At 42.3% G+C, this 117,982-nt stretch overlaps 2 protein-coding genes across 5 annotated transcripts; one reads left to right on the plus strand and one right to left on the minus strand.

The window, feature by feature from the left end:
• Window positions 1-303: 303 nt before the first annotated feature.
• Window positions 304-76,508, plus strand: NPNT (nephronectin). Of its 4 annotated transcripts, XM_053657036.1 has the most exons (14): window positions 304-674; window positions 2,701-2,801; window positions 19,946-19,996; window positions 34,636-34,728; window positions 38,754-38,846; window positions 43,081-43,200; window positions 44,564-44,683; window positions 46,555-46,689; window positions 46,985-47,107; window positions 48,459-48,854; window positions 65,366-65,452; window positions 65,927-66,025; window positions 72,097-72,353; window positions 73,779-76,508. In XM_053657036.1, the coding sequence occupies exons 1-14, from the start codon at window positions 604-606 to the stop codon at window positions 73,887-73,889; spliced, it is 1,857 nt and encodes a 618-aa protein (XP_053513011.1). In that variant the 5' UTR covers window positions 304-603; the 3' UTR covers window positions 73,890-76,508. The 4 variants fall into 4 exon arrangements, with proteins under 4 accessions (XP_053513011.1, XP_037010336.2, XP_037010335.2 ...); XM_037154441.2 differs by lacking the exon at window positions 38,754-38,846 and having other exon boundaries at window positions 306-674; XM_037154440.2 differs by lacking the exon at window positions 19,946-19,996 and having other exon boundaries at window positions 307-674.
• Window positions 76,509-116,187: 39,679 nt separating this feature from the next.
• LOC119056133 (2'-5'-oligoadenylate synthase 1-like) lies at window positions 116,188-117,844 on the minus strand. The gene has a single exon (XM_037154455.2). The coding sequence runs from the start codon at window positions 117,801-117,803 to the stop codon at window positions 116,544-116,546; it is 1,260 nt and encodes a 419-aa protein (XP_037010350.2). The 5' UTR covers window positions 117,804-117,844; the 3' UTR covers window positions 116,188-116,543.
• Window positions 117,845-117,982: the final 138 nt, after the last annotated feature.

Below are 117,982 nucleotides of genomic sequence, written 5' to 3' on the forward strand. Positions count from 1 at the left end.
GTTCCAGCCCCATAAACCTCTCTGGTCTTGGACTTCTCGGTTGTCGGGTGAAAGCTGTGGCTCTTCCCTGTGTTCATCACCTGTTGGGGCGGAATCTGCAGAGCGCGCTCCTAAGCCCCAGTCCATTTTTTTTCTGTCTCAAGCTTACCCTTTCTTGCCGAGCACCCTGCTTTACTCGTCCAGGCTGGGCGCACAACGTTCCTCCCAGCCTGGCGCTTGCCCAGCTTGGCTGGCCCCCAAGAGACTCTGCCTTTCGGAGCACCCCCGCCCGCGAGCTTCCCGCAGCCGGGCCAGGCGCCCTTACCCCTTGCCCGGGCCCGGAGCGCTGCGAAGTGGAGCGCACGCGCGCCCCCGCCCCTCCCCGCAGGCGGCGGTTCCCCCTGCAGCGCCTCCCTCGCAGGGAGGGAGCCGGAGGGGCTGCGGGCGCTGTGCAGCAGACCCGATCCGGCCGCGCGCTGCTTCGCTCTCCTCCGAGGGTGGCAGCAGCAGCCGGGGCGGCCGCAGCTCCTGGAGGAAGCAAGAAGGCGCGCCTTCACCCCGCGCGGAGTACCCCGACCTGGTCCCCACGTGCAGCCGCTCCGCCGCCAGGCCTGGCCGCCCGACATGGATCTCCTCCTGGCGCTGGTGCTCGGGTCCTCTCTCTGCCTGCCCGCGGCCACTGAATTCGACGGGAGGTGAGTTGGCCCCAGTCTTCCTCCTTCTTTCCCACGTTAATCACCTGGAGTCCTGAGGTCCCTCTGCCGACGTGTTGGCGCGATCGCGGCAGCCCGGCCACCACACCTCCTCGGCGGGAGGAGGGTCGTCCAGGGGCTCTTTTCCCGTGGGGTACCCCGCCGGGGCTCCGGGCTGGGGAATTCGGGCTGGGGGCGAAGGGAATCTAGAGCTGGGCATCTCGCCTCTGAGGTGACGTGCGGAACATCCCTTGGCCGGGAAACTCTCGCTCCTGATTTAGACGGCTCTTCAGTGGGGAAACTTCCCAGTTGCCGGATTGCGTCCCGGCTTAGAGCTCTCAGGACCGCTCACACCGAGGGTGGCGGTGAGGGAGCCACTGGGCTTCCAGGGGAGACCTCTTTGCCTTTCCACTTGATTTTCTAGAAAGACTCATAATAAGGACTGAGGTGTGTGTGCGCGCGCGCACACACTCACAGCCACCCCTGAGACCTCGGGCGAGCCCGACCACTGCATGCTCCGACAGGTTCCAGCAATCAGACTCCGTCTCCGCTGTCACTCGGCTCTTCCTACCGCCGCGCCGCCGGGTGCGCTCCGCGAATGTGTGTGTGTGCGCGCGTGTGTGTGTCGGGAGGGCGTGCTGGGTTACTCCACCTCCGCGCAGTTACCCACCGGACTCGCTCGGAGCGCAGACGCCGCTGCTGCTGCTGCTGCAGCGGGCGCACTCGGCAGGAGGCGCCAACAGGAGTCCTCCCCTGGGTCACACCTCCATCCAGCTGCTCGCTTCCAGGGACCCCTACTCGCCAATTACCTCCCTGCGGGGCCCTAAAGACTGCCGCACCTGTTTTACTGGCAGTCCTGGAATGAATCAATTCCACGACTGATTGATTATCTTTCTCATACCTGGAGGGCAGTGGAAGGGAACCAGTGGAGCGCAACGGCTTGTTTACCACCTGGTCCGAGGAAATAGAAAGTTCGGGGTTATTTTGTTCTTTGGGCTCGGGGGCATGGGAGAGGGGAGATAAAAGAAAATAAATGGTTAGTGGAGACGGGGGGGTGGGTGTTAAAAGTTAAAAGCTGTATTACTTTTTGAAGCAGTTATTTCCCACATTCGAGTATGTTGTTCATTTTTTGCACACGCAGATTTGCAGCAAGAACTGCATCACGTGATTACGCGTAAGATTTGAATGTAGCTTTAGAAAGATGTGTAAAGCAGCCAGTGAAAATATTGATCCTCTGAGGGGGGTCATCTAGGTGTCTAAACAAGAAAACAATTCACCAAATAAGGTACCAAAGTGGAATCTGGTGTATGAATCAGAACCCTGAAATCGAATACTTTCTTTAGTCCTTATTTACATTACAGAGGAAGATAACATGAATTGTTGATCCAGGAAAGTTTCAAACCACAAGAACACTTGAGATGTTAGCTATGCTTTAGACTCCCTTGGTTTTACTTAGACTTCTTTTTCTAGTACATTTTTTTTTCTGGGAACTTTTTCTGCCAAAGAGTCGTATCTCAAAAAGAGTTCTGTTTCATTTGATTTTGAGGGAACTGCCCCCTTCCCACCCCTTCCCACACCTACCTTTTATGTAAGGCAGAATTTTTCTTCCTACTTTGACATGTCTTACTACTTTTCAGTTTATGATGAATCAGTCAAAACTGTGTCCCCCCTCCCCAGTAGGAGTGGGTCTTTGAGGAATCTGTTTTATCTCAAGCTTCAGAAACCACCCTGTGAGTGGCAGCTTTGAGAGTCTTGGTGTGAGTGGATGCTATTTCCATTTAAGAAAGGATCTTCCCTCTTTTTTTGCCCTGCTCTCGTGTGTTGTGTGTGTGTTTAATTGTCTGAAACTTGAAATTAGATCACAGCAAAGCTATTTCCCCGAAGGTGTTTTATCCTTAAATATGTGCAGGCATGAAAGACTTCATAGAAAGTTGGATGTGATTTATTTATTTCTAAAATAATAACAAAGAGGAAATGACTTTTACTTTCAAAAGTGTTGTTATTTATGTTACATCTTTTTGTCTGATAGGTGGCCCAGGCAAATAGTGTCGTCAGTTGGCCTGTGTCGTTATGGTGGGAGAATTGACTGCTGCTGGGGCTGGGCCCGCCGGTCCTGGGGACAGTGTCAGCGTGAGTATCATCTCCATGGGGACGGCAGCTGCCTGGTAGGTGGGGCTCTTCACCCTCATTCGGGGTGTCACCACAGAGGGCTCATTGCAAGCATGGCTCTGTGGCTCTGACATGGGAGTTTTCAGGTGCAGTCCCCCGTTCCTTATTCTGCCTCTTTCCAAAGTCGAGCCACCTGTGTGTAGTAAGGAGCTGGTTCTGTTCCTCACAGAATGCTCATCTCAGCATCTGTCCTCAGTATCTCCAGCTTCTGTTTTCGCATCATGCTCACTCTTTTCTTTGCTCCAGGCTCCGAGATGGGGGTAAGATAATGAGTCTAGACTGTATTTACACTAAGTACACTCTGAACCTTAGAGCACTTATAAAATCCTTACCATAGCTGTTGTGTACAGAGGCCTATTTGTAAATCTTTTTTTTTTTTTGAAGTTTGGTTGTATTGACTGTGTTCTAAAGGGACCACCCAGTATAATCAAATGACACCTCTGAAAAATACACATTTTTAAGTTCTATAATTAATTATATAATAAGTGTCAAGTTAGAACACCAAGTTTTTACCTTTCCTGTGATCACAAATGGATACCTTTTATAGTGAAAATCAAAGCTACATCAGAAAGGTTTGAGAAATTTGTTTCCAGAATTTTATCTGGATCTCAGTTTTACCTCACTCCTCCCACCAAAACAAAAACAACCCCCCGAATAACTAAGTCAATTTTAGGAGCATCTTTAGAGTACTAGGTTGGCAAGTCTGAATGAAAGTAGGTTCTCTATATCCAAGTGTTTTACTACTAGTAAGAAAGGGGCTTAGAGGAACAGAGAACTGTAGTTCACAAAGCTGTAGCTGGAAGGGGAGGAGCCTGCCTTAGAGATGTGTTGGCAGTGAGAGGAATAGAGTAAATTTAAGTTCCACAAAGTTAGGAGTTCCCTCAGCTATTTCAGCCTTTGAGAATTGCACGGGATGTCTGTTCTGAACTTTCTGAAGGAAGGAGAGGGACAGAGGGACAGTTACAGGTTGACTTTGTAATTCCAGGTGCAGGCTGACATCTGTGGTTGGGGATGGAATGGTAAAGGGGACTACTGTTGGCCTACCTGCTACCTGCCAGCCATTGGGCCTGGCTTTTTGCACAGCTGGGCCATTGCATTCCGTTGTAAAGGGAGATGGTGGCAACTCCAATTTCTAGTAAACAAGAGAAGTAGACAAAGCTGTTGTGCACCCTGCCACCCCACCCCCTGTCCACCACTGCCACCCAGCAGGCACGTACACATACATACACACTATTTAGTTGACTCAACACTTTTTAAGGGAAGATGGTCAAAAGGCAGAATGGTACCTGCTGGGATATAGTCTTCTGCCAGTTTTGCCGTAGAAGTATTTGCACAGCTGGAGGCCACAGGTGTGGAATTTGAAGCTCAGTCAGGCTTTGAAAATCAAAGGGGGAAGAGAGGACCCTTTTCTTGGCCCAATATGGTCATCTTACCCAAATGAAAAATGAGTGCTTTCTTTGCAGGAATGGAGATAGTTTCCTCCTTCTCTGCTGCCTTTTCAGGACACTCTCAAAGGAAGTGATGAAGTGCTTTGGGGTGGGCACAGTCCCCCCCACCTCTGCCAGGACAAGGCTGCGCTGGCAGAAAGCCCTGCGCACAGTGGTGTGCACCTGCCCTGAAGGCCCAGTGCCAGCGCAGTGGGCGGGGCCAGAGCAGTACGTAGCTCTCCGCCAGATGTGCTAGGAATTCCACGGAGAAAACTATCTCTCAGAGATATTCCCCAGAAAGAACCTTGGGGAGCTGTTCTGTGTCTCTTTGCCATGTCATTAAATTTTCTCTAATATGCACCAGCTTGGCGATTCTGAATGTAAAGACCTTTCAAAGTTTCGGGGATGTTATAGAATTTAAAACTGCTAAGAATCTCTTTTTGCACAGTAGCTTTCCCAGCAAACACAGGGTGCTATGTTATTATTTTCTATACCTTCATTTTGTTCCCAAAAGATTTAAAGTGATCAAATATGGTATTTGATAGTATTTACCTTTTCCTTCTTGTTATTTCTTGAGAATCTGAGAAAGCTGCAACATGGCATGAGTTAATTATTGAAATGGTAATGTTATAAAAATGTGTTAGATGACCTGCACAAATCACAATCTATCTTTGTTTAGATTTGGTGACAGTCTGTGGGGCAGAATATTGGAGGGGAACAGGGACTCTGGAGCATGACTGTCTGGATTCAGATGAGTTCTGCTGTTTACTAGCTGTGTGACCTTGAGCAAGTCATTCAGTCTCTCTGCGCTTTATTTTCCTCATTTCTAAACTGGATCTGAAATAGTGTGCTGCCTCATAGGTATACCTCATAGGTATAACCATAGCGATACTTAAACAATTCTCTCTAAAGCACTTAACATTACTCCTGGCACACAGAAAATACTACATATGTGTTCGGTGAAATTAAGAACATGCAGAGGGATACTGCTGTTGAAATAGTGCTGTGGGGTGGGATGTGTGCATGCTCGCAGATTCTTTGTTCTCTAGGCACGATATATGAATTTTTGCATTTATGCTGCCAAAATAAAAAATGGTCCCGGGCTTCTCTGTTGCAATAAAATAAAGTGCCTTTAAATTACAAAGGGCCAGATGGATCTTTACCATTAATAATATAGATGGCAATGTTGTAAAAATGAGTTCAAAGATGGATGTTTCCTTGTGTGTGTTTTATTTTTCCAGAATCTCAGATGGTCCAAATGCCTCTTATCAGAGAACCCACCATCTTTGTTTTGCTATAAACAGGTAGAGGAATGAGGGGGCGAGAGGTCAGCTCAAAGTGGGAATAACGGCCCCGATAGAGGATTTTTAAAGACACATGGAAAACTTCTGATTCGTTTTTAAAGCAAGTCTTTGTGGAATTAAAATATTTGTCACTATATTTATTCAAGGAAAATGCATTTGCTGTTCTTTAACAGTTACATCTGGTAATGGATTATTTATAAAAATTCCGAAGAGCTTCTGAGAAATTTTATGTGAAAAATGATTTTGCCTTTCTGACCTTTACTTAGATAATCTCAGTGTTCTTCCTCCTAAGGAGCATTCTCCCTTTTTAAATTTTTCCCATTTTATTTATTTATTTATTCATTTATTCTTGTTTATTCTATTACAATCATCACTTTTGTCCTCTTCCTACTAGCCCACCCCCCACTCCCACGGTCAGTCCCCACACTGTTGCCCATGTCCACGGATCGCTCATACACGTTCTTTGACCAGTCCCTTCCCCTTCTTTCCACCACTTGCCCCCCTATTCCTTTCCTGTGTCATCTGTCAGTCCCTTCCCTGTTTCCACATCTTTGGGTCTGTTTTGCTGGTTGATTTATTTTGTTCATTAGATTCTTCTTATAAGTGAGATCATATAGTATTTGTCTTTCACCAACTGGCTTATTTCACTTAACATAATAGTCTCCAGTCCTATCCATGCTGTTGTAAAGATAGTGATTCCTCTTCTTTCCGATGCATAGTATTCCACCGTGTGAATGTACCACAGTTTTTTAATCCATTAATCTACTGATGGGCACTTAGGCTATTTCCAGCACTTGCCTACTGTAAATTGTGCTGCTATGAATATAGGGGTGCCTAGTTGTTTTTGAATTGGTGTTTCAGGATTGTTAGGGTATACTCCCAGCAATGGAATCATTGGATCAAAAGGCCGTTCCATTTTTAGCTTTTTGAGAAAATTCCAAACTTTTCCACAGTGGCTGCACCAGTTTGCACTCCCACCAACAGTGCACTAGGGTTGCTTTTTCTCCACAATCTCACCAGCACTTGTTTGTTGATTTGTTTATGATGGTCATTCTGACAGGTGTGAGGTGATATTTCATTGTGGTTTTAATTTGCATCTCTCTCATGGCTAGTGAGGTTGAGCATTTTTTCATTCTTGCTTTCTTATCAAGGGTGCCCAGCTTCTTGTTTCTCTGAATGACTCGCTTTGGAATTTTCCTTCAGATCAGCACAGCAGAACAAAAGGAAGCTATTCCCACCTATACCCAGGGCCTCCCAATGTATCCTTACGGGGTTGTCCAATCTGTAGCCTGGGATGGCTTTGAATGTTACCCAATACTAAATGTGTAGATTTACTTAAAACCTCTTTTTTGGCTCATTGGGGTTTTTTTTTAGTGTTTGTGTATTTAATGTGTGGCCCAAGACAACTCATCTTCTTCCAGTTTTTATTTTTGACTGAAAGATGGCAAAAGGTCAGACTCCTCTACTTAGAAGATGTGTGTGTGCTGGAGAGGATGTTCCCTTGATAGATTGAACACCATTTATCGGATCTTGTGTCCTAGTGCTGGGACCCTGTGGTCAGTGTTTATTCCATTTGGTTGAGCATATGTGAGATGTTTTGATTCAATATTCATGGGATTAAATATGCCGAGTCTGTCCAGAAAAAGTCCGGCCATTGTTAATATATTGCGAATGGTTTGCACAACATCAATGTAACCCGGCAGCCAAGGAGAGTGGACTGGAATGCGCATGGGTGAACAATGATATCCTCACTGTACTAGTCAGTGGGGGCAGTAGATGCCGTTGGGTGAGCATGTGAACTATGTGGCTGTCGCATTCAGAATAACTGAGCAAGTAGCAGTGAATGTGCACCAAATTTCGCATTAAGCTTGAACATTTTTCGGTGGAAACTACTTGGATGATTAAGAAGACTGCAGCTATGGGCAACTGGTGATTGGCAGCTTCATCATGACAATGTGCCATTCATGCATCACATCTCGTGCAGAGTATTTTCGTGACATATCAAATAACTCAGGTGACTCAGACTCCTGACAGCTCAGATTTGGCACCCTGTGACTTTGGACTTTTCCCCAAAACTAAAATCACCTTTGAAAGGGAAGAGATTTCAGACCATCCATAAGATTCAAGAAGATATGATGGGGCAGCTGATGGTAATTGGAAGAACAGTGTGAGGTCTCAAGGTGCCTACTCTGAAGGGGACTGAAGCATTATTGTTCTATGTACAGTGTTTCTTGTATCTTGTATCGTCTTTAGTAAATGACTTTATTTTTCATATTATATGGCTGATACCTTCTGGACAGACCTCATATGTATTTACACAAAACGTGCTGCATTTTATTTCCCCTTGCTACTACCCCTGTTTACTGACTTGTTTGGAGAGGCCCACACTGCTGCGGGGCACTAGCGTTGCGTAGCCTCTGCTCTTGGCTCACTGTGTCTGGCCACAAAGCTACATTTAGCCAGACTTCCCGTCCTCCCATCTGGAACTGAGGAAGGAAGGATCAGAGATGCTACCCAGGCAGAAATAGGAGCTGTCCTCCTGCTTCCTGTCTGTGCCACCCAAAACTCCACCCCAACATTCCCGCCAGCTGGGAAACTGACCTATTCCAGAAATAGGCAGGTTGTGTTTTCATAGTTCTTTTAGAGGTCATACCCCATCTTGCTTTCTGTCTTTTGGTTCTTTGCTTTGTATCCTTGACTTATAAACAGATCTCCACATATCGAGGACTCCAAATTTGATTTTTCTAATTGTCTTGGGCCTTATTAACTATTGATGTGGCTCCTTATGATAAAGTAGGATTTTATCATATGTTTCTAACACAATGATGGTGACATATGTAAAGTACACAGCACCTGATCACTCAGATTGCCACAAAATATTTGTTTCTTGCTCTGTAATTCTTCTGTTCCTTAACTTTCCCATCACATTAAGGCACACTTCATTTTCAGGATTTTAACAATTTTTCTACTCTAACCAAGTGGAGCTCTCTGTCACCAAGATTTCTCAGGGTTTGTGTATTTTATTTTAGAAAGCTGTGTGTGCCTTGGAAGCAATTCCAAGCACTGGACTAAAAGCACTGGACAAATGGGGACCTATGAGTCCAGCCCTGGCTTCTCCACCCGATGAGCTGTTTAACATTTCTTAACTGCAGTTTTCTTATTTTGCCAGCAGATTTCTAAGATTCCATCATGTATGAAAGAGTATAATAGGATCTAGATGTGGCGTTTCTATATGGTTGTCTGTTCACTTGGAGGTTTGGCCGTATACGTGGCCATGACAATAGCATTTCTGTTGAAAGTGCTTTATAGAGGAGTGAAGAACTCAAAATACAACTAGTGCCAGGTTTCAACAAAGCAATTCAGTTTCTGCGTTCTTTGGCTGTCAGCGAGCAATTTGTGGTTTCTGAAGGAAATTATGTAAATCAGGGTGGTTTCGCATCAATTTACTTAACACCAGGCAAAACGCAGATGTTTTATGTTCCTCTGGAGATTTTGGAAAGATGGGAAACTGACACCTCGAGTCTGATTTTGCTTCATTCACTTTAAACCTCATTTTCTCCTGCCTCTCCCCATAGTTCATAAAGACTGCAACTGTCCAATTGCCATGTAAAGTGAAATGTTTGTATTCTTATCAACGTTAGGTAAATTTACAGATTAGTTTAAAACAGGGGCTGAGAAATAGTAATCCATTCTAAAGCCCCTTTGGAGTTATCAAACAATTTCATATCACTGGTCTATATGACTGGCTAACGATTGTGGATCACTGGAAAGAAGGACTAGCAAATTGTTGAATTCTCTCTGTATTTAAATGAAAAACAGAGAGTTTTGATTTAGAAAAGTGAAACATTTAAACTTCATGTTCCATTTCCTTCTTGTATCTTGCCTCAGAAGCTCAGCCTCGTCAATGGAACATGATTTATTAATTTTTGCTCCCTACACTGGCCTTTGAGTCCCTGCCACTAGTCACAAATTCATGTAGATTACACCTTTGATTGTTTAGATTTTGAACATGTTCTTTAACAAACAGTAAATAAGGAGTGTTGGAATCAGCTTTGAAGGCCATATATATCAGTCCCCATCAAAGACGTTACTTCTAATGAATTGCTTTTTATTGGTAATCAATGGCCATGGCAGCCTCCATGGAACATGAGTTGGTACTCTATAGATGAAGCTTTTTTATACCTGTGTAATCACATGCACTCCAGGGGTCACTGGGAGTCTCAGGGTGGGTTGTGTTGCCCAGGGGCGTGTTTAAGAATGCCGGGAGGTCCCGGGGCCTCCTTAATGCAGCTGGGCAGGCTTCGCTGTCTTACTGTTGATCAGCTTCCTCCTCTAATTTTGGGTGAGAATGCAGACATTGCTTTTTTTTTGAGGTAGGAATAAAAGCAAGGTGGTGGACAATCATAGAAGTGTTTTGAGTTCTACACCTGAAATCTCCATACCCTTCGGAAGTTTGGTTTTGTTTCATTTTTAGTTCAATTTCAGTAGTTTCCCCTCAGTTTATTAAAATAATTGACATACAGCACCATGTAAGTTTAAGGTATACAACATAATAATTTGACTTCCATATGTTGTGAAATGATTACCACAATAAGTTAGTATCTATCATCTCATATGGTAGATACAAAAATTTTTTTTTCTTGTGATGAGAATTCTTAGGACCTGTTCTCTTAACAGCTGTCGTATATATCCTATAGCACTGTTAATATTGCCATCCTGTTGTAATTGCATCCTTAGTACCTCTTTATCTTATAACCGGAAGTGTGTACCTTGTGACCACCTTCCTCCCGTGCCTCTTCTCCCTGCTTGACTCCTCTAGTAAGAGAGTGAAACTTTTGGTTAAGATTATTCAACCACCACTTTCTGCAAGACTATTTAAGAACATCATGTACTTCAGGTAACTTCGAGTGGTCTTGGAATGCAAATTCCAGACGTAAATAATTGTTGAAGAAGTCTGACCTCTGTAAGCAGGTAGTTTTTGAGCATGTGCAGTCTTGAAAGTTAAATCTCCCAGAAATTACTTCGTTTCTTTACTCTTTGCCTCCATTAGAACTGAGCTTTATATAATACTATTAAGACCTGCTAATTTCCTAAGATCACTTCATAAAGTTAATCTGGGCAGGTTTTAACCTCTGTGAATTAAAAATTTAGTACCTGCCAAGATGGGAGGTCAGGCCCAGTCAAGGGAAGCACTCTAGTTGCTCCAAATTCGGCTGCTAGATTTGCCCTCAAGCACCTGCCATATCTGGCCCCACAAATAACCCTGGTTTTCCACTTGGAAACTTTTTGATAAGCTTTGAAAAGTATAGGTATGCTTCCCCCTTTTTCCCATTTTAGCAAGTGTAATTGGCAACGTTTCTGTGTGGTGCTTTTTAACTGTAGAATTCATGTTATATACATTTTTTCTGTTTTTGATTCTATTTTTTATGACAGTTTATAATCTGAATTACTTTGCATTAGCTTCAGGTATACAGCATGGTGATTAGGTAATCATACATTGTACAAAGTGGCTACCCAGCCCAGCTGGCACCATACATGGTAACAGTGGTGAGTGATTCCGTGCAGCATCTTCAGTGGGTGATGGGAGAAACTCGCTGCAAGGCTGGGCCTTTGTGATGGGGGGAGGGGCAGGATGAAAGGGGAGGAGAGAAGGGTTCTGATGGCCTACTTCTCATTCTCTCCCCCTCCTCCCCACCACACACACACAGGTACTTGTGCCCCTTTCCCACCAATTTTGTGCAGGTTTTAAAATTTTTCATTGATGTTTTCAAATATTTATTTTGTAAGAGAAAGTGAATTTATACCCTTAAATATTCCTCCTCAAAGCAATGGGTATGATCATTTCTTCGTGTACCTTTTAGAAATATTTTACATACTTATGGGTAAATTCCTATATATCTCCTTCCCCACCCCCTCTGTACAAATAAAAGCACGCTGTATATATACCATTCTGTGCCTTGCTTATTTTTTTATAACTGTACATCTTAAAAGACTTTCTTTATCACCAGCACATGAAGAGCCTGCTCACTTTTGTATGGATTCACAGTAGCCCATTGTATGGCTGTACTGTAATTGTTTAACCAGTTTCTTATCGATGGACATTTGTGTCGATTGTCATCTTGTATTAATACTAGAAATTCTAAAATAAGCAACTTAAAACACCTACAAATGTTGTGTTACATGTGTTCTAGTATTTCTGCAAGGTCAGAAATGCCGTGGTCAAATGGCATGCATTTGTAACTTTAACCAATCGGCCAGTAGTTTCTTGCCTGGCAGTAGGTAGGTAATAGGAAAGACTGGATTGCAATTCTGACATAAGGCTCTGGCAACCTTTTATCAGGGATCTCATCTGTTGCTTCATTCAAGGATTCTCTAGTCTCTGCTCTTTCCTTCAACCCTCTCCGACAAGTTAGTGAAGGACCACTTGCCCCCATTTTCCACCTGTTTCCTCTTGGGCCAGAGGCACCTGGCTGATACTGGGAGGATGGGGTGAGGTTTGTCCACTTTCCAGGGTTTCTACTTGGCTTCCTATGTAAAAGTTTTGTATTTTTTATGGATGAGAATTGCTTTTATATTTAAGAAAGACTCAAAAATGTTTCTTATGAGTTGCCTAATTCATTGACATTTTATTCTCCTTATAGACCAGCCATCATTTTTATGCCTGTGTAGATGGTGTTTGCTCTTTCACTAGGCCCATGACCTATCAGGGAGGATTATGTTGAATTTTGTTATCTAAATAAGGTTTTGGGGGGACACCTGTTAGGATAAAATGATTTTCAAAAAATCGTAAAATATTTCTGTACTAAAATACTTCTAAAAAGTGACTTTAGACCTACTTAACTGGTGTGGCTCGGTTGGTTGGGCATCATCCTGCAGTCGAAGGGGCACTGATTCGGTGTCCGGGTCAGGGCACGTTGGAGAGGTAGCCAATCAATGTTTCTCTCCCTCTTTTTCTCCCTCCCTTCCCCTCTCTCTGAAAAATAAATGAATAAAATGTTCAAAATGTGATTTAAAGACCGACTTTAAAACTGTAGGAGCATACTTTTTCTATTACTTATTCTAATCCTTACCCCAATTATCTTCTTAAATTGTCTAATTAAAACAAAATAAGAAATGCATGCATAAGTAAAAAAAAGAAAGACTCAGGTTGAGAGAAAGAAGGCAGTGAGGGTCTTTCTGACTTCCCTATTTTTCTGACACTTCAAATCCTGAGGACTCATTACCTATTGATTTTTACAGAAATTTCTAAGTATTTTCACATTATTCTTTGTTCATAAAATAATAGCACAGAATAAGAACTGTTCTGTAACTTGTTTATATGTTATTACACTTTGAAGACTAGTCCTAATCAGTTCATGTAAATCTAATTCATTCTCTGAAGTACCTGCACAGTATATCATAATTAATATTAAAATCCTCTATTTATGCACATTTACGTGGTTTTCAGTATTTCGTTTTTATGAAATATGCTTCAGTGAATATCTGCAGATTCATCATTACTGTTATATACATTTAGATGCGAGATATTTCTAGAGACATCCTATTTTTATGTAAGTACCGTAATTAAAGAGCTCTCATTTTATTTTTATGATTTTTATATAGAATAGGCAACTTAATGGAGATTAAATCATGGATAATATTGCAAAGTGGAAACCCTCTGTTCAGTCACTTTCTATTTTTGATTTCTTAGAAGGTACCTTGAGAGGTAAATAGAATTGATTACTTTGAATTTGTTTATGCCTTACCTAGCGTGGGGAAGGATGTGAGGTGTCTTTCAGAAGTGCGTGCAACGAAAAAGGAAAATAGAATTAACAAGGTCTAGTGGGGAAAAAAAAGAAAGGACAGAATAAAAGGTAAGATGTCAGGAAGAGAGTTATAAAATACAGGTATATATGCCATAGGATCCTCAGTATGTTTTGTAATTTGGCTCTTCACTTCTGGTAGCCAAAGAAGAAAGAGAAGTGTTATTTCTCATGTAATTCATGTTGTTTGTAAGGATAAAGTGAAACATTTATTTGGGGAAATTAAGGCCTTTCCCTACTAAAATTCTGAGAGAAGACTTTCATGTGGTCCTTCATAGAGTGGGAGTGAATGGCAGAGTGGAAGGGACCACGGTGACATTTCTACCATGAGGCCAGGGTTGGCTTGTAAAGCTGTTTCATAGGAGATCCTCCAGCCTTAGATGAGGCCCTTACTCTAGAAGTACCGTTTATGGAAGGCTATTCTGCATGCAGTTTAAGAAGCATTATCTATGCACATAGCTTTCTGATGCCTCAGGTGGATCTAGCTGTGATGGGTAAACTGTTTTAGGGCTTTATGGGGCTCTCCAGGTTAGATAAGACAGTTTCACATTAAGATCTCTAACTCCTGACTCTGCTGTATTATTCATTAAAGACCGGTCCATATATTTTTGCTTTTTAGTCCATATTTTGAAGATCATCCCTGATCAGTCAATTGATGGAGTCGGTATATAGACACGTTGTGAATGGAGTGCAGATAGGTGTGTCCTAGGGTCCAGTATGAGGCCCTGAAAAGAAATCAGTGGGAAATTTTTCATGTAGTTTTGTATGATTTCTTATTTTCATATTCACTGGATATCCATAGTGAGCTCATCACCATTTTGCTGTGTTCCTATTCCATGGAAATTATGGCTTGGGGTAAGAGGTGAGGTCCAAGCACTGCTTTCACGCCTAATGTATCCCATGTATGCTGTTACCTGGGATAAGGCCTGGTGAGCCCAGGAGAAACAAAATCTTGACCAGTGCTCATTTCCCCAAAGCTCCTGATTGTCATAGGCATGCAGAGGAGCCAGCCTGACCCTTAGTTGTTGTCCTAGTTCACCTGGGTCTCATGGAGGGCTGCTCTAAATAAGCCACTTATACATGAAGAGACCCAACGCAGAGCCTGTGGTAAGTATTCATCTTGTCCCCCTCCAAACCCAAACTTAACTCGTCTTCACTGTGTTGTGAGGAGGGGCTGATTCCATCCACTCCTGAAGCCCCAGGACACCGGAACCTGAACCACCCATGCACACATGCTCTAGGAGCTCAGCACCAACCAAGAGTCTAACCCGTCCAAGAGTGTTGGCCCCGTATCAACCTGAAGGGGAGGGAGATGAGGATTGTACATTGGTAGGGCTAAGGTCTTTCACTTCTCCTTGGAAACAAATAAATGATCAGTTCTCAAAGACGTAGCCAAGATAACTTGGCTTGAAAAAATTTCAAAGTGATTTTAATCACTGACTACAGCCATAGAAAAATACTGATAGCATAGGCCTAATAGGACTGACAGTGCATCTTGTATCTACCAGATACAAGTAAGTTACAAACTATATACCTATTTACTAAAAAATTGGTGTGTAACAAGACATAGAGTTTTGTTAAGCAGTAGTAAATGTAAAGAAATTTCCCATTTTAGGACACTAAAGTTTTATTTAAAGTTTTCTGATTTTATCACTTAATTACTACTAGTGCATAATTAAAGACAAAATTATGGTCATAATAGAATGCATAATAAAACTTCTAATAAAGCAAGCATACAGGAGTCCATTAAAAGCTAGACGTGATAAAGTATCATGTATTAATATGTGTGCTAAAATAGTGTCAGATATCTATATGTTCATTCCATATTCTTAGATTCTCTCAGGAATTCTAGTTCTAACTCAGTCTGATGAAACACGGCTAAGTCAATTTGTTACTCTTAACTCTCATGGAAGCAAAAATATGAATAATCAAAACAGCTTTTTAGCTTTAGAATATGGTGGTAAATTTTGGGAAGAAACAGTTTTTTCCTAGTTATATTTTATTAGAAGCCCTCATTTTCTGCCATACATTACCTAAAAGCTGGAGACAGCCCTGGTAGGTACTAGATGCCAGGGGAGAGCCAGTTTGAGATTAAGAATTTGCTACTAGGTGATTTGCATGTGGATAATCTAGAGTCAACTAAATTTAAAAGCCGAACACTTCATTTGGTCAATATCTCTTTAACCATTCTTTAAGACCAGTGATTTTCAATTGGTGTGCCTCAGAAATGTTTAAAACATGCAATACCTGACTCTTTAGTCAGGGGCACTGACCTCTTTTCCCTTAGATTGTCAAATAAGAGAATGACAGCAGCCAACACAACAGTAGTCATCTGGTGTGAATGAATAAAAATTATACCAATTTTGCCCTGGCTAGTGTAGGTCAGTGGATCGAGCATGGGCCTGTGAAGCAAAGGGTCTCTGGTTCCATTCCCAGTCAGGGCACATGCCTGGATTGCAGGCCAGTTCCCATCAGGGGACACATGAGAGGCAACCACACAATGATGTTTCTCTCCCACTTTTTTCCTTCCCTTCTCTCTCTCTAAAAATAAATAAATAAAATATTTTTAAAAATTATACCAATTTTTTGACAGATCCCCCCCCAAAATAACACATTTTTTGGTGTGCCACAGAATTTTAGTAATTAGTTTATGTGTGCCATGAGATGAAAAAAATTGAAAATCACTGCTGTAGATTAATGATATAAATTCTTCAAAACATTGTTTTCCTATTGTAACATCAGATCACAAGGTTAGGGTTGCCTTTTGTAGGTATTATTGTCTTATTCTGAAATTTTAGAAAATATGTCATCACAGTTTAAATTCGTGCTAATGTACACAAGGGAAGAAACAATTAGGAATTTCTGGATTTAGGGTTACTTTGCCAAAAACAATGTTGTTTTTCAGAATTATTAGCCTTGTTTTCATAAATTGGAGTTCTCAAAATCCGTTTCAATGAAAGATCCCTAAATGGTCAAAAGTGCATTTTGCTAAGTTTGTGAAAAACTTCATGCATAGGCTTCTCAAATATAAGCTTCCTGCCACTCAAAATATTGTTTTAAAGCTCAGTACCTCCTATTTTACTTCAGTGTTAAGATTTTGTAGGTACTTGGTAATTATCTGCCATATGCTTGCATTTCAACAAATAGGAAACAATATAAAAACACAAATTTCAACTCATGCTTAGTTGTGCTTTTTTAATGTATGTGGGTGTTTATGATTGATTTTCTATCATATATGCCTACTGGTAATAGTTTCTACTGGGTAATGGTTCAAGGTCTTTTGTCCCTTGGGTTGAATTCTAAGGTCATTGATGAATTAAAAGATTTATTGTATCTTGATGTCTGTGTATGGCCAAGAATGAAGACTTTCATGTATAGTTTATTTTCCTAAATAAGGCAGAATTGTTTTTGAAACAATAAAATTGAGAGAACAGAACATAAATTTATGAAGGAATACTTTTTAAACTTGCCAGGTGTTCTGTTCTCAATCTCTGTTAAAGTCTGGTGAATTCTACAGCTTTAATACTTACTGTGCAGAGTAGTGGATTAGGAGCTCCTACCCTTTGCAACAGCATGGATGGAACTGGAAAGCATTATGCTGAGTGAAATAAGCCAGGTGTTGAAAGACAAATACCATATGATCTCACCTTTAACAGGAACCTAAACAACAAAACAAACAAGCAAGCAAAATATAACCAAAGACACTGAAATAGAGAACAGGCTGACAGGGACCAGAGGGGAGAGGGGAGAGGGGAGAGAATTTCAGGGGAAAAGGGAAAGGATTCCCAGAAACAAGTATAAAGGACACATGGACAAAAACTAAGGCCGGGGGGGCGGGGAATGGGAGAAAGAGGTAGGGAGCACTGTGGGGGTGGGCTGGGATGGGAGTAAAAGACAGAAAACTGTCCTTGCACAATAATTAAATAAAAAAATCATAAAAAAATAAGTTGGGGCCATCCAAATTCCTACTCCAAATGCTCTTGGTGGGATCTGTTGTCCTGTCTGCTGGTGTTATACATGTACAGAGTTGAACAGTTGTCTGTGAATAGTGTGTGCCAGGCCAGCACTCTTTTTTGACAATGAGAGGGGGATATAGAGTGTCAGGGCGGACCTTTCCCTCTGTGCATGTGTCCGGCCTTGGTCACCTGGAAGGAGGCACATGTGTCCTCTTACGCCCTTCGCTTCAGAGGCTGTGTGACTCCTGGCTGAGTGATGTGGTCACTGCATCAGTCACCTCAGCCCGAAGCACTTCATTATTTTTTTTTCACAGGTTGTGATAGGCCTAACGTTGCGGCATTTTTAGAGTCCTCTACAGTAAATTAAGCTTTACACCAATGGATAGGCATACATTTGGATCACAAGTGGTCTCAGTTCCTTAGGGTTTCTTATCCCTAATTTTCTTTAACACTGTCAAAAGCCCAGGCTTGACTCCAAGTCTATAAACCTGTATTTAGCAGGCAAGGAGTGATCCCTGAATAATTTTGTTTCTCTGGTTTATATTAGTCCTGATTTCATGAAATCGTCAGAGTGCTTATTATTTTTAACTGTGCTAATCTCCCTGAGAACCCTCAGTGACTTGCACAAGTCTCTGCGAGGCCTCCAAATATAAGCAGCAGCCTTGGGCCAGTGAGTGGCAGGAGACGGGTCTAAGTTTGTAAACTGACAGAGCGGGCTCACCAGTAACGTTGTGTGTATTTACTGCCATGGCCGTTTTACATTGCCCGTGGAGAAACGTTATTAGGAGAAAATGGGGCAGAATCTTCTATATTAGGTGCTACTAATGAATCCTATTTTAGTGCTCCTCACAGTGCTAAACCACAGAAAATATATGAAGGGCATTTATTTTTGGCAACTTTCACAAAAAATTGTGGTGATGGTTGCCTATGAATATTTCCTTATGTGTCAATAGAAAATAGACCCCAGAAACTTCCTGGAAATAACCTATTCCAGGTTTAACTTTCCTTTGATTTAAAATGCAGTTTTGTGTAGTTTTAAGATGCAAATGCTGAAATATGGAACATTGGTCAAAACGTCACGCTGAAAGTCTTACTAATGGATATAGATGTCAATAGCATAAGACTCACTAAATCTATGTGTGTCAAGGCTGACTTACGTTAAGTCAGAGAAATGTGATGCAACTTTAAGATACTATAAAGTGAAAATAAACAATACAGAACTGTTTGGTTGCTTGGTACTAATATAGCTAGTTAGAAAATAATGATGTTTGCTAATCTTTATTGAGTTGTTTTATCTTTGTTTGAAATCATTTGATTTTTTTTGATAAATTAGGTTATTCAAAATTGGCAATTAAAGAGTATTAAAGAAACGGTATCCTTTTATATTTTTTACCTTCTCATATATAATCATTGTTACAAATAGTTTTCTTTAACATATGATCTAGAATTTAATTTTTAGTTTATGTTTTGATTTACTTTCAGCTTTTTACTTAGATTGTACCTGATATGTTTCATTATTCTCTTTTAAGAAATGTATCAACATCAAGGTATGGTGAATTCATTTGAAGTTAACAACAACAATTCAAAGAAAAACATTAATTTCTTACAACCTAACCAACGTGAAAAAACATTCTAACAAGTAAATATAGTGTGTGCCTTTAAAAGTACAGAGCAATCATTCTGGGTTGATAATTAAATTACTACTTTCTTTGAATCAAATTGTACTTAGAATTTTTCTTCTGGTTATTACCTGAAAGAACACTCCATCCACCTAATTTGAAATTATACAAATAAATACAAAAATAAAAAGTTAAAGCGAGTATTTTATGCTTGAAAGAGGGAAGATGTTAATCTCGAAGAGAAGTAATGAAATCATCTTCTCCCTTACCTCTAGGGTCTCTAGGCTGTGGTCAAACGCTGACCATTGTTATTCGTGTGTCAAATTTCTTCCTTTTACTTTCATTAAACTGGGTTATTTATGTATCTTCAATTGAAGTGGCTGAGCTTTCAGGGTAATTTTTGTTGCTATTGACAACCAAAGCAGCCATGCAAGAAGAAAATGCTGTGCAAGGAAAGAAAAAAAAAAAACCAGACCTTATTATTTCTTTCCCAAAAATTGAAGGAAGAAAAAAGGGAACATACAGTATGTAAGAATCAGGTAAGTAAAGATATATCAATTTAAAAGCTATCAGCACTGGTTACTTATTGATCAAAAGTTTCCATTTTTTTCAGATACTTTGTCCAATACCCATTTAAATAAAAGGATACTGTCTCTTGGAACCAAAAATTAATATTCTGAAAATGAAAAATTGGATTAGAAGGTACAGTGGTACAGAAGGTCTGCAATATTTTAATTTAGAATTTGGACTATGAAAGAATAGCACAACTCAATTATTGGTTAATATTTTTGCTACAAAATGTTTTCTAATGACCAAATGATGACTAAAATATTACTATTTTAAACATGTCCTAGAATTTTTTTTTTTGTTTCAGAAAGACACTGAAAGTTGAATATGTGTAAGTCTCCGGGAATGTAACAAGTTGATAAATACCCAAGTCCCGCCTCCTTACAGAGAAAAGATCTGGAATTTCTTTTTTTGGACATTTGTTTTGCAGCTTTCTACGTCTTAAGGCAGAGAATAGCCAGGATAAGGTGCCAGCTCAAAGGTTAGATGAATATATTTCTTGAAATATTTTGGCTAATATGTGCTTGAAAGGCATAACTTCTAAATAATAACTTCACAAAATTAATAAAATTTAACCTTATTTGTGTTTTTTTGAATTGCTTTTTGGGGGGAAAATGATATTCCTCAGAGATTTTTTTGTTCATAATTATGCTAAGTTAATTTTAGTTCAGTTATTATATTAAACTTTTCCCTTTCAGTTTGTAATTTCTTTCTCCTCTTTTGTGAATCTAATAAATTGACCTTCCTTCTAACCTAAAGGACAGTTTATATTTTTAATACTTAATGAAGCAAATTAAAAAAATAAAAATTCCAAAGTTCACCAAATGAAATTACTAACACCAGCCTATCATTAACCTGAGGGAATTGTATTCATATTAATTCTTCATGGAAAAATCCAGGTAAGAAGTATTTTTATTGTACAAAAGATATAAGACTGTATAAAAGATGTTGTAATAGCACCTACAGTATTCATGCTATTCTTTTGTTACTTAAAGGGTTCTGGAAGTGAATAATGTCACTTGACAAATCACCCTAAAGACACTTCAGTGGAAAATTTTGGTGAAATATTCGAAATTCTGTTTAATGAAACTGGTGCCAAGAAGACAACATACTTTCACCTGATAGAGGAGAGAGAGGATTTTAATAACAACATTTGGTAATAAAAATTGATAGTGCTAGAAATAAAACTTAAGGAATTTCTTCAGGGAGACTTACAAAAGTCAAAGTGTAGGTATCTCAAAGTAACACAGTTACAGAATTAACCCGCAGAGCTATGGCTGAGTTAGGGAGGCAGTGCCAGAGAGAGCGAATGTGGGCTTTGTCACCAACAGATCTGGGTACAGGACCTGTTGCTGTCACCAACCATGAGATACTAGATATTTTATTTAATTTTCCTGAGCCACAATTCCCTGTTCTTTAAACCTCCTTTGCAAGATTGTTGCTGCCTCTGCTTACCTCTTGCAGAATAGCCCTTGGTAAACGTTTGCTGTTACTACTGTGTGGTCAATACAGAGAATGCAGATGAACTCTGAACAGTGTTTACTGGGGTCCATCGCAGCATCCATACTGTAGCATATTTTTAAACACTTTGTTTACCTTGCTCGTCTTTTGAAAATAATTAATCGGAAGTAAAAAATTTCTCAAATTGTTCATTTCTACAATGTGAACTTTGGTTGGATAGCTGTCTGTGCTTTTGAACCATTCCTTTTCCATTCTTGATATCCATTTGCAAACCTCAGAGTGCAGTATGGTTTTGGTCACCTAACCAAAGGAAAAGGAGCTGCAGGAACTAGGACTGAATTGCTGAATTACCTTTAGAGTTACTATGATTTATCTGACAAACTTTTGAGAGCTTACTGGAGGCAAGGAGTTAAGGCAGGTGTTGGGAGAGATGCAAAGGTTAGTAAAACGTGAACTTTTTCTTGCAAGGAGCTGATTTGGTGAGATGGTTGTCTCATTCCTTCCCATGTTCTAAAGTAGGAAAGAGTTAGAAATAAAGAGTTCAAGTTGTTCAGAGTAAGAATCACTTCCAGCTGGAGAGGATCAAGGAAGATTGCATACTCTTAGTGGTGTTCAGTTGATTTATTCATTCAACAGATGCATCTTGAGTGCTGTTACCTGAGTGACCCTGGGCCATCCACTGCAGACACCACATCAATAAGATGAAGCTGTGGGCATTTATGTCGCTTATGGTCGGCATTGAAGGCCCACAGATGATGACAAAGTTGATGAGAGATGTGTTTCAGTACAGGTGTGTTTTGAGACAGGACATTGCAAGAGCGCACCTCTGGGAGGGGGGATGTGTGTCCGTAGCCCAGACCGGGAATGAAGGACTGGTGGCCCAGCTAAACCTTGGGGGTAAGTCACGTGAAGAGCACCCTGACCAGAGAGAAAAATGCATTAGAACTTCAGGAGCCAGAGTGAGGGGCCCATTCCAGGAAATGTAAGACCTCTAATCCAGCACTGCGTGTGTGTGTGTGTGTGTGTGTGTGTGTGTGTGGTGTCTGATGAGAGGGCTGTGGGAGAGGAAGGGATGGGTTGACCTAGAGAAGGCCTCTGGAGTCACCTTGAGTAGCCCAGCCTTCATCTCAGAGCTGTAGAGTAAGCAGGGACATTATATAATCAAATTTATGTTTCACAAGTTATAAACTGGGGCTAATGGGTATGATCTGGCATATAGGTGGATTTGGTTCTGCTCAGAGTGTTGTAACAGTTTTTGAAACAGTTGCCAGGGTAGATGTCAGGCTTTATGAAAAATCGGTAGTTCTGCACTGCAGCAAGGAGTTGGGTTGGAGTCGCTCAGCAGCTGCCCCACTGGGAAGGGACATGTACTTCATTTCACCACGCGGCTCACGTCTTCAGGGCAAATGCCTGGGGCCTGTAGGCCTTTGAGTTCCCAGGGTCCATCTCTGAATGTTTTCTCCAGTGGTAATTTAGAGAAGAGCCATTTGAAACTTAGACTAGAGGTTATTACAGTAAACCTGGGGAGAAATTAGGTTTTATTTTAAGAAGTAGTGGTGGGAACAGAGGGAAGGAAAATTATTGAAAGTCATTAAAGAGAAAGGATGGAGAGGCACGTGTCAACACAGGGATGGGAGTGTGAACTTTGGAGACCAAGAGACCTGGCTGCTACCATGAACTGTGTTTTTGAGGAACGCACCTTACCTTTCTGGACAGTGGCTTTGTCTTTGGTAAGATGTAGATAAGAGGCCTGTCTCACAGCGTCTTTTTTTTAAATAAGGATAATATGGATCACCCGAGAAAATACTTACAAAGCATTTAGTTCAGTAACTGGCTCCTCTTAGTTCACACTTAGTTGTGGACTAAGTTGTGGTGATGAGGGTTGTGGAGTCCTGACTCCACAACCAGTGTGTTGTCCAACCTCCAACTTCCGGTGTGTTACTGGGTGAGCTAGAGAGCAGAGAAGAACATGCAGATGCTGATTTCAGGGTTGGATGTGGTACATGGAAGTGTTCTGTGACTGGGAAGTCGAGAGGCTGATACATGATTGGGTTCAATATCAAAGTGAATAATTGTTAGGAATGAATGACCACATTTTTTTGAAGCTTGTATTCTCTCTCAACTGAAAATCAGCCCTGACTCAAGTCCCATCTGAAATTCCACATTCTCCCCTCTGCCTTCCTTACGTCAGCAGTAGGAAGTCTCCTCTCCTTTCTCTACTTTTAGTTAGGACACTGACGTGGAGCCTATCTCATGCTGCTCCACAGTGTGCTTCTCTGTGGGTCTGGGGCATTTGTTCTGCTAGACTGAGAGTTCTGTGAAGCTGGGGCCGTGTCCTACACAACCTTATATCCAGTGCAATAGCTTCTGCAATGCCTAGTCCAGTTCAGTATAGTGTACTTTTGAAGGTGGAAGGACCACACACATACTTCTTTATAAAAGAGATAAAAAAGATGAAGATGCAATCTTAATAAGCAGATTGTGCTTTACAGAAAAGATAATTTATTGGGGAAATTAATATGAGTTTTTCTGCCTATCTCATGGCCTTATTACATATCGCAGATCTTAATCTTGATTAAAGTTCTACAAAAAAATCAATTTACATGCTTGAAACACGTGAGATGTAATCTGATTGTGTTATCTATAGCTTATAATCCATTATAGTTAGAATCCTGATTCTCAGAGTGTGAAGCTGTCCAGGCGACAACTGCCTTATCTTTGAAGGTCTATTGTGTGCTACATGGACCCAGTCACAGGGACTGCGCTGTATTCCCAGATGCTCTGCTGCTTCTTCCCCATCTGCTCATTCTGATGATAAAGCCCTTCGCCCATCCACATGGAGAATTTTTGCTCATCCTTTAAGATTCAGCTCATATTTCCACTGGCAAGCCTTTCCTGACATTTTCCCTACTCCTTCCTCTTTGCAGAGAAATTCCTTCTTCTATAGTCTTTAAATACCTTGCACACCTGCCATATCTGTCCTTGTCAAGAGACAGTACACTATTTCAGAATTTCAGAGCAAGGGCTGTGTGCTTAGACAGCTCAAAGTCTAGTGAGGGAGCTAGATAAGAAAAATAACTGTGATAACAAGGCATGGTATATGTACATATGAATATAAACATATATGAATAATTTGTGACAGAGTGGTACACAGAGGCTTCTGAAAGCACTGAGGGAGGGCTCCAAACTCAGAATGCAGGGCCAGTGCAGATCGTGGAGATGTAATTGGTAATGTCTTAGATGGTAATGTCTAAGCCGAATATTGAAGCCTGTCTAGGTGTTAGTTTGGCAGACAAGGGGAAGAATGGCATTCCATGTAAACGTTCGGAGGTATTACAGAGGATGTTATTTTTGAGAACTTCCATTTGGTGGTGTGTTTGTAGTTGTGACTGGAGATGAGCCTGGTGGGGAAGGCGGGACTCAGATCATGAAATGCAGCGCCGAGTGCCTTGCTGAGACATTGGTCTCCTGTGATGAGCTGAGTGAACATGAAGAAGAGTCAGCGAGGGTGAGGAGGAGAATGGCGGTCAAATCGTAGTCAAGGCCCTGCAGTGGTAGGGTAGGCCTGCTGAGGACCAGAGCGGGGCAAGAAGGCCATCATGACGTCATTTATTTAACTGATCCTGTACTAAAGGACGTTTAGGTTGTTTCCAAATTTTTTAAAGGATTTTATTTATTCAGTTTTAGAGAATGGGGAAGAGAAGGAGAGAGGGGGAGAGACGTATCAATGTGCGGTTGCCTCTCATGCATCCCCTGCTGGGAACTCGCCTGCAACCCAGGCATGTGCCCTGACTGGGAATCAAACTGCGGTTGCTTGGTTTGCAGGCCCGAGCTCAATCCACTGAGCTACTACACCAGCCAGGGCTGTTTCCAGTTTTTTTATTTAAGGTTCTTGGTAAGATAAATTTAAAACACTTCATGAATTAATGTTTTCTTTGAAAAAACAGTATACCAGACTGACAGTTGCTTCACATCATATAAGTGTATGCACAGTCACAGAAAGATTCTATTTTTTGAAAGTTAATATATGGCTCAGTTCATTGTATCAGTGACTCCTTCAAACATAGAGATTTTGGTTGCTGAAAGAAGTAACGATGGCCACATTAGAATATTTCTTGCCTGTTTTGATGATTGCCCAGTAAACCTGCTTAAAATTGGAGCACCATCTCTTCAGCTAAAACAAATATGATAATTTTTAACTAAAAGGAATACTTTAATGTGTTTTATTATATCCTAAGAAATTCTTACATGATGAAACCAGATGTGCTGTAAATTTGCTTTTCTGAGAAAAAAGTTTTGGCACTGCTTTTTTTCTAATACCTTTTCTGACTCTTTAAAAAATGTTTTATTTATTTATTTTCAGAGAGAGGGGAAAGGAGGAAGAAAGAGAGGGAGAGAAACATCGATGTTTGGTTGCCTCTTACGCCCCCTTACTGGGCACCTGGCCTGCAACTCAGGCAGTTGCCCTGACTGGGAATCAAACTGGTGACCCTTCGGTTTACAGGCCGGTGCTCAGTCCACTGAGCCACACCATCCAGGGCCCTCTTCTGACTCTTAAATCTAGATACCTGATCACCTTCTCGTATGCACCCTTTTTAAGTCCTGTTAGGACATCTGTGTTTACTTCTGTCTCTCCTTACTGCATTCACCTACTTGAGGATGAGATAGCTTACCGATTCTTATACCCCAGTTCTCGATACGGTGTGTTAAATACTGGGGCTTTTTCTCTCATCATTCTTCTAAATCTCATTATAACTGGCATTTTACTGAAGTCTTAATATGAGGCAGGTATTGTTTTAAATAGATTTTTTTGATTTTTAAATTTAATCTTTTCAACGAAATTGTATGTAAGCTCTATATGCATTATGTGGGTTTACTATTTTTAAGAAAAAAATAGCCGTGCTGGCACCTTCACCGGGTTCAATGTTGGCGCAGAGCCAAAGCAGGCGGCTGCCTGGGCCACAGGTGTCCGACAAGGCAGAGCCAGGGCCCCAGCAGTCCCACGCCAGCCGCTGTGCCCTCACCCCGTGTCCAGGGTGCACCAGGGAGTGGACAGCCCAGCAGCAGTAACCTTTGCCAAGGTACATTGCACATTCTGTCCTTCTTGTGTTTACAAATTTTTCTCATTTTTATATTTGAAAATTTTCAAATCCAGAGAAGAGTTGCAGGTATAAGATCAGTGAATACCCCTATAGTCTTCATCTACAGTTGTTAAAATATTACACATCTGCTTGCTTTCTATCCTTCTTTCTCTTTGTTTGTCTATCTGTCTCTCTGAACCATCTGAAAGTAACTTGCAGACGTAATGGCACTTCATGCTTGAATACTTCAGCATGCACCCCTGAGAACAAGGACATTTACATGCAAACCGCAGTACGTTATCATACTTAAGAAGTATAATGTGGATACACATGTATTATGTAACCTACAGTCCATATTTAGATTTCCCTAATTGTTCCAATAATTAGGTTCATGTTTTTTTCTCTTTGATTGAGAGACAATCAAAGGTCTCATGTTGTGTTTACTTGGCATTCTTGTTCTGTCTCCTTCAGTGCAGAATGGTTCTACCACGTTTTTTCTTCCTGACAGTGACATTTTTGAAGAGTCACAGGTGGAATGTTTCACAATCTGAGTTTGTCTATGGCTTTGTCATCATTAGATTCAGGTGATTTCTTTTTAAGAGCATGTTACATAGGTGATCATACGTTGCGACACTCCCATTGCACGTAATGCCAGTCTGTTCTGTTATTGGTGATGTTAAGTTTGATCACATGATTCAAGTTCTGTCCACCAGATTTTTCCACTAAAAGGTGACTTCTTTTTATTATTAGTAAGTAATCTGTGAGATGATACATTGAAACTGAGCATCCTTTTCTCCAGTAAACTTACAATCAGTGAAATTTTTTTAACTCCTTATAGATCATTTTTGATCAATTAATTATTTCAGTGGCAGTTGTAAAATTGTGTCATTAAAATTCTATCCTTCCTTTACATGTTCCCTGGCATCCTTCTGTGAAGAGGAGCTCTGCCCTCTTCTTTTTTAATCACTTTGTACCAATAGATTCCCTTTTTTTATTTAAGTCTTGTAAATATATTTCTTGGTGCCCAAATTATCCCAAATTGGCCAGTAAGAACACCTCCAAGCCAGCTCCTATGACCTCTTGGCTTATTTTCATTATTGTGAATGCACTCTTGCTTTTTATCACAGCAGATATTTCAGCCTCCCTGCCCCAGCCCTGATTTCTTTCGCTGTGGAATAGTATTTAGAAACAAAGGTGTGGGTGCAGAGTGTGCTCATTGCTGCTGTTACCAACTTAAACAAAAAGCTACTTCACGCTTCCAAAGAAGTCGTGACATTTTCTTATGTGTTCTTAAAGCCTCATTGGGCATGAATACAAATTCCACTCATATCACAACAGAAACAAAGAAAATTAAATTTCCAAGGAAATTGAAAATGACAACACTTTTTTTTCAGTAGAGAGGAATAGTGCTTAATTATGATTAATATTGGGGTGGCCAAAAAGTCCTATGGTTTCTTCCATAAAGTAAAAGGCACATTTTTCATTTTGACCAATGGCTTTACTGATTTGGATATTTTGAGTATGTTGACTATCTCCTGGATGGTATAACATTGATTATTCTCAATTAAGGTGTCGATTTGTTTACTATCAACCTCAACTGTTCTGCTCGACTGTAGAGCATCATCCAGTGAGAAATCTCCAGCAGGAAACTTCACAAACCACTTCTGACATGTTTGATCAGTCACAGCACTGTCTCCATACACTGCACAAATCTTTTCTTTGTGTTTCAACTGTGTTTTTACTTTCCTTGAAATATAAAGCATGATATGCTGAAAATGTTGCATATTCTTCCTTCTTCAATATTAAAATGGATACACAAAAGTTCACCAATTTTGATGTTTTTTTTTAAATCCACGCTGATATGACCTCTGTCACAATACAATCTAGCAAAATTGTTTTGAATGAAGTTAAAGACAACCAAGTGCTACTAGAGCCATCTTACAGAAAAAACCCAGGCAAACATTTTGGGCTGCCCAATAACAGTTGCTTTGATACAAAGATGCAGATACAGGCACTCGTTTTCTCTGGGCTACTCAGGAGTTAAAAGTTTAGTGCCAGTTGAAATGTGTCTGATTTGGATGTTCCCAAGTAGAAAAATAAACTAAGTCATTGTCAGGCTGCTCTTGGAAGACAATATAGACCAGAAACCCTCATTTATTTTAACTTCATGATCTAAATAATCGATTGGTTGACTTAATATTTGACTATAGCTCAAAAATAGTTTAAGTTCTTAATAATGTTAAATAATATGTGATAGCAAAAAGTCATAGATATAGCAATATTTCAGGATAGCAATTACACACTTTATTTTTGATTTGGTACAACACAAGCAAGGGAGAAAGAGATTTTGTGTTGAAATATTCTGGCAGTTACTCTAATTTCCTTAAATTGTAGATTGTGTCCTTAACTGCAACTTTTCCTGGCCATGTAGCTTTAATACCGTTATGCCTTTAATCACCACTGACATTCTCTAGCAGTCTCATCCTTCCCTGTTTAGTGTTTTACTATAACCTCACTCTCCCTTTCAAGCTGCTCAGATTGCTGGCCTTCTGGGCCTTTATCTGAACTCATTGGTTGACTGTGGAACTGGGTGAAGCAATTTTTACTGGAATCAGGAAATCACTTAACCTTCTGTGTTCACTGGTCTGCTGGTAAAATGAGGAAAATGTTGGTCTCCTGCTGTATACTGATATGGTGGAGATAAATTTAATCAGTCATATAAAATGGTTTTGAGTTATATATTCATGAGAGCACTTAACGGATACTGTTTTATAGTGATAACAATCAGAGGCACTTGTATTTCAGTTTACACTGCAGCAGGAATTGAGATTTGAAAATAGGATAATCAGCACTAGAATACGGGCTGTTAGGAAAGCTGGAGAGTTGTCTCCTTCTGGAGATCTGGGTATCTGTAGGATCCTTTCCTCTGGAATTTTGTGTACCTATGATCTGGGACAGCCCGAGGCCCTTTCCATGGGAGCCCTGTAAATTCTGCCTCCCTTCCATCCAGGTCCATTAATACAGCAATGAGTTGTTTCATGCTTCATTTAGCAACTCTCTCTCTTCCACGGTTAGCTGCTCTTTGAAAAAGAGATTTCTCATTGGGTGTTCCTGTTTGCCTCATATGTGTTTGTCCATATCTGCGTTCTTTGAAACTTGTTAGAAGTAAGGAGGTCTCTCTGAAGTCTCCCACTGTTGTGGCCACTCCTTCTTCTGCCCCGCCCTTGCCTACTTCTAAGTCACCTCTGTTTCTAAATTACAGACCCTGGAGGACAGGCTTCTTTGTTCTGCTTTCAGTGGTGCGCATATGAATAGCAACATGATGTAGATTGCCACAATTACAAGGGACTCTTAGGACTCTAAGGACAATCTTATTCCCATTAAGAAAACCCTTCTCAAGTTACTAACAACACGTGAGGTTGAGTGGGCTTTCCCACTGGCACCTTCCTGAGCCGAAATCTGCCCGGGCATCTCATCGTGTCCTCATGTATTTGAATGTTGACCCTTGCCTCCCAGTGTGGTTAGTTTACAAGAAAAGTATTGTGTGTATCTGATGTGTATCTAATTGCCTACAAACTTAATTTGATAACTCACCACTTACATCAGTATGAGAAAACGTCCAACTCTTAGAACCCCAGTTATATCCATTGGGATGAATTTTTAGGAGTAAAATTTTATTAGATTGCAAATAGAAGAGGCTTGGACATGTGATGTTAAGGAGCTCTGTTTGCTTTGCCAGTTGAGACTTGTTTCTTTTTCTAGTTAAAGTAACAACTTAGAGGTTATATTAAGGGCACTTTGGAGACTATGCTGGAGGAATGTTAGTAAATTTTTAGTGTGATTTGCCTGTTTTGATTTCATTCTGGCATTCAGAGTTTGGGGGTAAGAAACTCTGTCATTCATTGACTAGCTATGGCCCTCTCCTGACTTTATTTACCGAGCTGCTAAATCACATGGGGTGACAGGGGACCGTCAAACGTGACCCCCAGTTCTTGTCCCTGGCCAGTGTGCCAGTTGGAGAAGCACTGCTGCATTTTCTGATTAACTTGTAGCAAACAGTGTTATTTCCTCCAAATCTATTTTTGATGTTTTTGGAGGAACATTCTAAAATGGACCGCTAGAAGGGAGCATTTACTCTGTTCTTGTTCCTGGCTTGCTATTCCCAGCAGGTTGTAAGGTTGGTGATGATGGCTGGCTACCGAGAACTCACATCACCCTGGAGTACCATGTTTTGCCGTGTATAATGGTCACTTTTTGCCCAAATTTTTGAGGGAAAAATATGGATGTGCATTATACATGGGCAGTACTAATTCTGTATCTATATACATGTTCTTAATTCTTTCATTTATACTTATGTGTTAAAAGTATAACTGTAGAAAGCAATGACAATATCCTTACACAAAATAATACTCTGGAATATGATAATCAGTTTTGTCTCTAAAAATAAATAAATAAATAAATAAATAAATAAATAAATGGATTAAGAAATTCTAAATGAAAATTTTTTTCCTAAAAATTTGGGCCAAAAATATGGGTGCACGTTATACATGGAAAAATATGGCAGGTTATCAAAGGAGGGCCAGTTTACACAGAGGTCAGGAATCATTTTTCACTAGTCTCCATATGGACATATGTGTATTTTCTAATCTAGTTCTTTAGCTGTAGAAAGGAAGAAGATGCTTCTATAATTTTGTGGCATTATAAGTATAAAATAAATTTGACTAGTTGTATTTCTGTACTTGGATCTGCTCATAACATTTCCATGCTAAGTTTGTGTTCAGAATAAATGTTTGCTGGCTTAAAGAGTTCAGATTCCACAGCCTTGTGCTCAAGGACAGTCTGTTAGGAATTGTATCTGGCTGCAAATAACAGTGACACCATGCGCAGTGCCCCACGTGGCTAGGATTGGGGTTAATATTGTGATTTCTTGCTCTGCCCTTTTTTCCTTCTTAAGATTACCTTAGGGTCCACAGAGTGGCTTCTGTGGCGCACCGTGATTTATCTATTGCAGGCAAGGAGACCGAGGAAACATCCTAGTCGGGACCTTTTCAATTAGCCTTGCAAACGTTCCACCCAGTAACTTCTGTGCACAGAATTTAGTGACTTGGCTACCCACATCTGCCAGGTAGAATAAGGAATGTAGATTCCATTGCTAACCCATTCCCCATGCATAGAGGGAGAGACAGAGAGACAGTGAGAAAGACAGAGATTCTATTTTAAAGGAGAAGAGCAAAACAGAAATTGGTGAGCACCCAGCAGTATCTTTCTGCCCTTCATGATCTTTCTAGCCCGTCTTTTGATCTCATCTGCTATTATAAGCACTTCACATCACAGCTGAACAAGAATACTTGGCCCTCACTGGGAACCTGCTTCATTGTCCTTCCCCTTTATTTTGCTTCTTTTGTCAAAGGCTTTGTCTTCCTAGTGTCTCTGCCTCTTACCTCTAAGGTATTGCTCAGATTACATTTCCTAACCTGTAGTCAGTTATTATCTGCCCCTCCCCCTCCCCTTGATCTCACCTCTGTATCACAGCTCTTGTTAAGTTTTGGCCAATATATTATAGTTTCATAGTTAATTTTTCATATCCTCTGTGACTCTTTTACTCACACTGCCTAGTAGAATATATTAGATATAACAAATGTTCAATGCATATTTATTGAATTTCATTGCAAGCCTAATGCCGGCAAGGTAATAGGAGAAAGTACTTTTGTGCATTTTTAAGGGCATTTATTTTGTAAGAGAAAACAACTGGGTATGTCAACATTATGCGTATCCTATCCCATTTAATAGCCATTGACTAATAAATGGGTCACTGGTTACTTCAGTGAATAGATGTTGGGCAGATGTGCAAACAGCAGTTTGAAAATACTGCCTCTCTAAACAGGTAAGACACATTAACAGCCTTGGCCTCTTGGAATGTGTGCATTTGATGTCCCAAGATTAGGGTGCTCCACTGAGAACAAACAACGAGAAAGGGAGGGGGACAATAAAACTTCTGTTTCTACAAAGTACCTGAAAGCACTATGAATGGATAGTCCTCCAGCTGGATGGGGGTCAGAAGGCCGTGAGGCCCCGGGGGACCTCAGGTCCCATTATTTCATAGAGTGACCTCTTCAAGTAAACTTTTCCATGTTTTTGACTGGTGCCTTTTAAACTGCCTTTTTCATGTGGACATATTTTCAAGTTCTGTTTATTTTGGGAAGTGATTTCCTTGACCTACATTTGCTGATTTTGAGATATTTCCTCTTTTGGGGGGACTATGGCAGACTGGGTGCCTCGGTGGTACTTGATTCACTCAGGCTCTCCCCTTTGTAAGTTGATATGTAATTGTTAAGATTTAGGGAACATCTTTTCTAAGTTGAAAAACATTTTTTTGACTTGCATTTCTTGGTGAGAGGACCAGGAAATAACATTTTAAAATGGCTTATTTCTGGGACTCGCATTAAAAACTGCATCTGAACCATCTACAAGGTGTACAATTGACTGATAAATTACATTGGAAGGTAGTTTATTTTTTCTCACAGTTCTGAAAAATTGTTTCTCTTTGAATTTTCTGAAATGTCTAACATCATCGGATTTTAAGAATTTCCCAAGCACATTTCTCTACCGTTTACACTTTCTACTCTTCTCATCCTTTATTTCGGCAAGTTTGTAAATGACATCCTATCTGAGCAGCACGGGGCAAGGATTAGTAGTGATGCAGCGTCCAGGTGGAATGACAAATAGAGGAGAAAGGCCGGAAAGCAAAATTGGCAAATAAGCCTGTGGAGTCCAGGTGAAGGAATGGTTCGTTGAGGGTTGAGTGAGGAAATGTAGAAAGCACCAAAAATGACACGCATGTCAGTTTCACAGGAATATTAGAATATTGTCAGAAACTGGGAGCACATCCCAGGACAGAGCACAGCCTGGGCCTGTGTGGGAAGGATCCGGTGTCAGGGACTTGAGAACTCAGAGTCACTACTGACCCCATTCCCTTTGTCTTCAAGATGTGCCAGCTCATCACTCAGCGGCTACTGAAGCCCAGCTTTTTCTGTCCCCAAAACATATCATGCCTTCTTCATATCAACTAGACTCTTTCTAGTCCTTTCTACATATTGCTATCAGGCTAATAATGCCAGCATGTTGATTTTTATCAGTTAGTTCTAAGGATGGTGATCGGGTTTCCATTTCCTATAGACAGAGTCTGTGTTCCTCAGAAGTCAAGGGAACCCCATCATCTGCTACCTCTCACCTCTGCTTGTCTACTTCTCACTCTTCGACCAGCATGTACCCTCGCTTTTTTTGCTTGACAAGCCTCCTAGTGTCCCCTGAATAAACGGTGCTTTACTTAGGATAGTCTTCTCCCTTTTTTGTCTGCCCATGCTTCAGGATACAACTAAGGTCTCTTCTGTAAGGCTTTCTGTAAAAATCTATATGGATATGTTTATGTGAAGATTTCTTCACAAATTTCTCATATGAACTATTTTGCTCATCAATCAATGTTGCCTTCAGTTAAAAACGTGCCTGTTTTGTGTCCGTCTGGACTGTGAGCCCTCTGATAGCAGTGCCCACACCTTACAGTGCTTTCTCGTTCACTTTAGTGTCTGGTAGAGCACCGTGCACATGTTTGGTACAGAGCAAGGTTCCTCAGTCTGGCACCGTCACAGTTCGGGCTGGATAATTTGCAGGGGGCGGGGTCAGGGCACTATCCAAGCATTGTTGCATGTGTGGCAGTATTGCTGTCGTCTCCCTGACTCAGTGTCCGTAGCATCCTCTCCCCAGTGTGACAACCAGAGTGTCTGTATTTATGCCAAATGTCACCTGCCCTGTGGAGAACCCTAATGCAAACAAAAAGTTCTAAACAGTATCTTTGCAGGAATCAAAGACTGGGAAAACTTTGAGTGATGATTTCTTAGAGTTTTGGGGTCTTGAGGAAAGACAAACTTGAGTTGATGGAAGATAGTAAATGTAAGATAGATCTTTTTCTTTGCTGTGATAGGCCGTAGAAAAGCCATTAGAGACTGATGAGCACCTAAGGTTCAGGTAGAGCAGGGCAACAGAGGTATTCTTAAGTTGAAATTCCCAAAATACTGAGTTTTAATGTTAATTTTATTTTGAACTATTTTATACTTAGAAATACTATTTCCAAGAAAATAGTATTTTATTATTTAATTGGAAATTTATCTGATGTTCAAACAATTTATCTGGAGTAAAACAACATCTTTGGATTAAGAACAACTTTTTGAAGTGTATTTGAGAAAATGAGTACAGGTCATTGTCAATTTATCACTATTGGCAAGCATCAGTTGTGTTCATGCATAGTTTTACATGTTTTTCTGACTATGAGAGCACTGTGCTCAAGTTAGTGAATTTTCCAGCCCGAAGTGATACACGCGTGCACACACCGATATACAGTACATGTATGTGAGTGTGTTCTAAATAGTGTTTACCCCTCCAGGACATGGTGTTTCCGTGTATTTCTGCTACTCTTTTGTAAGTTCTTAGGAGTTTTTGATTATTAACCTAGCACGTGACATTGATACTATATGGTTGATGTGCTGCTGAGCTAGAAGTAATACATGGTATTCTCTTGTCACAGCTGTGTGCCAACCACAGTGCAAACACGGAGAATGTGTCGGACCAAACAAGTGCAAGTGTCATCCTGGATATGCCGGGAAAACCTGCAATCAAGGTAGGGGACAGTGTGACACAATTAAAGAATCAGGGGCCCCCTCTGTTCCTGCCTGGTGTAAAAATGTTAAGTTCTCATGCCCAGCCACTTTCCTGTGATTGTTATTCTACGTGTTTGAACTGCCGTTTGCTGAAAGACACAAACATAATAATGGCACATCCTTTAAAGTCTATTTATGGAGGGACAATTAAATGAATTTCATCCTCATATTTACTGCTAATAATTAAAATGCATTTTGAAAAGGAGAATTGCAGCATCAGTAATGTTAGAAGCCTTACATCCTGCTACTCCCTGCTTTTCTGCTAACTGGTGGGGAAGTGTCTGCAAAGTGCTGGGCTGCTTGGACCAGTTAGATGGAAATGCTTTAATACTCAACGTCAGGTAGGAAATTGGATATGAAATTTCGAGGTCCCTTCAAACTCTGAGCCCTTCGGTTTTGTGATTAAATTTCCTTTAACTGTTGAGCAGTTTGCAATGTTCCTCTCAGAAATGAAGATTTCGATTAACTTAGTAAGTTACTTTCAATTGATCAGTTGCTTATAAGAACAAACACTTATTTAGCATTAACAGTACCCCAGGTATTTTATATATATTATCTGTTTTCATCATTACAACATCAGGAGGTAGAGCATTTATTATACTTAAGGAAACTATGGTTAGATTTTACTAGAAAGATACAAGGATAAAAGGGTCAGTGCTTTATTTATTACTTAAAGTAATGCTCCCTATCATTTTAAATGTCAAATGAAACAATCATATGGGGGTCTGACTGTCCTGTAGATACTTACCTGACCTCACCTGATCAAGAAATGATATTGTTGAATACTCTTGTTCTTCAATATCTGATACCCCTGGAGGTATGCCATGTAAACTGGTGATTCGTAGACACAGTTTTCAGAACAATCCAGAACACTGATGTTTGAAGGTGTGTATACAATTGTTCCTGCACTGTCAGAGGAAGGCCATGCTCATGAAATGTGATGTGTCCAGAGATTGGACAAACTGTCACTCTAACCTGTCTTCTTGATGATCTGCTATTTGATTGATAACTGATTTTTTCCAATGCTCCTTCTCTAATAATATTTTTCACCTTGGGATTTATCTAACATACCTGGATAGTATTTTTTAAAAATAAATGGGGTTCTTAATATCTTAGTTTACTCTTTTAAAAATCCATTTGATCTTCCTTCTCCCGTCTAAGTTTTCAAGTAGCAGCATGTTCGGTTCTGACTACTGAGTTACTAGTGTGTAACTCAGAGTCCCAGCATGCGTCTTTTTTGAAGTGATAAGCATAAACCAGCAGAGGTCTTATTACTATGTCAGCACCAAAAAACTTGTTGTCCTGATGCCAGGAACTTATACAAAGAAGATTATTAAAAGAAGCTAAGTTGAATTGCAGAGAAGTGCATTTGAGTTTATTTACAGTTTCATCAACTTTAATATGCTTCAAATACACTATTATTGGAACAAGGATTCATCTCTGGGTATCTCTTATTTTCAGAAAACCAGTTTTTCATGCATGTATTTTCAGAAAAGCCAATTTTTCCAGTAGCACATACCTGTTTCTCTAAAGAAAACTTGAAATGTACTGAGTTAAAATCTGGCCTCCCAAAATGATATTCCTTAGGGGCAAAGGGTTTCTTTAGTAGCAAAATGGGATTTTACACTTGCAAAAACAGTGCTGACGCTGAAAATGTAATTTCAGATCCAACTTGAACATAAAACTCCAGCTCACAATAAACCCGTGTGTTTTCATCGTCTTTCTTGTTGCCTTCCTGACCAAAACCACCATTTGGCCACTTCCTGATGGAAATGCTCATGTTCTTTGAGAGCAGAAGTCCTTTGTGGAGCTCCTGAAAACAGCCACTGAACTTGCACACGATCAATGCACATTAAATATTTATTGAGTGATTGTCACATATCATGGTTCTTGGTCCTAAAAGCCACAGGCTCTTGAAAGAGTTCCATGGAGATTTCTAGTACCTTAGTCTCGGAGCCCATGGACTGTGAACTTGTCAGGTGAGAGACACTGCCGTGGACGAGCTGCCTAAGTCGGAGAGCTGTCAAGAGATGGCCCCCGCCAAAAAAGTCAGAGTGGATTGTCTCTATCTGCTCTATATCTACATAACGAATTAACGTAGACATTTTATTTGGACCATGTATTTTAATAAAGTGGAAAACGTTCCTTAGAGACACGGGAAAGTGTGTCTAAGGTATTACAGGTTTCTTGTTTCTTGAGGAGAGAAATGTCAGAGAAGAGGTCCTTTGAAGTAATTTTGCAGAGCTGGATGGTAGTGTTTGATTAAAAAGTAGGTTTGGGTCTAAGGCAAGTATCTGCTAAAAAATACTGTTGCGAACTGTGTGCTTAAAGAAATCACTCCCAGGAAACTTGCTTGGCTGAGTGAACAGCTTGAGTAAATGACAAGCACTTGGGTGCTTTCAGAGCAGCCTGGGGAGCAGCCAGCATAGCAGGGCAGGCCCACTTTGGAACTGGCTTAATTTAACAGCCTGTCACAAGATACGAGTAATCTGCTCTTGGCGGCCCGCTCTCCCCACTGAGTCATCTTCTGGATTTGCTATAAATGGAGCACATGTAATATCATAGGCATAGACTGATCATTAAATTCTTCTATAACACACACAAGTGTCTATCTTTCACAGGAGGTAAAATTCTAACACAAGATTGGGTGGGTTTTTTGTCCACCTTATTTTTTTGGTGATTTTATTCTTGTATCTTTTCTCCCTCCTCGAGTCACTGTACCCATACAAGTCCCCTTTCCCCTCAGCCAAGAAAGGATACTATTATAGATAATCTTTTTATAACTTTCCCACTAGGGAATTATTTTTAATATATCATAGCATTGCATTTTTTCAGGAATGCAAGATATTCTTTTGAGTTTATGGTGTGCTTGGTAATGAGTTCAGAAGAAACAATTCATGAGTATCAGTTACTAATGTGTTGACATGGTTTGTGTTTCATATGCTGAATTCCTTATCCCGAGAACATAATTAGAGTCCTGTAGCACACAATCAGACAGTAAACTCTGGTGGACGAGTTAAACCTGAGCGTGGATCGCTTTTCTGCGTCCAGCTGCCTAAGTGCTTTAACCCTAATGTCCAGGTAGTTTCTTACAGCCTTACTTTTTGAAGGCTGTGCGATTTTAACCCCAAAACCAATGTTCATCTAATTTGAAATTTTAACTATTACTAATATAATAGTCATGAAATAGGATATAACTGCCCTTTTGTCTCTCTGTTCTTCAGTCTTACCCATCTGACAATATTTGGTAAGTTAAGCATGGGAACATTAACCTTTACTCTTTCTTTCTTTCTTTCTTTCTTTCTTTCTTTCTTTCTTTCTTTCTTTCTTTCTTTCTTTCTTTCTTTCTTTCTTTCTTTCTTTCTTTCTTTCTTCTTTTTGAGAAAGCTTCTTATATATTCTAATTACGTGTGACCTAAATATAACATAAGCTCTTACATTTGAGTGAGACATTGATCATGCTATTTATTTAAACAATGTATTTATGCAAGTCATAACTTTGTATGCAATTTTGGAGTATTTTATACTATTGTACACCTAATATAAAGTCTTAGGTTGGTCATTTAAGACTTCAGTGTCCTGAAACAGAGCAGGTTGATCATAATCAATATTTATATAATCTGTTTGTTATTTTAGTTTTCTATCTTTGTTGATAACTAAAATCATGCTTTTAAAAAATGACCATCCTTTTTTCGCTGTTTTTATTTTTAATTTATATGAGAATGATGGATTGTTGACTAGTACGATGTGTGTGTTCTTGGGAAGAAAGACGGCAGTGATAAATTTGCAGGAAAATCAAAATTTAAAAAATGGAGAAACTGGAAGAACTGGAAACTAATTTTTGTAAAGTATCTCTATTCTAAAGCATTCTTTTTGAACCCCTCCAACTTTATGTAATTGTTTAATATATACTTATAGAGATTTTTAGGGCCAAAAATGACATCAGTTCAAAGTTGACTCTTGTTACCTTCTTCCTGGTGTGAAGACGAACACTTCTACCCAACTCCTCACGGCCCAGGCAGTGAGCAGCCTCTTTCCCAACCCCAGGACCACCAAGCCACAAGTTTGCCTTCAAGGGGTGAGCGTGCACTGTCTCAGGGGGCCCGCGCCTCCCACCTGCACGGCTTCCTGCACTTTTGTCACTTCTCGCAAATGTCCTGAAGATGAACCCCCCCCCCCCCCCCGCCCCGGGGCGCTTCGCCTCGGCGCCCTGCGCATGTGAAGCAAGCAGGGGACTGTCACCCGTGCTGACTCTCTGTGCCCTTAAAAAACCTGGAGCCTCGCTGTCCTTTCACTGCATCAAGTATCCTTGCTTTTCTTCTTCTCTGGGTTTCAAAATGTTTTCTAAAAATAGGATAGCAAAAGAACTTTTGTTTTCATGTAGGTGAAGTCAGGAATATCAAAGCAACCGAAATGGGGTTCTGATGGCTTTTTCTAAGTAGATTTTAGATGAGATCAATCCTGTTCACCACCGAATAAAGGGTGTCGAGTTCTGGTTACCAGAAATGAAACCGGATCTTAGCTTCCTTTAGTGCCACATTCTCTAATATTAGAAGGCCTAAGTTCTGATTCCACTGCAGCCCTTAGGTGAGCAAGTCATTTAAAACGTCTGGGTGTTAGGGAAACAATTCATAATAGGGGGAGAGTAATTCCTGCCCTATTTCTCCGCAGGGCTGGTGTGAGAATAGAAACACCAGAAATATCAGTGTCTTTGTTATGCTAGAAACCATTGTAGGAAGGTTAGCGGGCAGCATGATTTCACAGCTCTTCTGAAAACCTTTCTTCCCCCTCACTGACAGATTTAGGAACATAGAATGGAATTAGAATCCTATAAATTAGAAAGTTCTCTCTGCTGAAAGGGACCTTGATTCATTTGTATTTCTTCTGCACAAAGAATCGGGCCATGGGACTAATTTCATTCATGTGTCCCTGCTGTCTTTGAAGTGTGAAATTACGGCAGCTGACATAAGGACATTTCTTTCCCTGTGACCTCCGCTTTGGTCAGATAAAATGTCAAAACTTAGGCTTCCGCGATATTGTCCAGTTTAAGCCTCAAAGGAAAAACAGTCTATAAGTGCATTAAAGAAATGAATTTTTTTCCCTTAAAAAAATCCATTGGGTTGTCTTATTCCATGAATTTCTTGCAACTTTTCAAGCTACTTTTCAGTGTCTGCATGCTAATAAAATTTCTGAATCTCTTTTTCCCCTGAAGTGTCAGTATAATGCTATGCAGCTTGCGTTTTTGTTCTGGACCAGCTCCCCTCTCACCTCCCCCAAGCTCCTGAATCTACCAACCTGCTTAAATGTACTCTTGACTTATAGATGCTCTTCAAGAATTGTATACTTAATAACTGAAGCATTTCAATGTAACTGGTTTAATTGTAAAGTTCTATTCTTTGTATGATAAGATAGGTACATGACAGCTCATTAATTTTTGTAATAAATTTTCCATTTAATTTATATTATATTATAAACCTAGAGAAAGAGCAGGATTAAAATAAATTTAAAATAAAAACACAAAAGATTGTTTTCTTAGGTTCTTTTATCAACTTTTAAGATTGATTTCTAAAATGTGATCAAGGAGACTTTTCATGTTTTTTATATAGTTCCACTTATTGTAAAGCATCACTTTTGAATTTCTGACTTAATTTGACAGTAATACAAGTATTACTGGTTCTGTATTCCAAGAGATTTTGGAAGCAGTCAATATTAACTCAGTTATATAAGGCATTAGATCCATGGGAAAATAAGGTATAATAATCATAGCATAGAAACCTTTTGAAAAATTGAAAAAGAAGTTCATCAACAGAATATCAGGCTCTTTTAATCTTCTGAAGCTTTCTGCTTGAGCAAAAGTCTGATATTTGGTAAATACTGATAACTGTGGATTGTGGGATCCTATTTCATAACTTCTGCAGTGGGTTTTATAAGGGTTATTGTGAAGGTTTTAGGAGACAGATGCCCGTGGCAGGTAGGACAGTCATGGCAGTTCTGGGCCCGTCAACCCCAGTGGCCTGTCAAGCAGAATCAACCACTCCATCAGCAGCTGGTAGAGTACAGCTTTCTCAGATTGCTTCCACCAGAGTTGGATATTTACATGTCAGTTTCACACCAGTAAAAGAGTCGACAAATGTCTCTAACTTTACCCACTGAATTATGCACATTTTTTCCTTTGTCTCAAGGAAATAATGTCTGAAGACATTTCCATCAGCATAAATATTCCTTGTATGCAAGCTGCCTAGACCCACAAATATCTGGCCAGTTCCCATCTGGAAGACTATAGAGTTTTTGTGGCTCTTTAAAATAAACCCAAGTTTCTTCTTTTTTTAAAAGATTTTGTTTATTAGAGAGAGGGGAAGGGAGGGAGAAGGAGAGGGAGAGAAACATGGATGTGTGAGAGAAACATCCATCAGTTGCCTCTCGCACGTCCTAGCCCACAACTCAGGTATGTGCTCTGACTGAGAATTGAACCAGTGACCTTTCAGTCGGCAGGCCGGGACTCAATCCACTGAGCCATATCAGCCACGGCAAACCTAAGAGTTCTTAATTGGCATATTTTATATCCATGAATATCCTTCCCTTGAGATATAGAATTCAGTCTAACTGTGTTGTTTTGTTGTACTGTACTAGTTTATTTTTGTTTGGTGCAGAAATATATTTAAAACACAAAGCCTTTCTCTAACAGTGTACTCAGATTTAAATACTACATGCTAGAATATCAGTCAGGGATTTGTTAAAGCCAGGTGTGAATTGGCAGAGAAATATTAGCAAGGGTAATCCATTCCTCCTACAAGATGAGAAAAGACTTTTCTGATTTAATTTTTAATAAACATTGAAATACAAAGTAGAAGAATATGAGAAGTGGAGTGAATTTCTTTGTCTTTCCTTCTTGATTTAAATTTTTTATTTCACTTAACAGAGGAAGAAGTCAAATTTTGATGAGACTAATCTGCAGAGCACCTTCTTTGAGGAAATTATTCTGAATTATCTTAAAATATGATTCTGTGTTGTATACCCCTGCCTGGGCAAGACTAAATAAAGTATAAAATTGAATAAAGCATAGGAAATGACGAATGTTTATTATTTAATATTCTAGGACTTCACCCAGCTGGGGATCTGCTTACAGATGTGTTAAGGTTAGGAAAGCAGACCAAGCTGGGAAGTCAGTAAAATATTTTTTAAATTTTGTATTCAGTAATTTGGAGATTTTAGAAAACAAGGTAACTTGGTGATTTAATTAAGTGAAATATATAGATTTCTAATAAACAACAAGTCAAGTTTATATTTGATTAGATTTAAAGACAACTTGCAACTAGATTTATCCATATTTCTTCTTTCATGACATAGGTTAATAGATAATTAAATCATGCTGGCAGTTCTAAATAAACATGTGGTCATATTCCTTTTTAGTGAAGTTTATATTTTGGGCATTATTGTTGAAGTACTTATATGTCATTATGGGTTTTATGTTCACTTGAAGCAGTGTTCAACTTGGGTTGAAAAATTCTCATAATGTGCAATTTATTAGTTCATTTCATATTGATCTTTGAATCAATAATCCTAAACTACCTAGTGATAGTCAATTACGTACTACTCATTAGTGTTCTCATATGTCCTTCTTAACTACCAGATGAGTGAAAATATGTTGAAGCACTTTTAAAATTTTTTTCTTTAATATTAGATCAGTATATAATTTATAAGACTGAACAAGAAAAACCGTAATTGTGATCATTCTAATTCAAGTAGCTCTTGTCCTCTGAAAATACAGCTTTATTTTGGGAACATCAAAGCAGTCTAATGTTAAAATCCAGATACTTCTAGTGTCTTCTTTAAACAGAGAGCGGAAGAAATCAGTAGAGGAAGAACACATTGTCAGGAGGGATTTCGGTAGTACACCCCGGATATTTTGAAGGTACTGAAGTCCAACAGACGATTCAGCACCATGAGGAGTCAGGATGCACTCTTTCTAGGGATGAGGAAGCAGGCACCGTGCACTCTAACTTGCTTTGGTGGGCACAGATCACATTTACTATATAATTTAAGTTCCAGAAATTTATACAGCCTCTTCATTGTTATTAGGCTATTGATCACTTCTGAAAGGAAAAAAAAATTCTTGGTCACCTCTAGCATAACAGTATTCAAATTAAGACAGTGTGAACAGGCTCTCTCTCTCTCTCTCTGGTATAAATGACTGGCTAGTGTAGCCTGAACTACTTTTCTCCTTCATTTTTCAATATAGAGAAGTATTTTAAATGGTTTACGTTTGTACAGAGGTTTCGAGATTATTCGACTTCAGCTTCCACTCTTTTCAGATCTGAATGAGTGTGGCCTGAAGCCCCGTCCCTGCAAGCACAGGTGCATGAACACTTACGGCAGCTACAAGTGCTACTGTCTCAACGGGTACATGCTCATGCCGGACGGGTCCTGCTCAAGTATGTCGAGAATCCTAACTGTTTTCTGAGTGCTTTGGGCTTGGTTTCTCTCATGGTGTGGTCTGGTAGTTTGAAAATGAAAGTGGCCTCCCAGACTCTCCCCAGAACAGGATGGATGTGGGTGTGTGTATGGGGGCAGGGTATGTGTCCCTAAGGAATTGAAAATCAGAATAGAAGCTGTCCCTTTTAGATGGATAGCATTTTTTTTCCATTATGGGTGCCAGTCTTAAACTGATTTGGACATGATTTTAGAAGAATAACAAAAGTAAGTGTGTTTTCCAATGTTTTTCTCTTTCATCAATGTGGGCATAGAGCTATTCCAGCTAGAAAAAGAACATTAGTGATTGTTTCAGGACTGTGAGCTGTCCATAAAGATAGACTGTAAACTGTTTGCTGGTAGAGCATCCAGCAAACAGTTTATATTTGCTGATTGATTATAAACTGCTCACAAATTCCTTCTCCCCTCATTTTTACATTTTATTATAATAGTCTAAGGACTAACTTATATCCATTTTCTTGAAAAATTACTTCAAATGAAAAAAATTAAATAAATGATTTTGGTAACATTAAAGTAGATTCCATCTGTGTCTTTGTAGGAAAGAAATACACAGTGTATCCTGCTAGCATTCGGTTGTGTTATTAGATAGATGATGCCCTAAAATTCTCCAAGGGCTGAACATTGCATTGAGGTTGTGTTGATAGGATATCCAACAACTGATGGCCTGATTTTCATTTTTATAGAATTATCAGTTAAATTAGCTAAGTATCAGTCAGTTAATTATTAGTTATCTCTAACTGGGTTGCATCTTATAAAATAAAAAAGATTAGGTAATTTTATTTAGCATTGCATATTTAGCATGGGACATTTTCAAGTGAGGTGGTCCAGGCTTGACAACGTGAGACAGTGATCCTGGGAAACCGTAACACTGAACAGCTCAGTGGGAATTCTGCTGTCCCTTGGGAAAGTTTAAAGTGAGGCTGAGACAATCAGGTGGATATTTCACTTAAGATCAGCACTTAGCACGTGCAATCTGGAAACACGCCTTCATTTTCCACTTTCCTTGGCCACTGGAAACATTTCCAGATAATCTATGTGAGATCAAGTTTTACACTTGCCTTTGAATTCCTCGACTGCATCAGAGGCCTGCCCCAGGTGATAACAGGGCTGGTTCACTTCTGAATCTTCTTAATCCCTGGAGGAGGAAAGCCTTGCTGTCCTCTCCCTATTTTTTGACTTTAGACCGTTGAATGATTGAGGCCTTTTTGTCTTCATTGTCGGCCAAGTGACACAGATTTCAGGACAAGTTAGAGACATAGTTATTTCCATTGTGGAACCTGAGTCAGCCAGTCTCACTCGTTCCAGGTGCCCTGACGTGCTCCATGGCCAACTGTCAGTATGGCTGTGATGTCATCAAAGGACAGGTTCGGTGCCAGTGCCCCTCCCCTGGCCTGCAGCTGGCTCCCGACAGGCGGACCTGCGTGGGTGAGTCGTGAACCCAGCATCTCTGTCAGCAGTCTCTCTAGCAAAAGCAGGAAAGGGAAAGGTGACGGGAGTGAGAAAAAAAGGCAGTTGCTAACATCAGGTGATTAGCTGTCCTTTAGAAGCTGTTGGGTGTCTTAAAAGAGGACCTCTCTCTGTGAATGGACCATGGAAACCTTATTTTTTCTAAAAAATGGCGGGGGGGCAGGAGAAAACTTCAGGCAAGGGGAACCACATGTGCAAAGGCATTGAAGTTGGAAGGAGCACAGTGTTCAGGGAAAGAAGAACTCAGCACTTATGGCATGTAAGGGGCAATGACTGATAAAGCTGAAAAGACAGCTGGAGCTAGATTGTATATATTGCACTCAGGACATTTTTTACCCCTATTTAGAAAGGTAATATAGGATTGTCATTAAGAGCCAGGACTCTGGTTTCAAAGCTACCTCTACCATATATTTTTTTAAAAAGATGTTACATATTTATCTTTAGAGAGGGGGAAGGGAGAGAGGAAAAGAGGAAGAGAAACATCCATGTGTGAGAGAAATATCAACTGGCTGTCTCTCACACACACCTCAACTGGGGACTGGGCCTGGGACTGCAACCCATTCATGTGCCCGGGAGTCAAACTGGTGACCTTTTGCTATGTGGGATGAAGCCCAACCAACTGAGCCACAGAAGTCAGGGTTCCTCTGCCACATACATGATATGTAACCTAGGTAAGAGACTTCCTGTCTTTGACCTTGAATCTCTTCATCTTTAAAATGAGACTAATGGCACATTGAACCATTTTGAAGATTAAAGGAGCTCAAGTATGGAAACAGCTTAACATGGTACCCAGCATGGAGTGAGTACTCAATGAATGGAGGCATTTGGTGATTCAAGAGACATTTATTGGTTACTTCCTATATTCCAGGCACTGTGCTAAGTGCCAGGATATTGCAGTAATGGACAAAGCTGAAAAATTTTGATCCTCACAAAGTTGATATTCTAATGGGGCAGACAAAAAAAAACCAATAACATTACAAGCAATTCTAAGTATAAGGACTTACAGGAGAAAGAAACAGAGTCTATTTTAGAGAATAATGGATGAGGAAAGCCTTAAGCTAAGACCTGGACCATTGGCCACATGAAGAATCAGCCAAGTAGGCAGAAACGATGCGGGCCCTGCAGTCAGCAAGGTCTGCTTGGGATCCTGAAAGAAAGAAGAGCCAAGGTGGCTAAGTAGGAAGTGGGAGTCTGAGGATGGTGGCTTGAGATACAACCAGTGAGGTAGGTGGGGGCTGTTTATTACAGAGCCTTCAAGGACATGATGAGGAATGAGGATTCAATTCAAAAAGCAAGTAGAAACAGTACAAGAGTTTTAGGCATAATGCTAATCCATTTTGTGTTGTGCTAAAGTCATTTTGATGGGTGGGTGGGTGGGAATGCTTTGGAGGGGGTAAGATGGGCAGAGAAAAAATCAGGTTAGGAGTCCTGGAAGATGGCAGGTTAGACAAGGGTAGTGGCCGTGGGTGAAGAGAAGAGGAGACAAATTCAAATGACCTTCCAGAGGTAGAATTAACCGGGCCTGATGGTTTAGGGTGAAGAGAAATGGGGCTGTCAAGGATCGCTCGTTTTGGTTCAGGCAGCTAGGCGGAAGCAGGAGCAGTGTGTGCGGAGATGTGGTGGGGGAGGAGCCGGCAGCCCGGGCCGGGAGGATGGAGTGGAGGGCGGCGCTGTGGAATTGATGGTGCCTCTGGGGGCAACAGCTGGCTAATATTTATGATGCGTCACTGTGTGCCACGAGGGAACTCTTGGCAGTTATTTATTTTAAAATATGCTTCATCGGAACATGTTATCGCTCCGCCTAAACTACAACTGACTTGTGTTTCTAGATGTTGATGAATGTGCTACTGGGAGGGCCTCCTGCCCTAGGTTTAGGCAGTGTGTCAACACTTTCGGGAGCTACATCTGCAAGTGTCACACAGGCTTCGACCTCATGTACATCGGAGGCAAATACCAGTGTCACGGTAATAAACCCCAGTCATTGCATTTTGCCATTTCCTCCTGTGGTGTAGAAAGGCCTCTTAATTGTGCTGATGTCTGGGATGGGGGGCGCGGGGAGGGTGCTGGCATCAAACAAACAGAAGTCCAGTTCAACCACTAGTAGTTCCGGATGCACAGGTACTTTATTTTTTCTGTTTACCTGATAATTTTACACAGACGTTCACATGGCAAAAAATTTTTTTGAAACTCTATGTATATTGTTATGCCTTCATATATATCTACCAAATAAAGCTCCTCCTTTCCTACCTCCCGATACAGATATAGACGAGTGCTCCCTCGGTCAGTACCGCTGCAGCAGCTCCGCGCGCTGTTTCAACGTGCATGGGTCCTACAAGTGCAAATGCAAAGACGGGTACCACGGCGATGGACTGAGCTGCGTGTGTGAGTAACGCTGGTCTCCCAGCTCCGAGCTGCAGCAGGAATACACATCGCACAAAGGGCTGTTACTAGGAAGGATGAGGGGCACAATTAATTTATCAAACAAGTACAATGTTCATAACTGGTAATATTAGTCTCTGCTTTCTACAAACAATAAAGTCACTCGTTCAGGTATTTTTTTTAAATTAAAGACTCAGTAATACATTCTATTCTTAAAAGCATTCAGTTCCTTGGCTAAAATTTCTCAGCAGCTTCCCTTAAGCTGGCAAGAGATTTTAGAGTCCTCCCAGAGAACTGGCCTTTCTTAAAATTAGAAATAAATGTTCAATGGCATTAGATTATGCACAGATGTTCAAATGTGCATTAGATTATGATGGGGGGATAACCTGAATATATTCCACATTTTTTGGTTCCTCTGTTTTATTATTCCTCCTATTCTAAAAAATTCCCATATTTATCTATTTTCTCTGCATTTACTACTGTTTTCCTTTTTTAAGTTTTTATAAGCTCTGTTTGTAGTACATGTGTATTAGTAGATAAACATGAAAAAAATAACCTCCAAGATGAAAGTTTCACAAACCAAAGCCATAATTTAGCATATATTTAATGTAACAAGAATTTATTTAATATCTGGAGTAAAATATTTCCTGAAAATCATGGGGCATAAAATCATGTGGACTAAGGATTTTTGAAAGGTCACGTATTCCTGCTGCTCTGGAAGTATATCACTCCAGGTAGATTAAATATTCATTTCTTTGGGTGAAGATAATCAAGGCAAGGTATTCCACCACTGATCTTGGTAACCCCTTAAAATTTCTTTTTAAAAAGCTATTATGTAAATTAATAGGAGGAAAGAAAAACCAACTAAAATCATATGCAGAAAATTGAATAAAAATGTTTTGTGTGAGTCAAATATTTGTAAAGAAAAGAAGTTAGTCTTTAGACAATTCTAAACTTGATTTTATAATGTAGATATACCATAGAGATACTTAACAAAGACTTTATATAAAAATTTCTCATTTAAAAAAGTTTAGAATATCTCTGCATTTTTAAAAATATTGATTACCATTTGTTTCCACTTTACACATTTTTTGTTTCAAGTAATACATGTTCATTATAGAAACACAAATATAATTTTTGTATTCACCCATCAGTTGGTTGAATGTGTATCATATTCATATATATGCATATTTGTTATTTGGAAAACAGCATGACTTACAGATGGGGAATATTCTAAATGTGAAAAGTAAGCCTTGTTGGCACATATTTTGATATGTTTGTTTTTTTAATTTGATGTTTTACCTTTGGGAGAAGAGATTCTTCAACACTAATTGAAACCTTTTGACTCTTTCAGATATTCCCAAAGTCATGATTGAACCTTCAGGTCCAATTCATGGGCCAAAAGGAAATGGTACCATTTCAAAGGGTGATGGAGGACACAGTAACTGGATTCCTGACGTCGGAAGTACTAGATGGCCTCAGAAGACACCATACATCCCTCCTGTCGTTACTAACAGGCCCACTTTTAAGCCAACGACAAGACCTACACCTAAGCCAACAGCATGGCCTACCCCGCCTCCTCCCCCACCCCCACCCACAGAGCTCAGAACCCCTGCACCGCCACCCACCCCAGAAAGACCAGTCTTCAGATGGACAACTACAGCACCAGCTGCCACCACATCTCCAGGAGAGGTGACGGTTGACAACAGGATACAAACAGACCCTCAGAAACCCAGAGGAGATGTATTCAGTAAGTCACACAAACGTTTGCATATTTCTTGAGTTTTTATCAATGTTGTTGAGATATGATTGGCATTCGGCACTGTATAAGTTCAAGGTATACAGCATAATGGTTTGACTTACATATGTTGTGATATGATTACCACAATAACTGTAGTTACCATCTATCACCTCATATAAATATAAAAGAAAAGAAAAAGTTTTTCTTTGTGATGAGAACTTTTAGGATTTACTCTCTTAACCTCCCTGTGTACCAAGCATCAGTGTTAACCATAGTCCCCATGTTGTACATTCCATCCCTAGCACTTACTTCTAACTGGAAGTTTGTACCTTTGGGCTGCCTTCATCCATTCTTCCTCCCCTGGCTCCTTCTGTTAACCACAAATACGATCTCTTTTTCTATGTTTTCTTTTCTAGATTCTACACATAAATGAGATCTTACGGCATTTGTCTTTCTTCTCTACTCATTTCACTTAACACAATCCCCTAAGGTTCCTCTGTGTGGTTACAAATAGCACAATTTCCCTCTTTTTATGGCCGAATAATATTTCATTGTATAAACTATATCTATATATGTATATACACCACATTTTCTTTATCCATTTATCCATCCATGGACACTTTGGTTTTTCCATGTCTTGGCTGTTGTAAATAATGCCTCCAGGAACATGGAACGCAGATATCTGTATGACATAGTGTCTTTCCTTTGGATAGATTTTCAGAAATAGGATTCTTGGACCCTATGGTAGCTCTCTTTAACTTTTTGAGGCACCGCCATACTATTTTCTATAGTGGCTGTACCAGTTTGCAACCCTGCCAACGTTGCACGAGGGTTCTTTTTCTCTTCACACCTGTTAACTCTTGTTGCTACAATATGAGATGATATTTCACTGTGGGTTTGATTTTCATTTCCCTAATAATTAGCGATGTCAAACATCTTTTCATATGCCTATTGTTCATCATATCTCCTTCAGACACATGTCTATCCAGGTTCTTTATCCATTTTTAGTTGATTGTTATTATTTTCTTTTTGCTAGTGAGTTGTATGAGTTCCCTGTATATTTTAGATGTTTACATTCTACCCCTTATCAGACATATTGTTTGCAGATATTTTTCCCATTTATAGGTTATTTTTACTTTTTTATGATTTTATTCATTTTATTTTTGGTTAGAGGACAGGGAGGGAGAAAGAGGGGGAGAGAAACATCCATCGGTTGCCTCTTGCAAGCCCCCAGTCAGGGACCTGGACCACAACCCAGGCATGTGCCCTGACTGGAAGTCAAACCGGTGATCTCTCAATTTGTGGAATGACACCCAATCCATTTAGCTACAACAGGCAGGGCTTGTTGACTTTTCTTTTTGTTGTTGTTATGCAGAAGGTTTTTAGTTTGATGTAGTCCACTTATTTATTTTTATTTAGTTGCTGTACTTCGTGTGTTATCTCCAGAATATCATCACTAAGACCCATGCCAAGGAGCTTTTCACCTGTGTTTTCAGGTCTTATGTCCAAGTGTTTAACCTACTTCAGGCCATTTTTTTGCGAGTGGCATAAGATAGGGGACTAGTTTTATATATTTTTTAAGATTTTGTTTATTCATTTTTAGAGAAAGGGGAAGAGAAGGAGAGAAATATCAATGTGTGGTTGCCACTCACATGGCCGGTACTGAGGACCTGGCCTGCAACCCAGGCATGTGCTCTGACCGTGAATCGAACTGGTGACCCCCTGGCTCACAGCCTGCACTGAATCCATTGACCTACACCAGCCAGGGCTAGTTTTATACTTTTGCTTGATTATCCAATTTTCCACTTTACTCCATCGAATATTCTTCATTTCCCTATCAAATTAGTTGACCATATATGCTTGGGTTTATTTCTGGACCCTCAATTATGTTACACTGGTCTCTTGTGGTTTTTTTTTCTCCCAATACCATACAGTTTTGATTACTATAATTTATAGTATAGTTTGAAATCAGGAATTGTGATACCTAACATTTTGTTCTTTTTTCTCAGGGTTGCTTTGTCTTTTGTGTTAGCACATTTTTATGATGTTGCTCTTTATGGTGACATTTTAGCCACAGGCCATGCTGTACAAAGCATAAGTCACATACGCACACTGTTAAATATTATAAAGGGCTGAATAAAAGCCAGAAGGTTGGGTAAATAAGAAAGTATGAAGAAATGGAGAGAATATTACAGTCATATAGTAGATCACATCTCCTATCCAAATGAGAATCTCCTAACATATTCAGATTTACACGAAAACTCTCAGAGGTGAGGAACTTACTGTATCACATGCCATTTAACTTTAACTGTCCATTCATTTTACAGTAAACCTTTTTAGTGAGTTTTAGAAGGCCAAGCCCAGTATTATGCATTGAGCTGACATAAATAGAACAGAAAAGGTTCCAGTCTGGTAGAAGAGGCAGTCACCCAGAAGGTAACTGTGGTACTTTGTTAGTGAAAGAGATTTGTGTAGGGCATTCCGGGAGTGGAGAGAAGGGGACCTAGTCAGTATCGGGGCAGGGACTATTTGGTGTGGGGAGCTTTGTGAGTGAAGTGGAACAAAGAGGATGTGGAAAGGGAGGCATTCGAGTTCACAGGGACAGTACAACAAAGGCACGGAGGTAGAATGAAGCATGGCCTATGCGACAAACTACCGGTACACTGGAGGGGACACTGAGTTAGGGACCAATGAGAAAAACTGCGCAATTACCCCTTGCACTTTCTGAAAGCTGGTGGCTAGATCTGGAGTGGAGCTAGATTAAAGCTCCCAGCTTTTTAATGGGTGACTGGGTAAACGGCGGTGCCACCAATGCAGGTAAAGCCTATAGGCAACAAGCAAGCTTTGAAGGAAGACAAGGTTGTTCCTTTATTGCCAGACCAAAATTTGGAATCTTACCACTTTATCTGTTCCCTGTAGTTTTCCGTTTGTCACATTTCACTTTGTTTATTCTTAGGTACTTTTGCATTCACTCCTTTCTCCCCTTTTCCTTTGAATATTACTAGTTTCTTCTTTTTTCTTTCCCCATTCCCCCATGATGGAACTAAACTTTGCCCCTTTTAGATTGAACACTTGCAAATTTTTGCCAGGTTTTTGTAGGAAAAGAATACTGACATTTGTAATTTTTTAAGAGAAAAAGCCTTTTCTTTTCTTTATATGCGACTCTCAATTTAAAAGGAAATTGATATTCTCTAATTTTGATATAGTTGTAATTGTGTATGTTTTGGTACAGTTTTTAGAGGGATTAGATGGTAGATCTAATAATATATCTTATATGCACATATCCTTTATTTCTGAAAGCACATTTTTTTGGTAATTTTTATCCTCACACCTTTTCTTTTTTGTTCTTCCCCCTTCTCTCTACCCTTCTTCCTCTTTCTCTCTCGTCTCTCTTTTTCTCACTTCATTTAAAAAATTATTTCTTTGTGATCATACAGTGGAATTTTTATTAATGGTTGCTTAAGAACAGTATTTACATTATTTTGCTGCTTAAGGTAGGCTCATAAAAACTTGGCTATTTAATATAAAAAGTTAGTTTGACATAGATATCAACATTTTTTCTGAATCTTTTAACGTTTTGTTTTTTAAAAGGTCTCTCCACAATTTCCTTCTCCATACCAACATACATATGAATGAAAAGTCACACTGAAGTTCACCAACAGAATGTAGCAGGGTAAAATTGGGGAAACGTGGAGTTCAGTGATGTTAGGGCACTCATTACAGAGAGTGTGATCCTAAAAATAGGCCCTGGGAAAGAACTGTGCTGGTCCTATGCCAAGGCCATGCACGGCACAGATAGCATCACTGCCTCTAGTCACTCCTGCCAGAAATTACATCCCTCTCATTTCCCCTTCAGCTCCAGCTGCTGGTGAACGTGAGCATGAATGGGGATACTTTGGACACTTCTTAATTCGCTGTCTTGTGATTGTAGGGTATATTCTGAATAAAGTAAGTGTTCCAGGTTTTTAATTTAGGACAAAAACTGGTGTTAATTCACCATGAAAACAGAAAGAAACCTAATCACTATTTTAGTTCAACACCATTTCTTTATTTAGTATTTTCTTCACGTCTGGCATAATGAATTCTTAAGACGTTTTTATTTGCCGCACAGGTCTGAGGATAAAATTCGGCTTTCCTCATTTCATGAATTTTCAGGCGATGTTAATTACAGACACTGTCTAGCTCCAGGTAGTGCCACACTTCAATAATTATGTTTTTCTTTACATTGAAAGATACATTATTTTAAGGGAAGAGATTGTTAAATGGTGCTTTTCTTTATAGTATGTGTATGTTATTGTTCTCTGGAGAAAAGACTATAAAGATATTCTAAAAGGAAGGAAGGAAAAGTTGTAACAAAACTACAACTGCAGCCCAGACACCTCCCCAGATTCCAGACTTGTGTGTCACCTGCCTATGAGACCTCCCGTGTTGGGCAAAACTAGATGTTCAGACACCTGGTTGCATGGTGCCCCAGCTTCATCCCAGACACATTCTGCCCATGGTCTTTCACACCCCGAGACACAGCACCGTCATCCTACAGTTGCTACAGCCAACGAACTCGGAGTCATCTTCTCATACCCACATCGAATCTGTAAAAAACCCTATTAGCCTTGACTTTAAATTATATCGAAATTGTGCCCACTGCTTGCCATCTCCGATGCTGCCACCCTGGCCCAAGCTGTCCCTGCCCTGGAGGACATGTCCCAATTCCTTGATCCATATGAATTGTGCAATGTAGCATTTTCTAGATTTTAGAAATGTAAGAAGCTGCATATTATATATATATATATCACATATAAATCATATATGATATATGATAAGCTGCATATATGTGTGTGTGTGTATATATATATATATATATATATATATGATAGCTGATACATGTCAGTGTTTCTGCAGTGAAACGCATGAACACTTACAATAATTTGGCTACTCAAGAACCCGAGTTTAGGCTAAGTGTAGACGAGCTTTGCCACCTACTAGTGTGTTACTGTACTAATGTGTTACAGAAACAGCTTTTGGGTTTCAGCATTATAGGGAAGAACAGCTTCTTCCTGCTTCCACCTTTGCCTTTCTCTGTGGTCTCCGCTCAACTCAGCAGCCAGAATGGTATTTTAAAAGTTCAATGAGAGCCCTGGCTGGTGTAGCTCAGTGGATTGAGCGCGGGCCTGCGAACCAAAGGATCTCGGTTGGATTCCCCGTCAGGGCACATGCCTGGGTTGCAGGCCAGTTCCCAGCAGGGGATGCACCAGAAGCAACCATACATTGATATTTCTCTCCTTCCCTTCCCTTCTAAAAATAAATAAATAAATAATTTTTAAAAAGTTCAATGAGATATCAGCGTTCCAAGTTCTGCATTAGCAGCACTTAGTTTAGGAAGAGCTTAAGCCCTGCCATTGTCTCACAGCGTCCTAAATGGTCTCACTTCATATTACTCTGCTTCACTCCAGCCACTGCAGCCTCCGCGCTGCTCCTCACACTTCTCCCAGCTAAGGGCTTCTACTCCAGCTGTTCCCTCTTCCTGAACACTCTCCCCTCGGCTATGAGCTTGGCTCACTTTCTCACCTCCTCACACAGACCTCAGCTTACCAGTGAGGCTACCCTGACCTCCCCAACCACCAGCAGCACACCTGAACTCACTGCTCTTTACTCTTTCTTTTTTTTTAAATAGTATTTATCACCTTCTAATACACTGCACTGTTTACTTTTCTATGTCTATTTGTGTCTTTCCTTACGAGTATCTAAGCTTTTGAGACAAGGATCTTTATGTATTTTCTTCATTGGTACATTTCCCAAACCTAGAATAATACACGGCACATGATCGGCACTTAAACGCTATTTCTGGAACCAAGAGACGAGTGGTAAGATTGATCACTCATAACCTTTTAAATAAATTATCATATAATTATATTTTCCATACAAAACCTAGTTTATTATAATAATGCATTAAGCTATTTTTAAGAATTGAAACATATATTCTTTTCTGATTATTACTTATTTTAATACTATGGGGAGCTTTGTTTATTATGCTTCCACCATTTTTTCCTCACTCTCTTCCTCCCTTTCTTTCCTTCTTTTTGAAGATCGGTATTCTATTCAATGGATTTTTTAAAACAAATAGATATTAGTACCTTCATTTGACATTTAACATCATTCTGTATTAGTCTGGGGTGTGCAGCCCGGTGGTTACGTAGTCGTGCACTTTACAGAGTCTTCCCTCTGATCTGTCAGGTACCTGACTGGCCGCATACACACTCATCGTGGTATGGACTTCATTCCCTATGCTACAATTTATATACTCGTAACAACCGGTTTGTATTGCACTGCTCAGTCCCTTCACTTTTTCCTCCAGCCCTCAAACACCCCTGCCCTCTGTTAGTCTGTTCTCTGTATCTAGAGTCTATTCAGTGGATTATCAAATCTGCAAATTTGATGTTAATGAAAGGGAAATTATGTCAATTCAGAGATAATGTCTTAAAGTACCTATTTCCTAGGTTGTGAAACTAGTTCACATAACTTTTTAAATTTTTATTTATTGATTTATTTAGAGAGAGAGGGGTAAATATTGATTTGTTGTTCCATTTATTTATGCCTTCATTGGTTGATTCTTGCATGTGCCCTGACTGGGGATTGAACCCCCAACCGTGGTATATAAGGATGTCTAACCAACTGAGCTACCCAGCCAGGACCTAATTTTTGCTTTATGCTTTTACTATGTGAAAGTTGGTATGTGTGAAAGTACACACATTTTTTAATATAAGAAATATTTAAGAAACTATCCCTTAAAACAACGCTTTGTGTAGGCATAAACAAAATATCATTAAGCTAGAGTTTTTGTCTTCACTACTCCTGCTTAAGAAAGGAGTTCAAAACAGCAAAAAAGTTGTTTAAACCTGAAGTGGTGCAGAGGGCTTGGTTATAATAGCCTTTTGCATTTTAACTTACAGCCTATGAACTTTTATCTAAATCAACATCAATTAATTACCAAGTGTGATATTCTTACGAGGTTTAAAAAAAATCATCCCAATTATATTTGGATCTCTAAGGTGACTAAAGTCCCTTCCAATGACTCTTCCCACAGTTGGGGTATTCTTACTTCCATGTAATCCAAAGTCACGAATTGACGTTCCGTCTTCTGGGTTCTCCCTGTTATTGTCGGGGGCTCGGCTGGCCACTGTCACCCGGTGCCACACTCAGTGTGGTCTCCAACACTCTCAGTAAACTACCTGTTTATTTGTGGGGTGCAGTAATTTCCATCTCATAAAGCTTTTCTTAGAAATACTGTTTTTTTAAATGCACTTAGCAATCCTTTTTGGCTTGCTCTTTGAATATTCTTTGTTTTTCAATCTGTCCCAAACTCTGTGGCCCAGAGGTACAGAATGGTCAGATCTTACCCAATATGGATTGCAAAGGGGATCTTTTAGGGTTGATTCTCCGGTCCACATCATCTCTCTCTGTTGCCCAGTGTGTCGGAGTGCAACTGCTTAGCCCCAGATACTTCCCCTCCCATAGGCAGACAATGCCAGGTACATTGGGCACAGTGGGCACAAAAAATATTTGTTCAATGGAGTGAAATGAAATTTCATATTGGATTCAGTTTTTTTTTTAATTCTAAGTAATCCTTCATATGCTCAGGCTAGCTAAATTTAACGTGTTCATTTGATAGTCACTCCTCACATCATTAAAGTTATTTCAGCTTATGGTCTTCCCCTGATCTTGATGCAGGTTAACATAGCCATTGAAAGGATGCATTCTCTAGACAACTCTAAATTTAATGTACTTCAGAATTGTAAGCAGAATGTTGAGTAATAGTGAAATGGCTTTGAAAGGGAGCTTGAAAATAAGCTTCAGACATTTGAAGGTGAGGATTTAAAATGACTGCTAAGGATGGAATATCCCAAATCTGAAGATCTAGTTTTGTTTCTTGCCAGAAGTAAAGGAAGATAGGGGAAAATGCATTCTAGCCTAGCAAGATAATGAAATACTATGCAGTGATGTTTTTTGAAAAAATAGTGAGTTGGAAAAATACCCGTGGTATAAAAAAATGTTAGATTAAAAGAATACACAAAATTGCCTATTCCATTTGACCCCATGTTGGTATAAAACACATGCTTACATATGTCTGAATGAATTTGAAAGTCTGGAAGAAGAGAGACCAAAATGGTGATCATGGGTCTATCCAGTTTATGATATTTGGGGTGATTTTTGTTGTCTTTTTGTTTTCCTCCTGCTGAGTTGGTATTTTTTTAATCTTCCCATCTGCACTGTCATTAGTCACAGTAATCAGCACAGCACTGATTCCTTGGGAGAGGGGCCCATGGTACTTGAATGCCACTCTCTCCAGCAGTGTGTGTGTGTGTGTGTGTGTGTGTGTGTGTGTGTGTGTGTGTGAAAAAATACACCAATGGATTCTAATTCTTAATCATGTTAATTTTATTTAGAACATACTGGCTTTAAAAATGTATAAAAGGCCCTGGTCGTTGTGGCTCAGCTGTTTACAGCATCATTTGTAGACCAGAATGTCGCAGGTTTGACTCCTGGTCAGGGCACAGGCCTGCCTACCTGGGTGGCCGTGCACACAAGAGGCAGCCGTCAGTGTTCCTCTCTCTCATCCGTGTTTCTCTCCTCTCTGTCTTCTCCCTTCCCTCTCTCTGGGATCAAGGAGCATGTCCTCAGTAAGGATTTCGGGGAAAAAAGAGAAAGAAAAGAAACAAAATTAGGGGAAGGGCTAGTGCTAGGATTAGGGTTCAAAAAACAAATAAAAATAAAAATTCATGAAAGATTTTATTAACTTCTATTTTTAACCTCTCAAATTTTTCTTTGCAATCCAGTGTCAGGAGTGCCCAGTCTTAGCTGGGAGGCTCCGATTACTACAAGGAATATGATATCACTTGGCCCGGGAAGCAGATTTTTTTCAGTGTTGTCATAGCCCATTTAAACCCAGGTAATTTAGGATGCTTATCTGAAACCACTCCCAACCCCGGGGCCAGTCTGGGTCAGCAGCCTGTTAGGAACCAGTGGGGAAACCTCCCCTGATCTCCGCCTCCTGTCCCCACTCCGCCCGCCTCATGCACTGCTAGAGGTGAGCACAGGTGAGAGCCTGAGCTCTGCCCCCTGCCCCCGACTCCCGCCTCCCTGGAAAAATTGTCTTCCCCGAAACCAGTCCCTGGTGCCGAAAAGGCTGGGGACCGCTGATCTGAAGTGCAGATTCCTACAACTTCATATACTACAACTTCAATCACTGCGACACATATACTACATCAGACTGTCTGGGGAAGTACTGCTCAGTATGTGCTGTGTGGGTCTTTTGAAAAGGAAACCTCCCACCCAGTGAGGCTGTAGTAGGACCAGTGACTCCACATGTCTAACAAGCTCACAGGTCCCACTGCTGAGCTGCCCGCCACATTTTGAACAGCAGGGCTGTGAGAACCATAATGGCAGCCGAACCCAGTAGAACCGGGTCCTCAATGGAGACAGAATTAGCCATCTGTGAGGTTTTTTAATGTAGCAATTGTTCCTAAAATGTAGCATGCGGCATCTGGCTCATAGAAAGTGAAAACAGTGTTGCAGATACAGGTTATTTACAGAAAATAATGTAATATGTATCAGATGCTCCCAGGAGTGGCCCTGCCGCACACCAGACACAGTGTTGCGAGGTTATCCTGAATCAGGAGGACGTGTTGAAATTCCAAGGCCATGCAGGAAGGAGCGCGTGGTTTCCTCCTCACCAGTGGCTGCTTTGCTGCAAGCACGCTGTCCACAGGTTCTGTCTCTCACTGCCCTTCAACAGATTTGACAAGAGTCTGCAGCTGGTGTGATAACAGTGTTCTTAGTCCCGGAAATACAGTCTCTTTTCTGATTCTCAGAGGTGATGAATAAAAGGATTGTTTCTGCTGAGGGTTGGAGAGGTCTTCAAACTAGTTTGCTTTCTAGTAAACAGCAAAGCCTACAGAGACCCCGAACAGATGCCTGTCATCACCCCAAAGATTAGATTTCTGCTAGTGTTTTGAAGGACTGAGTTGTCAATGCTTATAGGTCAGGATCTGGTGCTGTGAATTCTGAACATTTTCAAGATATTTGATTTATATTTTAATTGGATCCTGTAGTGCCTGGCAAGAAAAAAAATTGTTCTCTTGGAAAGTACAAATTGAGTTTTTGGTGAATGTGACCAAAGGCAGAAATTAGATTTTTTCAAAGTTGTAGGCACATTTGTCTACAGTGTTGTAATGAAAAGTGTCATGCTATTCTAGTCACTCTGCTATTCTAGTCACGTCACGGAGTCTTTCTATGCCTCTGTTTCCTCATCTGGACGTGGGGATGACAAGGGCACCTTCCTCCTTGGGCTGTTGTGAAATTAGATGAGAGAGCGCAGAGAGAACTCCTACCCCAGTACTTGGCGTATAATAAGAACTCAGTGTCTTCTAGCTATTACAACTTCCACTTACACTGTTGAATTCACTTAAATGGTAATGATAGCATTTCCTACTTACCTCAGAAAAACACAGCCCTATTTGGTGTTATTCTAAATGTTTATATTTTTCTGATGCTTTTTATTATGGTTCATTCAAATTTTAATGTTATTTTTGGCTAACCGGGCCCTTTTGAAACAAGCCGATTTGCAAGTACAAGCTATTAGGTAAGCAGACAAAATGAAAATAGAAAGCTGCAAGTTCATATATTCTTTCTTATGACCAAATAAGCGGGCCGTCCTGTTAGTTTGGGTGTTTGTAGTCCCTGCACGAACAGCTGTGATGTTAGAGGCACCATCTCTGCAACTTCTTTGCTGTGCAAACAGTGCCAAGGGCCTTTTCAGGAAGACAATGTTCAGAAGGGGAAGTTATATGATGGGTCTGATAAATACCAGAAATCAAAGCTCCCTTTTTTTCTTTAAAGTGATTCTTTTGGCCTGAGGGCACTGACGCCTGTCTCTGACAGTCCACAGGTGGATTCTGGAACACCCCAGGTGACCACGCTGCACCCAGTACCAGCAGACCCCTTGGGGTCTGCTCGCCACCTGTGTTCTGATGGGCAGGACTTGGTCCTGACAGAAGCAAACCTCTAGGTTCCTTTCGCTAAGAAGAGAGGAAGCGCTCCCTTAATCTGGAAGAGTTGCATTATCATTCCTGTGGTCATACCTGCAGAAGAACCATGTTTTAGACGTCCTGTTCTCCTGGGCAGTACTTGAGGCAGTTCTGAAACTTCACTGAAGGAGAAATGGGAGAGTTGCAGAGACTGGGCTCAGTACCGGGTGGCTGTGGCTGTGTGCCGCCTTTCACCAGAGACTGAATTTCTGCCAGCTCTGCTACTTACCCTCCACCCACAGGTGTTTTTTGAACTGTTTAGAGTCTCCTGTGGGATGAAGGCTTTGGCAAACAGGGCTTATTTCTGTGGAGCTCAGCAACCTTTTCCTTGTGTGCTTGTCATCGGTAAGATAGCTGGGAATTTTCTCTAATGTGGTTAAGGAAATTTCAGAAACTCTGTTCCAGTCCCTTTTGTTTGCTTCTCTCTGGTCATTTAAAGCTATAATACATATGCTCTTCATCTTGAGAGGTAAAGTGGGAGCAGGGAAAAGAGGAGAGGGGGGAAGTGGGAGAATGAAAGAGGGGAAGGGGGGGAGGAAGAGAGTGGCAAGGCTGCTTCGTAAAACCCTTGTTTCCCCACATTTCATCCCCACACTAGTCTCTAAAACTCCCCAGGTCTCACCACCAGAACGTGCTGTCGCAACATGAGGAACATGTGTCATTCTCTTTGGAGGAAGTAAACCTCGAAGCAGAGAATTTAGAACACTGTTATGTTTAACCTTTTAGTTCAACAGCAAACGCCAGAGCCGGCCTGGGTCACGTCACGGGCGTCACCGAGAACAGACACAGAGCTAGCAGGCCCGCCTTTTAGGAGCAGTGCTTCCATCCGCCCAGCTGACCTGTGGCCGCGGGCTCGCCATGGGAGGCGCCTGTGATAATATTTACCCTCACCTTGCTGTGCTTACTCTTAGCACTTTTTTAGTAAAATATACAGCTGACCATTTGGGAAACCTCATTTATGAACTCAGGTCATATATTAGTATGACCTGGGCCAGACTTTCTTTTAAGAAGTTTTCTGCTTATTTGCTTTGGCCAATTCTTCTTGCAGACCCCAGGGCTCCCAGGCATTAGGAAGCATCCTGGGTCCCTAAAACCAACCCCACCCCACTTTTACCCAGCTGGCTCCCTCACTGCCTGTATACCCCCTCCCCTGCAGTTCATGCAGAAGGTTGTAAGAAACACTGGGCAAGGGGTATTTTTTAGTAGGTGAAAACATTAGCCAATGGAGGGAAAAAAACTGTAGGCAATACATGTTTTCAAGACTAATTCTTGAGGTCATGTTGGTCATAGCTGTCCTCTGACATCCCCTCCTTCCTGTCCATTCTCCACACCACAGCCAGAATGGTGCACTTCTCGTCTTGGCACTCCTCTGTCAAAATCTTCCAGAGGCTTCCAGTTTCTACCAGAATAGAGTCCAAAATCTTTACAGGGCTTTAAGAGGCCCAGCAGTCTGCCTGCCTCCGTCATTTGGTGCCTTTCTTCTCCCGAGAGCTGCACCCCTGCAGTGAGGATTCAGCCCCACACCCCATCATCCTCCAGGGGGCCAGTTCGCAGTGACCAGCCCGCCCTTGCACCCTGGTGTGAGCAGTACCTCAAGGAGGTTTTCAGGCTTGTCCTCCCCCTGCTAACTCAGCCAGCCGGCCCCCTTTCTTCACCCCGGTGCTCTCATAGCTTCCTCTACCTCACATTCAAGCATTCATTTCCTGGGGAAATGGTTAGATGTCTGTCTTCAGGTCTGGAAGGTAGATCCTATGAAGGCAAGAGTATGCACTTTGCTTTATGACATGCTCTCAGCCCTGGGCCTGGTACACAGTGGAAGCTGGCTTTCTTGATTGATTGCATTGGCCTGCGGATGGAACAAGGGGCGTGGCTGAAGGAGGAACGGTATTGGTAGATTCCTCACCTTTTTTTTAATCTCTGAAATTATGCCATTCTAGTTCTGAGAATTAATGGTCCAACCACAGAGAACAGTTAATATGTATTTGTTTTTATAAAATGTGTGTGTGTGTGTGTTTAAATTGGCTATTAGCCATAGTATGGTGCAGGGGAGGATAAGGAGGAAAATCAGGTATCAGCCTCTATCCTGCCTGTACTTGTGTTTTGGGGCATGGCTGGTCAATTATTTTAATTAAAATTTTCTGCATTGATTCAACTAGCTCTCTGGATTAAAGAATATTCTCAAATTACATAAATACCTTTCAGCTTCACAGCCTCGTATTTAACAACTGCTATCGACTCTCTGTCCAGAGCCCCCGGAACAGTCGAACACTAGCAGCAGACACAGCAGCTGGGCCTGGTGCGGACACGCGTCCTGACGAACTCTCTTCGTTTTCAGTGGTTTAGGTTAAGTTTCTTCCATAATAGAAAATCTTTTTCCAAACAGTCTTTAAAATTTACAATCATAAAGGATAACACACACACACCCCCAATGACAAAATATCACTTTCCTTTCCAGTAATCAGACTACCACTCTTAGCATATGGGTGTATTTATATTTATTGATTTAATTCTTACCCAAGAACATGTTTTCACTGCTTTTTGGAGAGAGAGGAGGGAGAGAGCAACACAACGTGAGAGGGAAACACAGACCCACTGTGCTTCCCCTCACTCCAGTGTCCTCCACCTTGGGCTCACCCACGCCTGAACTGGGGCTGGTGGGTGTCTGTACAGGGGACTGAACCCACAACCTAGGCATGTGGCCTGAGGAATCGAACCCACAACTCTTTGGTTATGGGTTGGTGCTTCAACCAACTGAACCACACCGGCCAGGGCAGCACATTGGGGTATTTTTTACCATTCTTTTTTCTAGTTCAAGTGTTTGGTTTGTCCGTTTCTCTCATACCCAGTGGAGATCATACTGCTTGATTTTGTTCCCACTGCTTATTTCACTTAGTATCTTCTCCTGACACAACAGTGGGACGCTGTTAGCAATCCAAACTGGTGTGTGTGAGGAAAGAGTTAATTAAATGAACTCTTACAGAGCAGAGCACACACCGTTGTAAGACCCAATAGCTGCAGAGCATTTCAGGTCTCTAAATTCCTGGGAATGCTTCCCACTGGATTAAAGTAAAGGTGTGTATGATCATCTGCTGCTGAATCAATAGTTCTTGGAATCCCAGGGCTTAAAAGGCTAATGAACCATCTGACACTTTGCAAGTTGTTAGACGACTAATTCATTGGGTTGCTGTTTTGGAAGGTGTGCTCTCGCCCCTTCCTTTCCCTCCTCCTTCATTCTAGGCTGCTTTATGTTTCCCCGCATACTCCAGCCACTGTGAACACCTTTCCCCAACTGTTCTGGGCACTTTCCTTGGCACAGAGGCCTGGAGAGCTTGCTCTTCCCGCATCCCAACACTTGGCTTGGAAGGCTCCATGTTCTTCCACTCTCTGTGCAGCAGGAGCTTCCGCAGAGAGGACCTCCTTGATCTCCCTGCACCAAGACCTCTTTGCCCTCTGACAGTTCTTCATGTGGAAAAAAGTTAGCTGACAAACTCTCATAATACCCCTAAAATATGGCACTTTAAGATTTGAGCTATTCCAATCCAGACACAATCTGCATACATTACAAGATTAAGGGAACAATACAATGATGGTTCTGTAGAGTTTTTCTAGCTTCCTTTGTCATCAGAAATAAAGCATGCTTGCCTATAACTTTGTAGTATTTCTGGTAGATAAAAGGCAGTCACCTTCTCAGAGGCCCAAAGAAAGAAAAGCTGTAATTGGATGTCTTTGCTGTCAGTCATCTGGGTGTGAAAGAGGGAAGGCGGAAGCCGCAGCCCTAGAGCCCCTGGGATCCATCAGGCCGCGGCCCTAGAACTTCTCTCCGAACTGGCTTCTCTTCTCCATCCCTCACAGGCTGGGAATGAGTGGGTGTGTGGGAGGGGCTTTACTGGGGGACTTTTGAAACAAGCAGGAAAAAACTTGAAGGCAGTAAGCTTAAAAAATGTCAGTGTAAATATTATGGAATTGATCATTTAAAAAATTCTTGCTAAAAATAATAGGAACATTATCGAAAAAGAACCCGTTTGATTAATATCTGTCGCTTGGTGTTCTTCATCTTTCACTCTCTGCCTTATACAAATAGATAATTCATTTAAGTTCTGTCCAAGGAAAGGGAGTATTCCCCCGAGAATCCCCGACCCCCAGTCCCACCATGGCTCCCACACTCCAGTCTCACCTGAGCCACTCCCTGTGCCATCATCTGGTCTTTGCCTCCCTGGCCCTTACCAACAGTCGGAATGGTCGTGTTCGCTGACCTTCCAGCTTAGGTCTGCCCCTCCCATTAGTGTGCAGGCTCCACAGGGCCAGGTCCTTGTTGGTCCTGCTCACCCCTTTCACCCCGCCCCCACCATCTCTCACAGTGCTTGGCAGATGGGTGGTAATCAAATACACATTAAAGGAATGAAAAGCTAATGATTTAAATTCATCCAGGTTTTAAAAAGGGTCTACTTAAGCTCTGCCCCACTTGTTTCCATGAGGAGAAGGGTTGGCCAGACTCCATGGGTTTCTCGATAAGATCTTCACCTCTGTTCAGTGAACACTTATGGGGTGCCTGTCACCAGGTCATGCCCTGGGAATGCCACGTGAATAAGACATGACTGATGCCCTCTGGGACCTCAGGGACTGGCAGAGGGGCTCACATGTATGACTCACATGTATGTAAATAACTGCAAATCTGTGAAAAAGTGGAATTGAGGTGTGGACACCGGAGTTTATGAATTAGAGGGGGAAGAATTGAATTTGGGCACGAAAGCGTGCACACAGGCAGTGATGTTTGCACGGGGAAGTGAACGAAGAGGGGAAGTTTGGCAGGTTAATTAGCAGGAAGAGCGTTTCAAACTGGGGCCAGAGTCAGAGACTGAACATGAATGACGTGTTTGGCACTCGGGGGTGGGAGGGGTGGGATTGTACATGCTGCAGCAAGACCTTTGGATTTGATCTTAGAGGAGCCGGGACGCCTGCATGAGCAAGGCCGGTCCTGGTAAGAGACCCAGGCCGGAACGCACGCCTGCGCAGTGCTCACCGGAGGGGGATGGAGGCTGTGGTCAGAAAGCCAAACCAGGCATTTCAGTGAAAATATCCTAATCTAGAGTTCATAGTGCATCTTTCATAGAGACGAAATTTTGAATTTCATAGAGATGAATATTTCATTTGTAATTGGTAGCTCTTTTGAAATGTATTTTCCAGACAATGGCCTTTCAATGTATTTTATGTTGAGTATTAGAAACTTTTGAAAACCATGTTTTATTTGTACCTAGGTAAATATTTCGGTATACATCACTGTAGAACAAACTTTGTGAATCTTCATGTGAAGTGCAGTTAAGTATTTTGCCTTCTTTCAGATGAGCGAATGAATACCCAGGTTTTTCTCCCCTGCCCCCATTAAAGGTAATGTCTCTTTATCAAAAACTCATCAGAACAAAACATCTCCCTCTCTTGCAGTCCCACGGCACCCTTCAAATGATGTGTTTGAAATGTTTGAAATTGAGAGAGGAGTCAGTGCGGAGGATGAAGCAAAGGATGATCCAGGTAGACACTGCTATTCTTAGTACCATTAGAATGGCATTGTATTGTTTCCCTTTTTTTCATGAAACTAACTTTTAAATTGGAAATTGTGAGGTTGCACCTGGGAAAATTTTAGATCTTTTTTTTTTTATACAACTTGATTTCCTCTGGAGTTAAATCAGCTGGGCACAGATAATTGAGTCATCATTATCTTTTTAAAAATATATTAAGCCTCATTTAATAGAAACTCTGGAGAGGAAATCATATTGTCTAAGCGATGATGTAACAAGGTCATAACTTGGCAACATTCGCGTGCTGTGTTTTTCCAGCGGAGCACATGGGCAAGACTGGGCTGAGGAAGGCTTCATGCGATTCCCTTCCCATCTCCGGGACAGAAGTTCTGGTGGGTTAGTTCAGTGCGGACGGGGAGAGCACGAGGACAGATACATGCTGTTGTCAGTCTGTGGTTTACCTGGCTTTCTGGTCTTTTCCTCGCAGGCGTCCTCATACACAGTTGCAGTTTTGACCATGGGCTTTGCGGGTGGATCAGAGAAAAAGACAGTGACCTGCACTGGGAGCCAGTGAGGGACCCGGCAGGTAAGACAAGATGGGTGACGTAACTCAAGGACACCTCGAGCTGATCCTGTTGGGAGACCTGGGTGCTGCTGACCAAGTGTGCTGTCTCCTCTCTGTGTTTCCCTAATAAAGAGGCTAAAGGAACAGCTTGTCCAGCCTTCATATATTCCATTTGTTAAGGGAACTAAAAAATGTTAGCTGTCAACAAGAGTTATACTATGGGAAGACAAGTAATTCATTAGGCCAGTAAGGACTTCTCAAAAATTTTGGTAAATAAAACAAGTAGACTTATTCTAACCTGTTTTAGCTTACTTGTAGTGCCCCATTCCCAAACATAAGAGAAGTATCAGCCATGGTAGAAGCCATGGCTATTTTCCCACTCATGCATTGTCTTTTTTTTTTTAATATTTGAGACACAGTTGAAGGAGACTGACATTTCTGTGAAACTGTGAATTCCTCTCTGAAAGAAAATTTAATCTAACTTGGATGCTGGAGAAATTAGTTCTAAATTACCACTACTTATTCCTAGAGAATGTTCTTCATAAGGTGGATTTAGACATAGTGCCTGAGGAAATTAACAGGCTTTTAAATCTCACACTTTGAGGTTTTAATACTTATAAGCTGTTTTGTTTTCTTGTTCCAGAAAGCAAAGCTACATATTGTTGGTTTTTTCCCTCCCCTGAGTAATTAAATCTTTTATGGATGATGTCAACTTTATGGAAGGATGAGGAGTCTGGTTTCATTTTTTTTCCTTTTTACACTCCTCATTTTAAATTTAGAAATGAAGGAGACAGGATGTGAAGAAAAAGTATATTGTTAACTAAAAAAAGTATGTTGTTAATGAAAAGCCTAGTTCTTAATAGCATCCCAGGTATTATATAGAAGAACACAAAACACTCAAAAGTTAACTTGAGAGAGGATATGCTCTGTTAAACCAGTTATTCTCAAACTTCAGCATTTGTACAATTCAGCTGGAGGCCTGGTTAAAATGTAGGTTTTGATGCATTTCTGACAAGTTTCTTGAGGACACCTGTGCTGCTAACTCTTGATGCACATTTTGAGTAGCAAGGTGTTAAAATACAATATTAGACTAAAATATTTCATTAGATCCCCCAAGATTGAAATACTAGATATTTTAAAATAAAAATTTGAGGTAAGCTTTAAAAAATATGCATATTCTTCAGATGCAAATGTTTTTGGTTTTTTTTTAGATTTCTTTTAGCTGTACAATAATTGTTATCGACATGCAGGCACAGAGGAGAGCCAGCCTCTCTCATTCTCGCCCTGCTGTTAGCGCTCGTGCATGAAGGGCCACTCTGAGCAGGACGGTGTTACTGTGGCAGACAGATGTAGTTGTTGATTTCAGAGGGAGAGAAACACCGAGTTGTTGTTGCACTTAGTTCATGCGTTCATTGGCTGCCTCTTATGTATGCCCTGACCAGGGGTCGAACCTGCAACTTTGGCGTATCCAGATGACGCTCTAAAACAGCTGAGCTATCCAGCCAGGGATATATAGTTTTAAATGTTATTCTTTAATTAGTTGACATTCCATATTATTTTACATTAGTTTCAGCTGTACCAGCATAGCAGTAGATAATTATATAATTTACAAAGCAATCAATTCAATAATTCTAGTGCCCACCTGGCACCATACATAGTTATTATAATACTATTGACTATATTCCCTGTGCTGTACTTTACATCCCTGTGGCTATTGGTACAACATTATTATTAGTGGCACATATATCTGTGAATTAGAAACCAGCATTTATTTAATGCCTATTATAGTCTTGAGTCATTAATAATCTCATAATTTTATTTAATATACTCTTATCCACCCTGTGAAGCAGGTAGTATTGTTTTTATTTTGCAAAGGAAATACCGAGGCCCAGAGTTTACATAAATTTTCTAAGGCCACAGAGCAAAAGAGCGGACTTCATGCCCAGGCCTCCCTGGGCTGCCCATGCAGCCTCCCAGGCCATTCGGTGTCCAGGACATCTGCAGCAGGATTCGGGGTGTCCACTCCCCCACAGCCTGGCCCATGTCTCCTGTGGTAGAGTGCAGGATCCGATTAGCAGGTCGGACCCTGTGGGCTTGCCTGGCCGCTCACCTGGAGCAGTTTCTACCAAATGAAGAATCGTGTGAGCAACTGTGCATGTTCATGGTCACAATGAGTAACTCTTTCAAGTAAGGCACACTGGAGAGAGTAATTCATGCTAAATCAGCTCAGAAGAATTTGTCACAGATCCATGTAAAAAGTCTATGTAGATAGAGAAATACTTGATTTTTAGAATTTGCATACTATTTTATAGGACTGATTTAGTACTTTCCAACTCTTTTTATTATTCATCTCATTTGTGAATGTTTAAATTTGTTGTGACTCACTTCCCTCTGATGGAAAAATGAGAAGAGGATTGGAAATTAAAATGTCAGGCGAAAAAAGTTGGAAGTGGCGATTTGGCTGTGACCGTGCAGAACACACGAGAAGGAAGCGGTGGCTGCCTGGACGTGACTGGAGAGCTTGCGGTGATTGCTCTGGGGCCGCTGTCCCGGGGCTGCCCCGGGTTTTCACCTGCGACGTGGATGGACTGCATGTTGGCCGTGGTTATTAAGGCATTCTCCCTGAGCTGCGGAGGGCTCGAAGCCAGAGACATGCTGACACAATCAGTTCCACAGATCAGATCGTGAGGCCTCATTTAAGAGGACAAAATCTAATGGGGATGAATCCTCGGCATGGCTCATAGTCTGGACACCACTTACTCAGCTGTGGGAGGGAAAAAGGTGCCTCAGTAGTAAGGTTTTTAGTGAATTAAAAAATCAGTGAGTGAAAGACTAGCTTTATAGTGAAGTAAAGAATCAGTGAGTGAACCCTGTCTTGTTGCTGCCAACAAGCTGGGTTATTTCCCTAGAAATAGGCTATTTTTTACCAAATGGAAACTCCACTTTGGTGGGTTCTTTGTGATCTGAGAAGAATAGAGATAAGTGCAGGTCATGCAGAATGACCAGGGTGGAGAGGTGTCTCAAAGCCTATGGAAGGGCAGGGGGCGAAGCCAGCATGTGTATCCTGGAGAAGAAGTAGTGGATCAGGGCTGCTTTCCAAATATTATCTACCCTCTTATGTGCCCTGCTTTTGTCACTTAAGGATATTATCCTAAGAGTTCCCATGAAGAACAAGACATTAAAACCAAAATGCCTGGGCTGAAACCCAGCACCACCACTCACCACCTTTGACCTTGAGCAAGTCATTTAAAGAAAGATAATCAGAAGCATCTATTCAGCATAAGTAAAGTGTTTAAAGCAGTGCCTGTCCCAGAGTTACCATTAAAATAGTGTCAGCCATTGCTGTTGAAGACAGTCCTACGTCAGTCATACAGAACTCCCTCACTCTTCTCTGTGACTGTCACTCCATCATTCCTCAGATGTGCCCTCCAAGTTAACTGGCCACCTCTGGGGAACATCTCGGTTGTTTCCAGCCTTTTGGTAGTTCGGACAAAACTTCAGGGAAAACATATACATGTCATTCCATGTACGTTTGAATAAAATATGTCTGTAGAATAAATTCCTAGATGTGGGTTACGGAATCAGAGGGAACTTGCATTTGAATTCTGATAGATTTCACTAACTTGCCCTCCATGATGGTTATACCAGTTTAAACTCCCACAACTAAATGTTTAAAGGCCATCCCAACATTAGATCTTATCCAACTGCTTTTAAAAATCTTTGCCAAGCTTATTGGGAAAAAGTCATCTCATTTGAATTCATTTTATTGTGAAAAGTTGACCATCTTTTCACACTTTAAGTCATTTTTTTCTCAGATGCTTTGTATTTGTCTTTTGTGTCTCTGTACTGTTGGTTTGTAAGCTCTGCGTAAAAAGGAAACATAGTCCTTTTTCATGCATTGCAAATATTTTTTGGCTTGTCTTTCTACTTTATAGTGTTATCTTGGAGTGAAAATTTGGAAACAAGTTCAATGTTCTTCAGCAAAAAAAATAAGGCTAAATTATTAATAGCATAGTTGAAGCTATGAAAAATGTCTATCTGTTGACACAGAAAAATGGCTGGTAGTATTTATAAAAAAGCAAGTCATAACACTGAGTAAGCATTCACAGAGCAGCTCCAGGGAGCAATAGCAACTGTGGCCTCACTGACGATGCGTTACTTTTTAGGGTCGACTCTTCATCAGGGCGCCTTGGTTTGTTAGGCTGCCTCCCTCTCGGGCAGCGTCTGGCAGTGACATTAGTGCACATTCCACAGAGACTTAAGATAATCCTTGTTTTCTTCAAACTTGCAGGTTAACTGTAATAACCTTATATCTTAGTCTTAACCAAAATACCTGTGATGATTCAAAAGCTAACTTATGGGGAGACATATAAAATCCATCTAAATATTTTGGCCTGAAATACCATCTGGATTAATTTGGGAGGATGTAGGCAGTGGGATGAGGATAAGAAATTGTGTTAGTTGTTGATGATTCAAGTATATGACTCAAGGACCTATTTCCTTGCAAGATTTTTTTCTGAATTCTTAGAACATCATTTTTTTCAACAAATGGCATTGAACTCCTATCATGTGCTAGGAGTGTAATGGGGTGGCTTGGGGGAACGGTTGGTTTTGACATCAAAGAGTGGGCATCTCGGGGGGTGAGGTGCAGGGAGAGGAGCATGCAAACCAGTGATCCAGTCAGAGGGAGCATGCAAACCAGTGATCCAATCAGAGGGAGCATGCAAACCAGTGATCCAATCAGAGGGTAGCAAGTGCTGAATAGGGGGGCCAGTCAGCTCTGAACTCAGACCTTCCTCCTGCAGCCTCTGGGTAACACCTTGGGTGACTTCACCTCTCAAAGTCTTCGCTTCATAGGCTTGTCAGCAGCGTCCATGGGATGCCGTCACGGAGCCCTCAGTGCTGCCTGGCGCAGATACGTGCCCAGAAACCACCTCTTCAGAACTGTGGCTGCTCAGAGGGCACTTGGAAGAGACCTCACTTGAAAAATAGGAGGGCATCCCAAACCTTAATCATGTCTGACACAGAGTACACATAAGAAAAAAAAAGTGGTTGTCTTTTCATTGAAAAATAAGTGGGGTTGCTACCAGAGCAGGTGTGTGTATTTGGCATTCCAGCCCCATTTTCCTGTGGCTAAATCAGTGTTGAAACACGGGGTGTTTTTCAGTTGGCTACAGTAAAACAGCCTGAGAGGAAAGTTGTTTGTATTGGATTGAGTTTCAAAATACTGCCTACAACTTTCCCCCACTACCTGCTGCTCCAACTTGTCTTCCCCTGAATTGCAGTTTATCTAACAATGGGGAAGGCAAACTCTATAGCCAAAAGGATCTGAGGACAAAGAGACCTGTCTAAAGTGACAGTTTTATTAACATTTTGTGTTCATGTGTATTATATTACATATATATTAGATAGTTGTTGTTACGATATAAAAACATTGTAAACTACTTATCTTCAACTAAAACTGATGCTCCCAGAAACTGGAGACTTTCCAGAGCACCCCTGTCTTTTCCTGGGGTGTGGTGCTTTTGGTGGGAGAGGCATAGCAAACTCTGGCATTCTTAAAGGACTGTTTTCTCTCTAGATTTAAATCAGAAGAGATAATAATCAGATTTAGGACCCTTTCAACCACCACCTGCCCTGCTGCCTGGAGGTTAATTATCCACATAGGAAATTCTCTGGGCAACTCAGAGTCAGCCGCCCCGTCGGCCAGCCCACCCGACAGCATAATCATCACCTGGGGAGGATCAGGGGTGGCGAAGGCGTGTGTCTGTGCATGCCTGTCTGTGTCTGATCGTATTCCGCTGGCAGCGTTGGCAGTGTTCGGGTTCCTAATTGCTGTGTGTCTCTGGCACAGCTCATCCTCTCCATCAGCACATGAGCGCATGCTTTCTGTAAACACAAAACTAGGGAATTTGAGACAGGCATAGAAATAAGTCATATTTTTCTCCTTTAGTCATCTGAAATGCTTCACAAATGACTGTCACAGTTTGAAGTTTATTTGAGCAAACAAAAAAAGTGAGACTCCTGTCCGTACTTTTGTGCTTCGAGGGATGTCCGCACGTGCACCCACGGCCCTGCTTTTCCCGTTGCAGGTGGACAGTATCTGACCGTCTCAGCAGCCAAGGGCCCAGGGGGAAAAGCTGCTCGCTTGGTGCTACCGCTGGGCCACCTCATGCAGTCAGGGGACCTGTGCCTGTCATTCAGGCACAAGGTGACGGGGCTGCACTCGGGCACGCTCCAGGTGTTTGTGAGAAAACACGGAGCCCACGGAGCAGCGCTGTGGGGAAGAAACGGTGGCCGAGGCTGGAGGCAAACGCAGATCACCCTGCGAGGGGCTGATGTCAAGAGCGTGAGTAGGAGGCAAACTGGGAGCTCCCCCTGTTAGAGGAGAACTCTGGGGTCTGCACTGGAAGAAGTCTTGTTCCCTTCACTAACTTGGGCGCAGGCAACACTTAGTGTATTTCTGGATATGATGACTCCATTCCTGCCTCTTTCTTTAATCACTTTTTGCATCATTGTAACTCTTCATTACAACTCATGACCACCACTCCCACCACCCTACTAGGGTAGATCCCCTACTTCTAGTAAAAAAAAAAAAGTAACTGAAAAAGTAAAAACATTCAGAGAAACTTCAAAGGGTATCTCCTTATACTTCAAACTCTGACCACGAGTTACCCTAAAGTGTTTTTTGTGCCAAAATGTTTCTTTAAATTTCATTTTCCCCTCTTTGCCTTGTTAAGTAAGACAGGATATGGGGAAAGCTTTGAGTATATAAATTTTATCTTAAGTAATCAAGTCATATGTACCAATCAGAGGATCTGTAACACCTCACCGAAAAGATTACTTGAAAAAAGTATCTTCTTTATGTTGATGCCTATAAAACTTTTACTATTATATTCTGCATCTATGCCTATAAGTATGTATAGTTTCTAGAAACTATTCTAGAAAGAAAAAGTAGCCTGCATTAATACAGCTTTTATCAGAGTCTTGAATTTTTTCACTGTAATTTTTCTTAACATTTTTCTTATTATTCATATTTTTAGAGAAATAAAAGATAAATCATTTCAAATCACAGAAGAGACTGGTTTATTTTATTTTTAGCTTTCATTTTTTTACTGTATTTTTTTTCATTGCCATTTAGTCCCCTGTCCCCCTCCCCCCAGTAGTCACCCCACCTTCGCCCAAGTCCGTGAGTCCTCCCTCCTATTGGCTGAATCCCTCCACTCCCCAACCTCACCCCATCCCCCGCAAAGGAGCAAGGATGCTATAAAAGATAAAATGCAAGGATGGTGAAAGTCCTTGGTCTTCACACAAGGAAAACAACACTGTGGTTAGATTATGGAGTTTGATTCTCTTTTGTTTTGCAGCAAAGCTGTATGAACCCAGCGGAGGAGCTGGGAGGCATTGGGCTGCAGGACTGTGTCCTGGAGATCTCTGGTCTCAACTTCTGCACCTTCACACTCCTGCACACTCCCTCACACTATTTGCCTCTGACCTTGGGGATCTTGGGCAGAAGTGTTCACATCATAAGCATTCCTAAAGTGAAGTAGTCCATAGTTCAGAATGGCTTTTAAAGGATAACTGATTCTGAGTAATAACAGTTGACTGAAGTTTCTACAAGATGGCAAGCCGCGGGTGATACTGTTCTCTAGTCTTTCCTTCTGTTAAGTAGGTTTACTATTTAGTTTTGGGGAAGTTTGCCCTTATATTGCTAAATAAGCAGGCATTGGGAAGGGCAGAAGAGGCCTGACCAGTGTGTGGGTTCTCTCCCTAGGTCATCTTCAAAGGCGAAAAGAGGCGTGGTCACACTGGGGAGATTGGATTGGATGATGTCAGCTTGAGAAAAGGCCACTGCTCTGAAGAACGCGAGCGACTCCACAACTAGCGATGAACTTCTATGTTGCTCCCTCTTTTTCTGATCGTCACCTCCTGTCTCCTCCATTTTATCAGGCCTAGGAGAAGGGTGTGTCGGTGGGCCAGAGAAAGTGGTCACCGACCCTCATCTTGTCGGTCTGCTTCTGTGCAATCCCGGTGAACAAGTGACACTCTCCTTGGAATGGAAGGGGCACCTGCGGACATAGGCAGTCCATCTTTGGGTGTGACCTTGTAGGAACTGGCCTTCAGCATGTGTGGCCTACGCCATCCTTCATCCTGGTTACAAGGTGTTCCTTCTAGCAAGTAACGGGAAACGTTTTCAGGAGAAATTTGTACAAATGGCATTCTGTTATCTGTTCAGTGTTGTACCTTGAGTAGTATTGACTTCCCCAAAGACATGTGGTATCACGTGGTTGCAAACCTGGTTTCACCTCTTCCCTGGACTGACCCGAATGCTTGTCCTGCCATTCACTTTATAAAAGAAGGGTGTGCAACATATCAAAAAGCATTTACTCTTGTTATCTGTATTTTTCTTTTAAAGACAATTATGTAAAGTGGGCACGTAATTCTTTGTTAGTAGTATTGTGTTTTGTGTAAATGTGCTATTGATATTAGTAGTTACGTGTTCCTAATATTTACAGACTCTAGTTGCAAGAGAAAAGGCAGCTTGTGATCTCCTGAATTAAAAAATACATGGTGAAATGTTAACCCAGTTCTGTGCCCTTACATTGGAGTGAGAGGAATTTGAAGCGGTGTCAGGTTGTGGTAGTGGAGGGATGAATGTTTGAATGACCTTGAGTTTGATCCCTCCGAAGGGGAAGAAACCATTTACTTAGGCAGACAAGAAGCTGACATTAGCGTATGAAACTGTTTCCAGCTACACTTTTAAACCAACAGCTCCCCCCACCTCCCCCCGCCCCGCCAAGAGCCTGGTGCTCTCTGGTGACTGTAAGAAGCTGGGTAAAAGTTCTGGCAGTTTCAGAGGAAAGAGTCTCTGTAAGGAAACAGGGTGAGGAGAAGCATGGGAACAGCCCCTTTGGAACAGAGTTTCTTACTAATTTTAAATCAGTATAAACTTAGGCAGGTCTAGCTGATAACTTTCATGCTGTCATGCTGGGGTGGGACAGGAAGCAAGTCACACGCTTTGAGGTATTGAATGTGTTGGGACAGGATCCATTATGCACTAGAACAATGGGACAAGGTTGGAATTCTAAGATCGAAGAGCCCTCCACTAATATATTTCCTCCTTGCATATTTTAACTGTATAAGAAAAGGGTATAACTTTTAAAATGCAACTTACTACTGAGGCTTTTCCTCATTTCTGATTAAGTAATCAAAATATTTTCTGCTACTTTTGCCAGGAATCACAAAGATGATGAAAGGGTTGGAAAAAAGATCTATGGTGGAAAATGAAAGGCACTGGGATTATTCGGCCCGGAGAAGAGAAGACTGGGCGCAGATCATTGCTGGTGTTGCAGTGCGCGAAGCGCTGGTTCAGGGAGGATGGCGGCCAGCTGCTCTCCACATGCACTAAGAATAGAAGGAAAGGAAGCAGACTTAGACTTCAGCGTGAGCGAGCATTTTCTGGCAGGGACAGTGGTTAAATTAGAATCCCTTATAAAGAAGTGTGACTTTGTCTCACTCTCTTTTTTGAAAGGCTTTAAAAAAAATCAGGTAAAAATTTCTCTATTTCAGGTGGTTAGTGATGTTCAAGGTAGAGTAACAGAGTACAGAACCTCCCAGAAGATATTTTGAACCTGTTACCACGTAATGAGAATCTGCAGCACTAGGTCCTTTGGAGTAGGCCAAGATTTAATTTAGGCGTTTTCCTCTTTGGCTCCGGGATGGAGAGGAATCAAAAAGGGGAAAGTCCACCAAATGCTGGGCTCACTAAAATGTCTCTCCCTTTGTGGCAAACCTAGCAGTATTAAAACACACACACAAAAAAAGAAGAAAAAACATATCTATATATATTTATTCCAAAAAGAGAGTATAATAAACAGATGTTTTAGTATCTCAATCTCCTAATGTGGTGGTGTTTATTTTTTTCTTGAATAAATAAAACCCTTTCACTTGCCAATGGAGGATACTTAAGATTTTTAAAAAGACCATAACCAAGAGCGGAGTTTACAGAGCCTCTCTACTGGTGCAGTCTCTCTGCAGAGTGTGTGACAGCTGACCCCGGTGCCCATGGAGAGTGCCGGCTCGGGCCCTTTCCTTCACCCAGCTGGTCTGATTCAGTTTCTCTTATCTATTGAGTCTCCCAAGTTCCACAATGGTAATGTTTTTAGAACAATAGGTATAATAGTATACCTCTTGTCGTTTAACTTGGTGGAGGCAGGACAGGAGGGGAGTTATCAATCAGTGAGCCTTTAAGTAGGGGCCAGAAAATATGGCCTTAGAGTCTTTTTAATTTGTTACCTTTTTGGTCATGTTAACTGCACAATTGAAGATGAAAGGGGAAAATATTGAAAATTTCACTTTTAGGTGCCAATAATACATTGCACTAAACTGATGAAAGAAGTTATCCAAAGTACTGTATAACATCTTGTTTATTATTTAATGTTTTCTAAAGTGAAAAATGTTAGTGGTTTTCCAAACAACCAAATAAAAATAATTCCTTGTAAATAAAAACACTGTTAATGATACCAGATGTCTATTTCTTTTTGTTTTGACTCTTTCTAATTGGGGGTATATGGTATATACTATATACTGCTTATGTGACTGGGGACAGAGATATTGCCCGCATCATTATGCCTTTCAGGATATAAAGGTGAGATACTGATTCAGCACCAACAGGGAAAGATCAGATCACGTCACACATGTTGCACCTTTGCACACGGCTTTAGATAGTTTTCTTCTATCTCCTGGTTGCAAACATTTGCCTCAAATTCTTTTATGGAAATGCAGGTTAAGCTATAAGTAAACATATAAACAGATATAAATGAAAAAAGCCTTTTTACTAGTGTTGATTTTGTTAATTTATGACATTTTATTCTGATTTCAATAACTTTTTCTAATGAAGCAAACAACTATAAAAATACAATAAAGATAAAATTCAAAAAAATAATGAAATGTAAGATTAAAAATTAGTCCTACAAAATTACACAACATATGCTTAATGGCTTTTTTTCTTTCTAACACTAACAGCTAGGACAAGTTTGGGATAAGGATGTACATTAAGCAAAAGGTAAAGAAAAGCTGCAGTTCCCTTCATCTCAGAGATATTCCCTTATCTCAGAGACCCTTCTTAATCACTCCTGGGAGACTTTAGTAAACTCCTGTTTTCTGAGTGTGTTAAGAAACTACAGATGAGGAGAGACTTAGGAACCTCCAGGACATTTTAAACGTTCCAACACCCTAATTATACCCCTTCTGGAATACCAGAAGGGGAATAGGAAGAGCAACAAGTGGAAAACTTATTTGAACAAATAATAACAGAGAACTTCCCTGATCTGGCAAAGGAAATAGACTTCCAGGAAGCCCAGGAAGCTCAGAGAGTCCCAAAGAAGTTGGACCCAAAAAGGAACACACCAAGACACATCATAATTACATTACCCAAGATTAAAATGAAGGAGACAATTCTAGAAGCAGCAAGAGCTAAGGGGACAGTCACCTACAAAGGAGTTCCCATCAGACTGTCAGCAGATTTCTCAAAAGAGACTTTACAGGCAAGAAGGGGCTGGAAAGAAGTATCCAAGATTGCTCTATCCAGTGAAGCTTTCATTTAGAATGGAAGAGCTGATAAAGTACTTCTCAGATAAGGTCAAGTTAAAGGATTTCATCATCACCAAGCCCTTATTATATGAAATGTTAAAGGGACTTATCTAAGAAAAAGAAGATAACGTACAGTAAAATGACAACAAACTCACAATTATTACCAACCACACCTAAAGAAAAAGCAAAAACAAAAACAAACTAAGCAAATATCTAGAACAGGAACAGAACAACAGAAATGGAGATCACATGGAGGGTTAGCAACAGAGGGGTGGGAGGAAGAGAGAGGGGGAAAAGGTACAGAGAATAAATAGCATAGAAAATAGGGGGAGGATAAGAATAGTATGGGAAATGTAGAAGTGAAAGAATTTATAAGTATAACCCATGAACATGAAATAAAAGGGGGGAATGTGGGTGGGAGGGGGTGTGCAGGGTGGAGAAGAGTAAGGGGGGGAAAATGGGACAACTGTAATAGCATAATCAATAAAATATATTTTAAAAATAAAAAAGAAAGTACAGTATTTCTTGAATCTTGTATTTTCTTCAATAAATGTCTCTATTTTTCATATTACATGGCTGGATACTTTCTGAGCAGACCTCTCATGGTGGGTACTGGAAAAATTAGGGGGAACACTTTGTACGGTATGTGATTGTGTCTAACCACTATGCTATACACTGAAACCAGTAAAAAATAATATTTAAAATAAACTGCTGTAAACATAGCTTGGTATACAAGAGTTGTATGTAAGAAACTCAGACACCTTAACACCAAAAGAACCCAAACAATCTAATTACAAATGTGAAAAGGACCTGAACAGACATTTCTTCTAGAGGACATATAAATGGGAAACATCTATGAAGAGAGCTTGATGTCATTAGAAGTCAGGAATGCATATTAAAAACACAATGAGATATTACCACTTGTCAGGATGATTGTTACCAATAAATCAACAAACAAGTGGGGAAGTTGTAGAGAAAAGGGCACCAACCCTAGTGCACTACTGGTGGGACTGTAAATTGAGGCCACTATGATGGAAGACAAGAAGGAGGTACTGCAAAAAAATTATAATAGAACTAACTTACGACCCAACATTCCACTTCTGGGTACATAGTCAAAAAAACCCACAACACTAATTTGAAAAGATGTATTCACCTCTATGTTCATTGAAGCATCATTTACAATAGCCAAGATAAAGGAGCAACCTAAATGTCCATCAGTCAAGTGGATAAAGAAGCTGTGGTACATATATACAATGCACTATTACTCAGCCATAAAAGAATGAAATCTTGCCATTTACAGCATAGATGGACTTAGAGGGCATTATGGTAAGTGAAGTATATCAGATGGAGTAAGACAAATGCCATATAATTTCACTTATATGTGGAATCCTATAAATGAAATAAATGAACAGAGCAGAAAAACTCATAGGGAGCAAATTGATGATGACTAGATGGGAGGAAGGTTTAGGAGGAGGTTGAAAAAAGTTGAAAGGAATAAAAAAAAGTTTTCCAGGTATAAAAACAGTTATAAGGATATGAAATATAACTTAGGGAGTACAGCCAACAATGTTGTAATTACTATGTATGGTGTCCTGTGAGTACTAGACTTCCTACACTAGACTTAGACTAAACCACTTCATAAGGTTTATAAGTGTGTAGTTGCCATGATGTACACCTGTAACTTGTATACTACTGTGTGTCAACTATAATTAAAAAATAAAATTAAAAAAATAGAACTGCAACACAATCGGCAATTTCATTTCTGGGTATTTATCTGAAGAAAATGAAAACGTAATTGAACATTTATCTGCACCCTCCTCAGTGCAGCATTGTTTACAAAAGCCAAGACACAGAAACCACCCCAGTGCCCACTGCAAATAAATGGATATAGAAAACAGGAAAGGATGACATTTTGTCATTTGTGACAACATATATGGATCCTGAGGGCATTAAGTCAAATAAGTTAAAAAGAGAAAGATACCAGATGACCTCACTTATATGTGCAATATAAAGCACAGAAAAAGAAGAGCAAAACCAAAAGAAAAACTGGAACCCTAGCACATATACAGAGAATAAGTTGGTGGTTTCCAGAGATCAAGGGAAGGTAGGGAGTAGGTGGATGAGTGAAGGGAGTCAAAAGGTACAAACTTCTAATTATAAAATAAACAAGTCAGAGGATGTAATATACAGCATGGTAACTATAGTTAATAATACTGCATTGCATATTTGAAAGTTGCTAGGAGAATACATCTTAAAATTTCTCATCAAAAGAAAATAATTTTTTACAACTGTGTATGGTGATAGATGTTAACTAGACTTATTGTGGTGAACACTTTGCAATATATACAAATACTGAATTAGGTTGCACACCTGAAACTGATAAATGTCACATGTCAATTATACATCAATTATACATAAAAGAACTCAGTTGTTTTCCTATGTACAGCAATGAACAATAAAAAAGAGAGAAAACAGTGTCATTTACAGCAGCATCCAAAAGAATAACATACCTAAGAATAAATTAACCAAGCAGATGAAAGACTTGTGTATTGGAAACTATAAGACATTACTGAAAGAATATTAAAAAGACCTAAATAAATGGAGGGACATTCTATGTTTAAGAATTAAAAGACATAGTATTAAGATGTCAATACTACCAAAAGGGATTTACATTTTCAGTTTAATCCTGATCAGAATTTCAATGACCTGTTGAAAAAATTGGAACACCAATGCTCAAATTGATATGAAATTTCAAGGAGCCTCAAATAGGCAAAATAATCTTGAAAAAGAAGAATAACATTGGAAGATTCACACTTTCCACTTTCAAACTTGCTACAAAGCAGCAGTAATCAAAACAGTGTGGTACTGGTGAAGAGACAAATGGACCAATGGAATAAAATGAAGAGCCCCAAAATAAACTCATACATCTGGTGAACTGCTTATGTATCATGCTTTCAAGATCATTGAATAAATTAAGGATAGCCTCTTCAATAAATGGTGCTGGCGTAACTCAATATTCACAAGCAAAAGAATGAAATAAGACCCATACCTCACAACATATATAAAAACTCAAAATTAATAATATAAATGTAAGAGCTGAAACTTTAAAACTTGAAAAAAAAATCAAGTAAATTTTTATGGCTTTCATATTTGGCAATGGGTTATTAGCTATGACCCCAAAGCATAAGTAATAAAATAAAAGACAGGTAAAATGGACTTCATAAAAATTAAAATATTTTGTTCAAAGAACAATCAAGAGAGTATAAAGACAACCTGTAGAAAGGGGAAAATATATGTGAATTGTGTAATTCATAAGGGTTTAATATTCACAATATATAAAGAACTTGTACAATTCAACAAGACAAATCCAAATAAAATGTGTAAAGAATTTGAATACAGAATTCTCAAAACAAATCTATACAGATGGTAAAAACACATGAAAGACATTCAGCATAATAAGTCATTAGGAAAATGCAAATTAAAACCATAACATGGTATCTCTCAGCACTCAGAAAGATGGTAATAATCAAGAAAATAGAAAGTAACGAGTATAGGTGAGTATGTAGACAGTTTGGATACTGCAAGTGGGAACATAAAATGGTGTAGCCATTGTGGAAAACAGTTTGGCAAGTTCTCACAAAGTTAAATATTCAATTACTCTATGAGCCAGAAATTCCACTCCTGGGTATATACCTAAAGAATTGAAAACAGCTACTTACACAAATACTTGTATGCAGATTTCAGAGCACCACTATTCGCAATGGACAAAGGGTAGAAATAGTTACAATGTCTGTTAACAGATGAATAGATAATGAAGTTATGGTGTATCCACAAAGGAAACATTATTCAGTCGTAAAATTGAATTAATTACTATTCTACAGACAATGTGGATGAACCTCAAAAACATTATGCCAATTGAAAGGAGTCAGGCACAAAAGATCACATATTCTTTCTCATGTACACAATGGAATACTACACAGCAGGAAGAAAGAAGGAACTCCTACCTTTTGTGACAGCATGGATGGAACTGGAGACTATTATGCTAAGTGAAATAAGTGAGTTGGAGTAAGACAATTACCCTATGATCTCACTTATAACTGAAACCTAATGAACAACAACAACAAAAACCTAACAAGGTAAATAGAAGCAGAGACATGGAAACATGGAACAGACTGACAGCTGCATGAAGGAAGAAGGGTGTGGGGGAGTGGAAGGAAGGCGAAGGGATTAGTCAAAGAACATGTGTGAATGACTATGGACCTGGACAACAGAGAGGGGAGTGACTGTGGGCTACAGGGGTGGGCTGGGTGGACGGGGGAAAGGGAGAAAAATTGGGGCAACCGTAATAGAAGAAACAATACAAAAAATTAGAAAAATTTTAAGCATATGTAAAAGAAACCACAGTGAAAATAACTGTGGGAATACTTAAATTGAGGAAGGGCTCTAACTCTATTAAATCTTATTTCTTAAGGAAAAAGCTAGAAGACCAAAGGTGAATAAGCAAAACATTAAAATCTACACCTGGGCATACTGATGTCTGCTTATTATTTTCTGTGCCTTCTGTTCATTAAATTTTTCTATAATTGAAGTAATAGCTATGTATTCCTTGACTTGTTTTAAAGTGTCTGTGCACTTTTGCCCTCTGGGGCAGCTGCCTGTGGCCAGTCACAGAGGTCACAAATAGATGTTGCACTTGGAGATTTTGTATCAGTGAGAAATGGGTACAAAGGACAGCGTGGCTAAAGAGAAGAGGGCACTTTCACACCCAGTTCCGCTACACACTCTCCCATAATCTGCAGCTTCTCAACCCGAAGGCTTCCAAGTTGTCAATAAATAAATAAACATGGCAAAGAGATTTTCAAAAACTGCATATTCTATTATTCCATTTATACAGGAATCCGCAATAGGTAAGTCAGTGGAAATAGAAAGCAGATGGATGGCGGCCCTGGTGGGAATGGTGAATGACCGCTTTGTGGGTGGGGGGTTTATTCTGGGTGATGATAATGTGTGGGAACTTAACAGAGGTAGTGGTTGCACAACATTTTGAGTGTGGTAAACGCCACCAAATTGTTCCCTTCAAGATTCATAATTTTTTAGGTGCCTTTCACCTTAACAGAATTTTTTAAATTGTCAAATAATGGAGCAGGAGAGAGAGGAACACAGATGAAACAAATAGAAAACAAAGAGCAAGGTGGCAGATTTAAACTGAATTCTAACACTAACATTGTTTTAAAATGGTCTTAGACACTCCAGCTACAAGGAAGGGACTGTCAGACTGGATAGAAAAGCAAGACTCAACCATATGCTGCCTATGAAATTCGAGTAAGAAAACCCAACTTTTGGGCTTGAGCTATTTAAGCTTGCTAACCTGGTACAGAATGACCCTTTGTCTAAGAGATGGCAGGGCCTTATCAATGAGGAAGTCATAATTGAGGACACTTAACTATAATCGAGGCAGTGACCCAGGAAGACTACATTCTGGAGGACAAAGGGACATTCATGAACTGGAGATAAGTTACTAGAAATGCTTTCTCGGGCTGCAGGAGGCAGAGACCTGAAAGCAAGTTGGAATTACAGTGGTCAGTTTTCTCTGAGTCCATTCACTAAAAGCTAAATACTGGCCTTCACTCACACTGGGGAAATGGAATTCGGAAGAGCACAGATGACTACCCTGAAGGCTCTGCCCCTTTGATCTGTATCTTTGTTTTCCAGATCCAGTCCCCTCGGAGTCTTGGATCTGCTTACAGTTTCTTCAGCTGTGTTGAATGATCTACAAGCAATGGCTCCTGTATGGGGACAATTTCGACCCTCAGGGGATATTTGGCATTCCCTAGAAACCTTCCTAGTTGTCACAATTTGGAGGTGCTACTGGTACCTATTGGTTAGAGTCTGGCTATGTTGCTAAACATCCTATGAATCACAGGAGAGCTCAGAGCAACAAAGAACTATGTGGGCTCAAATGTCAATAGTGCTGAGGGTGAGACAGCCTGCTCCAAATCAATGACTCTGAATCAGTGATTTCTAAAGAGTGGCCCCCAATCCAGCAGCATCAACACTGGGAACGTATTAGAAATACAAATTCTCAGACTCCATGCCTGACCTAGAGAGTGAGAAAATCTGGCAGCGCCCATCAACTTGGGGTACCACAAGCTCTCCAAGTGATGCTGATAAGCGCGGGTCTGAGATGAAATCTCCTTGCTTACTCTTCCCTTCCCACTGACTCTCTGGCGGGACCTGCACAAGGCCATTCCTGCAGGGCCCTACCACCACCGCTGTCTCACTCCTTAACTCTGAACGGTAACACTGCTTGTTCAAACCCATTGCTCTTTGAAGGCTGTTTGTCATCTTGGCTGTGATTCCACTGTTCAAGAGACACACGCCATCACACCAGCAGCACCTGGGTGGGGAGTGTGCCCCGCTTCCCTGAAACCCTCTTCTCCCTTGGCCTGCAAGAGCCACAGTCCACATTTCCAACCAATTACTGGCAGAATCCTCCAAACTCACTAAGCTCCAAACTCACAAGTCCTAGACTATATTATTACAGTGTATTTTTAATCCTCCCCTCTCCCTTCCCCTCAAACCTGTTTCCCTTGTTAATTCCCCCTTTCTCTGAATGAAAACAATAGCTTATCAAAGTCATTAATCCTTGAAATTTGCCACTATTTGATTTTTTACTTATTTTTATTTTTGAATTATTCAAACCATTGAGAAATTCTAATAGTTCTGTCTCTGAAAGAGTGCTTCTTCTGTCTCATACCAATCAAAGACACAAAATATTTGAGATGACTTTTTTTTATTTGAAGTTGAGAGAGGAATAAAGATTGCATCTCCCAAGGCGTTTTAACTGAGAAATGAAAAGTACTGCTCTGTCCCTTATGAAATCGTTTTGGCTCTTCAGCAGGCAAGAGCTGTGGGTTTAGGGCATATTTTTCAGTTATCTTTTTGTGTGGTTTGTACTTTTGTAAGCTCCTCCAAATCTCTTATTAAATAAGATAATTAAGACAAAGCAGCAAAAATGTACCTTGGTTCCTGAAGAGTTGAACACACGCTCCGAGTTACCTGAAGAGCAGGCTAGCAGCAGAGAGCAGGAAGCTTGGGGTTTTAGAAATACATAGGGAACAGCTTTCCCAATTTCTTTTTTAATAGACATCAAATGTGCATCCATGAGCTGAATTTTCAGCCCTTTTACTCAGAGTGTGGTCAGCAGACCAGCAACATAAGCATCACCTGTGCGCTTCTAGAATCAGTCATGACCCCACCTCAAACCTGATAAAGCAAAACCCACATCTAACCATAGTCCCTGGGTGACATAGGTGCCTGTGAGGGTTTGCAAAGCCCGTCTTTAGCATAGAAAGCTTCCCTATAGAGCTTAGCTTTTCCCCACATCTAACCCCCATGAAACACATCTGCCCAGCTTGACCTTGCTTGAGAGCCGTGGGTTCTCAAAGTGTGGTCCTGGAGCCAGCAGCTTCTGCATTACCAGGGAACTTGCCAGAATTGCAGATTCTCAGGCTCACTCGGACCTACGGAATCAAATTCCGGGGACGGGGCTCGGCAGTGTGGGTTGTAACAGCCCTGCAGCCATCCTGATGCCCACCTCTGTGGGCAAGCATCGCTTTAGAGACGGCAGCTGGGCATCGTAGCCATGCACACAGAGACTCCGCCTTCCCTAGTGGGTGAGGTGCCCCAGGACACGAGCACTGCGGCGGCACCACCCAATACCTACACGGGCTCGGCGTGGTGTTCGGGCTAATTCCTCATCAGGGGAACCTGAGTTGGTGTTATTTCACTGGGACTGTGAGTAATAACATTTTCCATACGCACGTAAAATTTATAGTTTATAAAGCATTCTCCATGGTATTTAACTTAACCCTCGCTGCAGTATAGGATGTGGATATAATCACCTACTTCAACAGATGAAGAAAGTGAGTTTGAGAAAGATTAAGTGACTTTTTAAAGGGAAAATGAGGATTACAGGGCAGGGCTAGCCTCGGAACTCAAAAGCCCCACAGCAGAGAGACCTTCTACCAGCCATTTGAAATGTTAAATGGAGAAGTTTCAAATAAGCTAAAAACTTCAAAATAATTGTTACCTTTTGGGAAATAAAATTCAGGCATTGGGATTCATGAAGAAAGACCCATAAAAAATAAAATCACAAGTTCCCCTCTAAAGGCTCAACAACAACAACAAAATATGAATATATGGAAAGAGTTAAAGCAAATGAAGCAAAAGTTAACAGCTGGTGAATCTAGGTGGCTTTGTAAGATTTTACTGCACAATTTCTGCAACTTTTCTGTGAAAAAAAAAACTCACAATGCCATCAACATCTGTCTGTGTGTTCCAGTAGATTAGACTCCACTTATCTGTCGTTACATGTTTAGGACTCGGTCAAACAGCTTCTATTTACAGAAGAACTTAGCTATGTCTGCATGGTGGGAGAACAGGTGTGAGACACAAGAAAGATGCTTTTCCTTTCTTCTCCTTCTGCAGTGAAGCTTATTCATCTGTGCTGATATTCTCTGGGGTCACTGCCACAAAGGCAATCCTGGGCTGCAGTAGTTATTAGTATGGTTGTGTTCTCTCTCGTCTCAGGCAGACCACCGGTCTGCTACAGAGAAGCCGTGCGGATGCTCACAGAGCCTGTTTGCTCCTGGGCTGGGCCCTGCCGCCCTAACTCTCAGCCTCCCTGGCCAGTGGCCACACGTGGCTCCATCCACTTCGTAAACTGGGCTGCCCGCAGGCCACTTTCCTCCTGCGTGACAGCTAGTGTTATGACAGACTTTTTCTGATAAAATACTGAGTTGGGAAAAAATAATGAGAAAGACATTGAGACAACTAGGGAAATTTGGTGTAGATAAGAGCATTTCTGTCAAAAATGAATAATTTGCCTCCACCTACCCCTCGCCTACTTGTAAGGCCGCACTGGGCTCGGGGCCTTTTTGGCTTATGACATTTATACATTGTTTACAGTTCAAAGATACTTTTCTCTTTGGTCTCTCATTTGGCATTTGATAATATATGATTTCTTCCTTTACGGACAAGGGTCACTGAGGGTCATTGAACAACCAAATTCCCGAAGGTCATTTGGAAACGCCAAAAGTCATAAATGCCTATTGTAGACTATTGAGGAGATTTGGAAAGAAGTAAAGTGGGAGGGAGGAAGGGAAGAGAGGAAGTCTCATTCTACCCCAACCTGGAAATAGTCACGGCTGTTGCTTTGTTCACATGTCCCCTCGCTTTTTGTTCATCTATACCTATGCTCTGCAAACTTTCAGGTAAAGGCGTGTAGCTCACACTGCTTCATGAAAGCCTTTCCTCGAAGTGGAACGCATTTCTACGACCTCATTTGAATGGCTGCACAGTATTCTACTGAGTGGATAAGCTTCGAACCCTGAGCTGCTTCTCTGGGCTGTGCACCGCCCCTGCTGACACATTCCAGAAGCCTGATCACACTGCAGGAAGTGATTCCCAGTTTCTGTTTCATCACCGGCCTCTTCCTTTTTCTTTTCTTGCCCCAGTGAACCACGGAAACATTCTCTAGAGGCCTGGGGTTTAGTGTAGGTTAGATTCCCAGAAAAGCCAAGGCTGAGTGAGCAGTTGGTAGTCTTTTAGAAGTAGAAGTGGGAGGGGGAACAGACCAATAGGTATTTTCCATTTTAGATCCCAAAACATTTCATTGAAAAACAACATAGGAAAGAAGACAGCAAACCTTGCCCCCCTCTCCCAGCTGAGGCCGCCTGAAGGGGACTCAGCTACGGGCAGTGACTGAAGCTTGTAGGTGTGCAGGGTGTGTGCTTGTGCCCAGGGGGTCATTCTGCTGAGGTTTCAGTTGTGAAAGCATGATGAGAGTGAGGCTAACATCAAAGCTTAGATGCTTCTGTGGATAACTCAGCTTCATTCTGGAAGCTTAGTATAGGAGGCAAATGCCTATGAGCCACATGGCATGTGGAAAGTCAAGCAAACCTGTGGCCAGCCCAGCACCAGCGCTGGAAGTCATGTGTCTAAATGACCTTGCAGCCCTTCCAATAAGCAAAGTACAGTATACTGTGTTCTCCATTGGCTTTGCTTTTAAATGGCATTTCATTTCAACATCTACTTAAATGACTAAATGTTAATGAAAATTGTATTGCTTAGGATTAAATACTACGAGAATTTTTCATAAAGGTGCTCAGGGGCTTCTGGGTAATATGCAAAAACAAAATAAGCAAAACAAACAAGCATAAAACAAAACATCTTGCCTTATTTGGCATGGAAAAAGGTCTACTTTTAGCCTTGACTATGTTCATTGAGCAAAAGAAATATTGTCAACACAGGTTAAATTCATCTGGGAGGCAGTTCGTTCCCCTGCTGTCAGGACTCTGTAGTGAGCTGTCCTCGCATGTTCTCAGAGACATGTGTGTGATACCCGCACGCGTCAGCTCCCTGCTCCTCTGGGTTCCGAGCACACCAGCCGGTCTCAGTCCTCCACCCCAGCAGATCCACCTTGGGGCTTCGGTCCGCACTCAGCAGCCCTCCCCAAGCTGGTTCAAGCTGGCATCTCACGCTGAGGCCTGCCGCCCATCCTGGAACTGCAGTTTGTGTTTTCATTTCCAAACAATGCTCCAAACGGTGTTGTGGCTTTCAGAGAGCTAGGGGTCCTTGCCCTGAGCTCTGGCATTACTTTTAATTCAGGACGATCCTGGTCAGTTCCCTCATTCTTCCTTACATCATACGGTTTGATTTTCTCCAAGCACAAGAGGAGATGCCACTTTACAAATGAAAGATCCTGGTTTTCATTTGGAAATTGAATGCAATCAAGCTTTGTGATACATATTCCCTCCGGTCAGGAAAAAACTTGGCTGTCTGTTCTGTCTCGGGCAAATGTGAGATGAAGGTGTCCTGGGCCTGTGCTTCCCTTTCTCATGGTCCTGGACAGCCGGCCAGAGCCGTTCTCAGCTGTACGGGACTGCTCCAAAGGACCTCCCACTGCCTCACCACCAACCTGAAGGCAGAAAACGAAATAGGGTGAAGAAAATCTGCTCAGAGCAGTTTACTCTCCTTAATTTAGCTTTTTCATCCCACATCATGCTATGTTGCTAACAAAGAAAAATAAGGACCTTTGAACCTCTGTTTTTATGAAGTCTGCTCTTTGTTCTCAGGAATGAAAAAGACGTACCTACTGTTGCTGCATTTGCATTATGGTTAAATTTTAAAAGTACCTTTTGGTCTAATAAGAACTATGTGGGAAGCGAACTTTCTCCAAGGTCATTTCGAAGCGTGATACAACAATACTGCAGAGTCTGTTGTCTGATCTTCAGGGAGTATGCGTTCTGTGTCTCCAAGGCATGCACAGCATTCAAAGTACAAAGAACTTCCAAACGCCCAGTCTTCCTCCGTCTACTTGGTGCCTGGGTCCTGGTTTGCAGTAGACACTTCAGCAGGGCTCTAAAGTGGACTTAAGATATTCATTCCACCGTCTGCTCATTGACTCTCTGACAGACGTTAAAGATGTCCTCTGAAACCAATGACCGACAGTCATTCCAGTGTAGAAGAGAGATTTTATTCATTTTCTACCACGTCTAACAACACTTCCAGAAACTTAACAGCTTAAAACAACATGTATTTGTTGTTTCTCAGTGTGTGTGAGTTAGGAGTCTAGGCACAGTGTGACTGGGTTCTCTGCTTCAGCGTCTGACAAGGCTGGGAGCCCATGCGAGGCTTGACTATTGACAGATGCACTTCCCAGCTCTGGGCGGAATTCAGTTCCTGGCATTTGGCCCCTTTTCTTTCTGGCTAGAGTCTGGAGGCTCAAAGCTGCCCTCCACTGCTTGAGGCCTCCTCCAGGTCCCTGAAACAGGGGCTCCCCCAGATGAATTGTTTCACTCTCAAAGCCAGCAAAGTAGAGGGAGACCCCAGGTGGGTACAGAAATCTTGTGCCATGACATCATTTAATCATGTGCATGGAATCATCCAATGGTCCCTTTGGTTACACCCGCTTCGTAATGCACAAACAACATCCTAAGACCTATCTATTAATATGCTTAAATGTGACTTGTGCCTGTTGTTCCTGTGTGAGAGTCATCAACCTTGAATTCTTCCTCTGTCTCCTCTAAGATCATAAGACAGGCCTTCTGCACACAACAAATGTTCAAGGAGCTATGCTAAATCCTGGGAGGAAAACTTCGCAAAAATTCTTTCTGCTTTGATGTGCTAGCTTTTACCCTAGATTCAAAAGCAAATGTCTTTCTAGTCATATATTATGAGATCACTGAGGAACAGAGCTGCAATAAATTTCTCTTTTAACAGGTCACACTTGTATGCAAAGAATCCCAAGCTGCTAAAAATGTGAAGTCTCTACGTATTTTTAAAAATAGTATTAATGGGGAATTCTGTCCAGGGCCCACTGCTATTCTTATCAAGTTGCTTCCAACTTGATTTATGCAAGAACATTGGCCAGCTGTGCCAAACAAGTTCTTTTTGCTCCAAAGCTTGTGTGGCTTTCTTAGAACACCTCTTGGGAGGCCTGCTAACCCCCACGGTTAAATGCTGGTTTGATTCCCACCTCCTGTTCTCCTATTATACAAAATCTGGGATTTCCTTGGGAGTGTCTGGCGGCTTCTGCTATGAGATCACTGGCTGTTCTGTCCAAGGTACCAGGTCTCCCTTTGACCCAGCACTGCCGCTTCTAACCTCCCAGCATTGTCAGAGGAGATGAAAATAGCACCATATGGAAAAATGAGTTAATCTCATTATTGTACTAATTTTAAAATCCTGAATGAATTGAATAAGGAAGATAGGGTCTTTGTATATATTCTATCAGGCTCTTACCTACTTTAATAAAAAGTGTCAGTCATTACAAAAATTCCAGTCTCAGCAAAACTTATGCAAGGTACATTTTTGAGTATACAGTTTATTACTTGAGGTCAACCATTCTCCTCCTTTCCTTTTCTGTAACCTTAGTGTGTTCAGGTCATAGTGTGTAATGTTTAGTAATTAAAAAAATGTCTAGAACAGAGTAGATATTTGGATCCTTGAATTATGCTTCAGAACATCGCATATTTCTAACATTGCCTTGCACTTTTTTGCCCACATTTTTCTTCCTTGTAATTTTCACTTGCCTCAAGAGCCTTCTCCTTTACTGCTTGCACATACAACTCTTGGATGTGTGCAAAGATGGGGTTCAGAGAGGGGCTGTGCTGATAGCGGTCCCCCTTCCCTGGGTTCCTATCAGCCCCCCGAATTAAAAACACCTGCATTTCCTTATGTAGCAAGAAAGTTGCTGTATTCTCTCTCCTTTCCTCTCCCTTCCCTTGGTCCCATGAGCAAGAACTGGTATCAGGCCACACTTTCAATCCACGATTCCCCACTGGGTGGAACTCACCAGCCTCCCTCTGCCTCTCTCTGCCTCCCTGCACTCTCCACGGGTCTTTCTCCACCCTGTGAGCCCCCTGGGTGGGGAACGTATGAAATCCTGTAGTGGTCCAGCTGCACAGGCTAGGGACATCTCTTAGGAAAGAGGGAGGAAGCCATTTGTGTTGCAAGTCCCAGCTGCCTTCCCAAAGTTTGTTTTAGAAGTGATACAACTCCTATTGCTCTCTTAACTGATGACTGGGTCTTTTTCAGTTTTTTCTGCATCTCAAGGAGAAAGGGGTGCTATGAACTCTTATTCTCAACTACTGATAAAGTGCGACCTACCTGGCTCTCCTCTCCCCTTTACCTTGCCGGAAGAGAGACTGGAGTGAAGGGGAAGGGAGTTCAGTGGTCAGCAGAGCTTGTGGGCAACTCTATGGGGCCTGGTCAGGAAGGCAGACAAAGAGCCGGATGTCCTGGGAATGAGGGCACTTGGGATGTGGGCCAGTCGGCCAAGTTTAGTCCTTCCTGCATCCAGCCAAATCACAGGAGGTAGGCCAAGGTTTCAGTGGAGACTCTGGGCTGGATGCCAGGCTTAAGGTAACCTGCTAAAAATGTGCCTGGCGAGTGCCCAGGGCATGGCTCAAGAGACCCAAAAGGTGGGCATCCTTTGTCAGGCATGCTGACAGACAGGATAGCTGCTCATGAGTCAGAGCTTCCATCGGGGGATGGGAGCAACAGCGTGCCCCCAAACTGCTGTGCCCCAAACTGAGAGTAATGACTTGGGCCACTCAGACCAGTGAGGTGAACGTATTTCTATATTGGAACTCAAGATTCCCTTATGGAGAGGGGGAAGCCCTTGACAAGGGCTCTATGACAAGGAAAGTGGTAAGGCCAACAGCATGATGGAGAGAAGCAACTGACCGAACAGAACGTAAAATGTCCTGCTTTACCCAAAGCATGCGTCTGAAAGAACTCCTCCCAGCCTCCTGTGCATTGGCCGTGGGTGGGGCCCAGCAAGCTGGCTTGGGCAGGCAGAGAAGGGACAGATGAGTCATTATCATTTCCTCTTTGATGTTGGAAGCCAGTTTATGGAATGAGATGCCTCAAGGCCACAAGAAACAAAGCATCTTTTCCTGGGTGCTGCAGCGGGGTCTCTATAAGCACCCAGGGCAATGGTGGAATCACTGGGCCCTGTCACCACCACGGTGTCACCATGGCAGTGGCTACAGCCCCCAGGACCCACATTTCCAATTGACTCTCTGCAGCCCAGCCCTCTGCCCTGTGAGCCTGCTTGCCTCCGGGAGCAGGGGTGGATGGAGTAGGGCAAACTGGATGCAGGGGCTCCTGCCCCCATCGGCTCTAACCGGGCACTCCCTTGCCTCTACCCGAAGCGCCTCATCCTCCACCTCATCCTCATCCTGCTGCCCAGATCCTCCAGCTTGTGGCCCAGGAGGCACCACATTATCTTCACTGTCTCGGCCTTTTTTCACAACCTAGTACCGCCCGTGAGTGCTCAGTCAGCTTAGACACCCCCAAGTCAAAAGGCACGGGGAACTCGAACTCTGGACAGGTGGGGCTCAGATTCCTGAAGAGCATAAACCTCTGGCATCCAAACTAGCTAAAATCATTAATTAACCAGCAGGACAAGACAGAGTGTTAGAGATGAGTTACACATTTTCCACGTTGTGTGAATCTAGTAAAGGTGATACAGGGACAGTGCAAATGCTTCCCTGCAGTCTACCCAGCACTTGAAAAGAACCAGAGAAAAATTAGAAAGCCAAAAAAAAAAGCACAAAAAAAGAGTACCAGCTGTTTATTAAGTGCTTGCTATGGGCCAAGCTGCTGAAAAATATGGTTTCATTTAAACTTCTCAGCAACCCTTCAAAGAAATGCCAGTATTGCCATTCTGGAGGTGAGGGAACTCACCTGGAGGCTTTGAGAGTTTGAACAAGCTGGCCAAAGTCGCACTAGTTGGAAAGTAGCAGTGGGACTCTGGTGCTCACACTGGTTCGAATAAACCGAGTCCCGCTTCACTGTTTATCATGTTGGCATCCTTACCTCTCTAGCCAGTTGCACCACGTGCAGACACACCCTTTAAAGCAAATTAGGGAGGCAATGTACGTGGCGCGGAGGGGCCTGTGGGCGGGGCATCTGCATGGCTCCTTGGGACGCTCTTGTCTGGGAGCCCCTATGATGGCTTCCTTGGTCCACGTGTCCCTTGGCATTTTTCTGAGGCTGATCACCAACCCACGAGCCAGATTTCAGAATAATAGCAGGCACTCTTGCCAGGTGGCACTTTTAAAACAACACTAAATATTTCACTGTTTAAATACATTTCCTATGTAAAAGGTAGTATAGGTGTCAAAGCCCACATTCCAAAACACAGCGATGATCCTGTATGACCAAAACACCCCTGGTTAAACTTCACCTCTAGGGCTTCCGCAAACACAGCCCACCCCTGACCCCTGTGCCGGGAGTGGAGCCAAGTGCTTTTCATCAAACTGACCCCACAACCGCCCTCAAAGGGATCGGTACCCACACTCTCTTTTACAGACGAGGAAATGCACGGACGCCTAGTCCAAAGTCACGCAGGGCAGCGGAACCAGGAATGCACCCTGAACTGTGGTTCTGCAGCACTGGCCGCACCGCTGGGCTGGTTTCCAAGGGGTAGGTATGTCCTAGGTGAGGCCAGAACTACCTGCAGAGAAAAAAGACCAGAGCCTGGGAGGATTTCTTGCAGTGAATGACAAATTTCGCAAGACAAGGTTTTGCTTTATGCAGGGGCTGATGCTTCTGACTTTCACCCTGTTCGCATAGAAATGATGGCTACTAATGAGACAGCAAATCCTCAAATGATGACGAGGAGACCCCTCAGGTCTCCCCTGTCCCACTGGATCCTGTCCCATCCTCCTAGGGACAGCAGAGCAGCCGGTTCACCTGTACACAGGATTAGCAGTTTTGGGTTCACCTCCAAATCCTCCCCCACCCCCGAGTGAAACTCAGGTAACCACGCTCACTTCCCAGTGATTTTCTACTCCACCGATATAACACCACCTCTCTCATATCCACCGGGCAACCAAAGACTGCTAGGCAAAGCTTTCATTTGTCTATAAGGAAGCAAACTGAGACATAGCCAGATTCTACACTAACTCTGAGGGGTATTGTTAGCCTTATTTTATAGAGGAGAATATTTGAGACCAGAGAGGTTAAGTAATTTGCACAAAGTCACACAGTACCTGTGAAGGCAAGTGACTCCAGAGCCCACGTGTTGACAGTGTCTCTAGTGAATTAGTGGCACAGGTCCGGCTAGAAGCCGAGCCTTTCAGCTTCCATTTCAAAGCTCTCGCATGTTATTGCCCCATTGTCTCCCTGAGCTGAACGAACGTTACCTCGCCTTTTGCCAGTAGACCTGAGTGCCAATTTCATGAATATGTCATTAGTGTGAAGAAATAGCTGCCGAGGTTGGTGCTGACGTTAGCCCCCAAGTCTGATTTTCTTCAGATGACTGGCTGAAGCTTACTCTTCGGTTGGAGCCCAACACAGTGTTTGCGGCACAACTGCCTTCCAGCAAAAGTACCCTCCAAATGAGAGCTGTTCACAAGTGAACACCTTTACCACAGCTAGTGCAGCACTGCTGGCTGTCAGTGACAATGTCACTTAAGGTGCCACAGACGGGTCCTGGTCAGGGGCACCTTCCCATCCACCTCACCTGAGCTCACTCCTGGGCAACTGTCAGAGGATGTTTCGTGGTTGTTTCCCTACTTCCTGTTTTCCCTTCTCTAGACTACAGAGGTCTGATGTTACTGACATGAAATTGCACTGTCCCCATTCTGGACTAGGGCCTTGGATGGAGCAGACCCCACCCTAGCTGCAGGCCAGGCAGACTCTGCTCAGCTTAAGCGGATCAATTAGTGTGATCAATAAGCTGACCCCGCAAAGCAGCGAACCCTGTACCCCTTGCTCTAGTGACGGCTACAAACGTGGGCCCGCAGCTCAAGCTAGTCAAAACCAAGCAGACTTCTCAATTACTGCTAAGAAATTAGCATGGGCTCTCCCTTCCCCAGACAGTGCGGTGTGAAGGTGACAGTCTTGTGGTAGTGACAGTACCATCAGGGGCACATCTGAGGCTGTCACCAGAACTTTGGAGCCTGACAATAAACTTAACCCTGTGGGAAACAGAGAGAAGGATGGAGAGAACAATGGTTCTTGGAGACATGCTGAGCCCCACTCAAGGCCAGACTTCTCCCTTGGCCTTTGAATTCCGTGAGCCCAGCCAGTGTCTATGGTTCCTGCTCGTCTTCTGTCCCTGTAACCCAGACCCGGTCCTGGTGGGCTGCTGCCGTGCATCTTTGTCTGTGCTTCCCCCACTTCTGCTCACGTCCTGCCTCACTCAGACCAGGTGTTCAGTAAAGGAGTTGTGAATGAATAACTCACACACTTTTGCAAAATGATAGTCTTTCATTATTCAGAACTCACTGCAGCTATGAAACTCTCCTGTGTTGTTGCTGTTGTACATATAGTTTGTTCTCCTTGATCCACACATGTTTTTTCACAGCCAGACCCATGCCCTGAACCTGACACAGCAGGTCTGAGTGCACTCCCAGTCTCTGGCCCACTCTCCGTGCTGCAGGCAGGGGGCACGTTCAAAGGGAGAGTTGGCGGCTGTACCGTGTTGACCCCAACTGGAGTTATTCTGGCCCTCATATCAAGCACCACGGGGGCCACTCAGAGAAAGCTATGTGAATGTATACATTTTTAATGTTTCTTTCCTCTATACATAATTGCCATATTCAAAATAATTTTTGACAAGCTTCTAATGAATTAGAATGTGCTATACAACTAGAGAATTAAATGCTTGGAGTCTATTATTATGATGGAATCTTGAAATATAACTACTTTACTGAGCAATGTATTTCTTTGTAGTGCTCATCATTGAGGAATGCAAAAGTTCTACAGTTTTTTACATACAGGGTTGCAATTTTGATGCCTGAAAAAAATACATGTGTCATCCTGAGCTGGTCACTTAACTTCTCTGGGTCAGACCTTCCTTTGTAAAATAAGAGAGCAGGTCTCAGGAAAGGTTTCTGTTTTAATATCACTTAGGTGCTCACTGTGCACAGCTAGCATTGTGAATATTCAATGGCGTTTTCTCCAAGGAACTCAGAAGTGGTTGGGATTGCCCTGGCCCATGAAGGCCTTGTTTGCAGCAGGGAGACTGGGGGCCCTTTGCAAAGGTGGCTCAATGACATTTAAGCAAGAAGAGAAAAGCCACCTGGATGCATCCACCCAAAAAAATCGCTTGAACACTACCTCTGTGCTTGACTCTTGCTGGGGCAGAAATAGAAATGTAGCTGGCCCTCAGCTCAGGGAGTCTGTCCACAGAAACAAGCCCAGTGCACATGGAATGGTGACAGGGGCAGCTCACAAGTCAGTGCTGATGCATAGGGCATGGACTGTGAAGTGCTGCCAGACTTTGGAAAACTGGGACATCTTAGAGGGTGGAAGAGGCCAGACAGGTTTCCTGAAGATGGACTTCAGGTGGTCCTTAAAGAGAAGGATTTGGGGTGTGTGTGTGAAAACAAGGCTCAGGTACTGAAGACAAAATGTAATGTTTGAGGCTCTGCTCTGCCCTAGCTCCTGGCTCAGAAAGCCCAGCACTTTGGCTGCTACTGTATCTTTAAAGCCTTTTTGCTGCTGTGGAAAATCACCATTCATGGGGGTCAGAATAACATGGCCTTGACTTAAACCTTGGCCCCAGAGAGTGTGCACATTTCCTGCATGGCAAGATAACACCATTCGTAACATAACCTGCACATTAGGGAGCCAGTAAATAAATAAACCTTTCCATTCCAGATCAATCCACCCAGGCCCTGACAATGACTTACAGCTTGTAGTGCTGTGTTAAATATTAGTCAAGGGCACACCAGTCAGCTCGCACACTGAGATTTCTCGAGGAAAAGGGCATCACCTATGAGCCTGGCCTTCAAACACAGCCTGGGCCCAGAAAGCAGATTTCTTGGACCTGAGACACTGGAAAGATGAGAGAAACCAGAGGAGGAAGATGCCTTTAAAACACAGCACACCCACTTACCCAGGTGAAATGGAACTCCATCCACACTCCCTTTAAAAGTTAACACAAAGCAGAGTGGTCCTCAGGGTGTGTCACCTTAATTTGTATTCTAGCATAGCAGGCGTAACCATAATATCAGCTTCTTTCTAGAATATTCTATAGCTTTTTATATTCCTTTCTTCGTATTAACCCTGTAACTCTGAGCAGTAGGGCTCACTTCCATTTTAAGATTAGCAAAATGAGTGTCAGTGAGAAGAAATTCCTTATCCCAAGTCAGTTGGAAATGCAAGTCCTCATTTGTATAAAGCATTAAGAAACAAACGCAAGGACGCACCTGCCCGAGCAGGTGCCGAGATGCTGTTTGTAATGACGGACCGTTGCCCCCCATTCTGGCTTTCTAAAACACGGCACGATGAATACTCATGCAGGAGTTACTCAGCAGCCATTAAAATCTATTTTGTAGACCTACAACAATTAATATAAAAAGATATTCATGCTATATTACTTAATCAGAAAAGCATTCACCAAACTGATATAGGATAAGGTTTTCTGCTTTAAAATAAAAAAAAGTATTTGCATAGCAAATAGCACTGGCATGTGTATATATATAATATACATAGAATGTGGAACTACGCATAGTTTTATGCTTCCTTGTTTCTGTTTTTCTGTATCTTTAAATTTTTCTGGTTTGAGATTTTGGCTTTGAAACTAGAATTAAAAATCAATAGAGAAGAAAAAAAAACACAAACTCTTCAGAAAAGGCTGAATTTACCAGTGTTAAAATGTTCACCCCCCCCCCCGACTTTTCTATGTGTGGAATTTCTATCATTACTGCTTTTTGGATAAGAACTATGTCAAAAGGCACAAGTTCATGGCTCAGCGCTGCTAAGCCGCACACTCACATTCCCTCGTCAGACCTACTTTCACCCGGAAAAATGGAGAGCAGGCTCCTGCGAAAACTCACGTTTGCCTCAAGGTGCAGGGGCGGCTCTCAGGGAGAACAGAACTTCCAGGTGGGGCCTGAGAAGGCTCTTAGAAGGAGGGACACGGAAAAGGCCGTAGGAAGAGCGATACAGTGTTTCTGGGACCTGCTCTCGGTGCTGGGGCAAGGATGGCCGAGCGACTAGCAGTGCGACTCCTCCGGGACCTGCAACGGCCTCGGCAGGTCCGTGTGGGGTCTTACAGTGATAGTGCGTTCTGTGTAAGTGAAGTATGTCTCTACCTTGGACCTAGGTCCAGAACTACTCAGAATATAGGGGCGGGGTGGATGGAAGCTGTGTGCGGAAGCAGTGAAGCAGCAGGGGTCGAGGTGGAGGCTGGACAGGTAGGAGCCAAGGGGCCCTTGAGGAATTAACCCGAAATAACTGTGGAGCCACCTGAGCTTGAGTCATAGTATTCGACCTCCTACTTTCCGTTGATTAGACTAGTCGAATCAAGGTTTTCTGTTACTGGCATCAAAACCGTCCTAACGCCTCCACCCACATTTAACGAGCCTGTGTGTGCTTCAGGCACTGTGTTACGGCTTTATGTGTATTACTTCATTCAGGCCTCACAGAACCCCATGACACACATGCCATTGTCATCCTCAGTTGGAAACAAGGAAGGGACAGCAGCCTGGGGAGGCTGAGGGACGAGCCCAGGTGACACAGCTGTGGAGGCCTAGGTCTGTGTTCCAATGTAGACCGGCTGACTCGAGAGCCCCAGCCTGAGCCATTCACGTTTCTGATCTACTATTAAGTAGCAGAAGATTGCTCAGTTGAGGTATTTAATCTAAGAGTAATTAGTAAGTGGGGGGAAAAAAAAGAAATTGAGGGTAGATCCAGCCACAATTCTGAAGCATGTTCTCTCTCCACTCCACAAACACTGGACTCCTTTCCAAAAGCCAAACCTGGTGCACCCAACACCAGAGAGACCTACTGGTGGTGAGTGAGGGAGGGGATGGGTGGGGCAGCTTCAGAAGTTCACCTTCTGGCAGCAGACTTAATGGTATTAAAGGTATTATTGAAATGCCTCATGCCTCAGTTTCCTCATTTGCAAAAAGGTGGTGGGGGAGACCTGTCTCCCAGAATGGCTGTGTGGGTGAGGAGAGCCACGATGGGAAAAGCACCCAGCACAGCCCCCTACCCGTCACAGCGAAGAAGGTGCTTCCTGGGAAACACGATCCAGAGCCGGATGCAGACCCAGGCTCGGAAGTGCAGGCTGACCAGAACTCCAGGCTGGCCTTAGTTTTTACTTTCTCTCTAGAATGAGGATTCTCATTCATGTATTCCACATGTGCTTTTTGGCCTTCACTTGGGACCACATATGCTGATACAATGCTGAGTTACAACTTTAAACATAATAGTCTGCATTATCCTGGAAATTACAATTTGGTAGAGAAACAGAGACAAAAAAAAGATCGCAATATTGCATGTGAAGTCCTCAGATGGATAAGTACAAGGTCAATGGAAATGCATGGGAGTTAGAGTCGGCGTGAGCTTGGGGGTCAGAGGAGGCTCCCCTGGAAGAGACACTTTTAAGGTGAACACGGACCCATTAGTAGGAGTGATCAAGTCTGAAGGGGCATGAAGTAACAGGGAGGGGAAAGAGAATTCAGGTCTCAGATTCCTGGGAATGCTAAGTATGACAATGTATACGAACAGCTTAATAGAGAGTGCCCAGCGATTCGTATGTCCTCAATGAACAATCATAATTTCCTATTGTAGGACACTTGAGATACGTTTATTTTTCTATCTGCATTTCCAGCTTCAAATGAATGCTGCCTATTAACTCTCCAGTGGTTTCCCGACTCTCACCCACAGTATCTCAGGTGTGATCGTCTAAAGAACATGATTGCACGCTGACTGAAGCCCGAGCAGCACTACACAGGATGCTCTTCTCCTTCCCCTTGTAGTCGGTGAGTGGCAGGCAGAGCAAGTCCTCATTAAGTGAAGGCAACAGATGTTGGTAGTTCTCTGAGTATTTCTAGCTTTCTGCAGTAGCAGTTCTATTACTTTTTTGTCCATCTGAAAGGAAAATCCTAAAATTTCATAATAGTGAAGTGGTCAGATCGAGTTCACCATGCAAGAACCGGTGGTACCATAGCTTACTTCTGCTTCTGCTCTCTTGGCCAGTGGCCTGCCTCCAGATGCAGCTTTATGATGTTTCAGAACAATTTCTCCTTAATTCTGATTCTCTACATGCAGTCAATCAGTAGGGGAGGACAACAGTCAGCTCTGGGAATAACTTCCTAACAGAGACATTTGAACGAAGTGAAGTATACTGTGAAGAACCTTGGAACCACATTCAATGAAACCAGACTCTGGGCCATTCTGTCACTTGTCTGAAAGGAGGCAATGGCACTAATGCAGGTGTTTGTTCTTTTAGGGGATTTAGTAAGGCTATCACACCGAGCTTCACAATTCTTGTTTCATTAAAAGTTAAGGTGGGAGCTTTTGGGAAAATCAAATCTGAAGTTGGAAAGGCTTATATAACATGGTTGGGAGGCTGCAGAATCCCGGAGCCCTCATCCACTGCCGTGGGAAGTGTAGACTGGTAAAAATTCCTCTGGAAAATGGACTGTATGGTAGGGGTGAAGGTGTGTATTGCATGTATCCCAGCAGTCCCCCTTCTAGTGAGTTTCATGCCATTCACATATATACACGAGAATGTTCAAAGCAGCAGTGTTTATAATTATGCAAGGCTGGAACCAACCCAAATGTCTACAGAAAAAATATATAGTTTTAAGCAGCAATGTGAATTTTATAAATGCAATGTACAAAAGAAGTAAGTTCAAATTAATACATATTGTGTGCTTGCATTTATACAGAGTCCAAAACTAAATGAAACTAAATTACGATTTTAGGGATGTGTAAATACATAAGTGGTGGAGGTATAACAAAAAGCAAGGAAGTAATTATTATAAGTGTCAGAATAGTGAGGAGGGAAGGGGCACACTGGAATTTCTGGGGTCTAGCAATGTTCTGTGACTTGACCTGGGAAATGTTATAGGGGTATTTATTTTATAATTATTTGTTAATTTTACATTTGTGTTTTATCCACGCCTTTGTATATAAAACATGCAAAAAATCCTCTATGTCCTTCTGAACAAACAGTGGCCTGTAGAGTAAATCATTAATAAAATTATTTTCTAATGGACTTCCAAAGAGAAAAGCTTTCTCAAAGAGCCTCTGTTAGGTGTCTAATTTATCTCTAAATTCAAGACCTTTGGACACACTGGTTTTACTATAACCAAGCACAGCCTCTTTCCGGAGACCTCAGATAATCCAGCTCAAACTCTGAGAAAGCACGTCGGAGCACTGCAGGGAAGATTTTCCTCTGTGATAACCAGGTGCTTGTGAACTAAATGAACAGGTGGGAGCCGGTGTGGACTAGGAAGCCGGTGTGTTTCTGAAATGAGGGCGATTGTTTCTAGAGAAACATTAACCAGCATCCCCAGGGGGAGGCTGCCTGAGAGACCGTGGTTTGGCTTCTTATTTGTGCAGATTGGGAATAAAACCTGAGATGCACCTTGAGTGTCCTTCCGTCCTACATTTCAAAATCTATTAAACACATAAAAAAACTAAAATAAGTGAGTGCTAGGTGGCTGCCTTTAATGTGTGCTGTGCATTTTTTATTGCGGTCATTAAGGACCTCAGGGCTTCATTAGTTTTAGGGAACAGAGATTTTCAGGCACTGGTGATTGGATACCAGAATTATTCTAATTGGAAACCTTTTAAAATATGCATCTTACACTTTAGGACACACATTTACTACAGTTTTCATGTTTACAAGTACAAAAGGCCAAGAACCACAAAGAATCACAGCAACCGTAAATCAGCTATGCTCAATATAGATAACCATGTTGGCCCTGCTCTCTAGTTTTTAATTTTAGGAGAAAACTGTAAATGTCATCACATAGGTGACCCTGACGTTTAGAAGCTGGGACTGCACACGTCTGAGCTTCTGGAGAACTGAGGCACCAACGTGTTCGAGATCAAGCTGGATGAAAGGGAGTTGTTTGTTGCTGGAGTTTCACTGATGGCGAATTACAAACTGCCAGAGTTTTCACAACCAGCATTCACTGCATCTGTGTTCACTGAACCTTGCTTTCTGGAGCAGGTGTGTCTGGCAGTGCTGAGTCCTCCTTTGTTTCTATGTCAGATGAATAAGTACTCACAGGGAAGCCGAAGTGTTTCCGAACATGTCCCGGAGGCAGAGAAGGGGGAGTTGTCTCCCAGAGGTTTAGACCCGTCTGTGCCGCGTATCAAATGTTTCTGGGTCCAGGAAGCCGGGATTTTGTCTGAAGCTCTAGGACTGAGACACGTGCAGGTAAAAGTCAGCTCGGGTTCCTACATCCTGTGATTCCAGAACTGGTTCTCTGTTTGTGGTGTGAACTCTGCTTTCCAGTTTGAGCTTGGATTTCTTGAGACTGAGAAGAACTCTTTGATATAAAAGTGGATCCTGGGGTTCTGTTGGTTCAGATGGTTGCTGGGTGCTGGTCCGGCATTCATGTCGGAGCGGGCTTGGATTATCCAGTGTTTGACCACGCAGATCACATGACAAGATAACGTCTGATTTGACAATTTCTGGTTGTGGTTGGAGCTTCCCATTTTTTCCTTCCTAGGCTGATCCCTGAGTTCTGCAGGGACTCCACACCTTTTCAGAAAATATGCGACCGTCACGTGGCTCCACTGGCCTCAGGGCAGCCACGTATAAACCGGAAGGTCTTGCTGTAATGCTCCGACATGGTTCGAGTCCTATCCAGCCCCATATGAGTTTAGGACACTGGTGCTCCATCCCAGCATGCATTTTCACAAAGGGCAGTCGTATGAAAGAAAAGGGTTTGTCTGGGCTTCCAGAGCATCTTTCAGTAGGACAACAGTAGTGTTTCCCAAGCTTTCAAATCTTTTCTCACGCTTGGATTTCCTCTGGCCCTGCGGACGGTGGCTCCCCCCAGGTGCACACAGCACAGAGCCTAGGGCGTGGCTCCCCACGTGGCTGCAGCAGCCCCTCGCCTTCTCTGCCACCCAGAGAAGAAATGTTCCCCCTCACTTTCTCTATAATTGCTTACTGAAAAGAACAGTTAATTAGGGGAAATGATTTCCTCTAGGGATCATTTTGCTCTACGACTGAGGCGGCAGCTTTCTGAGTACTCTGCTCAAGGCCCACTCGTTATGAGGTTCGTCCCCTGGCCCTCAGGAGCTCTGAGAATTACGCCACCTGCTTCCTTCTGGTGCTTTCCCCTCCGGCCTCTCGCGGTTTTCTGGTACATGCTAATCAGTACTCAGCGGAAGGCTCGGCTGAGTTCTCTCTGTGTGGAGCCCCGTCTTGTTTTCTGCCCTGTGAATATTCTGTCTCCCCAACTCAGGGAAACAAGGGACTGTCTGTTTCTTCTCCCTGTGTTGCAGCCTGGATGCTCTTTAGGAAGTAATTTGCGGTAATTTTTTCCTGTCTGTCTGTCTGTGATCAGTGAGTGTCCTGCCTTGTCTGTCGATCAATATCTGAAAACCATTTTTTAACTTATTTTGTCCAGTCGTTCGAGGTGTGTGTTAGTTTACTAGGGCTGTGGTAACAAATCACCACGAACGGGTGGTTTGAAACAACTCAGAACAACAGCAATGTGTTTTCCTGCAGTTCTGGAAGCCATGACTCTGAAGTCCAGGTGTCAAAGGACCCTGCTCCCTCTGACGAACCTGGTGGAGGATCCAAGCCCCCTCTTCCAGCTTCTGGGGACCTTTGAGGTGGCACTGCTGGTCTGCGGCCTCACCACTTCTGAATCGCCCTCCAATCTTTTCCTCTGTGTGACACTGTTACCTCCTTTTGCTTCTCCCTATTAGGACACTTGTGACATTTTGGCCCATCCAGAGAATCCAAGGTAATCTCCTCATCTCAAAATCATCAACCTAATTACTTTGGCAAGAACCCTTCTTCCAAGAAAGGTCCTATTTACTAGTCCAAGATTTAGGACTTGATATCTTTGGTGGGTAGTATCCAACCTGTTATAAGATGTAAGGGCAAATCAGGCTCCCGTTATTCCACTTTGGCCAGAAGCAGAAGTCCGGTGGGGAAGCAGAATATGGGACAAGACTAAGGTATATGGAGAGAAAAGGGGAGAAATCCCAGGGGTTTCATTCATCAAGTCACTTGTTTAAAACATTTTTACCAAATGCCAAATAGGTAACGGTGACATAGGATTGAACAAAATATCCTTGCTTCATGAAGCTAACATTCTAATGGGAAGAGACAGATAAACAAATCAAATATATAGTCTTCACATGGTAACGAAGGCTATGGGAAAAGACAGTGAAGCAGGGAACAGTGTGAGAAGGGCTTCAGAATCGGGGAGAGTTCACAATTTTAAATAGAATGTACAGGGAAGGTCTGAATGAAAAGGCCGCGTCTGAATAAAGACCTAAAGGAGGTGAAGGAGTGAGGCGCGTAGGTATCTGTAAATTGGCATGTAAATATTTCAGGGAGATGGAATTGGAAGTGCAGGGGTTCTGAGATGGGAACGTATCTGGTGAGATCGGAGAAACTGCTAGAACGTTAGCGTCAGCTGAAGCAGAATGAGCCACACTGAGGGACCACGTGGAATAGGACACTGAGGGTGATTTGGCTTTTACTGTGACTGAGGACGGTCATTTGGAGCGCCAGGAGGTGGCTCAGACTTATTCCTCTGCCTGTGGTGCAGAGCAGGCGGCAGGGTGTCAAAGCAGAAAGATCCTCTAGGAGGCGCCAGTCTGGCGATAGGATGGAGGTGGCTGAACTATGACGGGGCCAGCCACGGTGTAAGAGGTCATTAGATTCTGGAATCCTGTGAAAGGACAGCTAGAAGTACCTCCTGATGGACGGCCTGTGGGGTGTGAGAGAAAGAAACTTGTGGTCTCCCTGTTAAACCTGCTTCTCACCAGAACAAGTGTGAGATTTAGAACCGAGCAATGAGGGAAGCGCCTGCCACTGAGATGGGAAGGCCGTGAGAGGAGCAGGTTTAACAGGGGAGACCACAAAGTTTCTTTACTGGATGTTTTAAGTTTGAGATGCCAATTAGACGGTCACTTGAGATGTCAAAGAGACTGTTGGATATACTGAGGCTGGCATTTAAATGATAGGTTTGGTTTGGAAGTATATACTCAGGATTCAGCTGATAGCAAATGGAAAAGAAAAAAATTCAATCTGGGGAGGGCAAGTGTCTTCAACCATCCTCTCTCCTGACCTAAGGGGTTTTGCAAAAAATGTTTCTAAGCACATAGTTGTCCTGCCTGTTCAATGCTCGTTGACAAAATGGAATTTAAAATTGGAAACAGAGGAGAGTACGGAGCACAGAATTAAGGTCTAGGAAGTATAATGAGTGGTGAGTGTCTGCAGTTCAGCCTAAATCATAGTATTAAATCTTCACAAGATGGGATTATTGTCTCTATGGTGTGGATGGGGAAACTAAGTTTCAAAGAGGTCTACTGACTTGCCCTACGTCACAGAGTCTGTGCGTCTAGAGACCCAGCTGGTTAATGCTGGGTCCTCCCTGGTCCTCCCTGTGACCCATCAAGGCCCCCTGGTCAAACAGTTTGTTCAAGAGTACGAACCGTGGCATCTCCTGGCCCCAGGGCACACTTCTGTATGAGGGCAAGATTTCTGTCCCAGGGAGAGACTGGACTGGTTTCCAACAGATGGGGTGAGGGAAGCCCTAACTGGAAATATCCATGACTTGATAACTATTTCCACTATTAGTCTGAAAACAAAGGGGATGTTGTGTATTTCACCACTCGGTTACATGAGATCATGAATGAGTAAAATATGATTAAGGTTGATTAGGAGGAGAAACATGGAAAGGGAACCTAGCCCATTAATTAACATTACTACTATTGACACCAGGCCAGAAAACCTTTCAACGGAGGGGCAGCACATCAGCCAATTTAAATAAAGTCTCTCGAATGTGAAGATACCTAGCTCCCCTTGGGGGCAAGCAGCCCTTTCTATCACTGTGCCCTGCCAGATTAGCGAGGCCTTTGTAAGGAAGGAGAAGTGTCCTGGTGAATAGGCCGCCTCTCTGTCAACAATGAGCCTGCTTATTCTTAATAGCCTTTCTTCTTAGATCCTCTATAAAAGGCACAGCTGTTTATCATCTATCGCTGTACCTCAGAATCAAATGTCGGTGACATCGATATGGGAGGATAAGAGAGCTCATTCCAGGTGAAACGGATGACACTCTTTGGTTTGTTTATCAGGCAGTACAAGGGCAGGAAGAAGGGGAAGCGGGGAAGACGGAGCTGCGTCCCTCACAAAGGGACCTGGGGGAGTGTGGGGGGAGCCTTGCCTTTCCAGAACACCAAAGAAGCCATTGTTACCAACTCTATTTTGGCTTCAACAGGAGTCACCTGATCCCAGTTTAGAAATTTATTTCCACGGCAGAGCTAAACCAGTCTGTCCAGACATGGGGAGGGGCCTGGAGAGCACATGCGCTCTGCCGCCTGGCTCGGGGGTGGGCTCTGGTGGGTCCCCAGTACACACCAGGTGGAGGTCACGCCCTCCGGGGTGGCCTTCGCTGGACACTGCAGCTCTGGGGTCTTCAGAAGTTCACTGTGGCGTATGCAACTCAGGGCTCACTTACTCTCCCTCTGCCTCCATTTCCTTAAGTCCCTTTTCCGGCAGTAAGGTCTCCTCACTGCAATGACTGAAGGGCAGATGACACGGAGAATTTTTGCTTCGGGTTGTCTGGGAGGTGGGCAGTTGGAAAGGGCTCTCTGGAGTGAGGTAGGTCCTTTGTGCTGACAGGCCTGGAAAGATTTGTGTTTTGACTTTCCTGCTACCTGGTGTAGGAAGCTCAGTTAAAAGCTGATAAGGAAAGATAGCAGGCAAGCTGAGGTTTGTATTACAGGACCCAGTGACACAAAGCCACACGGGACATGAATTAGTGGGCACGGAGCCCCTGCCAAGAATGTCAGGATCTTTGTCTCTTCCTGTGGGTCTGATCTCTCGCTGCCTTGGGGGAGGTGATACCCTCACTAGCAACCAGTGTTGACAGAATGCCTGCAGCTTTCACTTCCATCGGAGGGTGTCTGGGCTGAATTAGTGAAAACATGATATTCCCCAAAGTTAATTTTCTAGAAAAACGTTCTGGAGAATGAAATTCCCAGAGACCTGTAGCTTAAAAAGTAGCAGTGTTCACATTAAGCCGATGTCCTGGGAAGAAGGCAGCTCCCTAAGAGGAGCTGACGTTTGGTGTGGGCTCCAGGCAGGCCCTGCCAAACCAGCGGCTGCAAGTCTCCCAGCGGCCCCTGCCGAAGCTTCAGTTCAGTGACACTGAAGGGTGCAGCCCACAAGTTCCATGACTCTGGGGCTTCACTGCCTTTAAATTACAAGAGGGCAAACAAGTAGGGAACAAAAAGGGAGAGGCCAACATTTTAAAAGTTAACAGCCTTCCAAGAAGGAGGAGTAAGTCTGACCACAGGAAAACGGCCAGAAATGTGACACCCTTTTTGTGAGAACCTAGGCCACCCCAAATTGCCAAACCACTGTATCCCAGGAGACATTGCTTGGACTGAAGCTTCCAGAAACCTTTGAATGGCTCATTTATTTTATGCGGGCTGAAGTTGATGGGGTAATTGTCAGGGGAGGCTGTGGATTTGACTGATGTCCGAGCAGGCAGACTTTCATTGTCAGCCAGGAAGCCCTCGGTAATTACTGACCGCCATGTGCGGTCCAGAACCACATGTGTGTGTGTGAGTGCGTGTGTGTGTGTGTGCTGGGGGTGGGGTATAAGGGGGAGGATGGCCCCTCTGTGTGTTTAAATCCAAGCCAAGATTTTTCTCTGCTCAGTGTTTATACCACAGAGAGAGATGAAGGCATGAAAGTTTTCTACAAGCTAAACCCTACACTAAGAATGAATTTCCTACCTTCTGTAACACATACTCCCCCGGACCTCACTAGCCTAACAGGATTAGATTAATAATCTAAACGTCACAGCCTTTTCCTCCAGCTGCATGGCCCAGAGACTCCTGCTCTATTAAATTCTCACTCGCTTTTGAATATTCTCCAGGGGGGCTTGTGCAACCTCTGGAACAGCCCTTTCATGCTCTTCTGTGTGGGGCTCCCTGGCTGGGGATGGAGAAGACCCCTGACATGGCTGTGCCTCTCCTCACCTCTGATCAGCTCCAGCAGTCCCCTGGACAGTCCAGCTGTTTGTACCACGAGGGTCACCTTCTTCCAGTGGCCAGATCAGCAAGGTGTGGAGGAGGTGTGGTACTTCATTCTGGGCAGAGGCCTCCTGTCCCCCCTCATTCTGTCACTTTTGCCTCCTCAGTAGGCAGGATCAAGCTGTCTGGCCATGCATAACGTGATGAAAACATTTCTTTTGTGGCTGCTTGGAGCCCACTCTTTTTATGCAATCCAGATAAAAATTCAGGAGGCCAGCATTGTAGACCAGTGCTTCTCAAACTTCAGTGCTTGTCATGGTCACATGAAGGCATTGTTCAAACACAGAAGGTTTCAGTAAGTCCGATTTGGTACATCTGCAACGGGCGTGAAGGCTTTCCATTTCTAACACGGCCCCAGGGGATGCTGCTGCTGCTGGTCTGGGACCGCTTTTTGAAAGCCCCCAACTAGATGGGCACTGCGCTGCCCTGGGTCCCCTGCCGTCCTACAGGACAGGCATGCCTAGATGTGGGCGTGTCTCAGCAGAGAGCCCACTTTAGGTTCAAGCTGGCACTTCCATTACAATCAAAGAAAATGAGACAATACTTTTGAAGTTTTGCTTTAAAAGCGGGCATTACTTGCGTGCACTGTGGCAATTTAGGATTTAACTTAGGAACTTCAAATCTGCACATTCCTTGTGTATGAATTGCTAACCAATACCACTCTGGAATGAGGCTCCCTTCAGTGCTAAAGAACAACCATTGTGTGGCCTTTTCCCTCTGATGACAGAAATCATTATATCTGCACATTTCTTTTCCACCTTGGTTAACTGATAAGTTACTGCTGGACCAGAGTTCTGGGAGGTGAGATAAGAGGGGCTGTACACCACGGAAGGGAACTACAGGCAGAGTAGTTGGGGCACTACAGCTGAAGTTTGGTTCCAGACCACCACAACAGAGTATGGCAATAAAGCGGGTCATAATCTTTATCGGTGGAGGATCTTGCCTTTAATTGTAAAACCACAATATCCGCAAAGTGCAATGAACCAAGGCACACCTATAGTTTCATGTTGTATTAAGTGGGCTGGGATCCAGGGGTCTTCCTGTGAGCCTGAACCGCATGGAACATTTCTGTGGAAAGTGTGTTGTGAGAACACACAAACCAAGTTACCTTCCAGATGGAAGTCAACTTGCTGCAAATCCGAGATTTCAATAACGTGCTGGAGGTCTTCTGTCACAGATGAGCATTCCTTTGCTCTCACATGTTTATCATTCATCATGCTATGGGGGAAGCTCGCATTGTATCTGGCATTTGCTAGGCTGTTGAGTTACTGCTGCTATAGCTGGGTTTGCCATGTGTCCCCATGAGTCACAGAGATCAACACCTTGGCACCTGCTGGGCCTGAGGATGGATCAAAGCTGAAGTTCAAAGCTCATGGGGAAGCCAGGCTCCTGGAGACAGCTCATCCACTTTTGCTTTCTTCCAACTTTCGAGTTTGGCTTGAGGTGACTCTTAGCAACAATTGGACAAGAGCAGAGCTCTGGGAAAGGAAGTGTGTGAAATTGGAATCGTCCAACTTTCAGGAACTCCAGGAATCTTGAAGTTAATCTCATTCAACTCCTCCATTCTAGAAATGAGGCCCAGCATGTCAGTGTGACCATGCAGCTGGAGTGTGGTCCCCTGGGACCACGTAGGGGACCACACCATTGGAGCTGCCTCAGGACTGGAGATGCTAGGGAAACAAGGTTGTGAAATACTAGGTTAGTCCTTACATGGATACCTTTGTGGTAAGATCGCTTTAAGCTTTAGTATGAGATGTGTATTCTGAATCTCCGAGAAGAGGTATGGTGGCCTTCCCATCCCTGCCCCCTTGAGCATTTTGAAGAAGTAAGGCTCCATGGAATTCCTTTTGGGAATTGCTATGTTATGTACCCAGTTCTTACAGTCTCCTGCCTGGGGCGGTTCCCTTTAGGACGGATTATCTGAGACGCTTCCATACGGGGCACTGGGAGTAAGGTTGACAGGCAAAATACAGGATGTTCGGTTACATTCAATTTTCAGGAAAACAAATAATTTTTAGTGTAATATGGTCCATGCATTATTTGGAATATATTTATACTAAGACAGTTATTTGTTGTTTATGTGAAATTCAGATTTAGCTGGGCATTCCGTATTTTTATCTGCTAAATCTGGCACCCCTGACTGTGCCAGCCTTCACTACCGCTGCTCTGGATGTTAAAGGAGGAGAGAAGGAAAGCAAGGGCCTTCGGTGGCAGGCAGGCCAGGGAGGCAGGGAGGAGGGAAGCAACACAGGCCCGGGCAGCACCCTTTGGGTGCTTTGTGCTGAGGAGGGAGCCCAGGTGTTCCTGACTCAGAGCACAGGTTCTCAAGCAGGGGTGGCTACTGGCTGCCCCATTTTGGAAATCTCTGGTGGGGGGGGGGTTGGCTGTGACAACTGATGGGCAGAAATGTCTGATATCCCTCAGGTATGGGGCAGTCTGCAACTCGGTGTTCTCTGTGATGTTCATGTAGGTGTTACATATTTCTACCTTTCTTAAACTCAAGTTTATTTATTATTATATGTAGGTGCAAGCAGCTGACAAGCTTCATGTCTTCTAGGGTGGTCGTGCTTTAGCATTTGTGTGTTGAAATATGATATTTTATTATGAGCTGCTCTACTCTTATTTATCATTTTAATGCCAGTTAAGCTATATATGTGTGTGTATACACACACACATACACATAGTGTGTGTATTTAATTATTCATGCAATAATGCCTCTCATTTTAATTTCAGGTGAGTAAAATAGGTGTTATGAAATATAAATGACCCTTGCACAATATGGGGTTAGGGGCATCAACTCCCCATGCGACAGAAAATCCACATATACATTTGACTCTCTGAATTTTAACTACTGATAGTTTACTATTATCTGAAAGCTTTACCGACAATATAAACAACCATTGACATGTATTTTGTATGTTATATGTATTATATGACATAAGTGGACCCATGCAGTTCAAACCCTTGTTGTTCGGGGTCAAGTGTATGCACATGGACAAGAGGACATTTGTCTGTAGCAATGAGGAACACTGGTGGAGCTGCGCTGCTTTTCTTTGCTAGAGTAAAAGCCATGAGTTCTGCTTGCTTCCTGTTCACTGGTTGTACTAAGATTAGGTTTAGGTTTGGCTGAATATTACAGGAAAACTGAACAAACCCAAACAGCGGTTGAATAAAGGAGACATTTATTTCTGTTTCCCACAAGACGCTCAGTGATGGACAGTCAGGGTTGAGAGGCATCATCCTTCCATGTCTCTGCCCTGCCATTCATGTGGCCCTTGTCCTCCTTGTCAAGACGGCTGCCAGAAGGCCCTGGCCACTTGAAAAGCTTCTTTCTGGAAGCCACCCTCCATTGGGAGGAGGGCAATCTGCCACCTGGAGCATCCAAACCTGCATGCCCATCCCACGTTGCTACCCAGCCCTTGGCTTATACATTCAATTCCCTTCCAAACAACTCCATTTTGGTTTCTACCAGGCAGCTCAAGTCCAGAGCTAAACCCAGTCTCCTCTAAACCCCTCCAACTAAGACGTCTCTGTCTTCCTCTATGTCCCTTCACCTTCACACACAGCCATTTAAAAAAAGCACTAAGTCCCATTGACTCTACATCCTTCAGATGTCTGTCTCTGTCCTTCCATTTCCATCCCTGTTATTCTTTCTCTTGTTCAGACATGACCTCCCCACACAGCCCCCACTTCTCTAGGCCCCTCCCCCACAGTGATAGAAACCTTAGTGGGCTCCCTGCCCCCAAGTCTTTCCTCTTCCACTCAACTCTCTTCTGTGTGGTAAGAGTGGCATGCCTCACATTTACCATTGAGCAGATCATGCTGGTGTTCAGAATTCCTCAATGGCCTCAGCTCTGGGTTTTACTCCATATGATAGTTCGTACCCCACACAGCCCTCGTCCTCTTCTGGCTGTGCCTTGGGATCAGGAGGATGTGCCCAACTTGAGCTTGAGACCCCAATCCAGGAATCCAGATGCTGGGTTTCCCTCTGCACACAGCGCCTCCATCTGTGTTGTTGCACAGGCCTGGGAAGTAGCAGAAGCAAGCAGATTTCCCCTCCTGCATTCCCCATTTTACCTCCCCCGAGCTCCCACATTCCCTCATCTCTGAGCTGCTGGGGATTCTTTTTCTTCTACCTGCAGTGCCCTCCCGTTCTACCCATTGGAGTGAAACTCCTACTCCTCATTAGGCTTTAGCGAAAGGGTCTCCCTGCCATCCCAGCAAGCCCAGCTAGTGTTCTCTATACCAGCTGTACTGTGACTCGCCTCTGCCTGGCCATGTTCTAATTCCTCCTGGTCATTTCTGGCTGCTTTTCCATCTTCTTTGTATTTCCTATCCCATTCTTTGCCTGTAGACACCATGAACAAAGGAAGCTACCTCTACCAGCCAAAAACCCTGCTTGCCCACTTTCACCATTGCTTGCATTTCAATGGTGGGAGATTGTAGAAAAAGTGCACACCTGCATGGGCATGGGCTATCTTACATTATTAGCGATGTTAGCTACCCCACGTACTGGGTCTTTCCTGTGTGCCAGGCACTTTATTAAACTACTACTGTCTCATTTATCTTCACTGTAACCCTGTGAAGCACACATAATTATTAAGCCTACTTTACTGATATGGAAACTGAGGCCCAGCATGATTCCAATGACCTTCTTAGATTGTACAGTCAGGAAGGAGAGAGCCAAAGTGCCCACCTCCTGGCTGTGCCGCAGGTGGCGTTTGCAGTGACTCAGGCTGCCCCACCCACTGCCCCCGGCAGGTCTTGGGTGCAAGCTGTGCGGCCCCTCCTCTTCCAAAGTTAGAAAGGCATTTTGACGCACAGAAGAGTGTTCTTGGGGATCAAAGCTCCTATAGGGCCAGTCAGTAGGTTTTCTTTAGGAAAGAAGAAAAGATGGCAATAAAAATAAAACATAACCTACTAAAGTTTAACTCCAGCTTTTTTTGACATGAGTGCTTGTAATAAGAGACATATTTAAGGTAGTTTTTAAAATTAAAAGTCCTGATACAAAACTTATTCTAAGGAATTACATAATGTGTTGTTTTTTTGTTGTTGTTAATTAGGCTACTTTTATTTTTTATTTTTACTTATTTTTGCTCTATTTTATTTATTTTTATTATGTATTGGTTTCGGGTGTATAGCCCAGTGGTGAGACAATCACATACTTTACAGAGTATGTGATTGTCTCACATACTCTGATATTTCCAGTGCCCCGTTTGGCACCACACAATGTTGTCGTAATATTATTGGCTATATTCCCTCTGCTTCACTCACTCCCCGTGATCATTTTGGAACTACCAATTTGTGCTTCCTAATCCCTTCTTCCCTTTCACCCAATGCCCCAAATTCCCCTCCCCTGTGGCAGCCACCAATTCTCTCCCTGTATCTATCTATTGTCCATTTTAATCTTGCTTGTTTATTTTGTTAACAGATCACAAATATATGTATTTCTCTGGAGAACCTTGGCTAATACAGCAGGATTGCTGTGTTTTAAGAGGTTAACTCTTCCCTTATTTTCATTGCAAGTGGTACAGTTGGTAACCTGAAATAAGGCCCCTTCAGTTACCTGGCCATCTTTTTTGTTGTTATTGTTCTTATCTCTTTATGTGCATACTTAAGCTAACTGCTTTGTTGCTTTAGTTCCCATACCCTGTGATAAGCTAGAAAATGGGATTCCAAGATTTAGATTCTGCCACAAGCCTTGAGTCTAAGCTACCGGCTTGAACTCAGGTTTGCAAAAGCTCTGAACTGGGAATAGTGGTCACTGGCCCAGCCATAGATGGGTACTTGTTTTGCATTTGCTCCTATCCTTGGTTTGTAAAATTCCTTTGGGAGCTTGTTGGAGAGGAGGGTGATCGGCAGGGATTTTTAGGTCCCTGACTTTAATACCCCTGTCCCCCCCAAATCTACCAAAACTTTACTGCCTGACATTACCCACTGGCTATGTCACAGATGCAGAACAAAGTGTTATCAGTAAAGCACAAGCCATAAACTATGGGACCCCAGGAAAACACACTTTTGACTTGACGGCATTGGGGAGTGTATGTGTTTTTAGGTCTCTCTTCCAAGCTGTTCAAGAAATGGCCTTGGACTACAAAGAACACTGAGAGCTAAGCGATGTCTGTGACAGGGCAGGGTTAGGCTGTGTCATCACCCTTCACAAGGAGACTGATGGACGAACTGGGTAAGCGAGGCCAGCAACTGTGGCCACACATGCAGCAGAAAACCAATGCTTCTACCTATTTCTGCAGGAATAGGTACCCCCTCACACTCATTTATCAATGCCTTTATATAGTCATAACCCTTAAAGCCTACTAAATTCAAGTAACTTCTCAGGTACCTTTTAGAGAATGTGATCAATTACCTATAAAGCCTTGCAAGCCACAAGAAGTCTAGATGTAGCCATTCCAAAAAAAGGGGGGGGGGTCACAATCAGTAACACTCTAAATGTATATTCCAAACACCAATACTCCAATACTCTACTTATTCTTGTTAATGTGTTTACGCTGTGATGTGATCTATCCTTTTAAAATGGGCATTGCTCTCCTCCTTGTGGCTGTTGAATATGTACCGATTTACTTCTCCTCTCTGCAAGCAAAAAGAGGCTAGGATCTCACACAGATGCTACTGAGGAGAATGACCTTCAGCAGGCAGGGGACAGACAAGAGCTGCTTTTCATCTCCCAGCCATTGATTTTCTGCAAGGCAAACCACAAAGCTGCTTTGAAGTCCAGGAGAGAGCTGCGATGGAAGAGAAAATGGAAGGAAAGAGTGGATTTGAAATAAAGTTTCAAATCTCTGTCATCTAGGTGTAGATGGCTGTTGGCGAAGCTGAAACTGCCAGATGTTATCAAAACAGAATTTAGATGATTGTTAAAAGAGGGTTTTTAAGTTGGTAAAACTGGATTAGGGGACGGGTATAAAACAGAAATCTGAAAGGATTGTACATAAAATTTTCAATTTAGAAATGGTTGCTTTTAATTAAACAGTAGCAAGCACGTCCTGTGTAATCTAAACATCGCTCCTGAAGCCGTCCCTTTTGTTTAGGTTGCAGAATAGAACCGTATACACAGATTGTATAAGTAATTATTTTGCATCACATTTCTTTTTAAAAAAAAACCATAGGATAGATACAAATTTTGGCTTGATACTTTTACAGACCCGTAGAGACTTCTATAAAAATCATAAACATATTACATTTAAATATTACTTTTCCTTTCACAAAATGCTTTTTCATGAGTTTCAATATAAGCCCAGCAGATAGGCTGGGTAAACGCTGTTATCGCCCTTTCATACATGAGGAGCGAGAGCCTTAGAGAACCCATGCAAATTGCACGGTGCACACTGGGCGTAACAGTGGAGAGGCCAGAAGAATCTAGGTTCTCTGAGTCTTGGCCTCTTCTTGCAGATTCCCTCTAATTCATGCTTGCTTTCTTTCTATTAAAAATACTTATTTATTTATTTATTTTTAGAGAAAGGGGAAGGAAGGGAGAAAAAGAGAGAGAGAGAGAGAAATATCAGTGTGTGGTTGCCTCTTGCACACCCCCCACTGGGGGCCTGGCCCACAACCCAGGCATGTGCCCCAACTGGGAATCTAACCGGTAACCCTCTGATTAGCAGGCCAGTACTCAGTCCACTGAGCCATACCAGCCAGGTCTTTCTTTCTTTTTAATCCTCACTGAAAATGTGTTTTTTATTAATTTTATTTAGACAGAGGAATGTGGGGGAAAAAGAGAGAGACAGAGAGAGAGAGGATGAGAGAGAGAGAAACATTGATTCATTACCTCCCTTACTCACCCTGACTGGGAATCAAAACCACAACCTAGGTATGTGCCTTGACCTTGACTGGGATTGAACCCACAATCTTTTGGTATATGGATGACCCTCCAGTCAACTGAGCCACCTGGCCAGGGCTAATTCATGGTTTCTTCAGAGGGAGAAAAACTCTCTCCTCTCTGCCCATTCCGAAACATGGATTCTTTTTCTCAAGACAGACAATTTACTCTTTTTTTTTGCTATTATTTTTATTGCAAGCGATAATAAATTGGACCAAAAACACTCCTGGCAGGTACATAGAAGAAAGTCAAGGCTGGGATCCCAGTCTTATCTATATTTCTCTCATTGTCTCAGAGAATATTGTCTGAGAATAGGTGGAGGGGGGGCATACTGAAGGAAAATGCTATCTATGAAAGAAGGGAAGCACAGAATAGTGGGAAGGGTAGGGTCAGGAGACCTGGATTTTGGTTGTAGGTCTGTCCTACTCACTGCTAGCTTGGGGCAGTCCTCTGTCCTCTTTGAATCAAGGTTCGGCTCCTTGAAATGAGGAAGCTGGCCCAGGTGACTCTGGAGCCCTGTCCCCTAAGATGCACTGGTGTTCAGAGTATGGCACATGTCCAGCCATCTTCACTCTCTGCTGGAAGTTGAATGTACCAGGGGTTCACTGGAGACCCATCCCAATTCTTGAAGCACTGGTAACTCAACCAGGCTTTAGCCTCTTGTGCCAGACGCGGCCAGCTACGTGGGTCTCCACCAGCCACGTTTCCTGTGGGGTCAGCGGGGTCCAGAATCACGGGCCTGGGTTTCTTGAGCTGCATCATCAGGTATTGCCCAATAACAGGATTTTCAAAGCTGTAATACTTTGTCCAGTAGATGAGAAGCTTCTGGTAGTTCATGACTAATTCCAAGACAGTCCGAAATCCCTGAGCTGTGCTGAATATAGTTCCCTTGTTTCCCTGCTCCCAAGCGTAGACCGTGAGCAGCTCCAGGGCATACTGCGGGGGCAGGGGCTTCCCTAGGTTCTCCTTGCACGTTTGGTACCAGTGCTTGACCAGGCGGATGAGGCTCTTGAGCTTGGTTGGCCGCTGCTTCAGGAAGGCTCGCTGCAGCTCCGTGAAGCAGGTGGAGAACTCGCCCTCTTTCCCCAGTTTTTTGCACTCTTGGATGAGCTCGATGTAGATTTGGGGATCAGGTCTGTAGTATTCGGGGACCAGGGAGTCATGTGCGTAGCCTTTTGGCACCTGACCCAGGGCATCAAAGGCAGGCAATACATCAAACTCCACCCCCTCGACCCAGGAGGACCTGAGCACGAAGCTGAGCGAGCGGGGGTTCCACCATCCACCATCCCGGATCTCAAATTGCACTCCCCTCTCACTTTGACAGGCTTTCAGCTGTTTTTTGATTTCCCGGATGAACTCTGCTCGGCCATCAAACTGCTCCTGAAAACTTCCCAGATTGCTGAGGAAGACCACGAGATCAGCATCAGATCGGCCTCTGAGGGTCGTGCCCTTGCCCGAGGAGCCGCCCTTCACAACTTTGGACACCCGCACAGGGTGGGAGGCACCTCGGAAACACCGCTCCTTCAGGAAGCTGCAGATGACATTGATGGCTTCTTTAACCTGCTTGCGGAAATGCGTGTCTGGCAGGAGGTGGTCTTCGATGAACTTGTCCAGACACCTGGCCGGGATATCGCTAAGCTCCATCTTGACGCTCTGGCAAGGGACAGGAGAGCAGTGGCCGCACAGCTGCCTGCAGGAAACCCTTAGTCTCTGAGTCTTCTGCTGCCCAGTCTGCACTGGTTTCGGTTTCCTTTCCTGGGAAGGGAGGAGCTGTGACCTGGTGTTTGCTTCTTGGCACATCAAACACTCCCGGGAGGTTCCTTCACCTTCTGAAACTTACTTTCTGCCTTTAATCTCAGCCCTTTCTTCAGACTGTAGTCTGAAAACGTTGCATTTTTAACTCCCATTAGTACCAAGAGAAATCAATAATTCAAATCTGATTTTTGGTTTCCTTCTTCCTGGTTTCTGTTATTGCTGCT

This window comes from Artibeus jamaicensis, unplaced genomic scaffold (genome assembly GCF_021234435.1).
Source record: "Artibeus jamaicensis isolate MK-2021 breed Jamaican fruit bat unplaced genomic scaffold, CSHL_Jam_final scaffold_3222, whole genome shotgun sequence".
Classification (NCBI taxonomy): domain Eukaryota; kingdom Metazoa; phylum Chordata; class Mammalia; order Chiroptera; family Phyllostomidae; genus Artibeus; species Artibeus jamaicensis.

Bases quoted from the DNA above. Each gene is read 5' to 3' on its own strand.
- NPNT (XM_053657036.1), top strand. From the start codon at position 604: ATGGATCTCCTCCTGGCGCTGGTGCTCGGGTCCTCTCTCTGCCTGCCC. The intron at 65,453-65,926 runs GTAGACACTGCT...TTTTCCTCGCAG, and splicing joins TGAAGCAAAGGATGATCCAG to GCGTCCTCATACACAGTTGC. The intron at 66,026-72,096 runs GTAAGACAAGAT...TTCCCGTTGCAG, and splicing joins GCCAGTGAGGGACCCGGCAG to GTGGACAGTATCTGACCGTC.
- LOC119056133 (XM_037154455.2), bottom strand. From the start codon at position 117,803: ATGTGCCAAGAAGCAAACACCAGGTCACAGCTCCTCCCTTCCCAGGAA.